Source organism: Aplidium turbinatum, chromosome 11 (assembly GCF_918807975.1).
Source record: "Aplidium turbinatum chromosome 11, kaAplTurb1.1, whole genome shotgun sequence".
Lineage (NCBI taxonomy): Eukaryota > Metazoa > Chordata > Ascidiacea > Aplousobranchia > Polyclinidae > Aplidium > Aplidium turbinatum.
This window is the reverse complement of record NC_137482.1, coordinates 9,291,212-9,435,390: the sequence shown is the minus strand read 5'-3', so window position 1 is coordinate 9,435,390 and position 144,179 is coordinate 9,291,212. Positions and strand designations below refer to the sequence as shown.

Sequence of the window (144,179 nt, the reverse complement as noted above, 5' to 3'; positions counted from 1 at the left end):
GCCACCCGCACTTGCTGTTGTTTCTCTGGGCAAGAAACTTTACGATAATTGCCTCTACCCAGTGATCGATTTCGAGTAATGGGTAGTACCAAATTTAAGTCATAAGGAGAGTAGACAACCGGAAACAGACATTACCGTTGGCTGCAGCGTGGGTCAGGTGTACGTCGGAAGGCGCACACCGATGCATAGCGCTCAAGTCCGCTTTCCCGCAATGCAGGATAAAGATATGAAAAACAAACAAACAAACAAGTTTGGTTTTATTTCTGACCATCACAAGAGAGAGAGAGAGACCTTTTCTTGCTTCTGTTGCGAGAATAGCATACGGTACGAATCTTAACAATGTGAATAACATAGCACCATAACAATCTCCATTCCACAACCGACAGGAAGCAGCGAAAGACTATATTAGTCATCGAGTCAGCTGCTTTCAATGTTTTTAATGTGACAAACATCAAGCATCGGCACGGTTCGTTGAAACAAGATAAGCTTAAGTTCTGTAAAAATGAAAACAAAATGTTGTTTACTGCCGCGACAGTCAAGTGACTTCATCGTGCGTAAGGCACATATGACACAACCGCACGACATAACAACAACGATCATTGAAAAAGGTTTAAAAAATCTCTACCGGTACTGTAAATTTCCTGTGTGATTCGCTTTTTAACTTTTTTTTTTGCGTTTTTCCACTTGACCGCAAGGTGGTGCAAGAACAACGTTGCCAACTAGCTAACGCTTGATTACACTACAATGTTTGCTGAAAATTGAAGCGCTCATTTCAAAACAGCTGCAGGCAAAAAGTGCAACAAGTTTTACGGTGCTCAGGTTTCATGGAATGTTGCAAGTTAAGGATGAATTTCATCTTGCAGTTTGAATAACATAAGACAGCAATACTAACTTTACTGCAAATGTTTTTTTTTCAAGCTCCAACTGATAGGTAGGTACTTGTCAAAAAATGATGGATAGGCCTACATGAGGCTGTTTAAAGGCAGCAAATAGCAATTGATCAAGCTCTATGCTAGGAGCAAGGTAATCCAGATACTCTACTGCTCTTAAAATTGTGTTTGGTTTTACTGTATCAACTTGTGTGAGTATTCTAAAAAGAGATGAAATTATCTTTCAGCATTAATTGCTTAGGCCTACGGTATCGGGTAGATTGAAAAATTGATTCTGACTTTTTTCCGATGCATTTCCTTCAGTCTACAGCATCAGCTCTGCATTCATTAGTGAAAATATGCAGAATTAAGTTCTATAGCTCTCATCCACAAAATTTTGTTAGTTTCAGTTTATAAATTGATGTTACTTGTTTGCCAGTCAGTGAATTTACCAACTAATGCAAACAAAATCTTACTATTAATCTTTATACATCCTACAATATGGGTTTGTAGAGTTTTGACTAGCAACACGCAGTAACCTATATAGCCTGAATCATACCTATAGAGCCATTTATCTTGTATAGACTCATTCAGTATCAGATAATTGGTAAACTTAATTGTCCTAACCATTTCTGCTCAAAAGTGCTTTATGAGTCATATACCTCCACAACCTATGCCTGTGGCAGTGTGGCAAGCCTTAAAACATCACAACACATCCATCATAGCACTGCAGCATGCACAGTCCTTGGACTTTCTGGAAACTATCCACTTCGTTAGCTCAATGGTTACATGCCCAACTCAAGATCAAGCGATGCTGGTTCGTCTCTCAGCGTGTGTGCTTGAGCAATACATTTCAAGGACTGCTCTCCATTCAGCGGCACCTACTGGATGGTATTATTCCCCAACAACAATCGGAAAACTTCACTCTGCCAATAGCGGTAACCGGCTTTGCGTCAAAAGCCTCCACAAGTATGTGAAACTACCAGGAGTAACTTATCAAAGGCTTTGTCAGTCCGAGGATAGAGATTCAAAACCAAACTAAATTCTTACATCAGAAATCCTAATCCACATGCGATTTTTAAAAACGTATGGAGGGCATTTCTAAAACAGTTTTAAAGATATGATACTTTTATTTATTGAATTGCAGCCTAGAAAGCGGTACTGATAAGAGTAGGCCACTAATCTAGAAGTAGTTTTTCTTTCACAACATGCAACAGACAGACCGTAATACAGTTGAAGCTTTGTGCTCTTAAGACATCAATAAAACACATATATTTAAGTTATTTAACTTGTAAAATATTGTAGAATTTTTTAAAAGTTGCACTTGTTCAAATACAATTGCAGACAAATAGACAGAAATCAGCCTATCTTTGTGTTTTTTACCTGTTGTAACTTATGGCATTAATTTTTTTTTGAAATAATTTGCCCTAATTTGGGAAAACTTTAAAGCTGTTGAAAACAAAAACTAGGATTTTTGGAAATTTTTTTAGTCCTGGGCAAACATCAAAACCCTAACCTTTATTGCAAACTCTAACCCTTACCTTAACCCTTCCTAATTTTGATCCTAACTCTGGCAACACCTGATTGCAGCCATGACAACAAGTGTGTAGAAATAGCCACTTCATATTTATAGTGATAAAAAGTTTTTTAATTATCTGTTGTATGAACTGACAACATATTATACTCATTCAGTATCAGATCTAGAAAAAAAGTTGGAAAAGAAAACACCGAAGTTCTAAAAAAACAACAGTTTTAAAAGAATCTACAATGCAAAAGCTGATGTCTGAAAAAGCAGTTACTTCAGTTGGTGGTCTGGAGGATGCCTAAATTTTACCTTGCTGTAGTTGCTTTTTATATGTTTAAGTAGTTTGTGACCCAATAATGATTTGGAATTTATAAGGCACATTTTGTATAATCATAATATAATTGCATGATCAATGATCATTAAAGCTGAATTTCTGTAGAAGTAAGAATTAAAAGTTATGATTCAACTTGGTATTAAATTAAAAGTACTTTTTTGTAACAGCAGAATGATTTTAATAATTTGTTTTATTAAATAGTTTTGAATAGCTATACGGTAATTAGAGGAAGGTTCAAATGGTGAGGAACTTTGGATGCATGACATATCTATTTTTGCTTGTAAAAACTAAATAAGTTGCAAGTATTCTGCTTGCTATTTTTCACAATGAGCACAAACTTTTAGGTATGCTTTTTATGATTTTTTAAATAGCAGGAAGACTTTCGATATCTGTCCGACTTGTCCCCTCACTTTCTCCTATAACAATATTATTTAAATCCTTTTTATTTATTTATTTATTTATTCAGAAATAACTTTTGTCATTCAATGTATTCAACATTCAGTCAGTCCTATTGGGTTCATGATTGCAAAGTATTTGCTAGCCTATAAATTTGAGGTTTCAAAATTATATCTATTATGAGCATATATTGTGCACTCTCAAGCTTCTGCTGTTTATGTATAAATTGTATATCTATGCTCCAATTGCTAAAGTTATTTAAATTTTGTTTCTTGCACGCATCAACTCTAAAAATAAATTAAAAACATTAGTACAGTATTATAAGTATTTTCAAAATATTTAATATATAATATCTAAGTTGTTGCTGTGTAGTGTGTATGGAAGAGCATTGAAGTTGTCTTGTTGGTTTACAACTTTTATGCAATGTTGGCTGGATCTTAAACATTAAATGTTTAATGTTGCAAAACGAGCTAAGTGTAATCGATAGTTAACGTGTTTGGCTAAAAGTTATTTGTTTCTGTAGGTTACTATGTGTTTTTGTGAAAGTATGATTATTTTCAAGTGTTTCTGCAGTGATGATTAATCAGTACAATTTTTAAGTTTTTTATATATGTACCAACTGGACTTGCTGACTGTGACGGAAGCAAGGCTGCATAATCAAAGGTGATTATGCATATTATATAATCATAATTAATGTGAATTATGAAATTTGTCTGTTTTATATCAGTAGCTCCACAACAGTCTAGGGCAGGGGTCTTTTGCTTGCAATTGCTCACTTTTTCATGGGCTATTTAAGTTGGACATATGCATCTCTTCGAAACGAATTTGGTATTAGCTGTTCCCCAATTACATTAACTTTCAAAGTAATATTGATGGATTATTCTTTAGTTGGTTTTGCTACACCTTGGTGCAATATTTTCAACATATCTGCTTGTTTGTTTTTTTAAAGGTGATAGTTTCCGGCCAGGTGCAGCATAATCTAATGTATGAGTGTGTGTACTGTATACACGTTTACAGTTTGGGGTTACCATTTTGTATATAAATTTACATTTAAAAGGATCACTCCAATGCACAGATTGATCCTTGCCACAAAGATTGGTGGAGTGGAATGTAGTGCCTGCAAATCTGAACATTTTAATGTATTAGTGAAACAGGCCTCACATTCTCCAGCTCATCCTGACGTTTGTCATCCTATTTTCATTGTTGTTTCAGACCAATCATGGATTTGAATGGGAAAACAGACGAACAAAAACGGCCAGTTAAAACACTGCCCAGCGGGTGGGAAGCACGGCTGGGACTCAATGGAAGGGTGTATTATTACAGGTTGGTTGTTCATATTCTTAATACTTCTTGACTTGACCGATATTTTTTTTAATTGCTCGTTGAGTGCACTTAAAATCATTGAAAGTTTGTCGATAATTTTGACCACGCGCTGAAGCTACATATTTTCTCTATTGTTTGCTGTCTACCCGTGCCAGAGATGATTATTTCCAATCCAATTCCAGCTGTGATAAAAGGTGAGATTTTTTTTCACACAAAACACTTTCACATACCTTTGGCACTTACTATTGTTCCATTCATTGCCGCGTGCGAATGTTTTCGCTGTGCATTTGTGTTCATTTTAAAAAGCTATAAAATGACCAGAGAAATATTAAAATTCAAGACTTTTAAACAAGACGAATCAATGCGCAAACTATTGTCGTACGCACGATGCTCATATAATATTTGATAATATCATTACGATAAAAAATGATCGATTTATATCTTTCTTTTTATGGTAAAGACCTTGGCAAGGTGCAGTATAAAGGAAATGTCACAGGTTTACTGATTTCCCGCTTGTTTCATACACAACCTTAATTGATCACTTTTCAAAAAGAATGTTGGATGTAGGCTACTGTACTAAGTTGTTTTTCAAAATAGAAAACATACTTTCTGAAAAGAATTATTTGCATGCGAAGAAGGCTCGCTTGGCAATGAAGTTTTAAAGACGCGTAGAGCTTACGTCATAAAAGTACGAGGTCTGACGTCATAAATAAGCTGTGGTAAAATCTTTTAGCTGCGTTGATTGTTGATAGGATACCAGAAAAAGCAAAGGAAACATAACCCAGCTTCCCTGACAAGTCTGGCTAACTCTACTCGATATAGCTTACCCCGTGCCACGCATTTTTCGTCACGGCACAAAGGCTTACTACACGAGATGCTGCTGTACGGTGCCATCAAATATTAATGCACAAGTTGAAATGCAATTGTGCACTAACTTTTCAAGTGCGTGGGTTATTTTCAATACTCTTCGGTCTTTAGTTGTTACGTAATGCATCGAATGTATAGAAATTATTTCATGGTCAATGAAATCTTGTTCTTGAGTTTTGAACAACTGCTATTGTGGGTCCACTCCTTTTATTGTGATACAACATTTTAATACTTTGTGGCATGTTCTTGTTATTATTGAAACTAATTTGTTAGCTGCGAAGTATTTTGCTCATACCATTTTGACGAAGTGAGCTGCTGTATCTTCAATTCGGTAGCAATGACGTTTGTGGCTGACCATTGCATTTTATCTCTAAAATGTTTTGTGACATTTCTGTATGTTACCTGCAACGGTCGCTGTGATTCACATTGAAACAGTTGCGTAATATCGAGACTCAACTAGATTTCTCTAAATTTGTCTTGCTATGACTATGAGTTATCACAGATTTGCCTTATATATACAGTACATGCCATTTCAAACTTATTTGTAGACTAAGTAGTTGAAGTAATATAAAATCACAAGTTAAATTGTGGTAAATGAATACCAAATGAATTTTGATGATAAGTTGAAATGTAGCCTACTACCCAAAGAAAAAAGCTGACGCTGAAACCAAAAGCGCTGAAACCAAATAAATTCCTCTGACTTAGAATCTTCACAACACACATAAGGAAACGACTGACATAAAGATTATTTTTGCGTTTGAGTCTTTTATTGTGCAAGCAAATCATTAATTTTCCATAAATCATCTTAAAAAGTTTGTTTATTAGTTATTTGGATATCATCATCATCATTGTCAGCCATTGTTGTTCCACTGCAGGATGAAGCCCTTCCCCATATCTTTATAATTTTGTCTGTCTTTGCACGTTTGTGTCCAGTGTTTGTCGAATTGGTAGAGTTCGTCTGGCCATCTTGTTTTCTGTTTCCCTCTTTTGCGTTTATTGTCAAGCGGTATCCAGTCAGTCAGTTTTTTGGATATAAGTCTACTTTTTATTTGGAAAACTTTTCTTTCCAATCAATTAAACGTTTTGTGAATCCACTGAATAACCGCTTCTTTTTTGTCGAAACATCGACGCGTTTTCTTGTTGGCAGATCTACGGAGTCAGAAAAACGTAAATGATTTGTATTGGTTCCGACAAAGCGCTAGACAGTAATTTCCAAACATGACAATGTCTCTTTTGAAAATTTGACAATAAGGCTAAGCGGAAACGTAGTGGACAGCTTTGATTATGAGCCCTCAAAGTTTTGACATATTTATTATTCTCCTCACGTTGTCGAAGTGCATTCTTTTGTCCAGCCTTTGTCCAACTATTTGAGATTTTTGTAACATAGATTACAAACAATTTCAATATTGACCTTGCTGATGTGCTAACAGTGCTTCGTCTGTTGCTGGTGTCCAGAAAAATTGAAACTTCCTCAGTTTTCAGTTGTTTGGTATTTCTTGATTGAAAATTCAAGTCATCTTTCATAATGTTCTCAGTAAATAAACTTTTACTTTTACCATCATTTAAACGTCTCCAGGTGTTGAAACGATGTAAAAAGGGTGTCTTTTTATTACACAGTTGCTATGCCAGTTGTTTAGCAGCGATGAAAATGTTGAGGAAGCTGCAAGGGGCAAGTTCGGTTCCTAGCAGCAAGGTGTTCAAATTGTGTTGCTTCAAGGAATTTGGTAGCCAGCATAGTAGCCAGGCCCATAGGCCACTTGAATTTTGTACTCATGGCCAGAAATCTAGTCCCATGTGATGGCTAAAGAGAAAAAAATTAAAACGTGTCTGCTGGCTTCTTTCAGACGTCATTGTTCTCTCGAGTTTGACGTTGCCGCCAAGTACAAGTAATTTTTTTACCCACACTAAATGTGTTGTTATTTTTAGATTTGGCGTTTCTTGCGTATTTGCAATTATTGATTATTTCGATGGCATGAAGCGGTTGATCTAATCGAGAAAGTATTAATTCAAACGGGATCAATGCGATCACTTCACGGCAGTTTTGTTGGTTTGTTCCCATTGTTAAGTTAATTGATTTCTGCTGTTAAACAACGTCTATGGCTATCTAAATTGTTTTAGAATCCAGAACGTAGGATAATAAACGCATGTTTATGTAGTTCCTGAAAAAAAGCAGTCTTCAAAGTGTTTTCTATATATAGCAATGCTTGATGTAAAATTAGATATATAAATTATGCATGTAAACGTCAGAAGTCTAAGTTAACTTCTTCATAACTGTAAAATGTCATACTGCAACAAGCAATAATTTCTTGACAGATGAAATTGCAATCTAATAAAATTGCATAGTCGCAGCTCAATCTTTTTCATAACTTGGCTGATTCAATAGCTGACTATCGATTTTTGCTCGGTCAGTTCGACTTGTTCAAATGCTTGTCTTCCAATGAGGCCATTGTTTCACTTGTGAAACAAGGTCGTCTTTTGGTTATGCGATTACCAGCAAAGTGAAATCGATTTTGTGAAACGGCCAGGTGTTGAATCGATGCGGCACTGGTCACCATTCTTGCTCTTTCCGCTTGAAGCACCATGGCAGTGGCGCGTAAAGTAAACCCTGCGTCTCTAGGCTGAAGCCACGCCTGACAATTTTGCTTTTAACCTTATCATTCCACTTGATCGATCTTATGGTTTTTGAACTGAGAACTGAGATTTGAAGCTTCTGCGTAGGCCCACTGGTCTAAATTGGATGAGACAAACTTCCTGCTTTGACATCACTTTGAGTTGTCGGCCTTGGTGCACATTTGTCGCTGGTTTAATTTTGGGTGAAAATCGACGCATTGATTACAAATAGTATTTCACTTAATGAACCGCAATGCTGTTTGCATATTTCATTGGTTTACCCAAAACTATCGAAACAACTCCGTTTTACATTGACGCAACGTCGGTTACTTTGTTCTGCAGTTGCCAGCCGCGGCTTATAGATAAATATTTCAAGCGTAACTGCCTAAAATGATAAAAAATTTATGAAAGAAATAACAGATAGGGTATTGATAATTTTGCCTTGAATTATGAGTCCAGTTTGTTTCGCACCACATGACACTGAACTGAAACTGAACTCGCACACTGCAAGTAGATTTGACGTTACATTGAAAAAAATCTAACGTGTTTGTTGAGCTATTGAAATATAAGCAAGGTAAAATGTGTCGCATTATGGGAAACATAATTTATTCATCGTCTTTCCCCAGAGAGCAAAATCCGTCATTTTTACATTGATTCAACGTCTGCAGTTGTTGAAATGACGGATTTTGTTGTCTGGATCAATCTTCAACCTAATCATCTTTGTATTTTTGTTTATCAGTCTTACTGATGAGAGTTATGCATGTCAATTTCACGCAATCTGCTCAATGCAATATGCTCACAGCCTTACACCTTTTTTGCAGTCAAAATAATTTTACTTGGACTTTTTGTAGAATTATACATATATAATCAAAATGTAAACACGGTAAACTCAACAACAGCACGCCATTTAACATCGTGCCGGGATCACGTTTGGGATCATTGTCATCCATCTTGATACGTAATCTGCTCAGTGCTTCTTTGAGCAAAACAAATCTAGTTTTTCTTCTTTCCAATAGTTGGCCGGTTGTGCTGCGTAGTCTTTCGGTTTATCATTTCGTCTGTGAGCAATGCTTAGGCCATTATCTTGCGAAAAACTGTAGACATGTTCTCCAGCATTTCGTTATTTAATGTAAAATTAGTTTCTTTTAAAGGCTTGACAAGAGCTAGATGCATAACCGAAAATGTTTGCTATCTTGTTTTGTGAAATGCCGTGTTGCTGAATTGTGTCTGTTTATGGTTGAAAAAAGTAACCTCGGTGCCCAAGTTGTATTGTAAAATTAAAATAGTCTATAATCATTCTATATTAATGATCCTTTTCTGCTTTAAAGAAATGAATGCATCTGAAATTGATAACAAAATTGATATAATTTCAATTGATTGTTTTCACATGCTTTTTGGCTCAGGTTGATGCGTTGCAATGTTGATACACAATCATGCAGTTTATGAGGTAGCTTTTGTCGCCTACTGTCGGTTGCCTGGAACAGACATGTTTGGTTAACCACCAAACTGCATTATTCATTTTAGATGTCAGCTTACTTTCAAGCTTTAAACTGCAGGAAACAAAAGTTTTTTTGGTTCAATCTTTACCTGTATTTTACGAAATGCAGGTTATATTTTAGAAATATACTTATAATGAAATTTTATGACCCGTTGGCTTAAGGTCTTGTAGTTCGTTACTTATGAGGTTTTGACAATCTTCAATCAACCGAATAGCTTGGTTTTATTTATGGCGGCATCCACCTTATAGCATTGTTTTACTAACTGTTAAGTTGTTGAATATTACATTATCTTTTGGATTTAACGACTAGTTTTTTTCATGCTGTATAATATAGTGCGACTGAAGATGGCGTAGTTTGAAGTATTCCTGTCAGCAAAACAGTTTTTATTTACAATGATTCGACGTCTGTGGACTACCCCACATTGTCTGACAATGTCTGCAGACATTTTTAACACACATTTTCTATTTCTCAAGTAAAAAATTAGTATTTCTAAGGTTAAATTTTAACAACAGGTTACCTTTAGGGAGGTTCTCCCCGTTTTTCCTGTCAGTAACACACTGGGTGTTACCTTTGCTACAATTGTTCATGACGGAGTTTTAACCATCGCTGTGGAGGCGGAGAGATTTTAGCGTGTCTGAAGTCTGAGTCGTTAAAAGAAGGCCGGCTTGATACAAAACAATTAACGATTAAAAACAATTTCCTTTACAATATTCTGTCAAAATATTGTTTCTTGAAAAAATGTGGCAACACTGAAGGCGGAGTCGACCAGTTATAAATCGAAGAGTCGGAGCCGTACGTTTTTCGTCCGACTCCACTGCCCTGGTTTTAATTAATTAAGCTCATAATCGATTGAGTTTCACTGCAATCAAGATCGCTTTCAAATTTCCAAACCGCGGAATCGATGATAATAATTAATCTTGGTTTGTTGGAATATTTCTGTCTGAATCGCATTTCCCACGAGGCGCGCATGTTCGACAACAAATTTGCTTACAACTGATATGAATTTGCTTTTGGTGCCGATTTGAAAAGCTCAATTAATCTTGTTAGTTTTATGTCGATTGACGTGGAATCAACACAAAAATATCACATTTTGCAACAGTTTTTTGTCTTGTTGCACGCAGCTTTCACACACTGGTGACTTGTTATCTACTGTACATTTTAGCTGCAAACACAAGGGCCAGATTAAAATTGCTTTTAATCCACAATCACTCCGTTCTTGCATTAATTTACGACATGTTGCCAAAAAAGCAGAAGTTCCATCTTCGATATTGTTTGGCGTCGATTCTACAATCCTCTTGACTACGTGGTTGTGTCACAACAAGGCATTTAATTACATTACATGCTTGAAAGTGTACACGAAGATGAACTTCTTTTCCCTTTCGCCCCCTTTTAAATGTGTAATAACCAGGAATAACATCTATTGTAATTATAAACATGACAAAATTTACAGAATCGTCTTCAGAGTGACGATGCATTGTGTCCGTAACAGTGATTTGGGAAAGTTTACTGAAAAAAAAGTGCATGTATTTTACACTACCTGTCTGTTTTTTTGCTTGTTTTTGAATTTGCTTTATAAACATTGTGTCTTCTACTAACTGTAATTGATGGAAATATTGTGAAAGTTTTTTTTCTGCTCGAAGTTTTGCTTGGAATGAAACAGTGCTTCAAATTGATCATCGATCGCTTTTGCTTTGAGACAAGTAAATTCTTGACAAGAGGTCGATAGCGTTCACGTATGAAGTTCCTGCTGTTCTGGCTGTTTGCAATGGAAAAAGTCCATTCATTGCAGCAGTATAACTTACGCAATGATTAAATTTGTTGACTGTTGAATACGTACGTGCATTCACACGACTTGGCAAGCATAACAATTTTGGGACCACTGTGCATTGTGTTGCGCTCAAATAGCACGGCACATGAATAACAGACAAGCAGTTTTCCCATTGTGTTGTACAACCTTGTGGCACCGTACTTTGTATTTCTTATTTAAACTCGGGCACTATGGGGAGTTCTAATAGACGGCGTGCAAATAATAATGTGACGGTTAATCTAGAAAGCTGTTTGTGAACTACTTCACTTAAATTAAAAAAGCTGTGACAGAGCTCCAAGAAAATATTGGAGCAGTTTCAAGCTATTTCATGGAAGCCTGTAGAAGAAATAAGTTTGGTTTTATAGATTTGTCAGATTGGTTCGTCGTTTTTCTAGAAGGAACAAGTTTGTGCTTACAGAATTGAAATATAGCCTGAAAACTTAGAAATGACTAATTTCTTAGAAGATTCAAGTATTGAAATTCGTAACTTCCCCACATTGCTATTTATTCTTATGAAATCGTGATGTTATTAATAAACTGAATGTTGTTGCGGCAGAAAGTACTGTCAACGTCACGTCACCCTGTCGCCTTTCAGCTTCAATCGATGCCTATCAACGATAGCTTGCCAAACATTTGCATGGTTAATTGTTGTTGCAAGATGTCGAATTAATTCTCGGACTGTATATTCTTGTTCAGCGCTATTCTTAAAATGGTTTTTAAATTTATGTTTTCGTGTTGTGATGAAGCTTCGCAGTGAGTGCCTTGACGGTGTTTTGGACAAAGCTCCGTTTTATGACGTAGTAAATGGCGTTTTAGTGTCACCTGACTCAATGAATGTTTGACTTCACCTACTGACATAAATCGGCTTTCTATGATAACATCATGTGAGAATGGAAGCCCTGTCTTTCCCAAGACTGGTTTAGTTTGCTTAGCCGTCTTCACTTTAGTTGTGGGAACCATGACTACGTTGTGTTCGTTCAATCGGTTGCAATGTTAGAATTGTTTCCAGACACAACTAAAAAATATTTTTGGGGAGCATTTATTCACATAAAAAGACTTATGTATACTTGACTTCAGGACATTAAATTGTTGTACTGAAGTGGTTTTGTTAATTGAAACATCATTTTTCAAATTCAAAAGATTGGTCTGCGTACGTTTCACGTAATGTTTTCGAGCCTTAAACATTTTCAATATTCCCATCGGACATCGGTTTTAATCAAATGATGCAAGATAATGAAATGCAGGGCAATTGACCTGCTTCACAAGTATGGACAGCGTAAGTGCTGAAGTGTCAAAAAATTATGATTATGGATTTGTCCACAAACAGCAAGCAGAATGTTCGGCATACAATTTTTTTTGTGGTCCATCCATTGCTTTCACTCTTGAATGAGAAGAGTTTGTCAAGTTTTGAAGAGCCGATCGCGTTATATATACCTGTGATTGCGTTTAATTGTCTTCTGGCTGCTTTTGCGCCGCTGCTGTTTGTGTACTAAGCAGTATGTTTTTATTTTTGTATACTTTTTTATTCTAATATGGACAATCCTATCTGATGTAAATAAATAATAATAATGTCTTTAAGATGGTCCTTGCTTCATATGCAGGAGCTGCACCTTCCCTATTACATAATGGGTTGTGTAGAGTTACCACTTACTAGCACAATCCAAGTGTTTTTCATCTTTGTTTCACACAATCGTGCTTATTGTTTTTCAGCCGACATAGTCACACAGTCCAGGTCCTTCCCCCGCCTGAAAGCTGGTCGTGCATTTACGGGGTTTCTTACGGATGGGAGGTAGCACTCGATTATGAAGATAAACCGTATTATATCAAGTAAGTGGACCTCTACTGTATTTTTGTGTAATAATAAATATAATATAGCTGGGGTGTTCGCTTCTTCTCATCTACCTAGCAAAATCATTCCCCTTTCATCACATGTAAAAAGGGCTGCTTTGTTAGGAATAAGGTACAGTCCGCATTGTTTGTGAGTGTAAAAATGTGAAAACTTTTTTTTCAACTGCTGAAAAGCTGTGCTGCCTAATGCCTATTCATCCGTAGCATTGAGAGTTACTTGTTTTCTGCAATGGCCTAATTGTGATCGTGACTCACAGCGTCGAAAGTCGTAGTTAAACGTATCTCAGATGCAAGTTTTGTCGGGAGCCTCTCTTTGTGCCGTCATGGCACCGTATACAAATTTGTGCTGTCATGGCACCGTATACAAACATCACCTAGTGCAGTGATACGGTGGTAGGTGTTTTGAGCAATTGACTTCACTGGTGTATTTATTACGTCTTACGAAATGAATACAATGAGCACAAAGTAAAATGTAACACTAGACCTCGCATTCACTTTTAATTATTTCGATTCTTTTTCCTATTTTTTTTTTTTAATGTATTTTGCATTTATGACTAAAAGTCTGTTACCATTTTACTCTACATTTCCAGTGGTGAAGAAAGCACTTAACTATAAACGGCGATTTACATGAAGGCATGAGACATTTGAAAGGATGGGAAGATGATATCAGTTTGAAACTGATATGCTATTTGTAATCGTGTTGGTAACTGTAAAACAATACAACAAACTATTATTCTGTATTGAGCATGCAGACATGAAACATATTTGCTTTCAGTTGCGCTTTTACCCAATATTAACCGTTGCCGATGATTAAAGCCGGTTTACCGCAAGTTTTTAACTCTTTTTTGGTGCCGACAATGTTGCTAAAGTTTTATGCCAAAATTCTGATCCTTATTGACATGCTTAATACATAAAACGCCACTGAAGGAAGTGCAACGATTGACTCGCGTCTAAATCTCAAGAAAGTAGTTAATTCTGATGGTGTTTCAATCTGCAGTTGTACTTTATTTATTTTTATAATCGTGTCGACTGTAGTGTAGAGTGTAGAGATACCATCAAGTTGACATTGAAAAAAACACATTTGATAGAGCGAACATTTATCGCAGGACAGAGAAAGCTTCTTCTGTAGCTTAATCTTGGCAGTTTTGTGGAGTTACGTTGTAGAATTTTTAGACTGTTGCGACTTTAAACAGCCGAAGTTGAGAATGCGGCTTTTTTTCTTTTAACTGAAGTGTTGTTCCCAGTAATCTGCTCCACTCACTGGGTGCATTTGAAACGAAGAGCTATCGTGGAAGCGTGATCCGTGATGCTCAACTACAATTGCCAGAAATTGTCAGTTGATCACGCCATTTCATTATTTGCAGAGCCAGGTGTTTATGCACTGAGCTATGAGATCCGAAGTACTGATTAACTCCATTTATTCCACTGTACTTCTTTTATAAAATGCCGTGCCCTGTTTGAACAATCTTTACTCATGCAGCAAATCAACCGTTTTTTACATTGATTCAACGTCTGCAGACGTATTGTAAATCTGACGTTTTTTCATGTTCATATTATTCATTTTTCGTTTCAGCCACATCCAGCAGCAAGTGTCGTATGACGATCCTCGGGTGGTGGAACAAATGACCAATGGTGACACTGATACCGGATCATCTGGTGTTCACGAGCCCCCCGTGCCTCGAGAGTACGTCATCCCACGTCAAGGCAAGATCGGTTTCGGCTTTGTTGCTGGAAGCGAAAAACCAGTTGTGATCAGGACAGTTACTCCAGGTTTGTGGCTTTCTTTTGTCTTTTGAAATTCTTGAAGTTGTCTTTTTTTCATCAATTTTAAATGATTTGATTTAATTCATTGGGAACAAACACAAACTTAAAAAGAAAGTTACCGTATTCACCGTTTACGAATTTTATCATGACACAGCGCACGGTACCAAAATATTTGTGAACCCTGCGTGAGTGTGTTTAGTATTGTTTTCAAAGAATAGTGTGTTGTCACTCTGTTCTTTGGACTTTGGAGTACTATTGCCGCAACAATACAAAATGGTTTCATCAACGCCAACATTTGACCGAAGGTAATACAATCAAGAAATCAGACCCGGTATAGTAAATTGACCAGTAGGCTCTTTTAGCCAATGTAGAGATGTGATTAACTTACCGTGTTTTATTGACATGGCTCCTTCAGTGTAACTTGATCTTGTTCGACTGAATTCGTTCTTTTGTAAATTGCTGATTGCTATTTGGAATATTTTACAATGTGAAGACAATGTTCGATATATCGTTCTTGTCAAACATTTTCAAATGTCTGTGCCTGAGTTATTGATGTGTGATTGCATTGCACTGACAAGATTTGCTCATTCCCAGACAGCAAATCAGTCGTTTTTTACATTGATTCAACGTCTGCAGACGTCTGAATCAATGTAAAAAAACGATTGATTTGCTGCCTGGGTTGGTTCACTTATCGCGTTTTGGAATATTCTCAAACTTCGACATTCATAGCTCATGAATCATCTTAACAACGATACTCTTTTTTTGAAACCAGTTTTTTTATCATTTATGCGTTAAGGGGGAAGCTGCGCGAAGGGTTCCTTCAATTTGCATAAACGTGCAGCATGTGAATTTTTAGTGCACTACAGAAAGATCTTGATGGTGAAATTCTTGTAAAATAGCGAAGAATCTAAATTGTTACATCATGGATATAGAATTTCTTGATTTTCGCTGGTCTGTTCCCTCTTTTTTTTTAAATGTTTGAAAAACTACATTTGTAATGAGAATTCTGAGTTTTTCATGCTCAGTCGACCAACAAATACCTGAATTACGTGCTGTGTTTTTGTGCTTTGTAGTCAGGAATGAGTTTTGGGTTGTAAACTTGAATGAATGAAATCATCTTCCGAATGAATGAGCATGAACGGATTTGGTTTTTGCTGTCAATCGTTAAATCAACGTAAATTTACCAAATTTGGTTGTTTTTTGCTAAATTGCTTTAAGTTTCTTGAGTTTTCTGCTTTTATTCCGGTGTTCGCTTCTGTGTCTTCGCGACCTAGCTGCGTTTTGGCAGAATAAACTTGGAATTGAGGATTTGTGGTTGCTTTTGGTCTCACAGCACTGGTATCTTTTTTGTGTCGCAGGAGGCCCATCCGACAACATTCTGCAACCCGAAGACCAAATTATCAAAATTGGTGACGAGAATGTGAGGAACATGCCTAGAGAAAGAGTTATCAAGCTTATCAGGTGAGCAAAGACTATCACAGTAATTTTTTACGGTAAAACTTAACAGCCGTGTTTCCACGGTGTATGATTTTAATTTAACTTCAACGCCATTGCTATTTTCTTCAAACAAACCTTCAACAAAAACTATAAACTGTGTATTGTGCAAGGGGATTTACAATGCATAGCGTCGGACTATATGAAGATTGTAATTGTAAATAAATTGATCAGATTTCTACTTAATTCTTTAGAATTTCTTTGAAGCTGGTTTCATTTTAAAAAGTTACGACATGATCTTTTACATTGTTGACACAACCTGCCTTATTGAGCCCGACTTTTACATAGTATCCTTTTGTGTTAATAAACATTCAATGCAAGTCAACGTGTTCTCAATGAAAACCCTCTTAAAACGTTTATTTCATAGACACTCCAGTAGTCAAGCAATTCGAGCAGCGTTGCTCGATGGAGAACACTAGTGTGGCTTCACAAAAATTTGTGTATCATGCGTGCAACCCAGTCAGAAAACCCATCATTTTCAACATCTGCCAACATTGAATCAACGTAAAAAGTCTTGATTTCATGACATAACTCATGGTATTTTTGCACATCCCTCCTGTCGCTCAAGATTTAGTTGCTACACTATGTTCATCGCCCACCTGCTTCAATTGATGGGTGATAACTTACCAGAGGATAAAACATTCTTTTGTTGCAGAGAAAGCACTGATACAATTTCTATGACTGTTCTTCAACCTGAAAGAGTAAGTTTTTTTTAGATTGATTTTAATTTTCTGAAGTTGCAGATAGTTTATCATTTGTTAATACAGAATAAGATTCTTTCAGCTTGTAAAATTAAAATTGTATTGTTTCTGCTCTGCGCTTTAGATGCAAGCTTAAAAACTTCAAAATGTGACGATCTCGTCTATAGGAAGTGGATGGGGTTATGTTTACCATTTTTTTCAAAAGTTCTTTCTAATGCTGCTTGGTGTTGTTTTTTGGCGATTATATTATTTTGCTCCTGTGGTGCGAAGCTTGTTTTAATGTATAAAATAGACATTGGAATCTTTAGCATTTAATAAGGCTCAGCGAGTTTTCGGTTCATCTTTGTGTGAGCACAATGCAAAGTTTGCTATATGTAGCAAAGCTTTCGTACAATGACCATTTACTCTTTACTGGCTGATAATATTTCCTGTTTGAGAAGTGTAAATATTGCTTCAACTTCAAACAATGTAAAATAGATTCAACGATGCTGTGCAGTATCAACTTTTTTTTGTAATTAAACTCATCAAGAATTCCGTTCGTTCATCAACTTATCGAAGCTAACAATTTCCCCTTTGTTTCATTTTGTGGTCGTTTGGTTAATCAGATTTTTCTTTGCCGTTTCACTGTTTAAATATTAACTCAGTGATAAGATGGACTCTTGTCTGAAACTACGGAGAGTTAGAACAAGTTATCGCAGGTTATTCATGACTTAAACTTTTGATACCTCAATCACTGTGCGTGTAAACTTTTTATGATATTTTAATTCAGTCTTGAACAATGCGAAAGTAAAAAATTGTTTGCTCAACTGTAAACACGCATTTGAGAATAATTTTGCAGAAACAAAGCATTCATTAATAGTGTTACTGTTCTTTAATTGGTAAGGCATTTTCAAGATTATAACAAAAACCGATCTTTTAATACATGGTCCCGATTAGAAAATTTCAGCTTGAAAGAAGTTAGTCTTTTGGCTTTGAACAGCTCAAGAATCATGGTGATTGGTGACCGAATACCCCGATTACAGAACGTTCCAATTTTACATCATTTCAACGTCACTGCGACTTTCCCTCTGTTCAAAGTGTAACCCAGACAGTAATTCAGTCATCTTTTACATTGATTACACGTATGCAGACGTTGAATCAATGTAAAAAATGGCTGATTTGTTGTCCAGGAAGTCTTTACTACCAGGCAAAACCTTGAATTTTGTTTCCAAGAATATGCGAACTGCTTTCTAGGTTGCCAACTCTTCTTTCTTGAAACCGGGAAAGAAATTGATGAAGGGATCGAACAGACCTCGGGTCAGATTCGCGGAAGACAACTTTGTAAACGGAGAAGAAAGGGTATTTTATCTGATCTAGTTTTTTGATCATGTTTTTTATGGAATTTATTATCGTAAATCGGCGATTTTTAGTTTAATACAAACAGCACTTCTGCTCATCTATTGTGCGATAAAGATTGGTAGGTCCGAATGTTTGATTTAGAAATCACAAGTAAAGCATTGTGAAACTTCTTAACCTGCTGTAGATGCAGCCCTGTTTAAAAACCTTCATTACTTATTGATTGATTGAATCTTTATCCTCGGACTGGGAAAGCTCCTTTGAGAGCTTAATCCTGGCAGTTTCGCATACTTGTCGAGTCTTTGAACCACTGTCGCAGCCCCGGTCACCGACATTGACAGAGTCAAGTTTCTAATTGTTAAAGTGTTGTAGCCGGGGAATTATTCTATCCATAAGATGCTGCTGAATGGAGAGCAGTCATCAACGTGCGTTGCTCAAGCGCACGCCCCCGAGAGTCCAACTAGCGCCGCTTGATTTTGAAGCATGAAGTTACGCGCTAACCAACTGAGCTATCGGAGCGAACTATTACTGCTAAGTAATAGGTTTGAATGCTTTTGCTTTTAATCCTTATAGGTTACACAACACTACTGATTTTCACGATAATTTCACCGTTCACTGCCATTTTGGCTTTATCACACTGCAGTCATTGCGAAACTTACTCGCTCCCAACTAATAAAACGATACTTTAATGAATCTAGTCACTGTGATTGAAATACGTGATTTGTTTCATCAACTAGCACGGAAATGTCGCTCATAGAATGCGTTTCTAAAAAAATGTTATAATCGTTTATTATGGGATCAAAGCGATAAGGTAGCCCTGCCAATCAGTATGTAAAAAAATCACAAAATTTTGTTTCTAAAGTAGACAATTGAAGTATGTTTGCTGAAACGCCAGTGACAAAAAATCTGGTTTTATGCAGGCGATCAGTGGGAGTGAGCTGCTTGTCGTTCCTGGTGTTTTGAAGGTTTATCTTGAAGAAAGCCAATCTCGTTCGTTCCAGTTTAATCCGGATACAACAGCTGGTGACATTGTGTCAGCTTTGTGCGAGAAACTAGACATAAAAGATTCGAAATTGTATTCTTTGGTATTGACACCTTCTAAACCAAAAAGTAAGCAAATATAAGAATGAGTACTTGAGTAGCCTACTTCAATGGCGGCAAATTTAGTTTGAAATGTGGTAAATCCATGGAATGTCCTTGTTTCCTGTTATTACAGACGCGTTTCCACTTCTAAATGGTGTGGAATATAAATCCCTTCAAGCTATTGCTGAAAGTTTTTTTTTCATCAAATTCATCTCTGTTAAATCAAAATCCCACGATTTGTAGCATAGTTGTCCGCCAACTATGCTTTGAGGCTTTTTCCATTTAAAGTAAAAATAAATTTGCTTCCAGTGCCATCTATTCTTCAGCATACTATCTTATTTTTATTTATTTATTTACATCAGACTCATGATGGTCCATGTAATTATGCATGTGCGTTTTTAAGAAACAGCAAGAAAAGGATTTGTGCTATATTTCAGATCCGTTTTCACAGGAACGGACGAAATTCAGTTGTTCTGACGAGATACTGATACCTCCTTGGGATCATGTGGCCAAGGTAAATCACATACTAACAAAGATCAGTTCAGTTCTCGTCATTTCCACGTGACTAGGGAACTGTGTTCCGAAAGCTAATGACTAACCGCTACTTGCGGCTACTACTACTGCGTTCAATCCGCAGCACACTTGATAGTATTAGACTTTTAAATAAATAAAATAAATAAAGGCATTTACTATGTATTGAAGTTACACAGTGGCACTAATACTAAATGCTTTTGTACATTGGAGTGTATCGTTCGAATTGCTGTAAACACAACCATTTCTTTCAGATTTTAAGCAACTCATCGGTGAAGCATCACGAGTGCCGTTTCCGGCTAACTTTTGTAGCAAAAGATATCCACAAGATGTCACGAGAGGACCCTCGCTCGTTCAGATATCACTACCAGCAGTGCGTGAACGACGTAGTGTCGGGTATGTGTCTACACTGGCTAGTATGGGTGGCGTCTGATGCGGGCAATGTCAGCCCGTTTCTACTTCGCGCTTTAAGCTGTAACTTGATACTGTGGACAAATAAAGGTATTGAGATTTTGTGTTGCTATTTTAATCAGGACATTTTTGAAATTGGCAAAATTTTGATTTTGTTTGAGTTTTGTTTTGGTTTGCTTATGCAAAGCCATCTTGTGATGGTTTTAGTGACATTGAAGTTATGTGATTTTTGTACGTTTTTTAAGAATAATAAATGTAAAATCTTGATTTCAATAGCACTCCACATCTGCCCAACTAACAAAGTTATTTGTTTATCATTGTTTTAACGTTCCGAGAAATTGAAACGATTTAAAAAGAAATTCTTAATGCTTTAATGCAAAACCGAAACCATTTGTGGTGACAGGCCTTGTGTACGCTGATGACCTCAGCACTGACGACATCCTTCGACTCGCCTCCTTGCAAATGCTTGAGTTGTCGCTTGTGCATTTGGATGGAAGTGCTGGATCAATACAAAGCGAAACCTTGAGCCGTCGAGTGAGCAAGAAAAAAGCTTTTCTAGTTCCAAGCAAAATTTCGTTGAAGCAAATTGAGTAAGTTAATCATTGTTTTGCAAATACACTACTGTATGAATCAGTACATACTTGTTACAGCATTCTTAGTTTTTTTTATGTTAAGTTGTGATGGATATTTCACGTTTGCAATGTTTCACTTTGCATACCAATCAAACCAAGCATTATTTTCTTCCAATCCAGTTTAGTTAATTTTATCTTTCTTACTTCTGACGTTTGTCACAGGAAAGATTTTGGCCTCGAAAGGTTCCTGCCTCCGCCCATGGTCCACCTCGCCTCGTCCAGTCATTCCAAGGAACATAGAAAGACGCTGCAACAATATTTAAAGGTATGATCCTGGTATAAAGTTAACCAAATAATTGACCAGGTTAAATACATTGATCATGTAATACAGAATGAGTAAAAGTGCCAGGAACAGTCAGTTTTGTCAGCCCTATCATAATGTTGTCACATCACCGTTATGAACAATAACGAAAAGCTGAAATTTTGTATGAAATAATCTAACGCCGAATTTTAAGAAGTATATTTGATGACCTGGCCAAGTTAAGTCTATTTAGGTATCTAATATCAGCAAAATTTTAGTGCTAGTGCTTGTGACTATTTAACTCTGAAGTTGGAATTTTTCTGTAAGTACTGAGCCCTATTAAAAAGTTAAGAATTCCATACCGTACAATGCTGTTGTTGCCTGTAACAGGGAGGGGAGCATGTTTTCTTCTCTTAAAAGAGAGATTGCATGTGTAACCCCATAAACCCAAGGATTGACTACTGTATGACATGTTTACAACAAGCGCACAAGTTTACAAGTGGAGATGCCACAAGGCCAATCACAACGTTTTATTGCTCAGGCCTCGAAATTCACGACGGACACCGCGGACATGTCCGCCGTCACAGCATGTGATGTCCGCGGGAAGTACCATCTAGATCGGTGATATTTGTCCGCCGAAAAATAACACAGGAACTAGCGATACAAAACGTCATTGCATAGCACGAACAATTGTTGCGAGAATATAATTTCTCGCGCATCTAGAAAATGTGAATACTGTATCCCTTAGCTTCCATTCAAGCAGGAAAACTTGCGATTTTTATGTTGCTTCAACTATTGATGACATTTTTCTTGCTGACATTGAATCAGCGTAACAAAGGTGAGTTCTTCGCTAAGAATCGATAGGAGTACCGGTACTTTTACACTAATCACGCGCAACTTAGTTCAAGTATTACGTCACAATGTCTGGCTTTGATCTCCGAGTAACGTTGATAAAGCAAGGTTGGTTACAAAATTTGATTATACGAGTAGGCTATTACAGCAAGATGCAGCAAAATTTGTTAAGTTTTGGTATTACAGTAAGAAAGAAAAGACCCAAGGAAAATTCACTTTCGCTCACATGACACGCAAAAATAAACATAAAGAAAAAAGCCTAGTGAAATTTTACTCAGCAGAAAATAGTAGCGTTAGTGTAGAAGTTTTTCGACTCGTGCCCAGAGCATTGTGACGCAAGAAGCCACACGACCTCGTTCGGTGTAAGTTAATCAGTTGTGTGCGTATTAAGCAGCTACATGGCGCTTTGACTCTTCAAGCGCACGTCGTTGTGCTGATGATAGCCTTTCAGAGTGACTTCGTTAAAATTTAAAAAGCCTTCTAAACCGTAGCTATAGTTCTCAAATGACAAAGAATTATCAAGATAAAGTGATTAAGTATGACGATCGACGCTATAACTGGTGTGTCCGCCGTGAGACTTAATTTGTCCGCGAGATAGCTGCTCAGACCGGACACGTTTGTCCGCCGTCAACGAAAACGAATTTCGAGGCCTGTAATGCTTCATTTTTTTCTACAGTTTACCACCGATTTGCATTGTTACAGTAGTGACATGTAACTCAGCAATTCCTTTTTGCTTCCAGGCTAACTTCGCGACCTACGTTAGTTCTTTGAATGGCAATTCAAAGTCTTCATCCTCTCCTCCTGTTTCGCCTACACATCCTCCTTCTTCAGCATTGGAAGGGATGGTGCTCCAGTTACGGATGCAATACATTAAAGTTCTCTCTCCGCTGCACTTGTACGGTGGCCGATACTTTGAAGCGACCATACTGGTAAGATCATGGCTGGAGTAACATGATTTGCAATCCACTTTAAATAGTTAACTGTGTAATATTATGTCGGTTTTACGTATGATTTGCCTTAAGTATTGCCGTACTTGATATTCTAGCCTAGCGTATTTGCAGATAGTATTAACCATATGTGGAGAGAACTCAGACTTCAGTTTAATGTTTTAATGCCGCTACGCTTGCACGCTGGCGTGACAAGCTATGAATGAATGTTAAGCTTTATAATTTTGAATAATTTTAATTGTATTGAAAGCTGTATTTGTTATGTTGCAGCGAGTAATTGCAATTCTTCCCATTGCCGCATCTTCTTCCGGTTTAACTGAGTCAATGATTTGCTTGTATTCAGTACAACATACTACATCGAGACGTTATATTGCTGACTAAACTCTTTAGTGGCCTAGCACTAACATGTTAAACGATAATTCCAATTTTTGACTAAAAGTGTGTACAGTTGCTACGAAATGTATGTTTTTACCAATTTGTTGATGCTTGCTTTTTGACACAGGCGGTTGTAGAATCTGATGTCACACTGATCGTTGGCCATCACTATGGAATAAGTCAGTTGATCAACAGCAAAACCAAAATGGCGTCTGTCATAGCTGATTTTTCACTCGTTGAGTCGGTAGAAGTTGCATCGTACTCACAGGAAGCTAGCAAGACAAAAGTGCGGGTGGATTTCAAAGATAAACCGGTAACTATGAACGACAAGCAGCGAACAAACGAACACGGTTCGGGTCTCTGTAAAAGTTGTTGACTTAAAGCAGTTTTGTTCGGAGGAATATGATTGACAGAGTTGATAAGAAAGTAGTTACTCTAAGGAAGCTTTTACTCTAAATCAGGGGTTTTCAACCTTTTTGGTTGGGTCAGTTGAGTCTAGCAAGAGTCTACCCATTGCAGAAGATTTAAAGATAAGTTCAACTTCATTCGTCACCTTTTTTTGAATCAAAATTTTGTTATTTTTCATCATACTACCTTATCTCTTCTAAGAAATTTACTCTTTAATGGAGTAAGTGTAACCATGTTTAAAAATCTTGAGCGAAACTTCCAAACTAAAGTTTCAAATGCCCATAGGATCCCGTGCATGGACTGCAATAGTTGTATGACAGAGTTTCCAGCATCACAATTTAGAAAATTTAATCTCAGAACTAATTTAAAAAAGTTACACCTCTAACAAACAAATGCAATTCAAATCACTCTTGTGTTTTACTTTAGCTTAATAGTCGTTTAAATGTTTGGCGGTTGATTGAATATTTACGTTGTTCAGCCTTTGGTGGTCGCAATGCAGCCGCAGCTTGCTCTCAACTTCGCTTACATGATTTCTGGATACTGTCAAGTTCACAATAATGAAGACATAATGCTTACAATGCCGGTAACTGAAACCAACTCTGGTAAGTTTTCAACAGCACAGCTTTTTAATTCACTCTAACTTGTCAGATTTGTCGTCTTTGCTCGTAGGTTAAGAACAATAATATGCTATGGCTCTGATAAAAAATGACCATCCGACAGCTCATGCAGCTATCTTGTGACATGTTCTGTTTAAGAATACTACGTTATATGTTATGGTAAAAGATCGAGTATGCTTCCGTTTTTTCCATTCAGTTTTTTTTTTTATAAATTATTATTTTGTTTAGCTCCTGAATACTTTGGATCACACAAGGTGAAAGTATCTCATTGGAATTATCCTCCTGATGCTGATCCATCTTCCTCATTTTACTGCGATTTTTCCGAGCCGATTAGCTTCAGTTTACTTTCCGATCACATTCCCGACTCCGTCCGTTTCATGTATGAGCATAGCAAGATCTTGGATGAGGATCAGGATAAAGCAGAGAAGTCTTCCGCAGAAAATAGCGACGAGTTGGATGGAGAACTGGCATCTCCCATCAAGACTAACACTCCCATTGATGATGAAGGAGTCGCGTTGACGGGAGAAGTGTCTCCTAATTCTTCAGTATCTTCCATGGCGTCTGCCTCTCCATCGTCTGGCATCGGATCTGTGACATCACGCTCTGAAAGTCATCCGACCGGACGACAGTTAATCGTCAGTGAAGGTTCACTTCCTCCCGAAAAACCAGATGATGAAAGTGAATGGAACGAACTCATAGTTGCTCTTAATAGCGATGATGATCTTGGTTTTCATTCTTCCAAAAGTCTTAATGCAAAGAAGCGCGTAGACAACGACACAGACAACAAGAAAGCAGCTTCCGTCAGCCAAGCCCCTTTTAATGGCCTCGATTTAAATGACGAGAAGGTTCTCATCGAACCTGTTGTTGCAGTTATTTCCAATAAAGAAATTGAGTTAAAAAGTGAAGAATTGAAAGAAGTAAAAACTTCGTCAAATACAGAAGCTGTTTTTGTGTCTTCTAAAGATGGAGCTGTAACGAAAACTGAAACAAAGAAAGAAGAAAAAGAGCAGCTGCCCTCACAAGTCAAAGTAGATACAAAATCACCTCCGGTTGTGTTTTTACCCGCTGAGATGTCCAATCGAAGGTTTTCATCTTTCAAGCCTAAACTTGCAGCTGAAAGTACAGCTGATCAATACGAGCCAAGTGCAAGTACTCCCATAGGAACCATACTGGAAGAAGAAAGCACTATATCCACCAATCAATTAAAACTTCAACTTGAAACGAACACTACTTCGAATGACGTGCCGATTTCGGACGAACATGATTATCCTGAAGAATTGTTAACAAGTCCACTTCCTGTTGACGACCTTGCTCGGGGTCACAAAAGTCTTAAAAGTAATTCTAGCAAAAAAAGACATCGGATATCTTGGTTTAAAGGAGGCAGTCACAGTATGTCCAGAAGTTTCAGCTTGGATAAAGAATTGAATCAGTCGAACGACAAAGCTAAAAGTAAATCTTTGCTGAGAAACTTTTTTTCACCGAAACGTTCTTATTCCACTGGGAAAGAGCCTGGGCTGTTCAAGTTGCGTAGCTCTGATGCAATGTTCGGTCCTGAACCTGGTTTTAATGGAAAACAGAAGTTCACCAGCTCTGTCAGTTTTTCACCGCAGTCTCGCAAAAGGTCAAAGTTTTCTTTTTTGAAATCTTTCGGTCGAAAGAAACGCAGTCACACACTCCATAGTCCTGACCAAATTGGCTCACCCGTTCTTATACAACCAATTTCAGGCGTCTACTCCGTTTTCGAACCGAACGAAATAGATAAAAACGACGCAGATAAAAAGAAAACCTCGATTCCTCTTGCTACGTCAATGGAGGATGTCAGATTGAGATTTCATGACAAAATCTCTCCCAAACCTCGCCCTGTTAGTTTCATGACTTTTCAACAACTTCCTGGCGACTTTACCGTTCACCAGTCACCAAAAGAAAATGATCGTTCTCCCAGGTGGATCCGTTCTCCTCAGTTGCCACTAAGCCGCTTGGTACGATCCGTTGTGGAGGATTCGACAGATAGCGAGAGTGTATTGTCATCTCAATCATCAGTTGAAGAAGAAATCAAACAAAAGAAACGGACTCCGTCAGTGGAAGTTCCGTTCGCGTCGTTTTTGAAAGCGGATTTAGAAGAGCACTTCGCCAAACAAAAAGCCCTCGAAGAAGCGAAAGTCACAGCACCCTCAACGACGGCTCCGGTTAAACCTGCTAGAAATATCGGGTCAATTAAGAAGGCGAATAAAACCAATACAGGAAAATCGCCGACAAACAACATGAATATCAGCCATCGGCCGCGTAACTCGACTAAGATTCCTGGCAAGGTTAAACGACATGCTCCCCCACCACCAGTTGTGTCCCCCAAACCCACGGGTAGAAACAGAATTGACGCAACCACAGACGGCAATGAAGATGTAAAGAAAATGAAAAATGTTTGTAAAGACCACGACAAAACTGGAACCATTTCCCAAGAAACTGAAAATAATCGGGTCAGTAAAACTGAAAAGGCTGGTGTGGTTGGAGCGGCTACCACAGTTGTTAATAGTATTGATAATCCAAGCTACGAAATGCACATCATTAAAGACGTAGAAGCACGTCTTCCTACTAAAACTAGCAATTCAATAGAGGCACCTGGTCCAAACAATTCTGTGAACTTGTCAACGGACAACCGTCAACCTCACAAAGACGTTGCTCTTCAAAATAAAACTTCTACAATCGAAGTTTCAGAAACAGTCGTTCGGAAGAGTAAGTCTGATGTGGAATCGAGGAACATCGCTAATCTGATTGCATCTCTCCAGGATCCGGAACCTGCAACGAACGAGGATGACACTGCTCTCCATGAATCCTCGCCTCATTTTAATCCCAGGAGCTACGATGACAGCATCTCATCCAGTGAAGAGCCATCAGATTTTGATGATATTTCACTTGTCGGTGAAGTGTTGGCTGCATTAGACAAAAGCCACGAAGAACAAAAAGTAGATTCTCGAAGTTTCGAGTCCGAGATTAACAAGGCCGAAGTTTCGCGTCTTCCCGCTGCTGAATTGAAAGTGGATGACGTAGTTCATGAAGTTTCTCACCAATCGCCGACGTCATACAAAAATTCCCCTACCAATTCCTATGGATCTTTTGCGACCAACGAGGATGAAATAAAACACGTTGAAAGTGAAAGAACTGAAGTTCCTGTTTCTGCACAAGGTGAACCGTCATTGGTTGCTCACGCCTTAAACAACTTGCTATTGAACGGTTTTGATTCCAACAGCAAATTGGTTGATGCAGCCAAGAAAAGTTCTCCACTGAAAGAGCGGACTACCGGATTTGTGAAGGTTGGAGATCCACTTCCGTCTGCTATCGCAGAAGAAGTCGATGACGTTGACAAGACGGTGATAGCTATTGAAAACAATAACGAAAGCATTGAACGTCAAAATAACATTAAAAATATGAATGAAAACAACGAGAAACTAACCATTCCTTTCTTAAATGGACATGAAGATATTTCATCAAACGCAAATAAACAAGTTTTTGAAAATCATTCCGCACTTTCTTTCCCTGCGGAGGAATACAGTGATGAACAAACCGTCACCATCGACACTTCACCAATTGAATCACGCTCTCCTTCACGAGAAGTTCCTGGGGAGCTTCCTCTATTTCTTCCACCACCGGAAGAGTTTAATGTGCCTTTGTCTCCTCCACAGACAACCCCAACACAAACTATTGATTTAAAAAGAATAGATTTAAGTTCTGGCAACGAAGTATCACCAGCGCTGCCATCTCAAAACAGTTCCGAAGCTGAAGTTGTGATTCGAAAACACGAACCTCCGTTCAGTTTTGACCGAACGGAGCCGGTTATAGGCAAGTCAGCTGACACTGGCGATTATTCAGAAGCGACACCACGAGAAACGTCTGATCAACTGAACTTGTCTCTTCCCAGCAACTCGAAACCGGATAAACCCAGTTTGACAAGCCCGACGAGTCACCTCTACCATGCCCTTATAGCACCGCGCGTTTTTGGGCAAAAAAGTGACACCAAGAAATTCACAAGGTTCAGTGCACCAACTGATAAAGCGAAAGCGATGAACAACAGCTCAGTTACAGACAATAGCGCTCATTTTCTAAATGGGAATGCTTTAGAGTCAGAACAATCCTCAAGATGGTCCCCTCCGCGTAAGCATACGGTTTTAAACCACGTACCCTTCTCCGTGTCTTCCCCACGATCGGCCCAATCAATTGCGGCTCCGAAGTCATTTTGTTGACATTTGTATTGCCGTAATATGTACTTGGTACCTATCTCTGAAATGGCCACACACCAAGAACGCGGAGTGATCATTTCTGTACAATCCATGATGAAAGTTTATTTAAGAACGTGTCCCACCAGAATTATTTTTGTTACTTTGTATATTATTTTGTTATATTCGTGAAAAAATTTTTTTCCTTAATAACGTTTTTACTTGCATTCATATTGCTTTCGCATTCTTTTCGTTTACTAATCTTCTTTTTTGTTAACTTTCTGACGCATCCGGCAAATCAGTCTTTTTTTTGCCTGCACACGTTAAATCAATGTAAAAACGACTGATTTTCCGGCCCGGTGAGTTGTGTGACGACACCATTTGCACGTTTCTTTATGTGGCGTAAAGACTACCGCTTTTTCAATCACGTTTACTCCGAAAAGTAAACTGCTTGGACGATTTGTGAAACTGTTTTGGTGCAAAAAAGAAGTTGGAAAGTTTTGAAATTTGTTTGTATAGATTGTCTGGTACGTTTTGGTTGGTTTTCAATTCTTCGAACTGACAACAGTCGCAAGAGCAGTCAGCTTTGTGCTGACGCCAGGAACATCGCTTCTTGTGAACATCAAATTTTCAGTTATTTATACGTTGTCAATAAGGAGACTACTACTTTTTGATGGCATCTTTATTCGATGTTGCTTCATCTGAGCGCTTGACCGGACAACTTGTGCAGAAGAACATAATGGACAAACTGCAAGACTTTGTACAGCATTGTTGCATTTGAAAAAACATGAAAATATTGCGACCAAACCATCATTGGTTGTGACATTGTGAGCTTAGGCTTGCTGGGCGATATTTGCGCTGCATTTTTGTTGCTTGTTGCAACCCAGCTAATAAATGTCACTGTTTTTTTACAACCCTTCAAGGGAGCACAACATTTCTTCAACAACACAATAGATTGAAATTCGACAGTTTACAAATTCTGTGTTTCCATAGAAAATTAGAGTAAAGATTCTTCAAAGTATTGTTTAACAAGCCAGCTAGAAAATCAGTCTTTTTTGCATCGGTTTGTCGTCAGCAGACACTGAAATCAATGCAAATGAGTGATGATTTTCCGGCAGGCAATGTAGATTGGTGTTAGTATTTTCGAGCCATTGTTACTATAGACCTATTTTTCAAAGTGTTATTGTTCATATTACAGTAAACAGAATGGAACTGTAGCAGTTTAGCTTTTTTATTCTATGAAAAAACTTACCTTTCCTTCAATTTATTGGAACTTGTTTGTACAATATCTGGTTTTCTTGCCGTTTTTTTGTGTATTATAAAAATGTATTTAAAAAACCGTTGCCTGACTTTTTGAAGCTAAGGTTTTTTTCCCACTTTCTATTGGTTGAAGTATTCCTAAAAGCGACTGCAACGCAGAACGAGCAAACAGTTGACGACTTTTAGTTCGAATGCAATTTATTGGACTTGCGCGAGTGATAGTTTTAATCGAGATAAAAAAAAGAAAACAAATCAATAGCTTTTTTTCCCTAAAAGTCTGAACCTTAAAACATTTGACCAGGCTAACACTCACAATGGTATTTCAATAAATATAATTTAATTTATGTTGTGGAACTTTTAATCGAGATTCATTAAAACACAACACCCCAAACAACAAATCGGTCGTTTTTTGCATTGATTCAACGTCTGACGACGTTGTAACAAACGACTTTGTTGTTTGGGACACTCCCAACTTGCATGACCTCGTATAGTTGGTTCGTGCATTTTGTAGTTGCCCTAGCAAGCAAATCATTTATTTATTGACAACATCTGAAGATGTTAAATCAATGCGAAAAAAGAACTGGTTTGATGACTGCGGGTACAATATATGAACAAAATACCTTGGCGAACTAATTTATTAATTTTTCTGTGTATTTTACTGCCCAAATTTTTTCGAAATATTGAATTCAAAACACCGGTATTACAACCAACTATCATTATTGCAAAGCAGTTTCATCTTGCAAATAGTAATTACAGTAATTGGAACGTCTTGCCACTTGTACACCTGTGAAGTTTCGAAATTCGAATAGATATTTTGTTGCATAGATTTTCTTTAAGCAAATTTCTTCACTATCGATCAGCTTTCGTACTGATAGTCTCGAAACAACTCGTTTCAATAGATGAAAGCAAATTTTTTTTACTGTTCATGATTAACATGGCGTTACTGGGAAGGAAAAATTTGATTTCATAATGTATTTTCCAAACGCATCTAATGATTCTTCATTGTTTGGTGTTTCTCAAGGTGCTTCGGTAGCGTGTAAAGCTTAAATTATGCTTACAATGCATTTATTTTGTAAAGAAAATAATTTTGTGCTGTTCTGTTCTCGTTTTTAATCAACTTTCTTTCGTTTGGTTTATTTATAACGCCCATTTTTCTTTTGCGAAATTGAAGCGAATGATGTGTACCTAGTAGGTATGCAGTTAATTTGTAAGCCTAAGTTTGTTTCCAATCTCAGTATTTGTACAACTGCAGTTTTCGATCAGATGAAAATGTTGATAACCTATAGTCTACGTTTTGGTAGAATGTTTGTCTTCTGACGGTCATTTTGTGGAAGGTTGTAATCACTGATCATTCCATTTGTTTTTGTTTTGATGCGCATTAATGACTTCAATGTGAACAACGTATCGACATTTTAAAATCTTGTGTTTGTGAAATAGCTTTTTGAAGTGACCTTGAGCAGCCGATATCAGCTTGGTATAGCTTCATAAGTTAAAAATTAAGATTTTTGACTTTGTCTCAATTTAAAAAGTCTTTGTGTGGATAGCGAAAAAAGGTTATAGGGTGCGTTACAGTAGACTATGATGAGGGAGAGAGTTAACAACACCCGCTATTGTTACAATGTTACATTGGGAAGAGGGATAATAAAGCACAAGAAATGTCCTGATGTTTTGAGAGTTGCACCGCAACATTGAGTGGCCTTCAATTCCATTTATGGTTTGTAGGTGGACTGTAGATATTATCCTATCTTTTTTCAATTCTATTTTTCTTTGTTGGAACCAAAAAAACGGTCTGTGGACATAAAATAAACTAACAAAATGAAAAGATGGCAAAACCGTAATGATTTAAGACATGCAAGTACAGCTACAAAATCTAATTTTATGATACGTGTAGCCTATCCATGAGTATAATTAGGCACGGCAACCAAACCTGATAATTGAAACAAGTAGCCTGGATGGATTAATTGAAAGAATCAGTCATCTCCTCGTTCCTAAAACAACCGGAGTGCCAATTGTTGAAGCAATGCGTGGGCGACTGAATCTCACGATCATCACAAAAACAAACTGCAGCATACACTTATTGAAGTTAAGAAACGGACTTACAGTATTATGATACAATACAGGTCAAGGATTATTTACAGACTTCATACAAAACTAAAGTGTTTGCACCGACGACAATGAGTAACCCACAGATTGCAGAGGATAAATACAAAACATAACAGCTCGTTACCAAGATTAAATAGCAAATAAATCATTAAAAAAAATTTTGTCTGTAGAAATCAACTTAGTTTTTGCCAAGAACTGGACTACAATATCTCGGGCTTCAACGAAGTCGTCACATATAATTGTTGCAAGTCTATCATACACTCCGATCACAAACCAATTTTAACCAACACCTGCTAAATTGAGTTATATAAAACATCTCCTGTTCTAATTAGGCTACGTCAATTATTCCAGCAAACTATAAAAAGAGGACAGCTAAAAAATGTTTAAGTTATCTAAAATTTTGGTATGTCACGTCTCTTAAGGGAATCAAATGTTTCAAAGTGACAGGCCTACTGAGAAGAACTTGCGGAACTCGCGACGCACTTATGACGATTGATGACATTGACGAAGTTATGCTATGAGCTAGCCTAGTGGCACACAGGATCAAAAATCAGTAATCTACTGTCTACAGTAAAGTAGGCTATATAACTATATAAGGCTATTGTTCCAGACAATGGTTCACCTAATCAAACGTCATATAAAAAACCGTTCAAGTCTACTGAATATTACGTCATGGAAGTTGCTAGAAAATGTGCCAAAATTGCACCATCGTTCATAAGACTTGTGTCAAACCTGTTTGGACCTGTTTCAGTTTGAAACCTGTTTAAACAGGAAATATTACATCAGCTTTAAACACCTGTTTGAATGACTTCATAATTGTCTTTCATTATTGCGTCACAGTACTGCATATGTGAGTTTGAGATATTGCTATCTATTCTGGTCACTCGTAAAATGATTGTTTGAAAGTTGGCCGCACATTTAACTGTTTGCTTAGTGCTTGCTAACTGGACAAAAGTTCCGTCTTTTATCCAAGTAATCTGTATCGTAGTGACAGTTTTTAGTGGTGTATCGCGTTGCACCCCATTTCGATAGCCGCGGGCTAATTTTACAGGAATACACTTATTGAATAGACGTTTCAAGGAGTGTTTCTTTTTCGGTCGATACATACAGACGAACGGATTCGGGAATCTTATGTTACAATTTTCCAACGAAGAGATTATGGCTTACCGCTGTGACCATAAAAAATAAAAGACGAGTTCTTGTTAGCTGGTAGGTCAAGAAGCACTAGAAGCACAGAAAAAATAAAAGACGAGTTGTTGTCAGTTGGAAATTAGAAGCACAAAGAAAATAAAAGACGTGTTTGTTGTCAGCTAGTGCAGAAGAACTACTTAGAAGTACAAGAAATAATAAAAGAAGATTTGTTGGTTGGTAGTCTACACTCTTACAGAAGCAAGGAAAAGTAAAGACATTTCTTCTCAGTTTGGTACTGAAGAAAAGTAACTTTGACATTCATTGGCAAGAAAGAAGATTAAAGACAATCCATCTGTGCTTGTAGATTCAAGTGGAAGAATCCAAGCAAGTTTTGTGGACTTTAGGACTTCATATACTCGTACAGCTACGGTATCGTGCATTTAAATTCTTTTTTGTATTTTTTACGGTCTTTACAGTTAAGTTTTTTATAACTTAAATTTGTGTGTTTGTGTAATTTAACTTTTTAATTGTTAAATTTAGCCCCAACATTTAATATGTCTACACTCGGTGGCGACAGGGACTCGACCGCCGTCGACTCGACTGAGTTTAAGCCTGATGATGTTCTTTGCGGTCGGGCAGGCCATTCTGGGGAAGGACCCAGTAACGATGAGGCTAAATCAGTTCGAGAGGCCCGGCATCTTAGACGGGATATTTTGACTCAAATTGGGAAACTTTCTGTAGCCCTAGGTTCTTTGAGTGATAAGCAGGAACTGTTAATTTTTCGATCTAAGTTCTCTACTTTAGAAGAGGAATTAAGGCATTTCCATGCTCTTTTGAGTAAAATTGTTAACTCTGCAATCTTGGCAGAACTTCGTGATAGGGTAGATCCCGAATTTAACTCGTTAAAAAATAACTTCGAACGAAAAGAAAGTGAGTTCTCAGATAGGTTGGATGCTGACATACATCCTGAGGATAGCGCCTCAAATGTAAGCACTAGGATGTCTGAGAGCTCGTCACGGATAGTTACACAAATTAACCTACAGTTAAAACGAGAGGAGCTCCAGATACAAGCTGAGGCCGAAGCAAGAGCTGCTGAGGCCATCGCGAGAGCTGAGGCCATACGAGCTGAGGCCATACGAGCTGAGGCTGCCGCGAGAGCTGAGGCTGTACGAGCTGAGGCCATCGCGAGAGCTGAGGCCGAAGCGAGAGCTGCTGAGGCCGCCGCGAAAGCTGAAGCTAGAGCTGCTGAGTTCGCACTCAAAGACGCTCAGTTGAGGGCCGAACAACGTAAAGAGGTAGTTTTAGCTGAATATCGTTTTGAGTTGGGCTCCCGGCGTAGCTCTAGGAAGGGCTCTTCTAGGCATTCCAGAAGTGAACATCAATCGCAGTTTAATTTACCTAACCTTTTCCAGACGCCTGTTGAATCCGTAAGTAGACCTGTACAATCCACATGTTTTCCAGCTGTTTCAGGAGGTCTCGGGGCCGCGGCTAAGGGTCTTCCGAAGGCTGTAGAGCCAAGGCATGCAAATTACAACCGAACTCCTCCCCCAGAGCGTACAGGTCACGGGGCCGCCATTAGCAGTAATGCTTTGCCCCCTTCAAAGTTTTCTGCGCCGCTAGTTGTTGATCGCCCAGCTACACGTAATTTTGGTGGTTGTGAGAGGCGTATCGTGTCTCCTGATTTTAACGTGTGTGAGGATCGTGATCGGGCTGTGCATGTGACTGAGCCCCCTCAGCCCCTTAAGGGATATAGCTTGTCTTCTCCCGCTAAATCGAGTTCTCAACAGCAGGATTGCTTTTTTGAATACCAAAATAGTAGGACGTTTTTCGATAAGGCGGCCTTGATTGGTTACGATGGTAATAACATGCCATTTATCTTCTTTAAAAATCGTGTTACGGCCTTAATGGCAGCTTCGCCCTTTAAACGAACACGTTTGACTTTGTTACAAGCAGCTTGTGTTAGAACAGCTGCGCAAACGATTGCTAATTTGGTTTCCGACACTCCTGGCTTGTCAGAGGAAGACAGGATAGAAATGTCATTAGCTCGCTTGTCCCAACGTTTTGGAGTTCGTGGAGGTCTTTTCGCCGAACCGGAAATTAGAAAGTATCGTTATGGTAGCAAATTGAATTCAATCTCTTCCAGTGATTGGAAAGAGTTTAAAGATGAATTGTCGCAGTGTCTGCTTTACGCGCAAGCTTATGGTCAGCGTGATAAATTAGAAGGACGTTTTGTTTTGGATTTGGCTAAGCGACTCCCGTTTGACGCTAAGCAGCGTTATCTTGACTTTTTAGGTGATCAGTATGGTAGCACTGAGGAACCTACTTTTCAGAGTTTGTTTGAATTTGTAGTTCGAGAAGAAACGCGTAAGTCGACTGATTTTAGCATTATGCTAATGGGCGATTCTGGTGAGTCGCAGCATTTTAAAAAGTTTGGCAAAGGAAAATTGCCTTCATGTCCGGTTAGGCAGACGTCCGTAAAACCCCATGATGATGTGATGTCAGGGAGTTCGCAGTACTCGACTGTTGTTGGCGCACCGCGCGGTGGTGAGGCTAGACGTAAAGACCTGCCGGCATGTATTTGTTGTTCGTCACGTGGTCAAGTTGAATATCATTTTTGTCTAATTGTAAAGAATTTTTGCGCTTGACACCTAAAGATCGGAGAGATGTCATTGTGAAAGCTGGCAAATGCTTGAATTGTTTGCGCCAGCATATGGTTAGGGATTGCGTTCATGCAAACAACTGTCGTAAGTGTGTCCCTAACAACGATAGGAAACACTATTTTCTTCTGCATGATTTTTATGTGACGTCACGTGATTCTCTGGATTCGATTGGCAAAGATGATGCTGGTGCCAGAGTTCCTGTGCGTAATGTTAAGATTGGAAATGTTAAAGCAGCCTTTAACCGCGTTACTGCTGCTCGTGTTTTGAATTCAATGACTGGCAAATCGAAGTTGGTGTATTGTCAGCATGATCCTGGTTCGCAGTTGACGTTTGTTTCGAGTGATTTGGTGTGCGAACTTGGTCTTAAACCGTACGATAAAGCGTCGTTTAAAATGGATACCCTGGCTGGTCAGAAACCTACTTGTGCTAACCTTGTTAAACTCAACATCCAGTCGTTAGAGACAGATGAACTGTTTTGTGATATAACTTCGGTGGTTAACCCAGCTTGGGCTGACGATGTTAAAACTTTACCGCATAAACAAGATTTAAATGGTTTCCGTCATTTTCATGACGTGAATATGTTTCATTTGAATGATTGTAGTACTGTAGATGTACTGATTGGCAACGACAACGCTTATTTGATGTGGGCCAAAGAGGAGCGTGTTGGTGAAAATCGTAGTGAACCGCATGCTTTACTCACTCCTCTCGGCTGGTTGGCTTGTGGTGGTAAGTCACCCTTAGATGAAAGCGTTGCTAACGTGTGCAGAGTGCAGACGTCTTCAGAGTCGGATGTCATCTCTGGCTTTCAGCGTAAAATTGAGTCTCGTGATATGGAAATAGCAGACCTGAATAAAGTCATTCAGGATTTGACCTTGCAAAATGAAACCTGTGAATTGTCTCGCAATGACATTTTGGCTAGAGAACTTGTTGAACCGAATATTGAGTTGAAAGATGGTCGATTTGAGATACCTGTTCCGTTGAAGGAAGATATTGATCTACCTAACAATTTTGTGTTGGCGTCAGATAGAGCTGCTGCTTTAAGGAAGAAGGCTTTAAAACAACCTGAACTTCGTGATTTCCTTACTGACACCATGAAAGATCTTAAATCTAATGGCTATATTGAGCGTGCTGGTGAAGCAGGAAATGTCAAGGGATTTGAATGGTATTTACCATACTTTGTGACGTCACAATTAAAAAGGCGTATTGTTTACGATGGCAAGTCTGAATTTCGAGGAACTTGTGTTAATGATGTAATGTTTTCGGGTCCTGACTTGTTAAACCCTCTGGTAGATGTCTTGGCTAGATTTCGGCTTGGTAGATTTGGTCTCATGGCTGATGTGACGAAATGCTTCTTTCAAATAAAGTTACCTGAGTCGCAAAGGGATTTGTTTCGTATATTGTGGTTTGAAGATGATGACCTTGAGAGTGGTAGGATGGTACCCTTTCGTTTTTGTGTACACCCTTGGGGAATAAAGAGTAGCCCATATATCGCTTGCTTGGCTATAAAGAAAATGATCGAGCAAAATCCCAGCAGCGCTGGTGAATTGACTCTCTGCAATATTGCAAATAATATGTACATGGATGATTTTATATTTTCGGCTGATAGCTTAGAGGAAGCTCAGCAAATCACTCATGAATCAATTGCTTTGTTTGATAGCCGTGGGTTTAAACTTGTTAAGTGGAGTGCTAACAAGGAGGCTATGATTGTCTTGTCAAATTTGGATAATGAGATGCTTTCACCTTTGATTCGTGACATTGACTTTCAGACTGAAAATATGACTTTGCCATCAGCGAAGACATTGGGTTGTGTGTGGCAAACCGAGTCTGACGAGATGCGTATCGCATGTTCCTTAAAGCCCTTAGCTAAACACACGCGCCGAAGTATGCTCAGTCAGCTTGGACAAAATTTTGATCCGCTAGGCTTTGGAGCGCCATTTTTTCTAAAAGCACGCCTTATACTTCAGCAATTGGCGATAGACAAGTTTGATTGGGACACCGAGGTCCCTGATAGCTTTGTTAAAGAGTGGGAGTCGTGGCTTCGCTCTTTGGACCTGCTTAAGGATTTTTCGTTACCAAGATGGTATTTTGCAAACTCTGGTGTGTGCAGTCCGGATGATATTGTTTCATATCAATTGCATGGGTTTAGTGATGCTTCGAATCAAGCTTTCTCTTCTGTTGTTTACTTACGTAGACTGGTTAACGGAGTTTCGAGTGTGTCTTTCGTTCTGGGTAAATCTACCATTGTTGTAAAAAATCAGTTTTCTTGGCCGATAGCCAGGAAAGAGCTTGTTGCCGCTTTAAATACAGCAAGACTCGTGAAGCAGGCCTACGAGGCATTGAAGATGCCCGACTGCCTTAAGTATTTTTGGTGTGATTCTTGTACTGTGTTGCAGTGGGTTAAAAACCCTGATTTACGTTTGAATAAGTTTATTACGCGTCGAGTTGAGCATATTTTATTGTTGTCTGGAGCCCAGGATTGGCGTTTTTGCCCTACCGATATGAACCCAGCTGATGTTGGCACAAGGCCAAATCTTATTACAAAGAAAGAATTTCGAGAGTTGTGGTTAAATGGTTCTAGTCTTCTCTACCAGTGTGAGGAAATTCCATCTGTAAAAAATGCCACTCCAGTACCTGTCCATAGCCTATATCTTCGTGACGAAGAGCAGTCGCTTGACGTTGGACAGGGTGGTCTTCACAGATTGATCGAGGCCGCACCTTCTTTGTATGTTATGAAAAAGAGAATCGCTTATTTGGTTGCTTTTGTTGAATTTTTGTGCTGTAAAACGAGAAAGCGTAGCTTTGTGAAGCCAAAACTGGATGCATCTTATCTTAACAGTGCTTCAGAGTTGGCTGTGAAGTTTGTTCAGAAGAGCGTGTATGGCGATGTGGTACATTTAACGACCAAACGATCGCCGGATGTCCTTGAGGAAGTGATAAAGCGAGGTAGTGTTGGCGCTTCGCAACGTGAGAAGGAACGCTTGAAAGAATTACGTTCACTTAAAAAGTACAGACCTTGTGTAGATGACGCTGGTGTAATCCGCATTGAAGGGCGCTTAAGTAATTCTCCCGAGATCTCTCTTGAAGCAAAGCATCCGATTGTTTTGCCTTCGAAGCACCCCTTCACTAGGCTTGTTGTACTGTCGCATCATAATGGAAATGCGCACTGTGGAGTACAGCACACTTTGTTGTCTACGCGACAGAAGTTTTGGATCGCTAATGGTAATGCCTCCGTGAAGAGGTATCTTAATGATTGTGGTGTATGTGCGATTGAGAAAGCACGGCCTATAAGGCAGCTCATGTCTGATTTACCTTTGTCTCGCACAACTGCGCATAGGAAACCCTTTTTTGATTGCGGCTTAGACTATCTTGGACCTTTAACCTTTGTTGAAGGTAGAAGTCACAAAAAAGCTTGGGGACTCTTGTTCACATGTATGGCATCTCGCGCTATTCATGTTGAGCTGGTTACGTCATTGTCGCTGAGTGATTTTTTACTTGCCTTTACAAGGTTTACAGATTTACGTGGGCAGGTTAATGCTATCTATTCCGATAATGGAAGTACCTTTCAGGCAGCATCTAAGAAGTTACCCGAGTTGATAGAATCAGCTGAATTTCACAACGCCCTGAGACAGAGAGAGATAAACTGGGAATTTATACCTCCGTATGCTCCGGCGCAAGGTGGCGCCTGGGAGGCAATGGTTAAACAATTTAAAATTGCATTTTTTCACATTTTGGACTCTTCAATTCGTAAGCCCAATTTTATTGAACTGCTTACGTACACAGGCAGTGCCGTTCGGATCGTGAACGAACGCCCTTTGGTACCTTTGAGTGACGACTCTAGGGATTTTACTGTCATCGCCCCTGCCTCACTTTTGACCCCATACTTAGACCCATACTGTGCTGTTGGGCAACCACATGATCGTGACCAATTAAGAAGGGATTATCGGTTCAATTTGTCACTTTCTCAGCAGTTTTGGAGTAAATGGATCGATTTTTACTTGCCAGGTCTTCAGGGCCGGAAAAAATGGCCAAAAATGGCCGAGAATTTGGAGCCTGGTCAACTTGTAGTGGTAGGTTCTCTCCAGGACATTGGTAAACGTGGGAAGTATCAACTTGGGAGGGTGCATGAGGTAGTTCCACAAATTAGGAAAGGGAAGCCAGTGGTTCGTAGAGCTAAAGTTGCCGTCTGCAACTATGATGAGAGTACGGGGAAAGTGAAAGTAGACTATGTGTTGAGGGATATTTCGTGCCTCGCCCCCGTAAAGAACACCTAAGTGTTAGGGTTTGAGCCTGGTTTTGTCTGCGGTGGCCGACCCTTGTCTGAGCCCGGAACAGTCGGTTATTATCGCAACCATTGTATATAGCGTCATTTTAGTGTGTACCTATGGTACCAATTTCATGTATCGTCGTGTTTATTCTTATTGCTGTTCATTCTTTGCATGCCCTTTGTATTTGCGTATTAACTTAAACGTGAGTGATTCAAACAATTTGTGTATCATGTGTTTTTATTCATTGGCTCACAATTGTCGTCAATTCTTTTTTAGTTATGCCATGTCAGACTGTCATAACTAGGGGTCGCTATGTTCCAGACAATGGTTCACCTAATCAAACGTCATATAAAAAACCGTTCAAGTCTACTGAATATTACGTCATGGAAGTTGCTAGAAAATGTGCCAAAATTGCACCATCGTTCATAAGACTTGTGTCAAACCTGTTTGGACCTGTTTCAGTTTGAAACCTGTTTAAACAGGAAATATTACATCAGCTTTAAACACCTGTTTGAATGACTTCATAATTGTTTTTCATTATTGCGTCACAGTACTGCATATGTGAGTTTGAGATATTGCTATCTATTCTGGTCATTCGTAAAATGATTGTTTGAAAGTTGGCCGCACATTTAACTGTTTGCTTAGTGCTTGCTAACTGGACAAAAGTTCCGTCTTTTATCCAAGTAATCTGTATCGTAGTGACAGTTTTTAGTGGTGTATCGCGTTGCACCCCATTTCGATAGCCGCGGGCTAATTTTACAGGAATACACTTATTGAATAGACGTTTCAAGGAGTGTTTCTTTTTCGGTCGATACATACAGACGAACGGATTCGGGAATCTTATGTTACAATTTTCCCACGAAGAGATTATGGTTTACCGCTGTGACCAGCTATGCTGATTTAATGTTTTTCTATAAGTTTTATAAAAAATTAATTGAATTTTCCGACCGTTACAAAGAATTTCTCAATTTTTTTTATTTTTTTATTTGTAGGCCTCATCAATAGGCTACTTCGTTGTAATCACAGTCATGGCAAAACTGTGAGTGCTGATAGACTGCTGACTAATGTTTGCATTATTAAATCAAGCATTGATCAACAATCCCTTGTCTCAAAAGAATTAAGGTGAACATAGCCTAAGCTTAGTCTTAATAAAAGATTTAACTCATTTATATTATATTTTTTTAGTTAAGAAACCAAATCTTTGTGGGATGTCCTTTCAAATTTTAAACGACGCACCAGTGCGTCGCGACGTAGCCTACAGTTTGAGGATCACTGTCGGCTCATACACAAATAAAGAACAGCCAATTTTTAAATTTTAGAAATCATGCTGCAAACTCGGAAACTTTCACAGATCCCTTGGAATCCCTTCGCGGACACCTCGGCTCGCGGACTCCCGATTGAAAACCACTGGTCTAGTAGTAGGCTAGTGGTAGTAGCCTAACCTACACTAGTTCACAGACAACAACAATCGAAAACTTGACTTGGCGATCAGGCTTGCGTCAGTAGCCTAGTTCAAAGCCAGGATTAAAACTTCAATAAAGCTTTCTAAGCAGTGGCGTAGCCAGAAAAAAAATGGGGGGGGGGGCAAATATTTGATGAATTGAAGACTGAAGAGAATGACAAAGTGTTTGATTTAAGACATCGCCATGTGCAGTGCAGTGGAGTGCACGCCAGTGCAGTGCATCGCCATGTGCAGTGGCGTATCTTGGTGGGTTAAGCACGGGAAGCAATAAAAGTTTGTTTTTTTTGGAAAATTACTCTCAAATAATGGATTAAATTACAAAATGTAAAATTACACTCAAATAATGGATTATAGCGCTTTCTGGAAACACTTTTAGGGTAATATTTGTATGAATTTATTAGCAGATAAACAGCTATTAACTTATTAAAGGAAGCTCTTACAAACAAACGGGCAAAAACTGCGGCTAAAATTAGAAAACACCAACAACTCAGCTACACAAAAACTCAATAATATTCTTAAATTTAATATTTTTAAATTGCTTTCACAGATTAGTTAAAAGAAGCGTAAATCGCGTAAAATTTGCGACTTACGATTTGCAAAATTTATTGGTGTCTTTCTGTGTGTCTAAAACAAGTCCTGGGGGGTGTTAATGGCCAGATGTCTTGGAAAACAATATAGCCTAAATTTCTACAAATTTTATTATATTTTCAACAAAGGGCTTAACTTCGGAATCCAAACTTTGAAAAATTTGGGGGACCATGGCCCCTTTCGCCCCCCCCCCCCCTGGCTACGCCTATGTTTCTCAGTCAGAGGATAAAGATTCTCATAATTAATTAACATTCGGTGTCTATATGTCCATGGTCATCTATGACCTACACCCTTAGGAATGTAAAGGTAGGCTATGAATGTTCCAGACAATTGTTCACCAAATCAAACGTCATATAAAGCCGTTCAGGTCTACTGAATCTTAGCGTATTACGTAATAGCATATTTCTAAAAAATGAGCAGATTGCACCATCGTTTGCAAGACCTGTAAAACATTGCAGCTGCAGCATAACATTACATCATCGTTAAATCTTGAATTACGAAATATGGTGTAAGCCAAAGCCAACAGGTGCTGGAATTGCTTCACAATGCATATGGATTATTACGTCACAGTAGCTGCTTACGTGGGTTTGGAAGATTGCAATCTATTATCGTCATTCTTAAAATTGTTGCTTGAAAGTTGGTCGCATATTTAACTGTTTTGCTTAGTGCTTGCCAGCTGGACGAAATTTCCGTCTTTTATCACAGTAATTTGTATTGTAATTGTAGTGACAAGTTTTTAGTGGCTTACGGTGTTGCGTCGCAATTTCGACAGCCTTGGGGCTATTTTTACAGAAATACAGTTCTTGAATAAACGTTTCAGAAGAGTGTTTCTTTTCGGTCATTGCATACAGACGAACGGATCCGGAAATCTTATGTTACAATTTTCCAACGAAGAGATTATGGTTTACCGCTGTGACCAGAGCCGGATTAAGGGTACTGTAGGCCTAAGGCTGTTTACTAGAGAAGGGCTTAATTTTGCAAACCAAGCTACAAAAAGTAATAAAAATACATACATGAAAAATTGAAATTATATACTGCAAAATAACATAAACATAAGAGAAAAATGGTTAATGACGGCGCATAATTGGTTTTGGAAACAAACACAGTTTTTATTGTCAAATTTGAAGCAGATGGAAAAGATTTTGGAAAGAAACCGCGACCCCCTCAGAGCAATCAATGTAGAATCGCGCCTCCCCCCCCCCCCCCCCATAAAATTATTCAACAAAAGCATATTTAATGCAAAAGTTAACCAAATTTGATTCATGCCGACATCCAGTTATGTGTAGTTTTGCTGTTCCAACGTAAACTTCCGAAACGAAAAACGTGTTTTTGCGATGTTATCACGGCTTTTATTGCATTTCCTCCGATTGTTATTTCCAGTTTCTATCAAGCTTAGCTAGATAATAGGAGAAAAGATAATGAGAATAGTCTACGTTTTCGCACTTTCACCGGTTGAATTTATTGCAATCTTTTATGGATTTATTTAAATCAATTTCAATGAGACGGTTGGTGCTGCATATTTTTAAGTATTAAGTTTGTCAATGCGTGCACCTGAATTCAGTGATGGGCATTATCGGCGATAATTTACCGGCAATAACTATCGGCGATAAATTTTTATCGCCTCTCGTTATCGCTCAATTATTTTTTCAGCTATCGTTTATCGTTATCGCCAAAGGCAATATTTCATTATCGCCGATAAATTTTATTTTGGATCAACACACAAGTGGAAAGAACATGAAAAGTAATATTTTTACTAGCCACTAGTCAATGAAACTAAAATTGAAACCAGTTCTTCTACAGTGCCTGAAGTGTGTGTGCACAGGTCGTTGTCAAGAGAGGGGGCACGCCCCTCCCTGCAGCGACGCCCTGACAACACAATAATTTTTAGAGCTGCAAATTGCAATGCAATGAAATGCATGCAACAATTCTCTTGTTGTTTTGCTGCAATCGGCAATCGCGAGTGAATTTTACAATTAAAATGTAAGCGCACAGGCGACTTTGCTGTAAACAGCCCTTTAAGCAGAAAGCAAAATACAAAGTTTGGAATTTTTATGGTATTTTCATTTGATTTAATTATTTTGCCTACCGCACGTATACAAAAAGTTTTGTCCCTTTACAGTATATTATGTTTGATTTTTCGTCATGAAAACAGTTCGTGCTGCATGGGATGGGGCAGCGCTAATCAAGAAAAAAAAATTATCGTTATTGGACATTATCGGCGATAATTTTATCGTTTTTCGTTATTGCTTAACTTTTTTTTGATTTATTATTTATCGTTATCGCTTTAGGCATTTTCGTTTATCGATTATATCGTTAGGCTATCGCTTAACTGAAAAATGAGTTATCGCGCCCAACACTGCACCTGATGCTGAAAGAACTTTCAAACAAAATAGCCGACACTAAGTTAATTTTTTTCAATGTCATTGAAAACGATAGTGAGAAATCTATATTTTGCATAGCATTCTACATAATTTTGCTTTTTTACCATAACCTTGTTACAGGTTAACTTTAGTCTGTACAAAACAACGTACAACGTCTGAAAGCTTAAACGATATAACCAGAGCCACTATAACAACCTCAAGTAGAGGAATGGGCGATTGCGAAAAAAACAACGTTTTTAACCTTTTCTGGCAACAAAGAATTGAAAACAATACGATGGAATTTCAAGCGCCTCGCGAACCTCCAAAAAACGGCTCGCGACCCCCAGGTTGAAAAGCCCTGCTCTAAACTCAATTTCGGTAAAAGTAGCGCCTACGTGGTTTTGGAAATTGGCTCTTCATATGTATTGACTCAACTCAGTCATTCGTTTTTAAGCAAAAACTGTACTGTACTAGTATTAGATTTGTATCACTATCAGCCTTACAAAAATTGAGGGCCGAATTTTTCCAGGGCCTAAGGCTATAGCCTTATTAGCCTAATGGTTAATCCGGCCCTGGCTGTGACCAATGAACTTAAACATAAAAAAAACTTTTGTAAGACAAATAAATCATTAGACCAATCAGAAATTTTTCAGAATCAGCGTTTCAACCAACCAGAAGTTGCAAAGAAAACAGAGAAAACATTTCTAATAAACTAAAGTAAGTAGCTTACCTGCAAGCGTTTTGTCGTCCAAAGCTTGGCGTAGAGGGTTATGGCAGTGGTAGTAATTTCGATGACGTGTGTTCGATTCCTACCCAGACCATGATTCTTTTTTCTTCTGTTGTTACCAAACAAAATGCAAAGTAGGATCAAATCTCTCATCTCTGGCTGAATGCTGGAAGGGTCACAATTGGTCGGTAGTCATTTAAACACGTTCAGATTAGTTGGTGGTGTCATCGTTAGCCGCCCCGTTAGTTCAGTGCAGGGGCGCCGGAAACGGGGGGGGGGGGCAGGGGGGCGGATGCTCTGCCCTCTATTTTCCTGCAGATGGAGGGGCAGGGGGGAAATGGTGCCCTTTTAAAGTCATGTAAGCTACTGCACATTTTGCAATATAACAATTTCTGCTATTCGCCTTAAAACTCGTTGTTTTTTCGGCAGCCATCGTGGCCTACCAGAAGGTCCTTCTCGGCGGCCAAATCTGCGTGCTTGGAGGCCAAAATACAAAATAAAAATAACGATAGCACAAGTAAATAGAAGTAAACTAGCAACAATGCTAAAATGATCACTTAGCGTTGTTGAAGTCTGGGCCTGGGCGACGTCCTACAATAGAATCGTTGCACCACGCAATAGCTGCTTTATCGGGATTGTAATCCAGTACTGCGGGACCATCTAACGACACTTCGCACGAGTGTCTCCAATATGGCTGATTTTAAAGAAGTTCGCCACTCCTCTAGAATTCTTTTTAGCAACGAACAACAACGTTCGACATGTGTTGACGATGACGGCAAGGTAATAAAATAAGTATTGCAATGATGTGAAGGACATTACTAAAAGAAGCATAATTTTTGCAAAATATGATAAAAAACGTTTTCCCCTCGGATGTCAACTAACCTAGTTCTCCTTTTTAACAACGATTCAATGTCCGACAACACCGAATCGACATAAAAACGACAATATTGCCAGCCGATGTAAATTAGCTCTTTGGATTAAGACTTTGTTAAAATAAACGTCGGGAATTACAAACAAGACTTACAGCGCTGGTGATCGCAGATGGATATATTCCAACAATAACAAATATTCCCGCACATTGCAACAGTGGCGAATACGACGCGAATACTACAGTGTTAGATTTTGCGTCACTCTTTGATGCTACATATTTTCGACAGTTAATCCACGATCATTCTATTGCGAAATTAAATAATTGGCTAGAAGAGACCGGCGGCCAAACTTGGCCGATTGAGGAGGTAGCATCCATAGGCGTAGCCAGGGGGGGGGGGGCGAAAGGGGCCATGGCCCCCCCCAAACTTTTAAAGTTTGAATTCCGAAGTTGAGCCCTTTGTTGAAAATATAATAAAATTTGTAGAAATTTATAACGTTTTCCAAGACATCTGGCTATTAACACCCCAAGGACTTGTTTTAGACACACAGAAAGACATCAATAAATTTTGTAAATCGTAAATCGCGCAAAATTTACTCGATTTACGTTTCTTTTAAGTAATTTGTGGAAGCAATTTCAGAATGGCTTACTCTGTTGGGTTTTTGTGTAGCTGAGTTTTTGGTGTTCTCTAATTTTAGCCGCAGATTTTGCCCGTTTGTTTGTAAGAGATACCTTTAATAAGTTAATAGCTGTTTATCTGCTAATAAATTTCATACAAATATTACCCTAAAAGTGTTTCCAGAAAGCGCTATAATCCATTATTTAAGTGTAATTTTGCAAAAATTTTCCGGGGGAGCATGCCCCCGGACCCCCCTACAATACGCGTGCCTTCGGCACGCTCTAGACCCCACCACTTTTATTGCTTCCCTTTGCTCAAGCCACCAGGATACGCCACTGCACATCAGGTGGCGATGTCTTAAATCAAACACTTTGTCGTTCTCTTCAATTCATCAAATATTTGGCCCCCAAAATTGTTTTCCTGGCTACGCCACTGGGAGCACCGGCGGTCATTCAAGCACTACTTAGCGGCCATTTACCATTTTTTAGCAATGCAAATCGGGACGCATATTGAAAACTGCAAATAATCTTAATGTAGGCCTAATACAAAATAATTTAATGCAACTAATTATTTAATATGGGAAAATTACCAATATATTTAGGCCTATTTATCCAACGAAAACAAGGGAACTTAATAATATTTATGAGCACAAGAATCAGGCCTAATAATATTTTTCTGTGCTAAGTACCTTTTTCGAAAGTAGGCTACAGTGTTAGATTTTATCTTTTCATAAAATTCACTACATGTCAAATCAACATTAATTTTGCAAGTGAGGAGAGCTTTGACATTCTGTTCTAGCATTTGGCCTCTGTCATCAGACCACACATTGTTCTTAGCCTAATTGAAAAAAATCGTTCAACTGGTGCTGATGTCCCAGGCAAACAAATCACAAACTCGACAAGGTTTTGAAAGTTTGGTATGGTTATGTTTTTGTTAAAAGTTTGCGGTACTTTTGTTCAAGAGATGTCGTTGCAGTTTGCCATGATTCTTTCCTCTCACTCTTAGACATGTATTTCTTTACTAAAACGTGCTCATCGAAAGGGAAGTCGATATTGATCATTTGCTTATGAAACATTTTGTTGATATTTTCCGCAGACCCACTTGAGAAAGAATTGTTAAAATGACTAGCTCATAAATTTTTTTTTGCAAATCTCAAACTGAAAATTCCCGGACAAACTGGTTAACCGGGCGAGACAACGGGACAAGGTCTTAAAATCGTAGGGCTACCATATTTCCTCTTTTTAGAGGATTTGTCCTCTTTTTTCAAGAAAAATGAATAGTCCTCCGAGGACACTCAGAAATGCTCAAATGTCCTCTTTATTTGGTATTTTGAGTTTTCTTACTTAAATTTTCAACAGGATTTTATTACTGTGCGAATTTTCGGCAATGGCTTGTATGAGCTTTCCAAAACAATTTTCTGCACCACTGTAATATTCAAAGATAATTCAAAAAATTGGCGTAGCCTATCTTGATGATCCGCTGTTGTAAACAATCAAACGTCTACAGCCTACTATGTATTGTAACATATCAAACACCATTGTTTCGCATATATCGGAAATTTGTGACGAAATAAGAAATTTGAGAAATCAAAAAAATGAGTGGACTATATAGGCTAAATCACGAGGAAACACATTAAAAAATGTGGCCTAAAAACAGAAAAATGCAAAATAGTTTATCGTATTTATAATTTACGGCCCTCTGCATACTTTTACAAACAAATAATCTTTTTACTCAGATTTTATTTATTTATTATTATTTATTATTTATTTGCGTCAAACAAAGTTGTCCATATCCAAAACAAAAACAACGAAATAATACACAAACTGAAAATGCACAAAGATCACAGAGAGCCACCTTGGATGCCGTCGGTTTAAAAGCTCACTAAATGGGCTATCTACTGTTACAAATTTATATACAATGAGCGTTGGAAGAATTGAAAGTATTCAGAGCGATAAAAACAATCAGATGACATCAGGTCTGATATAAAGCGATTGGAGGAGTGAATGCAACGGTTGATAAACGAAAACATGTTTTTTCTCAATAAAGCATCAAACGTTGTTATGTTTCTCGGCAGCCGATTTGTAGCAAGAATTGACAGCGATAGACACGTGTTTCGCCCATGAGGCTGGGCTCATCAGTATCGCACCGTATTCTGCCACAAATTTATTCGACCACCGCTTTACCAGTCAGTTTAACTCTTATCTTTGTGGAAACAAAGAAAGAGCCAACAAAACCAGCAGGCGCCAGGGCAGAGGACATGTGAAGAGAGGGGCGTTCTTTCCGGCTATCAGCACAAGGCTGAGCACTCGCTAGTACAGCGAGCAGCTGCGATTCGCTAACCATAACGGTGTAGCTTCCACGCAAGCCATTCAGACTTTCCAATCAACGATATGTTTCTCGGCAGCCGATTTGTAGCAAGAATTGACAGCGATAGACACGTGTTTCGCCCATGAGGCTGGGCTCATCAGTATCGCACCGTATTCTGCCACAAATTTATTCGATCACCGCTTTACCAGTCAGTTTAACTCTTATCTTTGTGGAAACAAAGAAAGAGCCAACAAAACCAGCAGGCGCCAGGGCAGAGGACATGTGAAGAGAGGGGCGTTCTTCCCGGCTATCAGCACAAGGCTGAGCACTCGCTAGTACAGCGAGCAGCTGCGATTCGCTAACCATAACGGTGTAGCTTCCACGCAAGCCATTCAGACTTTCCAATCAACGATATGTTTCTCGGCAGCCGATTTGTAGCAAGAATTGACAGCGATAGACACGTGTTTCGCCCATGAGGCTGGGCTCATCAGTATCGCACCGTATTCTGCCACAAATTTATTCGACCACCGCTTTACCAGTCAGTTTAACTCTTATCTTTGTGGAAACAAAGAAAGAGCCAACAAAACCAGCAGGCGCCAGGGCAGAGGACATGTGAAGAGAGGGGCGTTCTTCCCGGCTATCAGCACAAGGCTGAGCACTCGCTAGTACAGCGAGCAGCTGCGATTCGCTCTTGCGTGGAAGCTACACCGTTATGGTTAGCGAATCGCAGCTGCTCGCTGTACTAGCGAGTGCTCAGCCTTGTGCTGATAGCCGGGAAGAACGCCCCTCTCTTCACATGTCCTCTGCCCTGGCGCCTGCTGGTTTTGTTGGCTCTTTCTTTGTTTCCACAAAGATAAGAGTTAAACTGACTGGTAAAGCGGTGGTCGAATAAATTTGTGGCAGAATACGGTGCGATACTGATGAGCCCAGCCTCATGGGCGAAACACGTGTCTATCGCTGTCAATTCTTGCTACAAATCGGCTGCCGAGAAACATATCGTTGATTGGAAAGTCTGAATGGCTTGCGTGGAAGCTACACCGTTATGGTTAGCGAATCGCAGCTGCTCGCTGTACTAGCGAGTGCTCAGCCTTGTGCTGATAGCCGGGAAGAACGCCCCTCTCTTCACAAACGTTGTTATATTATACATTACTTGATATTCACGGGCACTGACATAACGAGGCAAGTTGTGCAATATTCTAAAAGAATCATTGTAAGCAACACGTAATCGTTTTATACTAGAAGATCTAAACTTGTTCCACAACTGGGATGCGTAAAAGGACATACAATAAGAGCGAAATACAATGTTTTTTACAGAGGGTGAGCATTTAGCGAAATGAGATTTTGCATTGTTTGCAGCACAGTACTGAGACCGTACCTGCCTTGAAATATCATTTTCATCTGAGAGAGAACTCTCAATAAATACACCCAGGTATTTTACAGAGTCTGTGAACACAATTTCAGATTTACCTAGATGTAGCAGAGGAGCACGTGAAAGATTAAATTGATTCAACGCTTGTAGACGTTATGATTACCAACTTAAGAATTTGGTTCGTTGGTCAAGTGTAGCAAGTAGGAACGAATTTACAAAAGTGCACTATGAATAACATAGCTTACGGTACGCTACTGCAAAAAGAAATCGTGGCATAGGCTAGATACTTTCAGTTTAGCCTATGCAGATGCAAATAGAACGCATTTTATGTAGGCCTACGATTCTCGTTTTAGCCTTAATGGTGCATGGAAATAAACAGCCTTTTAGTTATCTCAGTCCGTTTTCAGAATCTTATCTATTGAGTAGCATACAATTTCAATCATATTTCATGCCAACAATTTTGTAATTTCAGAGCTGATCCTTTCTCATTGAAAAAGTTAAGGCATGGCTACCTTGAGGTGGTGCCTGATTTGTCATATTTTGTACATTTTTGCGATCGTTGCTGTCTGACTTAAATTTTCTAAAAATCATCTGACTCGAAATAATATGAAAGCTTTTTGTTGCCTTGAGAAAGCAGTCAAACATGAGAAAAACTATATTAAAAAGCGTTCAAGCAGACTGTTAAAAAGTCTTTGTAAGCAAGTCTTGTTACCAGTCTGAATGAAATCTTATAGGTTCAATTGTCTTCGTTTTTCCACCCTTGTGATGTTGAAACTCATTGTGTCACTTGGGAAAGAGAGCAAAAGATGTTAAAATATGATTTTTAAAAACTTCACTCAGACAGTAACCAAAAGTTGGAAAAATCTGTAAACGTGTTGCAGAATGTAGGCTAACAAATCAGGCCGTATAAGGGGGCTGCAAAATATTCATAGGCCAAATCTGGCATACAATTTTATCTTGTTTTTTTGCTGTAACTTTTGCTGCATAAGTTTAAAATTATCCAAAAGATGTAAAAGATTGTCCAAACGCAAAATTTTACTTGCTGGCGAAACGTGTCCTCTTTTTGGGCTACGAAAATATGGTAGGCCTATAAAATCGGGACTGTCCGGCTAAACCGGGACGTATGGCAAGCCTGTTATAACATAGCATGATGCCCTTCTTTGCATACCGGACACTTGTAGGCTATCATTACTCAATACATAGTGAGCTGATAGATTAGCATTATCACTATCTTCTTCTTTTATTGTCGCACTTGATTCCAAGCACTGACTGCCTCGTGTATGAAAAGTTTCCAGGATTCTCTGTTGTTTGCTTTGTGTATTAGGTGTATGTTGGTGTTGGTTTTGTCGGTTTGTTGGTTTAAGTATGTTAATCTTTGTCTGCCTTGGGCACGCTTCCCTTCAATTTTGCCTGTGAGAGAGAGATGTTCTAACTTTCCTTTTCGCAGCACGTGTCCTAAAAATTGAAGTTGTTTTTCTTTGATATTTTTTAGAAGATTGTTTGTTTGTTTGACTTGATTTAAAACAGTTTGGTTGCTTTTTCTGTCAGTCCAGGAAATCCTCTGCATTTTTCGGAATGCCCACATTTCAAACCCATTTATTCTTTTATTAATTGATTTGGTAATTGTCCAGGTTTCAGAATTATATTTAAAAATTGGATAAATGTAACACTTCAAAACTCTGAATCTGGTTGCGAAAGATATGTTCTTGTTGCATAATATTGTTTTCATTTGCTGGAAAGAGGCTTTTGCTTGAGCAATACGTATATTGAACTCTTTATCATCTTTGGCGTCCCAGTTTATTGTTGTTCCAAGATATCGAAAGCTTTTTACTTGTTTTATAGTTGTTCCGTTCATTTTAATTTGACAAATTGGAATTTCATTTTCTTTTTTCTTTGTGATTACCATCGTTTCCGTTTTCTTTTCATTCATTTCCATTCCAAATTCTTTACTTCTTTCATTTACTTTGTTCAACAAATTTTGTAGTTTTGCTTCTGAATCAGCCACCAAAACAGTGTCATCAGCATACCTCAGGTTATTAAAGTTACTTCCCCCAACATTTACGCCAGCTTCATCATCAAGACATCGGAGGATGATCTCACTGTATAATGAAAAAAGGCTTGGAGAGAGCACGCATCCCTGTCTAACTCCTCTCTTGATGGATATCCAATCGCTGATGTTGTGATTTATCTTTATTGCTGCAATTTGATCAAAGTAAAGGTTTTGAATAATACGTAGATCCTTGTCATCAATTCCAATGTTATTTAGCATCTCCAGTAATTTGGTATGTTTTACTCGGTCGAAAGCTTTCTTATAATCAATGAATGCGATGTACAGATCTTTCTTCATTTCAATTGATCTTTGAGCGATATTTTTTAATACAAATACAGCATTTCTTGTGCCGCGGTCTGGCATGAATCCGTACTGTTCTTCTGCAATTTCATCGTTGATTTTGTTCTTGATTCGGTTCATGACAATGCGTAGTAAAATTTTTGTAATATGTGATGTCAAGCTGATTGTGCGGTGATTTTCACATTCCTTTGCTCCCGGTTTTTTAGGTAATGCGATAAAAATTGATTTGTTCATGTCGGTAGGCATCTCTCCTGAATCATATATGTTATTGAAGAGTTCATGCAATGCATCCACACCTACATGTTCCAGTGTTTTTAGCATCTCAGTACTGATCTCATCTGGTCCCACTGCCTTATTCAATTTAGTTTGTTTTATGGCATGTTCAATTTCACTTTTTAGAATATTTGGTCCTGACATTGGTTCACTGAATTTGAAAGGTTTTACAGTTCGATCTGGATCGTCATATAAATCAGATAAATACTCTTGCCACCTTTTCTGTATTTCATTTTCTTCCATTAGTATTTCACCTGTTTTACTCTTCAAAAATCCTGACTTTGACGTAGAATTGTGCTTTGCAGTTAACGTTTTGATTCGTTGATGTGTTTCTCTTGGGCTGAGATTATACAATTTTTCGATTGATGTGCACTCGTCATTCAAGTATTTTTCACAGGCTTTGTTACATGCTTTCTTTATTTGTTTGTTCAACTTTTGGTATTATCACTATATCTTATCTTAAAACTTGAAAAAAAAAATTGGCCTTTTAGTAAACAAAAGTGCCCTTTTTTCGTAATCTTGCCCCCCCCCCCTAGTCAAAAATCGTTCCGGCGTCCCTGGTTCAGTGGTTACGCGCCCGGCTCAAGGTAACGCGGCGCTGGTTCGACTCTCGGGGTGTGCGCTTGGGCAACGCATTTCAGGACTGCTCTCCATTCAGCGGCACCTAATGAATGGAATAATTCCCCAGCAACAACACTTCAACAATCGGAAAACTTCACTCTGCGAATCTCGATAACCGGCCCTGCGTCAAGAGCCTCTACAAGTATGCGAAACTTCCAAGAATAACCTATCAAGGTTTTGTCAGTCCGAGGATAAGATTCAAAACCAACCAACCATCGGGTCTTACAGGCAATTGTCATGTTTGAGTGGCTACAAATATGTAGATGATAGTTTTGAAGTCTAAAACGTTTTCAATCCAAAACATCAATTATATCATTTTGCTCGGTGAAGCAACACTTCAAATATCTTTTTGAGGGTCGTAATTTTTTGAGAAATATATCAGGCAGGTTCGATTTGTTTAGGCAGAGCCATTGTTTAGCAGAGCCATTGGCTCTGATGTAAGCATAACAAAATAACAGCATCTTGCTGAAAAACCATCTGGCAACGCTTTTGTTGATCGAGAATGAGAGACAAGTATTTCAGTTTACAGTGGTGAGCGGTTTTGCATAGATTGAGACTTAATGGTTTAAGTCAGTGGTTCTCAAACTTTTTTTTGTTGCAACGCCTCTGGAAAAGTTTTCTGGACTTGCGACGCACCAGCAAATAAATGTTAATGAGGAAACTTATTATTAAATTTTTGTTTGTTGATACAACAACAAAAAGCAATGCATATTATTTAATGTGACGTGTGGGCTTGTTTGTTTTTACAAAGTTCATTAAATCTTGGGAGAATTTTTGAAATTGCCACCCGCATTTTTCTTTCTGTGTTTATTGGTGATCGAAATTTGCTTTTTATTACCGCCAAGGCAGAAAATCCTGCTTCACATGAATATGACGTGACATATGGGATAATAATTCGTAGTGCTTTCTTCACCAAAGCTGGATAATAATCGCCATTCATTGAAATCCAGAAATTTGCCGGATTTCCTGAATTAAACATCCTTTTCAGGGAATTGTCACAAGAAAGGTCAATGTAGGCTTCTTTTTCTTGTGCAGTAAAAGACAGTGGAGTAGGTTGGACGAAAGGATCACGAATCCATTCGTAGTTTGATAAATTTTTTGGGAAGTATTTTGCAAATTTCGACTCGAGCTTGGACAAATGTTGCCCAAATATACTTCACAAATTTGAAGGCAGCGTCATACTTTTCTTTTCAAGCAAATTGGACAAGAAAGTGAAGTATCGAGAGCTTCCAGACAGGTTTGCTATATCTTCCTTCCACAATAGCAGCTTTGTAACAAATGCTGCAATTTTATCTGAAATGTCATTTTTATTCGGCCCTTGCATAGAAATGTTCAGTTTGGCGAAGATATCACACAAGTAAAGTAAGCCAATTTCAATCAGAAATTGTTCTGAGCTAAACAATCTGCAAGCGGATTATTTTCTTGCTGCAAAAAAGCCTGAAGTTCATCACCAATTCGTAGAAGCGTTCAAAGAATTTTCTAAGCGAAAGCCCCTTGGATGAAAATTAAAAGAGCAAACTCCGATGCTCTGCATTCATTTCTCCACAAAGTTTTTTGAAAACTCTTGACTTCAGTGGGCGTGTTTTAATGAAGTTAACAACTTTTAAGACAACTGAAACTGCTAATCAAAGGATTAACCTCATCTTTATAAGATAAACTGAATTCAGCTACGAAACGAAACTCTTCTGCGACGCCCTTGGAAAATTGAAACGACGCACTAGGGCGTCGCGACGCACAGTTTGAGAACTACTGGTTTAAGTGCTCAAGGTTTAGGTTGCTATGTTGGTTGGTTGGTATACCAGCTCCTAAGTCTAAAAGAATTATTTTCAGGGTTTGTTCATTTCATACAGTTTAATTGTATTCATGCGTTCGCATATTATTTTGATTCAGTGGGTCTAGGACTAGGGTTATATGCTTAGTTTGTATATATGTCAGTGTCAAAATTATTGTGTAGGCCTAATTGTGGCACGATGCAGCTAAATCCGTTTTCGGGATTTGGTTTATTTTGATACCGCAAACCTAACTTTTTTTCTGACGAAACACAAGGGTTGACCTGTCTTCACTGAGTTATCAAACGTCGGAAGTTCCCACTCTCACATTTAGTCAACGTTGACCAACGGGTGTGAGGACTAGTCACCCTCCACCGCATAATTATATTTTGTTTTGGTTATCTGTTATAAAACTATTCTAATGTGTATCATAGATGCATACTGCCACTTTCTCCTTCTTCGTGTGAACCTTTTTCTTCTTTACCACTCTAAGAGTCGAAGGGCTCTGCCTTCTACCACCTTTGGGCAGTAACGGCGACTCAAGTTAGAAGTTTAGGCAGGTGTCGAGCAGCAACTAAATTAATTCATCATCTACTTCTAACAGACCATGCACACCATGATATCCATAAACCTAGGAGTAATGCATGGAGAATGGTTTGATTAATCTAAAGCAGTGGTTCCCAACCTGGGGGTCGCGACCCCCAAGGGGGTCGCAGAGCATTTTATAGGGGATTGCGAAGCTGTTGCTCATGCAACAACAAAAGTGAATGTAACTGTAAGTAGGACGAGGTACCGGTCTGCTAGCCATTTCATTTGGATTGTTTGTAGCACAACATTATTGCATCAGTATGCGTCAACTGTGATGTACCGGTAATAAGCGTGATTGTAGGTCCTACAGTCACATTTATTACATCACAGTGGACACATACTGTGTAGGACTATTCGCTGTAAAAGTGTAAATTGAAACTTTATTAACGAAGTAGCCTTGTATAATATATTAGACAACAGAGATCAGTCAATACTCGAGATTGCTAAAAAATAGTTGAAGGGAGCATCGTTCCATGGAGAAAAAACGAAAATACGTTGAAGAGTACATTAACCTTGGCTTTACTTCTTTATTGACTAATGATGTTGAGAAGCCGCAGTGTGTTCTCTGCAACGTTGTTCTTAGCGCAGAATCATTGAAACCATCAAAGTTGAAACGCTATTCAGAAACCAAACACCCTCAACATGCTAAAAAGGATATAACATTCTTTAAACGTCATGAAGCTGGTCTCAAGAGACAACGGCTTGACGCTACTGGAAACTTTCATCAGGAAAATGTGGCTGTAATTCAGGCGTCCTATGAAGTCGCACTGGAAATTGCCAAAGGAAAGAAACCTCACACTATTGGGGAAACACTGTAAAGCCATGCTTGTTAAAAACGGTAAAGCTGGTTCTCGGGAATGCAGGTGCGGCGAAAGTTAAACATTTTTAGTGCTGCCTTTTGTTGTATTATTTGTTAATAGCATATATTTGTATTTAGGAAAAAATATAAGTGGGGGTCGGCGGTCGCGTTATCTACGAAATTTTTTAAAGGGAGTCACCAAGACAAAAAGGTTGAGAACCACTGATCTAAAGTCTATACAAAGGTGTTATAGGCCTAGCCTATACTTTTAGTGTGTTTTTATTCCCTTTGATAATCCTGAATTTGTTCACTTGGTTTCTAATAAGAGCACTAATCTTAGCTGGGCATAATAAACAGACAAGTGAGTGTAATTATATTTTTTTATAGTATGTAGGTGTAAGCCTAACAATCTCATTTTATTTTAAGTTTTAAAAACTTAAAATGTAATTTCAATGCAACTTTATGTTGTCTTTTCAACACAAGCTAAAGGTTTTAAGCTATGGAAATGGATTCTCAAAGAATAAAAACTGAAATAGTAATATATGGAGGTCGACCTTGGGGATTTTCTATTAAAGGAGGGAAAGAAAATAATAAGCCTCTTGTAATTTCAAAGGTAATTTTAATGGAAATGTTCACTTTTTGATTGTAGGGTATGTTGTTGCAAAATACTATATATATATATAAGTTTGCAGTTAGAATTTTCATCTGCACTATCTGTCTACAAACATTTTGCCATTAGCTTTTTTTTACCACCAAAACAGTTTGATATCAATGATTTTCACGGTTGTTTATGCTTTTTAGTTGTGTTAAAAGTGTACATATCACTAAACTTTAACTATGGTACCATGATCACAACTGTAACACTGCAATTAACGCAATAATTATGCAACATTAGTGACTAAGAAAACAGTAGCAAACTTAATTCTTCTTTTTGTTGGTTTTATTATAACTTATATATGTAAATCACAGAGGTCACCAACTGGCGGGCCACATGCGGCCCGCAAAAGGCATCAAATTGCATTTGGAGGTCCTTACATATTTTCTATGGTGGATAGGTGAAATCTTGTATAAATTAGAAATATGCTTTTGGACCAGTGTTGCTAGACGCCACTGTACTATTTCCACAAAAGCAAGTTCTTGTCACCAACCCTTTTTCGCTTCTCAGACTGAAAGTAATCTCTGAAAAATCGTCTTTGTTTGATCTTGAAGCTTGTGCTAGTAAATGGACTAAAGCTCCTCATTGTAGCATAACCATTTCAATTTTATTTTGAAAATCTCTGGCACAGGGTTGGGAAGGTGTTGAGTTCTATAATTACTGTTGCCATAGGCCAGCAATGGAATGTCGTTTTGAAAATCTAACAGTGATTACCGGTACTAGATATCATTTTTAAAGCAAAAAGACAAGTAATCACACTTGCTTGGCAATGAATATTCTGATAAAATCACCTGCATTGCTATAGTCTTTGAGCAAAGCAAGTAGTCTTGTTGATTACTGTAGGTATTGTTAAGAACATCAAAAGTGTTGTTAAAAAGGCTTGCCTTGGCTGTTAGCATTGTTCAATTATTTTGTCGCTGTGGTATTTTGAGTCTCTGAGATCAATATTAATATCATTCAACTTGGATTCTGTGTACAAAATATGTTTTTTAGGATAAGAACCGACTTTTCTAAAATTTTATTAGTGCAGCCTGCCACAACTTTTCTTACTAGTACTACAGTGGCCCTACGAAGTCTTCAGCTGGCGGATTGTGTAGGATTATTTCAATTGGTTGTTGAATGCTTATCTGATTTAAGCTAATGAGATGTAAATATGGCTTTTGCAGCTGGAAAAAGGAGGTAAAGCGGAGGCTGGTGGTTTATTTGTTGGCGATGTGGTTCATACCATCAACAACACTCTCCTAAGTGGAATGCGTGATGAAGCAATTCGACTTGTCAGAAGTTCTGGACTTACATTAACATTAGCAATTGAAAGGTAAGTCAATAAAGGGGTCGAGCTTTTTGTCTAATAGGACATTATAGCATAGCATTTGTTTATTTTTCATACGTTTGAATTACAAAACTCGTTGCATAGCCTAACTCAGTGGTTCCCAACCTTTTATGGTGTCGGGGCCGAATTTCAAACTTCAGAGTACGTATGGAGCCGCATGAAAACACTCAAGTAATTATAACGAAGATTTTAAAGCATGAAAGCATGTACCAACGAATAGCAACACTAACAAGAAAAATAACACTAATCAATTTAATGTCCAACTTGGCATTGGCTTTGAGCTTTAACAAGTTTGTCAAAGCGAAGCGCAAAGCGAGGCGCAATTGCAGAGGATGCAGTATGCAGTAGCTGCTTGAGGTGGTCATCGGTCAACCGATTGCGATATTTATTTTTGATTCTGATCATTTTGCTAAAAAGTGCTTCACATACGTAAGTTGATCCAAATACAGAGGCGTTTTTCTGGGCATTGGTTTTCAAGTTGGGATACTTTTCCTCTGGAACTCGACTCCAAAATTCAAGTAGGTCTTCACTTTGAAATTATTGTTTGAGCTCGATATCTGACTGCGTGTCTAGCAACTCCAATTGAAAATTATCAGAAGCAGTGGCCACATTAACTGCAATAAGATTTGCAAACATGTTCATCATTGGCAAAAATAAATTCCTTCCGTTAATGCGGCGGTTGAACTCATCAATCAAGTAACTGATAACTCTGCTGTATGCTTCAAATGATCCATTGGTTTGATGGTCAGACAGCGTTGGGAAATGTGTTGTAACACCACCTGCAAGCTGCGTTTTTCAAAGACAAAGCTTGTTAACAAAAGCAATTGCTGTGCTGTCCAAATTGTGCCTTGTAGAGTTCGATTTAGCGTAGAAAGGTGTGTAATGATATCAACAAAACAAATCAGCAATCCAAACTTCATCGCCAAGCTGAAAGTTTTGCACTGCTAAACCGCGTGCTTTATGCTAATTGGTAGCCTATTGGTTGCAAATTATTTGGCTTGTTTTTGTGTTGATCTGCCTGTTTTGGGCTTATTTTTAGATTCACTTGCTTGTTTTCAAAAAACAACCTGGCATCACTGTGTAGCCTAAGATGTAAAATGAAAAGTTTACTGGCAGTGCAACCTCTACGACACAACGACAATGCAGTTTGTAAATAATTTTGACAATACAAAAAATAATCGCCCTAATTATTATAAATACATTTTTTTGTGGGATTTTCAGGGGTCAATGAGAGCCGCAAGAAGGCTAGCTTGGAGCCGCATGCGGCTCTAAGAGCCGCGGTTGGGAATCACTGGCCTAACTGGTGTCAAACAAATATTTTGGGAGTTATGAATGCCAGCAGTGTATCAGTGGGTTTCATTGTCCAGTCATTGTTGACGTATTTGATAAAGTTGCTTGCTTTGTTTAATGCAGAGTTGCAATAGTAGAACATTTCATATACTGGGCTAAGTTTTTTATTGAAGAATTAGTTTCTACTGAAGTGAGTCTCACAATTGGCACATGCAGTAGGCCTAGTTCAAATATATATAACAGTATCTCTAATGTGGTGTCTAGGCTACTCTAGTTTTGTATGCTTGTATACATATACAAGATAACCTGTGTAGTGTGTACTCTATTGAAAATATCAACTTTGGATGCATGCTATATATATAATGTTTTTTAATATCTTGCATTTGTCTCAAATATATATCAAGCCACCTTTCATAACAAAACAAACAGGAGGATTGTTTTTTCTCAGTTTCAATTTTGTTGGAAGAAAATCTTTTCAGTTTTTTTTCAGTGCCGGTATTGTAGTTTTTTTCTTCATAAAAGTTTATTTGACACAATGATTGATGACCATTAACTAACCTAGGTGTCATCCATTTTATTGGACCTACTGCTTCTAAATTATGTTGAACTGTCAGTGGTCTGGGCATAGTACTGCTGTCAGTGTTTACAAGTAAATTCTTATGAGGTGCAGTGATGGTGGTGATGCACGTGGCCAATGACCTTCAGGAGTAAACAACATGATAGTGTGCAATCTAATCAGAGACTTGCATCTCGTTTGACTTGCTGCTCTGGCTGGGCTCATTACCAATTAAAGCTGATGATAGATATATGCAAACATAACATACAAACTTATTTTCAAATTTTAACACGGTGCTAAAAAGCCCTATTTGGATTATATCGGTTATTTTGCATATGGTAGAAGATATCAATTTGTTGATGCTTTATTTGAATACTGATATCTTCACCTGTTATAACAATATTTTACATTCGATATTTTATGCTTTTTGCCATAAAGTTTTGGAGTAGGGGAGTGTATCTACGCTGTTAGAAGCAACATCTGCTATGAGTAGAAAAATAGGTGAAGTGAAACACTACTTTCTATTTTAACATACCTTACAGATTATAAGGTACACTACACAGTTATTAAAACATTAAGTACCAAGTAAGGTAGTCTCAAGTAAAGTAACAACATCCATAGCCTTCGGCCTTGTTTCTGTGCTGTTATGTGTTTCAACATATCTATACAATTTGTTTTCAAACACGACAATGTTGTTTCATTGACAAATAGCATTTAATTGGTGGTTAACACTCACACTGTAACTTTTAAAGAGTCCCGTTGTATGACATAGCATTCATAACCGTATTCGTCATTCGTATCAAAAAGTTCAGTTAGAGGTTTGTTAGTGATTAACACACGATCTTGCGAAAAGGTTTGGTTCATCATATGTGCTGTTTGCAGTGTAGATAACTTCTGAGGTACTTTTGTTCTGCCTCTGTTAATGGTTTGTTGAATTGTTGCGTCAGAAAATTAGATTGTTGTATCTTTTACGTTGTACGGTTTAGCAATGTTTTATGCCCCGCAGCCATGCACTTTCATTGACTCGAGACCACAAGCTATTTATCTTTGATTTCAAGTGTCACTCTTACATGCCATTTTGCTTATTTTTTTACATTGTTTCCGTACAACTTTGCTCACAACTGATATTAGTTCGTTACCGATAATTATGTCTGCATTTGTGTCTACACGAAAAGAGGCCCAGTTTGTCATTCACACACTATGTAAGTGACTGATAGTTGTAACACTGAACGAGGCTCGCTGAGCATCAAGGTTACGCCATGTGTAATAAACAAGCTTTTGGGCAAACAAAAATTTTACACGAATGTTCATTGGATTACACGCAGTAGCTACATTCTACGACACAGGCAGCTTTTCTAATGAAAGGTAAATGTTTTATGATTTCCTATCTGCAATATGGGAAATGCAAATAGGAAATATTAAGTACCGTATTTCGTAAGTCTTGAAAATCAAAGTAAATCAGCCATTCAATCTTCAATATCGTTTTCATGACTTAGTCTACAACCAAAAGTTAGTTTATCTTGAGTTAGAGCTGAAGCATGATCTATAGACCTTGTTCTTCACGCTGACCTTATTTGCTGGTCAACGGTATTTTTTTAAGCGCAAATTGAACAATTTTTTTGTAAAGTTATCAAATTTCCTATGATTTTTAATTGTTTGCTGTAGTTAAACCTTGCCAATCAAACCGTCAATAAATAATCTTGATTTCTTCTACTCGACAAAAGCATGACAAAACCGATTTTTCCGATGCAATGCATTCTTCCTTTTTTCAATTCCAATAATTAATTTAGACAGACAAGAGACAAAACAAAGTAACTTACTACGGGTTTAATATATTAATACACAAGTAAATATAACATAATGAAAATAAACTCAAACGTTTTTGACACGTATATACTTGTGTCCTCAACGTGTCGAAAACGTTTGAGTTTATTTTAATTATGTTACGTTTCTTTGTGTAATAAATATGTTAAACCCGTTGAAGTTACTTTGTTTCGTCTGGCTATGGTTCAACAAAGCGCACTCTCTACCAAAGCTTTGTCAATAATCATTAATTTGTATCATCCGATTGTTGTCCATTTTGTCGTATCCAGTCTTTGTGCCCGGTAGTTGAAGATGTAGATGAAGTAGACGGAAAGACAAGGGAGCCAATCTTTGTGTCCACCTTCGCTTATGCCATTAACTATCCTGCCGTAGACACAGCCGCATGTTCTTGAGCGGTGTCGAACCGGTCCCTTTTGATCGTCGTACCAAGGCTCTCACCACTCAGCTATGCAACCGACACAATAAGTGTTGTCTATTATGACAATTGAGCAAGTTCACTGAACCAACGTTGCTTGACAAGATAAATTTGGGCAGATTCCGTACAGATCGCTGTCCGATTAAACATCGATTAGTCTCATACTTCCGACGAAAAATAGATTGATCTGGTTTATTTGCTGCTTTAGTTACAAGGGAAAATGTATTAATACATTAGACAGCTTACTTTATAATCTTGTTCAGCCTGAAAATGATTAAAATTTTGCTTCGAGATATCGGAACCTTACGTATGCTTTCACATTTTGTTTATTTATTTCTCAGTTTTAATGTTTTTCTCACTAATTACAAGGTTACAATTGATACAGCGTTCCTCCATTGTCTTTAGTGCTCAGATTACAGTTTTCATGTTTCAACGCGGTCACCACTTTGTGGTTTATCACGAACGTGTTTCCCAGTGGCGAAGATTAAACTAGTTGCTTGGTTGCGTTCCCACACGCCACAGTGCGATTGTGAAGTGGTGTTGCACACGTACGCGAGTTTTTTTGTTTGTGTTGCTTTCACTCTTATCAACTGGTGCTCATTGGTCCTTGTGAGGTCAAAGTTTTCGCTTAATTTAGCGTAAAATCTCTGCAAGAAATACATTCTGCTTCACCGTTGACTGGTTGCTTTTGACAAAGCTGTAATTTGTTTCGTAACTTGAAATCGCATTGTTAAATATCTAACAGCCGCATCATTTTCATTTTCTACATTGTTTTTAATATCTTTGTTAAACCTTAATTGTAAGCCAGAAAAGATTGTTTTCATGATGTTTCTTCCAGTTCTGTCATGTGACGCCGCAGAAAGCTGTTTTTAAAATAATGCATGTTTGTGCTTGATGAATTTCATGCGCTCTCATGTGCTATCGCATGTTAATCTTTCAACTTTGACTATCTATTGTTGCAAAACAGTTGTAAAATCCATCGTATCACGCATGCATCATTAGGCTAGCAAGCGTCCTATAAAATAAAGTGAAAGGTGGGCTTTAGTTTGATACACAATGTGGGTGCTTGAAGCGATGTGAGGTTTGTTGTTGGACTCACACGCGAGAAAGTTTTCACTTGAAACCTGAAACGTATTTTTTAGTTGTGTCAACACACGCTCACAGTTTTCCTTCCTGATCGTTGAGAATGAATCGAATGAGGGCAGTAGAGAATTTTCAAAACTTGAGGGAAAGCAAGTTAAAGATTTGTGATACCATAACCTTGTGAACAAGTAAGCTTTTTTGGGAAGGAATGTTTTGAATTGATTTCTACCATATGTTCTAAAGTTGTAAATAAAAACGGAAAACTTCTTTTGTATGGATGGAAGCTTTTATCATTTTGAATACAGCTTCTGTTGTATGTTAAAAGCATAAACCCGTAAAATTGTTGACAATTGAAAATCGTTTTCCAATGAAATTCTTGCAACATACACAGTTACACACTACACAGCAACCGGTCAGAGTGGTATGCTTAGTTATCTGTTGATGGCAAAGCCAGTTATCTCAGCCTTGTCGTGTGACATATAGCGAGAATCTTAGATCTAGGATTATATGCTATATCAGTATTAATTGTTTCTGTCTGCATTCAGCTATTGATGGTCGACCTTTGATTGAAATGTCGCAAGGTACTCTACAGGCAGTGGTTGCAGATTTTATTGAAATTGTTTGCTCTCGTCACGTCATTGTTTGCTTGTCCAATGTAAAGCCTAATTGATATTCTATGCAATGTTGAGGTCAGAACTCTGGAAATGTTACGTTTTCGTCTTGTATTCAATTTGGTGATGGTGGAGTTATTTTGCAGAATCGACTTACTGGCATTGTTTTATTGTGATATTGGTGCGACATATCAATTTATCGTAGATTCGTAATAGAAAAACATTGTGGTATGTTTTAAAATGGCAACACTCAGTGTTAGACTGCCACTGCGGAGTTTCGTTTCAGAAGACCAAAGTGTTTGTGTTTGGAAACCCAGTGTTTTTGTTCATACAACAGAAACGAAGTTGGTAATGGATGGATCACTGTTTTGTATTGCAAGTTGGTTAAGTTCGTTCTTGTTCAGTAAAGTTGCCATTTGTTTTCAATTCAATGTTCAGCACCCCAGAAATCGGAATGGCCCGTTTCGGTGAGTCCGATTCGGTGAGTCCGATCCCTTAACGGGGATTTTTTCAATTTTTTTTTTAATTATCGGGTACCGTAGCCTAATTATCATTGCCGTTTTAGGGTTAGGGGTTTGGGTTAGGGGTTAGAGGTTAGGAACTCACCGAATCAGACTCACCGAATCGGACTCACCGAATAGTAGCAGATCCCCAGAAATAGGCCTTGCATCGCATCGTAGCGATATCTTTTCAGTGGAGTTTTATTGGTTCGTGTTTAGCGAATCACCACTGTATGTTTTTGTCCATTAAAAAATGGCGAAGTCCATTGCGATACGATCCAGCTGTATGATTACGATACGGGTCTGCTACTATTCGGTGAGTCCGATTCGGTGAGTTCCTAACCTCTAACCCTTAACCCCAAACCCCTAACCCTAAAACGGCAATGATAATTAGGCTACGGTACCCGATAATTAAAAAAAAAATTGAAAAAATCCCCCGTTAAGGGATCGGACTCACCGAATCGGACTCACCGAAACGGGCCATTCCGTTACGATACAGTATGAGTATGCTATCGTTGCGTGTCTCAAACAATTAGCCACTTAAGCTCCTTGGTTTAAAGGGAGGGGAAACCCAAATTCACTTTTTGCGAGTTTTTTGTTTCAGCGTGATGTCATTGTGTACAACATGCGTTTTAGCAAAAAAAAAAATCCAAATTTTGTTTCCCTCGTCTCGCTAAGGCCGCTTTTGTTTGATACCCGTTTGCAAGGTCTCGCGCGCATCAAGCTGTGATTCTGTTCGCTGTGACGTCACAAGGTACATATAGTTGTGGCCAAAACTTTAAGACCAGACTTGATTTATGACGATTTTTGCATTACTTCAAAATACTGCATCATATATTGGTTCAGTTGCATCATCTTTATGCATCATCTTATATCTGATGCAGTATTTTGAAGTAATGCAAAAATCGTCATAAATCAAGTCTGGTCTTAAACTTTTGGCCACAACTATATGTACCTTGTGACGTCACAGCGAACAGAATCACAGCTTGATGCGCAACGAGACCTCGCAAACGGGTATCAAACAAAAGCGGCCCTAGCGAGACGAGGGCAACAAAATTTGGATTTTTTTTATTGCTAAAACGCATGTTGTACACAATGACATCACGCTGAAACAAAAAACTCGCAAAGTTAATTTGGGTTTCCCCGCCCTTTAACCACGAACGTTGTTCATTGCGAATTTTCTTGCATTGATTGATGGTCGAAGTCTATTTTGAAGCAGTTGTGGTGTGAAGGCGCTAAATATACTTTTATTACATCCTACAACAAACAAGTGATTACGTTTATTAATTCGAGAGTTTTCCTTGTGCTTGGGAACAGATCTGAACGTGATGTATCGTCATCCCACCCCAGTGTCCTACCAGACTTTGCAAGTTTGTCATTTATGTTTTGCTTGTTCATGGTTGAAAGTTTTACAGCCAAGTCATTGAACTGTTCAAATACCCATCCTGTTCAAATATTTGCCTGCCTTCCCTCGCCATCGCCTAGCGCGCAATAGCAAAATGTCATTAACGATGTACCTAGAAGTTCAATCCACTTATTGTTGTGTTCGAAAGATCAAGTATATAAATTTTATTTTGATTCTGTGGCTGGTTAGCACTCAGCAGTAGAATTGTCTTAGCAGTTCAGAGTTAGATATTGCTGAAATATTTTCGTAATTATCCCTATGGACTGGTGCAGTTAAGTTTCTTATGCTGCAAGCGAATAGGATGAATCATTGGGACAAGATCTCCGACGCTCAGGCTCTTCGACGGTCGAGTGAAGTTATTTTTACTCATTATACGCGGTAGGTGTTCTTATATTCGGTTACTTTCATTGCTAAAGTGCGTTTGTTGCAAATAAACGGCACATAAGGAACAGCTTGCTGTAATTTGAAACATGGATTGGTTGCCAAGGTATTCCATGTCATAATCACTATTATTACACAAGTGATTACTGATTAGTCTTGTCACTGCCTACTAGAACAGTAGTAGGTCATGGTCTAGTAGGTCATGGTCTTGTTATAGTCGTTTGTCTACCTTGTAAGCATTAATTTATTGGAATGGTTTTCTGAATACAAAGTTGTTGAAATCGATCAACTCGTTTACATGTGTTCAATTTAATGTAATTATATGGCTGAAACCGGACTCTTCACACTAAGAATTTTTTAAATGCTAAAATTTATGTGATTTTAAAGCTCTTATTAACGTACCGGTATGTAAATTGTTGAAAGTAAAATTTTGTAGTATAGACCCCTATTGTGGAGCTGTATGTGGTTTCTAGGTGAGGTTTAAATGAATTTTGTTGTTGTGTGACGTCGGGCTTTTCTGCTTAGCGATGCACCAATGGAAATGACCTCTTCATGTGAATGTGGTGCTGAAGAACAGACCGCACACCACAACCACATCAGTATCATCTTTAAGCCTCCTGATGGAGTGAAAGGTCCGGGTATCTTGGATAATGAAACCAAAGCCTGGCTGCTCTCTAGTAGCCTTCCAGCATAGTCAGGAAACATCTTGAATCTGGGATGGTAAAAGGATAGACCCTTGGCCCCAGAGGCTCACAAGACGACGACGATCCTGTGGTGTAACTGTGATAGTGTGATATGTATACACTGACTTACACTGTGTATATCTAACGGCAGTGGCGTAGCCAAGGGGGGGGGGGGTTGGGGGTTACAACCCTCCCCCTTTGGCACGCGTGTGACGTCACGATATTGAGAATGATGCTTTCAGTCTAAAAAAATTGCCTAATTTTAAACAAAATTGCATTAAAAGAGCAAGTTTTGCCAATACCAAACATCTCGCCAGGAATTAGCAACAAGAAAACATAGAAACTTAGCTTTATTTCCGAAAAATGCCGAAGAAAACACGATCTTATCCTTTTGCTATGCCACCAGACACCACCATTTTACAGGAATATTCGTAACCACATTTTTGTTGAAAATGCTCTCAGAATGCACCAAATTCAAAGTAATTTTTCAAAATTTTCTGGGGGAGGCCCCCCAGACCCCCCGCCGTCAAAACTCCCCCTTTCAAAATTCCTGGCTGCGCTACTGTCTAACGGTGTAAATCCGTTGGCTGTTGCATAAGCTTATGGAGTCACACTGCGACTGGGATTTAACAACTCAGCAAAAAAAAAATTGCTTTATAAATCCAAACATAATGGGTTGGTAAATTTGCCGCTTATTAAATCCAGTTACTCTTCAGCTTGGAAAAACTTGGAAAAGAAATACTTGGAAAAACGGATCGATGCCTTCAAGCTCTGGTCATACAGGCAAATGTTAAAAATTTTATGGAAACAAAAGATCACTAACGATGAAGTATTATATATCCAAATTTAATTCAAGCAAAATTCTCTCACAAATAGTCAAAAGAAGAAAATTGAAGTATTTCGGACACACAATAAGGCAAAAGTTACAAAGATCATTAATAGAAGTGAAGATAAACGGTAAAAGAAACAAAGGCAGACCAAGAATGATTTGGACATCAAACATCACTAATAGACAAAATTAAGTTATGAAACTGCAGTACGAACAGCTCATGGTCGAGAACAATGGCGCATTGTATCCAACTCTCAATACGAGGAAGGAACATAATGATGATGACTCTTCAGCGAAAATTGTATTTTACGTTCGCCTCTCCAATTCGCCAGTAAATGAGTTGCATCACATAGATTAATGTAAGTTTGAATTCACCTAATTTATAAAAATCGTTGTTGCTTGAAATGTGTAAAAAACGATTCTAAATTGTTTAAAAACAAAAAAAAACTAGAAAATACGTTTTTTTAATTTTTTTCGGAATATCTAAGTCGCATTGTTTTAGGTTGCGGTCTCTGTTTATTCGGGCTCGAAACCGTTTCTGTTTATGGTGAAACAACTATAGGAAAGATGATTCGAAACAAAATTCTTCACTCAGAAACTTAATTTAAAACACAATCGAAATTAAAACCAATGGGATTTTGCCTGGAAGTGACGCAAATTCGAAACAATGTTGAAATGATTTTGCTTTCAGTATAATTTTCATTGTTAACTTTTTTTGTAAAATACTGACGGGGTGGAAGCTGACTTGGTGACCTCGTAAGGTCTTTCGCTTCTTTCCTCTCTCATTTCACTGCGTAATGTACCAATGTATTGTCATGATATCTTGAGAAAAAAATAAACCAGTCATTGAATGGTTGATTATTATTTACACATGAGCTACCAGCTTATAACGCAATTACTAAATCGTCGAAGGGCATAGTTCTAGGTCGCACACGTAGCATTTGACCGTGGTTTCAATGTTTACATTTTTAATTCCAACTTACAGCAAACGAAATACTTTTATTTCGACACCTATTCAAATAAAATTCTCCTGTTTAGATCACTTTATTATTGGCAGCGAAACTAAGGCAAGAGACGTTTCCTAATCCGAAACAAATAGTTTCGGATTTCTTTATTTCCAACAATCTTATTGTTTGTTGGATGTGGTTTATCGTAAACGTCCCAGAAAGAAAATCAACCGTTTTTTACATTGAAGTTTTGCAGACGTTGATTCAATAAAAAAAAAAACTTTTATTTGCTGTCGCGTTAGCACTTGTACATAAAGTGGGTTGGAGGTTTATAGGAAAGGTTGCCACAATGTCATACATTGTGATTATGTAATGGCAGTTTGAGGGCCGTGCGCAAACGTCCAATTCCATACTTTGGACTTTGGCGTTGACTGTGTGTGGAAACAAGTTCAACATTTTCTTTTCATTACCGTACATACGTGGTTTTGTCGTCTTTTTTTTAGATTGCTATAAAGTCGTCTGTTTAAACCAGGGATGTCCAACCTGCGGCCCGCTAGTCATTTTTCCTCCGAGTAGTATTTTTTAGCAAAAGTGCTATTAATTGAAAAATACTAACATTTAGAAATATTTTACTTCATCTCACAAATTTTCTGAGATTTATGCCACATCTCAGTATGCTTCCTACACAATACACCACCAGTACAACTTGCAAGTACGGCACGGTTGCGCCATAATAAGTGAGAGTCCCTAATGAGAGGGTGTGTGCAGATCCGTGGCTTCTATTTGTGTGTTATTTACATGGTTATTTATTCCTATTTTCAAAGATGAAATTAATGATGTTTATTTGTTTTTTTACCCCTTTTTCTTGAAATGTACTAGGTTCTGCGGCCCATTGAATATTTCAAGTGATAATGCTGCCCACTATAATAAAAGGTTAGACATCCCTGGTTTAGACTTATGATGAAGGACAATTTTTACCTTTTTAGTTTTGTTAAATTCTTAATTTATTTGACCATATCAATTTTCCTACCTGATTTGAAACTTTTAATGCTCAGATTTTGGTTAAAATATTGCAGAAGTGACAATTAATAGGAATTTCGAGAAGTTATTATTTGTATTTTCTTGTCAATAGGTTCCCAGAAATCTAAATTTAGTTGAAGTGTAACATGACGCAATGGAATGTGACGTCATTTTTATAACTAACAGCAGACAACTATAATAATGTGATATATTTTTAGTTCAATCGTACACTTGTGATAATAATGCATGATAATGCATTTACATTAGGCCTACTCGCAAAATATTTGAATTGGAAAGCTTTCCTAAAAACCTCATTATCAGAATATTTGCTCTACTAATATTTGGATATCTGCTGAAAATTTACACAAATAGAAAAGCAACTAGCTTTTTTACAGTAAAACTTGATCAGATTCAATTTTGACAAACTGTGATCTTATTCAAAATCTTATCAAATCTTAAGTCTACTCAGAACATACTTTCATACACGTTTGATGGCACCAAAGCTCTGAACAGGTTTTAACTTGATTGACTTCAGTCACAGCGGGTTTTAACAACAAAAAGTAAAAACTTCATTTTGAATTGTAGCCTACTTGCCGTGCCATCAGATGAGCATTGGCTAGAGAAATAAGTTATTTATGATTAAGTTTTCAGAATCCTTTAAAGGTTGCTTTCAGTTTTTGATGTCACTGACAATACTGATTTGATAGTGCGCGTGGTGTAAATAACAATTGGTCTTTAGAGAGAGCAATGTGCAAAATTTTGTTTAAAATATTTTCGGTGAAAATATATCAAATAAAAAAGAAACAATCTAAGACAATATAGGACGCTGAGCAAAATCTAAGATTGTAGCTCTAAAAAAAGTATTACTTTCAAGGTATCGATATTCAGAAAACGTAATTTGTTTGGGTGAACGCATTTCTGTTTAATTGATCCGTGTATTTTTGCTTGGTCATTTCAACTTGACCTTAAAGCTCATGCAGCATTAATCGCTTTGTTTCATTTAAATCTTGTGACTATCGCCTTGGCTTGGATGATTAAACTAACTTGGATGACTCTTGAATTTAATTACCATTTATTTTGAAATATTAGACCACCAGCCAAGCAACAGCTGATATACAGTGTATTCATACAGTACATTAGATCGAATGCTAATTTTTATTGTTAAATTTTCTTCGGTGATTGAGAATTGTTTGTGTTAAACGAACCTTTTGTTTTGAATCGCAAATTCTTCCACCATGTTCTAAATAAACGGTATCATCGTCAAATAATTAATTCAATATACTTTTCTCTTTAGCAAACGAGTGTCAATGTAATGTTTGTTCATGCGACGTCGTCTGACGTTGTTTTAACCAAAAAATCACCACTTTTCTCACTGTGTCACCACAATCGATGGATAAGCGTAAAACCAGCGTGGGAAAGTGTCAAGTTATCCGTCTGGCTTTGTGTACTTGCGTCGTTGTATAAGGAAATACAATGGCAATTGTAGCTTTCTAACCGAGCACAAATGATAACTGCTCGCCATCCCCGAATAAACTGCTTGAACAAACGTAAACCATTCGTAATCTTGCAGTTCCAGTTTTATATCCGGGTTTGCTTCATTTCGGTGCAAAAGACGAGACAGCTTTCTTCTTCAATAAGATAAAAATAATGAGGTGAACAAGATTCCAGTAAGAATCCGCTGAATAAAAGGAAAATGTATTTGCAGATAAACAGTTGTTTTGGTTTTTGTGGCATTTACTTTCTACAGTTGTCATTTTTGGCTAAGGACCTTTGACCGAATTTTATAGTTATGCAATTTTGTTGCGCTAGCTATACGTTTCTTTCGAATAACAAAATTCTTTGTAGTGTTTGCAAAAGTTTTCAACAAAACCAGAGCACTTTAATTATTATCAGTTTTCAGTGTGAAGAGGGCTTCGCTTTTTTAGAGCCAATGCAGCACTGGCAATACAAATACAATCTTTTTTGAAATGTGTGTAAATTAATTGAGTATATACTAAAACTTTAGAATGCCCATCGATTACGTTATTTTTTCATGGAGGTTAGTGAAATGCTGCCTTGTGGTAGTCGTGCAAGTCTTTATCACACATGGTTCAGTTGTGTGGTTACTACTCAGACTCATTATCTCATAAATCATTTTATATGTGCATTAAAACAGAGATGGGAGCCAAGATATTGTTGGCGCCCTCTTTGTAAACTCGTTTGTGATGTATGTGAAGGTGAAGTTTTTTATTTAACTTTTATGGAAAATCAGAGTTCACTTTAATTTCACTTGCCTTTGTAATTGACCTTAAAATCGTGCGACTTTTTCTGATGACTTCTAGTTGGCGTTTCTACAAATGTACTAATTTCACATCGTCACTGGACGTCAAAAAAGTTCCCCTGTGCCAGTAATAAGCGGATTAATATTTGGTATTGTGTATGTCAGCAATCGTTTCAGTGTACGTAGGTTGAAACAAACAAAACGTATGCATGAAAAAATGCTGAGATGTTTTTGGCCGAGTACGTGAACTGGTTTTCTCGGAATGGCCCGTTTCGGTGAGTCCGATCCCTTAATGGTGGATTTTTTCAATTTTTATTTTAAATTATCGGGTACCGTAGCCTAATTATCATTGCCGTGTTAGGGTTAGAAGTTAGGAACTCACCGAATCGGACTCACCGAATAGTAGCAGACCCGGTTTTCCAGCTTTTTTTGTTGAAATTTGCATTTTGTGCGGTATTTTCTCCACGTGTTTCAAGAAACGCGGATATGCACGGCGCGCAGTGTCAACACTGCGTGGATCAGTAAGTCAACATTCCAACATTGAGTTCAGTTTATTTGATAACGATGCTCCGCGATGGAGGCATTCTGGGAAAAGTGCTTGAAGCGAACTGTGCTAACCTAACGTACAAGTAGTGCAACAGAGGTGTCACTGCATAGGTTGTTATGTCGAATAGTAACTCCAAAGAAGGTCACGTGGCCATGCTTTACATTATAAGCTCAGTTGTTTGTCACATTGGAGTGTTGCTGCATTTTGCAGGACTCCTACTTACTGTATAGGCTATCCTTTTATTTCAGAAGATAAAAAGATATTGTGTACAAAGTTTAGCATGGCTTGTTGAGACAGAGCAGGCAGTATGTTTGAGATACGTTATCGTGGAGAAATATTTGCATTCTTGAAAGCTTTTCCTTTGCAAATCTTCCGAAAGCCAAATTTGACAGTCACATATCTAGTCTTTGTAAGAATTCATGGAACGCTTGCAGAGGGGAAGGCATTGCACTCACTGCCTGAGATTCTTCGCTCACATTTCATTGAACTATGTTTGTCGAGTTAAGGAAAGCTGTCGTGACAAAAATAAGTTGCTACAAAGTACCACTTGTTTTTTTTCTTTGTTGTTTTGCCTTAGATTAATATGATTGTCATTTTACAGACAGATGGTGTTGGTTTTTTTTCAATCACTGAGTTTCAGCTGCTAAATCAATAATTTGAAAATGCAGATTTCAACTTTCATGTGATAATCGTATTTCCTTTGAAAACAACTAATCTGGAAAATAGAAAAGTAATTTATTGTTCAGAATAAACCAGCTTCTCTATGTTCGAAACAATTTCTCACAGTTTTTAATTAAACTTAATTGCTTAGAAGAACTTTGCCTTGGATATATCGTTTTAAGATCGCAGGAAATGAGAAATAAGTTAATAAGAAATAAGACCGCAAAGGATATTGATTTTTGAATAAGTTTGAAAGGTTCGCAGAGCTTGAAAATAAATAGGGAATCCTCAAGATGAGACGTGAAAGACTTTTCTAAAAATACTTTTCAGAATACAACTAAGCAACAACTTAAAGCAAACGTAAATCTATGCAAAACGTTTCATAACCCGCCTTTGCAGAAATAACCAGTTATATCTATATTTCGAAAAATAATTAAGCATCATAAGCCATGCTTGTCAGCATGAAGGCAGACGGAACGTTGGACTGGTGAGTATGTTGTCTCACAGATGACGTGTTGGATCGTTGTATTTGTCTCGTGCTTACGTTCTGTTCAGGTGTCGTAAATCATCAACAATTTTTGAGACCTAGTTTGTTCAAAAGCTTTGAGATAGGTTGGATTGCCCAATAGGTTTTGAGATTATAGCAAAATTATTTATAGTGATTAATGAGACCGGGTTTAGGTTTCAAGTTTAAATGTTTCTCCATTATCATCGATTTTATACCGTGTTTGTCCAACTTGCTTATCTTTGCTACACTGTCAAGTATGACACGGTGACGTCAATCTGTTTTCGACCACTTACCCGAGACGTCATAAATACCTAATGTCGTTTTAACATATGCTGTGTATCAACAATGTCAGTTCAAATTTATGGAATGAGCTCTCACGTGGAGCAAAGTGACCGCATTCCTGTTGACACTGGTTCTGTGGTTAAATGCAGCCTGCTGCGTAGAATTGGTTTCTGCGTTGTTGCATTCTTTTTCTCGTGATTGTTAAATTACACTGAACCATGTTTTTGTCGGAAGTTCAAGTGAATTTAAAAAAAAAATCAATTGTTTATTCCCAACTTTTTTACTGCTTGGCAATGCAGCAATTCCGATATCTCTTGTGTCAGTTATTTAAACATTTTTGTCTGAAATCTTTTATTTCAAAGGGGCATGTCATCTAAAGGAAAGAGATCTGGAGGTGTGATTGATCCTTCATTCTTACAAAGCATCCCTTATCAAAGCAGAGACTGTTGCAACGCTTCCCCGGCTTCGGACCAGGATCCTTTATATTTTGATGAGTACACACAAACCACACCACAAGCTTATAGCAATGAAAATCTAGATGTGAAAAATGACACGCTTCCTTCCGGTTATACCAGGAACAGCTTTAACGATCGCCACACATCAACGTCGTCGTTGAATGCGGATTTTCTTGCGCCGTCAGATGTCGCTACGTGTAGAGGTGAGATATTAAATGATTGTTGTATTACTGTTTAATTATTGTTTGAGATTTTTTTAAATGTTTTCAGACCCTACTTCGTTTTTAGTAAGGATAAGACGATCAGATTATTACCGAAGCGTAAACAAAAAATCCTTTAGACAGCAAGCTCTAATGTGTTTTTTATCGTGAATGTCCACAAAATCTCTCGTCATTTCAATTGCTGCAAGGCAGACTTGTGCATGTAATTGATTTCGCGTGTCTCTTGCTCACAGATGTTCGAAATGCTTGTCAGATGTTTCAATCTGCTTATGTCGATCGTTTACTTCTTCAGGTGACGTTTCATCGCTGATCTCCAAATCTAATCCTGACGGCCAGGCCACGAAGGCCACCAGCACCAGCCTTGTGGGAGACACCGTTCCTCATCCAGTCGTCAAATTAAGGACGAGAAAGTAAATTGCTTGTCTAAGCGACCACGATCATTTTGATATAGTTTTAACGCTATTATGACCGAAAAGAGAATGATGATTATCTCTGAGTGCGTCATTCACTGTCTCACGGTCTGGTAGCTTTGTGTACGGTAATGAACTGTCGTCCGGGTGGTCTTGCCACTTATTCTTCTTCAACGAAGTTGCGGTTTTCCACAGGATGTCCGAATCTTACGCACATTTGCCTGTATTGTCAACTGGGCGAAGGGTTTGAAAAGAATTTCTAAATGTCTGCTGTCTATTCATGTTCCAATACGTTACATTCATGTAGAAAAGAATGAGGCCATAAAAAACGAGCAACATGTTTAGATTCGTTTATTCGGTATAATATAGTGTGGAAAATGGAAATTGTTGAAAATTGACCAAGCTGACATATCAAAACAAGCTGTGACGAGTCGCTGTTTTCTAATGTGAATGACCGATTTCAAGTTGCATGCGCGGTTTAACCCACCGTTTCTAAATTTTCGTATAATAAGGGAAGATCAGGGATTTCGTTGATGCAAGTTATGGAAAATTATTATTTACGATAGTGAAATATTGCTAGGTTAGGAGTGGCGAACTGTTCTGAACACATATATATACATCATAGAAGAAATGTTGTCATGTAATGGGTGGGATAACACCTTGTATTGCGGAATATAGAGTTTCTTAAGTTTACAAGTGATGTGTATGTGTTGATATTGAGGCGTTGGCCTGGTGTGTCTTGAATGCCATTCGAAAAGAAAAAGCGTTATCAACTGTGTGATGGATTAAAATAGAGCTGCATCCTGTAGTGTTGTAACTTGGTTTTGTATGTGAGCGGTTTGATGAAGCGTATTCTCTGCCAATGCTTTAGAAACAAGAAAAACAAAATCAAAGATTTACTAACCCTTAAATTTAGTATGAATGGTGTTTACAACAACTGAAACGTAACTATCAAGTTGAATTAGGTGGTATTGCAGCAGATAGATAAGAATGATGAAACAATGTCGCTAACAAAATCTAACAACCCTTGCGAACGTTGAATCAGTGTTTGTTATCCCGATGCATTGCTTCCTTCAAGTTGAAGAGAAAATATTCACACAGAACAGGTATTGAGCCAAAAGTACTCGCTTTGAAAAGTTAGTTTGCAGTCAGCGACACTAGATGGTAGTCGAGAAGTGTAACACGCGAGGAAGGAAACTGTCTACAACTTTGAAGCATTACGTCAAGATGGGGCTTTGGGGAAATAATGTAAAGTTTGAGTGAGATGATAAAATAAGATTGTAAAAGTTTGGAAAAATAAGCAGATGCCGTGCGAAATCCAGAAAAAATGGCGTAAACATAATAATTTATTTGTTATCAAGAGCAGGAGTAACTTTGGCGATATTGGAAGCCTGATTTCTGAGATCCGGTTCAAGTTTGGACCCAGATCATACTTGACAAATACAAACAACGTATTTTTATAGATCTATTTTTTCAACGTCTTAATTACCAGCTAGTGTATACCATAGTAACGTTGCCACCGGTATTTGTATTGGTGTCCGACAAATTGTTCGTAAGGAATTGTTTGTAAAGCAATTGTTCGTAAAATTAATTCTTCGTAAAACTATTCCTCCTAGAGCATTTTTTCGTGCATGCAGTTAAAATTTGATGCATACGAAGAAATGCTTGACGAAGAATTGTTTTACAGATTTCATTTTACGAAAAACAGTTTACGAACAATTGTTTTACGAACAATTGCTTACGAACAATTGCTTTACGAACAATTGCTTACGAACAATTTGCCTATAACCATTTGCATTTCTCAATCTTCAATTTTCAACATCACAAGAGTTCATCTCATCAGGTCACAAGTTTTCACGTCTATAAGAAGAGACAATTTTTTAAGTTTCAGATATAGGATTCAAAAACATTTGCTTAATGTCAAAATGTTTTTAACAGCATCCCTGGCGAAAATGTAGCCTATCTGTTTTCACGAAAAGGTGCAATATGTCAGCATTTGTCGTTGCCAAACACTAAACTGGCACAAAAACAACCGGGTTCTTGATGGGAAGTTTGTTCGGTTGAATGCAATTTTTAGGAATTTCTTCTTGCTTCATAAAAAGGACTTGATGTGCCAAAGTCTTTTCTTGTCCTTGTCGCTATTCTGTGAATACGTTGCTATTTGTTTAGCGGAGTTCTTCTGGGGGTAGCCTACTAGTAATCAAGGTTTTTTACTTATTTTATCGTTTGTACTTTGGCCATGGACTCTATAGACTGGGACAATTTCAGAACCAATGATTTGATCGTGATAAACATTTCCCAAATTTTGAAAATTGCTCTAATTTATTGAAATGTTTTTTTCTTTTCGGCGCATCTATTTGTCTTTGTATTAGTCAACCCAATGGGCGGAAAAACACGATTCTTCGTATAGATTTTACATCACTAAATCTTTAATAAATGTAATTGAACGTTGATATTTTGTGACAAGTTAGACATAATTCAAATATCAAAGACTTCTTCCTGCTCGTGGTGTTGATATAATTACAGATTATTTGCTTTTCATCGTTGCTAAGAAAAGATTAAGTCAATTGCCATCTCAAATATCTTGTTACTTGTACAAGTTGAAGCATTTTTTTTACTTGAAGTGGCCACCAAACACTGGCATACATTTTCATTGTATTCCTTACAAGCCTTTTTCATTAAGTGGCAATTTATTGGTTAACCGGCCAAGAGTCCTGCTCACATTACTCCATGCGTTGATGGCTTTAGTCTCAGCGAGAGCGCATGGACTTCAGTGAGGTTAAGCGCAGCAACTCTCGGCAAATCTTGTTATTCATTGCGTGGTTTTGAACGTTGAAAAGTAACAGGGTAAAGTTGTTCGCATATTATCTTCCACTTAACCACTTGGCGATCCGTTGTTTCGTTAAACAATGTCGTGTCTTCACTTCAAACTGTTGTCCATAGAGGCTACCCAACGTTAGTTTAAAAGTTTCAGTCTAATGTGGAGGAACGCTTAATTGTACCTACACTTGAGAAAGTTTAAGAGCAAAAGTGTACGTTAGAAAATGGGATTAGTTAGTGTTCCTTCATTAACCAATACAGAAAAAAAGATTTCAAAGACACAGTTGGGCATCTTCTAACAGCAACATGTCATTTTAATGAATTAGTCTAAAAAGCGGAGGTAGAATTAGACGACAATCTTGCCACGTGCAAGTATTTTCACTTGGCCATTGCAGATGTTTTAGCTTTCGTTTTTCGAAGGATAGAAACTATGTTATTGAGTTCCATTAGGGATAGGGGATCTCCTGACTACGAAGAAATTATGTTATTAAAGTAGTGAAATTTTGGAAGCCGAATCAAACTTTAACCGTATCCTGTCTGCCTTACCAAGAATTAGGTTCTTTTGTTGTCTTGAATTTTCCGATTATAATAACAATTTATTACAGCATATGTTGGCTTGTGTTTAAAAGCGGTCATGGTCCTGTAGTTAATGTAGATCATTGTGCAAACAAGTTTATTCAAGAAAACTTGAAAAATTTGATTTCTCAACGTCCAAGATCAGCCACTGGGCATGAAGCAAAGACGTAGCTCGTGCAGCGCGGCACAGATCACAAGAGCCCGATCAACTTTATGTCGTCATTTATCCATCGCCAGGTTTGCTTTGCAAGATTTAATCATTAGCAATACATTTAGTAGTTTTGTGTTGGTAGAAGGTCTGTGTTGAGGTGGTGCAAAGTTGTTTGTTCTTGTCTCAGTTATTGCGTGGGTAGCAAATTATATTTATCTCAAGTAATACAAGGTCATACCGTTTCAAGAGTTGTTTATATTTCAACAACTTCATTACCGTTGAGAGAAATATCAGTAGAGTTGTGTAAATCTGCCTGCTTATTTAAACGCAGACTGACTACTGTAGTAAGTCGACTTTATAACGAAAATTAACATTCTGTGCAAAGTCTGCTATCACTTTTAATGTAGGATAGGGTTGGCCCTTAAAAGAATTACTCATTAGTCATTGTTTTAAATAAAGGCCTAGTTATTGTATTAGTTTATGCACTGGTACATTGTTTTGTATGAGCATGTAATATTAAAAATAGCAGTAGAATAACTAACATCTTAATGATAAAGTAACATTGCATGAGGGAAAGCTATCATCAGTTGGCGAAAGTTTTTTGCCTGAGAACCTGATGCGATGATTGTCTTGACTGGTGCCTCAGCTGCGCGTAAAAATCTTCTTGCTGCGAGCAGTTCATTCAAGAAAGATTTATTCAGCATTATCTTCTGTTGTTTGGAATCGCCTTTGAGAAACCCGCAACTCATGCCCAATTGAAAAAGGAAACAAATAAGTTTTTGCGTTCAGTTTTGTCGTTTGAGTATCCGATGGTGCAAAAGAGATTTCACAATTTTTGTGCTGCGTAGGTTTCTAGATATGCTGAATAGACAGGAAATTAATGTGTCCAGCTAGAAATGTAAAAATAGCCACTTTCACTAATCTGTTACCTGAGGAAGAATTGATTTGAGCTGTATCTCACCTGTTGCCGTATTTGCATATGGTTTTGTAACTAAATCGTGATTGACTGGCAGCTGTAGCACTGTGGCAGACATTGGTACTTGGCAAGTACAAAATCATTTTCCAAAATAAGGTTTAATCGTTTGGAACCAAAATAGTTTTTGCTGAGAGGGTTGTGTGCAGTTTAGTCGCTTTTAATTGTTTTTTTAACCTTATTTCGTCTGAATAGATTGCACCAAAGCCGACATCAACGATACTCAACTTGTCTTCTAATGAAATGAGCTGTGTATTGTTTAGCTTTCATAGGAATTATTTAACTTCATGGTTAGAAACGGGTCAACTTTAAATCGTGCATAACATTTGTTTTGCACTTTTCCTGTAGCCGTTGTGCCATTCCGGAAACGAATGTAATGGTTGTTGTGCCGCATTAGAGTTCTTGGCTGTTTAATTAGATACGTTTCCAGGTCATAAAAGTTTTTTGTTTTTTTATGATTCAGAGTTTGCTCGCGTCAAATCCGATTTTATTTTTTAGGCCGCAGCCCTGTCAAAACATCTTAATTTCGGTGAGCTTTGTTATTGGGCGGTTCTTGTGTGTGCGTAGCCTGCTCTCTCGCTGTCCAGTCAGACAGATGACGTGCTTGCGTTTTTATTAATTCAATGTTTGCTTTGTGAATAGTCGCAATCTCATTGGGTTCAACCAAGTCAAGTTAACAAGCAGGATAATTTGCGAAATGGTTCAATTTTACGTCTGATAAACGTCGGTAGGATGCAATAAATGACTTGGTTTTGTTCGCGGACAACGTTAAGCAAAACATTTTCCTGTTGCAACAACCTTACCACTCATGAAAAATATTTGCAATCGTGTTTGTCAGCACCTATATAAATCTAAGTGGCCCATAAATTTTGTTGAGCACATGGAGGATTAAGTACTAGTCGCAGTTTAACAAGGTGCAAGTTCTCCTGGTTTTCAAATGCTAATTGATTGTGTTAAACGCTAATAAGATTGTGTTGTTAAAATAGTAGATCAGGTTTTTAGTATATAATTCTCTTAAATTCAAATTGACGATATGATGAGCAATTGAGCATGGTTTGTGTATAGGCCGCCACGTTTTATTCTTAGTTATTTTTTTCAAAGAGTTTTTTCAGATTTGAGTGGCAATGTATCAAACTAAAAGAATAAAAACCGTTTTTGTGCACCTTGCTCTTCGCACGTATGGTCTTGATTACCTCTTTGGTTTTGTTGCCCAGACAAACTAAACGCAAGAATATAATTAAATTTAAGACTGCATTTACGGATGAGGTTATTATAGGGAAATTTGACCACTTCGATTTACAGAAAACGATTTTCTATGACGTTGTTGTATAATGCACCCATTTGTGTGCATATATGCTATACACAATACAGTAATTATGCAATACATATACACTTAGACTCTTACAGGTTTCAAGTTTAATCGCCATCAAAACAATAAGTTTTACCAGGCAAGTAGACTCAGTTCAGTTTTTAACGCCACTGTGTGCTTTGCATGAAAGTGCAAGTTTTTAGACATACCGGTAATCTAAAATCTACGTGTTGCAGTAGCAAAAAATCTTAAGAAAATGTTTATCTTCTAATGAGTTTGTTTCTAATATTGCAGTGTAAAGCCTAATCTAAGGTCAAAGAATATGAGCACAAAGAACCTAAGGTTTACTCGAAAGAAAATTTTTTTTGGATTGAAATCTATATTTGCGCTAATTTCTAGTGCTGTGTTAAGTGATGAAAGAAAACCGATCTCAATTTTCGTTTATTTACCGAAATCGATTTCAATCAAGCAAAGAATAGGCCAAGAATTTTTGTGCGTCTATCAGTTTACCGATATGTGTGTTTACTGTTTATGCCTTTTTTTTCTTGAAATGTTCCATAAAATTTTACATTGCGTTAATTCAATGTTTACATACGTTAATTGGTCAGCCAGAAACGCCATTGCATTCTGCCAGGCCAGACAGACAAGTAAAAATTTGTGGCTTTACCTTCGGTTAATCAGGATTGGAATGCTGTATTGTGTAATGACTGCGGCGGCTACCATATGCTACAGACTGAGAGCTTGTTTTTATAGGAACTATGGTTAACAACCTCTTCACGATATCCCTGGAATGTTGTGTAAGATCAATAACCAGTGTTGTGAAGCACACTTACTTTTCAAGGTTTGAATTCCACTCGTTGCTTTTTGAAACAAGATGTTTTTTTCTACTTTGGAGAATTTCCACAGTGTCGCTTGAAATATACAGAAACGTATTGACCTGTTCACTGATGTGTGCCAATTCATGTGTACTCAGATGGTCTTGCTTGCTTTACGCACTTCGCAACGTAGCACAACGTGCACTTGGCTAGGTTTTGGATAGGTTACATTTGATCAGCCACAGCGTGGGCTTTTATTCCTATGTAAAAACTGTGTTCTCTGCTCATATTGGGCTTATTTTTTTTCATAGCTTATTTTTTTTTTTTTCGAAAAATAAAGTACTGTTTGCCTATTGTACGCAGCTGTTTTAGCATTTCCTAGATGAGCATATTTGTGATAAAATCTACATTGAAGTTTTACCAGATCGCCCACGGAAGAAATAACCAGTGTGACCAGCTATTTAATTTAGTGGACTGGCAAGTTTCTGTAAGTATTTATCTGTCTTATTACACTTATATCAAGCATATGGTGAAGCATGTGATAGACATAAGGCTGAAAATTAGTCTGGTGCTTTTAGCATTCTACAGAAATCTGTCGCTCTATTTTTAGCCAAAAATATATCATCTTAAACTTGCATCGCATTTGTTTCGAATCAAACCATTTTTCTGGATAAGCTAAGTGCTGTGAGTTGGCAGTTTCTGGCATTCGATCTACTAGCACCTTTGGATGTAATTATGTAACTGTATCTTATCTATAAATACGTAGACAAGTGAAGTTTATTGTTTCTCTACTTAAATATAGTGAATATTTTAGTTCAGCAGCAGACGGTGTTCATTCGCACAGAAAATATTGGCTTGCTAAGACAGAAGTAAAGGTTTTCGATGAGGCTTTCATAGGCTAATAAGCTGTCTTATAGCAGATATTTTTGGCGCATGCGTGCGTTTCACTGTATCTTTAGTTTGGTATACTTTTTATTCATCAGACAAGTTTAGCATACTGTCAGTCTTATCAGGCTCGTTTAGAACCATCACAATGTTCTTTAAGCGGAAATAATCCAGAAGAAAGTTTTGTCAGAAAACCGGAAATCATTGAGGTTATTACAAGTCTGTGTGATTGTGGACCTGATTTGCACCGAAGTTCGGCAACACTGTCCGTATTGGGTTGTATAGCAAATTCACAATGGCTGGGGTGAATATGAATGTCTTGAATGAGGTAGAAATGTTCCGGCTTTCAGATGTAAAGAGGGTGTTGGGCTGTTGGCTAGATTTTATTTCGTAAGTTTATCAAAACCTGCTCTTATGCGGTTTTGTGTTATCTTTCGAGGACGTCCTGAAACTTCGCAAATAATTTCAGTGAAATTGTTGAATTTCAAGTATATCTTTTCGCTGTGCTTTTCTGCTATTGTGACGTTCTGTGATGTTGCATTTTGAAGAAAATAGAACATTGTTGATTCAGAACTCAGGATCTGAGGTTCTCTTCATTCGAGTACGTGTCTTACGTGACCACTTCACCTCAAATTTTTAAAGCAACTTTTAAGAACTACGCCGGCATTATGTAAAAGAGTTGCGCTTTGATGATTAGGAGATCACTGCTTTGCTGGGGTGTGTTGCTCATGGATGAAGTGTACTTTATATTGTAGTTAACATCAAAAATATTATCATTCCAGTCCAAACACACCAATCAAACGGTCTCAAGTACACAACGTTCTTCATCACTCAATTTCCGCTTCAGTTTGATCTTCTGAAGCGAGTTTCCAACAAAATATCGTGTTTATTTTGGAAATAATCGGCCGTGGTGACAGATTGCCTATATTTCACAACATTTCAACAAATCTGTTGTGTGATGTAACCGCAGTGGTTAAATAGAGTTTATGTTGTTTAGTCTTGCCGTTGAGATTTCAATTTAACTTCTTCGCGTTGGCCTGTGCTGGTAATTTGATATTCAAGCTTTGGCTTGAGTTACCAAACAGTGTCGTCCAATGCATACACGATTTCATTATACGTGATACAGCACCTGTAGTCTGTAATTACCTACCATCACACTATTTTTCGTTTGTGACTGGTAACTACAGACTATGTTTGAGTACTAAAAGTTTTGTGTGTGTTGCATTACATCAACACTTAATTTATAGGTTATTGTTTCTGCAACAGTCACTGTCATTTCCATGCAACTTTCACGCTTCCTGGTTTGTTTCAGCCGAACTTAAGTTTTCAAGCCAGACCTGTTCAATGCCACAACATACATCACATATTCTTGGAAGAGAAAGCTAAATCATCGTTTTAGCCACTAATCCTAGTCACTATACTTAGTGATTGAAATAACTTGTTTAAACGTCGTTTCAACATTTAACCACTTGAAACTTGAAAAGGCGATTGTGCTCAGTATGACCCTTGTCGACGTCAGCCATAGCGTCAGCCCATTGGTGCAACTTCGTCAGTTTCAATCTTTCAATCCGCTAGCCAGGTGTGAGTACCAGCACGTCAGGTTATGGAGTTTCGGTTTTCAGATTTTCTTCTCATGTGCAATACAGTTTTGGAGTATTTGGTTGTAAATGTTATGGACAGTCAAGTACTAGCATACATGACGATTGGAATTTACGTTCAATAAAATAAGGGGTAGCAAGTTGCAACAGCTTTTAGTGTAATGTCTATAAATGTTAATAGAAAGGTCGTAAAGACGCAATATTTAAAAGTTTATGAGGTAACTTTTTTTGCTTTTCAACTTTTTTCGGCTTCTGGCCTACTTCTGCTGTTAATTTTTATGGCCACGCACAATGGTTTAAGGAGAAATTGCAAGAAATTCAACACGTCAATGGAAAACTTCATTTTGTTTAGGCTATTGTCCACTCGATATGATATCATGTCGAAGCTTGTTGCGAGCGAACAAGCTCACAGTCACACGCAACAATTTAGATTCTGAGGATTAGTTGTAAAATTGTTCAGGGCCTTTCCATTTGCTTATAGTTGCAATTGAGAAACTGGACCAGTGCATGACAGAGCAGCTTCACAGCACATGGCAGAGTAAATAAGACCTGGTTTGACAGTTGAGCGGTAGTTAAAAATAAAAAAGATCGAATCCTCCTAAGATGGCTCAGTTGGTAAAGCTTTTGACCTCGTGAACGAAGGGCGCTGGTTTGACTCTCGGGATATGCGCTTGATCAACACATTTCAATGACAGCTCTCCAGTCTCCATTCCGCGGCAGTTAATGGTTGGAATAATTCACAGACAACAATACTTCAACAACCAGCGAAAAGTTTACTCTGTTAACCTCGGTAAATGGGCCTGCGTTAGCTGTTCAAAGCCTCAGTCCGAGAATAAAGGTTCTCACAATCAGTCAAAATTAAACGTCTTGTGGTACACTGTTTGGGCAACGTTGTATAGATTCATGGCTTATAGATTCCATTTCTGCTGGTAAAGTAATTTACATTCATAATGTTTCTCAGATGTGGTATACTTGCTTGTTTAAACATCAACTTCACCTTCTATTTATCCGTTATCAATTTGATTTGTGAAGAAACGACGTCGGCAGTAACAGTTACCGCTTTTGAAATTTGTTTTATGGCTGTGGTTTTGGTAATGAATGAAGTTATTTTGAGGAATTGCCAACGCAAGGCTTTTCATGACAAAACGAAGACGGCTTTGTTGCTTCAAGTTTTCACGTTGTTTTAAAGTAATTTGATGGCAATGAGTTGATCTCACCGAAGGATACCATTTTACAATATAGAAAAATCTCTAGCTTAGCATATATGAATAACAATAGACCCTGCTTATGAAAGTAAAAAATGGTTTTCTTTTTTTGGTGATTTATTAATGCGAAGTTCTTCTTTATCACTCTTGGTTAAGCATATTCTGTTAGTTTTAAACGCCATCATGTTCATGCTCACCACAATATTGTCTTGCGCCACGCGGAAAATATGACCTAAGTTGCTTTATATTATATTAGCCCCGGGACTTAGACCGTTTAATTTTTCCGAAATTTTTGTGTTTATTTGTGCACACCCCTTTCATCTTTGCATTTACCTGAAAAAACCTTCCTGGCAAAATTTTGGGTGAATCCACCAACATTTAGTGACCTCTCACAGTGTTTTTATGTTCTCATAATTGGGTCATTCCATATCAAAACAGCCAATATGAAGATATTTTGTATATGGTACCCCTCAGATTTTGCTGAAAAGTTGTCATAGTATACCTTAGGCTACCAAACGAAAGAATCCTAAGTTTTAGATCAATATCTCAAACGGTTTTCCCATGGCGGCCATTTGAATTTCGGGTGCTACCTTTATTTTTGACTTGGAAGGGGGGGGGGGGGGGGGGGGTAGCGAATAGCAATTTCAGCCATTTTCAGAGCCCCATAACTTTTATTGTAATTGTGGTAGAAGACTAAAAATTGTTGTGCTAGTTCATTATAAACTATACTACACAATTCAATAGTAAAAAACAACATCTCTTGATGCATAAGTGTTAGGACAAAGGTGGGTCATCAAAATCCTGTTTTTTTGCCCCGTGTAAGTGTTTTTTTCAATTTTTAAATGCTTCTACCACCCAAACCAATCAAAATATTTCTGTAAAACTTAATTATTTGTAATGTTTGGAAACTTTTCTTCTGCCAACTTGAATTTGGGAGTTGTGGTGCCATTAACAGAGATCTTATGGGGGTCTGAAAATCCTATCAGGCAGAAATGGCCCTTTTTTATCCCTATGTTTAGAGCCCCAAATGACCGCGTGGGCATTTTATGGTCATGCTGAAATTTATACCAGATGAACACATACATTTATTCTTTCATTTCATGAAATAAAATCTCTGATTATCAAACTCCCTCACTATAAATTTTATGTCTTTAAAATGTAACATTTTGGTCATTTTTGGCAAATAATCTTAAGTCCGTAATGTAGGTCAGAGAAAATTCAACAATAATTTGTCATAAAAACAGTGAAAATAAGTAGATTCAAAAACACAGGATTTTGATGACCCACCTAACACTTATGCATCAAGAGATGGTGTTTTTTACTATTGAATTGTGTAGTATAGTTTATAATGAACTAGCACAACAATTTTTAGTCTTCTACCACAATTACAATACAAGTTATAGGGCTCTGAAAATGACTGAAATTGCTATTCGCTACCCCCCCCCCCCCCCCCCAAGTCAAAAATAAAGGTAGCACCCGAAATTCAAATGGCCGCCATGGGAAAACCGTTTGAGATATTGATCTAAAACTTAGGATTCTTTCGTTTGGTAGCCTAAGGTATACTATGACAACTTTTCAGCAAAATCTGAGAGGTACCATATACAAGATATCTTCATATTGGCTGTTTTGATATGGAATGACCCAATTATGAGAACATAAAAACACTGTGAGAGGTCACTAAATGTTGGTGGATTCACCCAAAATTTTGCCAGGAAGGTTTTTTCAGGTAAATGCAAAGATGAAAGGGGTGTGCACAAATAAACACAAAAATTTCAGAAAAATTAAACGGTCTACCCCGGTGTGTCATTAAAAGTGTCCTTAACTAACAATATCGCTATAGGCCTTCGATGCAAATCAGTTTTTTTCTGGATGTGCTTTTTTGTTAGTCGTAAAGAATTGTTTGCATATAAACTGTTCACTTTAGTGTTTGTTTGATCATGTCGGTTTTTGCTATGTAAACAAAAGTGAGACATTTCTTTTCCAGACAGCAAAATCCGCCATTTTTACATTGATTCAGCAGACGTCTGCAGACGTTGAATCAATGTAAAAATGATAGATTTTGCTGTCAGAAATTACTGTGCAATAATGGACTACTGAGCAATCCTCAGGTCTTGTACTGACAATTGTTCCGTCCTTGTTTGATACCATTGGTTTCAAGTTACCTAATAGGCGTCGTTGATATTACAATTCTTGCTGCAATTTTGTGTGACGCTGTGTCGATTGTAACAATTTTTGCTTTTAACAAAAAATCTTTTGCAGAAAATCTTGTCACAAACATGTGCTACACCTGGAACTTGCGAGGAAATATGGTTGATGGTTGCTATTGTGTGTAAATGCCTTGAATTTGTTGAAAACTCTAATTATATCATCCATATTGACCAACTCATATCCTTTGCATCAATTTTCAAGATATTTTTATAATTACTTTTGTTTAGTCTTTTTTTACTTGATTTCTTGCTTTTTCTGTTGTGTTTCTATTGCGAAGGTAACATGGTGTTCTCACAGCTAAGCAATCGACGCAAAATTGAGTTTAGGGTCTCTAGTTGTTGTTTGTACGAGAATATTTTGCTTTGGTGGGTTTGTCAAAAACTGTTTGTTTCCTGTTAGGAAATTCACTTAATTTCTGCCGTTGATCCATTTTCAAGCTTATTAAAAGACTTTTCTTCCATTTTTTCAACCAGACAGTAGCTTTGGATCAGCTTTTTGTTTCAAAAATGAACATTTCAAAAATATGTTTCCAAAGTTTTAACTTAACCCTTTTTTGAAAAGCTTTAATCTTTTCGACATCTTCGATTGGAGACTAAATTTTACGAAAATATGTAAATTGCGTTAATTTTCTTCCAGAAAATCGTATAGTCATTGGACTTATTGCCATAGTAACTTCCAAAGATCGTTGTTATTGGTCAAATTTTATGATGCGTCATTCATCTGACCCGACGCTTGGCGACACAACTATGACGTCACTGCTGCCTTGGCTATGTGGCAACGTTACTCAGTGATCTAACCTGGCACTTGTTTTCCTTATTATGTGTTATTACAACATTGAGATATGTTGAGCAAGTTCTGAAGTTAATTGCTTGAAATTAGATTCTAGACTCGTCACCCGATTAAATCGCCACTCTATTGGAGAACGCGGGGTGACTAACGGTTAATATTGTGTTTTTATTGTAATATGAAGTTTTATTTTTCGTGACTCCTGCTGTTGTTTTTGACCCTTTTCGGTGTTTAACTTCCAGTTTTTTAGTGAGGCTTCAGACATCCTGTCAATTGAGGGTAGTAAAAATTTGATCACTTACAAAACATCCAACATGTCAATCCAACCAACTCATGGATGCCTTGCACGGCAATGTACCAGAATCGTGATTGCTTTTCAGAAAATAAGAAATCATGTTGAAGCAATGGTCATATGATAGATTCTTCTCTTCAGAGTTGTTTTTTTTTTCATTTTATATCAGCTGGTGCTCAGCTTGCCCTTTGTGTGTCAGCTATACAAGATTTTGTTTCTCCTCTTGAGTTTAATTGTTGTCATTGCACCAATAAAGCAATTATGCCTCTTGTTTGTTGCTTACAGTAGCCTAAAGGTACTTGAGTTGCTTGAATTCAGAGTTTAGTGTAAACTGTCTAATGTGTGCAAGTATTGTTTTTCTTTTATTTGATTAAAAAACTATCGCTAAATTCATCTACAGTAGATTCTAGACAATGCAGATTTAGAGGCATAAATAAAATTTTGACGATGCATCTGTAGCATTATAAACTTAGTTGTTGGTAGGAAGACTCTGCTGCGTAAGTTTCGTGTTTTTTGAAAATTGAAGAAGCTGGATTTAAATACATGTATGGCAAGTTTTTTTTTTGTGAAACTGCACTCTCAGCCAGCAAAAGTTGTTGTTTTTACGTCTGGCGACGTTGAAACAATGTGAAAAATGCAACTTTTACTTCGTTAGTGTTCCGGTACTTTCTCAAGGTGGTCATAAAATCTATTGGACATATATATAACATTATTTGTTATTGGAAATGCCCCACCGTGATAAACGAATGAACGAAAGAGGGTCAGGCTCACCTTGATGATCAGGAAAATTTCAGTTATATGCACGCACTCTAGTCCTAGGTATTTGTATGACATTGGTCTAGGTCGTTACGACTTCCAGATCAGAAACTCAATTGGTTAAGGAACAAAGGTTTACGTTTGCATGATGCTCAAAGTTTAATTGAAACCAAGTCAAAGGCGTGAAGCTTCATACAACGCAGCCCTCGACTGGCGTAGCCTAATTTGTCACAATGCTGTACTTGTGTGAGTGATACCTGACAAAATGACTTTTAGGTTCAGCTAAAACCAGCTTGCAAAATAATTTTAAACACATTAAATCTGCAGAATGCGCATGTCGGATTGTTGGTGCTATTATTAACTTTCAATATCAATGAAAACACGTAAACTTTTTTATTGAAATGTCACAAATTTTGTCATAGATTGGATTTTTTTTGGTGTTTAAGCGTACCACTATGCACAAGTACAGAACTCAATTACTTTTCTAGCTGTACAGAATTTTAGACAATCTTTGTTACATGATTTTATTTTTTAGTTTAAAGTACTTCTGTTTAATCCCGAGTATCGTTCATTAAGCTCATGTGTGCTCTGGGGTGACCCGACTTAATTACAGGATAATGGTTAGCCATTAGCCAAATGCAAATGTGAAGCCTAAGTTGAAATTATACATTTCGTTCCATGATAGCTTTTTGAAGTCGGTGGAGTCAAAAAGTAGCCTCCATGCCCAGCTGACAAATCAGTTCTATTTCACGATGTTTCAACGTCTGCAGACGTTGAATCATTGCAAAACAATTCACTGATTTGTTAGCTGGACAAAGGCGAACTAACGTCTTGAAATAGGCGCCAGTCGGGCCCCAGAATTGCTTATAAATCATCAGTTTTCGTTGTTTTGCTAACGTTTAAATAGGTTGCACTCCTCGCATGCTTTTGAGATTTCTATTTCATGTTCAAAGCAGTGTAAACTACATCGAAATTTTGTACTAAAACCACTAAACTTTAGTTACAGTTTTGTATATTTTCCATGCGGAACTAGTCTATACTAGGAGTAACGCTAATTTTCAGCAGTTTGTCATCAGTTTGTTTTTAGTCATAAATTAGGGTTCGTGCTTATATTGCAGTGTTGTCAAAGCCACAAGATTTACAGCGGCTTAGCTTTAGGTACATGGCAGTACGTTGTTTAGCCTTATTCATACTGTAATTGACAAGCTTGACGTAATTTCATTTTGGGTGAATAGGGTTAAGAGAGTTCTTCTGGATTTTTTCTAATCCACGCCAAAAATTTATTTTTTCGGTGACTTGGTTTTCACAAAGTCTTTTGTGTTTTTGTGATGCTATTTTAATTCAGTCATAAATATTTGAAATACAAGTCTTGTTTCATCGAAGCTACAAAGCTTCGAAATTTCATTCCAGCCTACTTCTCGTTTTCACTTGGTAGACCTAACCATGTATAGCAAGTGTAAAAATTCATTTGCGCTTAGTCGACAATGCTACCCCGTTTCAGGTGACAGTTAGGATTGTTCTTAAATTACCGCAGCATTGTCAAATAGTTTTTAGTTGACTTGTTCCGATTACTAAATGTCGGCACTTATCTATTTACAGAGCTCGCGATAAAAGCATTCCTGCAGAACGACCACGTTCGTGGCACGCTTCCAAACACCCGGACTTAGATTCTGGATTTTCAGCAGCAGAAAGAAACATGAGATCACCAGGCAGTGGCTACCTTGGAAACGCAACTTCTCAGTCAAAGCCTTATTATCAGCAACAGCCGCTTTCACAACAACGACGGCGTTCCAAGGGCTGGTATGAGTCTGGTGATTTGAAATCTGTGTACAAAGGCGACATGGAGGGCTCCAAAGACTCGTTGATATCTGGAAGCTCTCAGCGATCTTATAGAAGCAGTGGAAGGCTGAGTGTTTCAAGTTCCAAGAGCTCTGGAACCATGTCTAGTTCGCGAGGGAGTTTAGAAAATCTGATCGAAAACAATTATAATTCACGTTCGGAAAATTACCCGCAATTCATTTGTGAGAACGGAAGATATAAACAAAAATCTCCTTCAAAGCCTCAATCTGGTATTGTAAATCACCAGAGGAATATTTTTGAACGTCTTTCTTACGGGCCCTCTGGCACCGCTGACAATCAGCACCAAACCAGAGGTTTCAGGGATGAACTGGACAGGCCAAGGCATGTCCGTCGGTATCCTTCAGTCGATACAGAAGAGAAAAATTCAATCCATCAGCGAGAAGCTAGCAAAAGCCCATTGCAACACAGCGGTTCGAACAGCCGACGAGATTCTTTTTCTCCTCCACGAACGAATGCATCGGTGGAAAAAGAAAGTGGTTATTTGCGAAAACGCTCTTATGATGCAGACTGCTGGCAATCTGACCAATCTTCCACAAATCTACCGGAAACCCAGCACACTGTTGAACCACGCAGAAGCAAAGCGGACACATCTTATCACACTTCGTCATCCAACATTCGATATTCAAGCGCAAAAATTGTGAAAACTAACTTTGATACACGTCGAAACACTCACAACGTGCCGGAACCACCCCAAAGGAACAATTCGAGCATCCAAGCAGTGAAGAATTACCATTCTCGCCCGTACAGCGCCGGACACTCTCAGGTGACGCAATTATATTATTATTGTCAGTGTTTAGTTTGCAGAAATAATTTTTTTTGCAAATTATAAAAAACAGTGTGTTACTACTTCAGTGTGGCCGACTGGCTTGGTCGCTTGGCTTCCAAACATGTGATTGTACTTAAGTGCAGTAACAACAAAATAAGTGAATGAAACTGACCACCCTACTCTTATTGGTGCTGTATTACAGTGAGAATCTTATCTCCATGTCCGAGATGCTACTGTAGATAACATAAACTTGACCCTTGTATGTTTATTGCAGGATGACTATCCATCTCGTCACTCTTCTCCATCCGATTGTACATCTTATCCAGAAAGATCGTCTCCTCCAAAACATTCTCCACCTTCCACAACGCATCCTGCTGCTCCTGCTTCTTTTTACGATGAAGCTGAAACGTCGGTGGTCGCTCAGCCTGTAGAGGGAAGCACGAGTGCTTCGAAATCTACCCGCCAAGAACGCATGTTCGGTGTGATGTCAGCTGGAACGGGTCAACCCGTTGTGGCAACTAACATCGCTATTTCCCCTAAGAGGGAAGACGGTTCCGAAACTCCTAGTCAAAATTTCGAAACCAAAAGTTCTATTCCTGCAAAGTACGAGCACTTGAAAGATGCGTACACAGGCGTGCAATCTCCTATTCAAAGTTCAGATTACGTTTCTCGTAGAGCAAACAAAGCCGACAACCGATCATCCACGCAAAGTTCAGATTCGCAATCCTCTTCCGATCACCGCAAAAGCGGATCTGGGGAAAGCAATGAATCGTCAAGCTCAAAAGGCAAGGGAAAGTATGGGTCTGTTTGGAAAACACTACAAAACCCACCCCAAAAAACAACCAGCGTCGCTACAAACCTCATAACAGATAGTTCCAACTCTCCATCGTTCAACGAAAGCGTCAGCATTGGCAACACCCAGGGAAAAGAAGACTTGCCAGACAACAAGCGCACAAATGTTCAGGTCGACAACCTGCCTTCAGTATTGCGTTCTTTGCAAAACACACAGCACGGTGACCGAAGGTATAAGAACTTGGAGCCTAAGTCTGCCTCTGATAATTACGAAAAAATTTGGTACTCTGAGTCTAGCCCCAGACTTGAGGCGACGAAAACAACCTCGTCTTCTGATAAAGTTTCAACTACATCCACATCACCGAAGCACAGTAACTCTACTCATTACAAGTAAGAATTTGACGAATATTTTATAGCTCTGTTTAAGCATTGAGAAACGACATGGTCCTTACATTCAATGAAAATTTATGTAAGATTGGATGAGCTTAAAATTGCTTTTACGTGTTTTGTCAATATTTGTTGTTTTCTTGATAAATGAAATTTTTTTCAAAGAAACTGGAAATCGGAGTTTAAAGAAGTTAACTTAGACGAGCCGATGGACGACGACGCTTTCAGCCCACAAGACCGCTACTTCAACGACATAAAGGACATGTCGCGAAAGGTACGGCCTTGCCTGGACTGATTTTTGTCAATTCTACTTAGGGCAATATTAGATTATTGGTGACCTTACATAGAACTAATACCCAGACAACAAATTCATCATTTTTACATTGATTCAACGTCTGCATATGTTTAATTAATGTAAAAATGACGGATTTTGCTGTCTGGGTAGTTTTTACTCTATCAACTACGCAGTATACACAAACACATCATACAGCATCTGAGCGTTGGCTTTACTGCTTTCAAAAGAGCACGAATACATTCTAAGTAGGATTCAAAGAATCTTTCAGCAACTTTCACTTCCAGTACAAGACAATGCTATTTGAAACCGTGTTTTATTCACGATTGGTAGGCTTGCGATTAGTTTCTTTCAACTCCTAGGTCCTGCGAGCGACTTCTTTCACGAGGAGAGACTTGGAGGTCTCACCATTGTTACAGAGTTTTGATCAAAAACCAAACCGTTTCAACTTTCCTTCTCCGCTCGCCCAAACCCCGAAACAGCAAACTGTAATCCACAGCAGGTAACGTCAAAGATTCGTAATTTGTGATGGTTTGCATTTGTCAGCTGGCATAACACTTCCTTGATGGTGTCGATATAAAGAAAATATAAATTGACTTGTTTGGGTTTATCATTAAACGAATGAACTTCTTTTTGTTTGGTCTTTGCTGGCAACGAGATGTTTTTTTGTGTATGAAAAATTACTGTCAGGCAGTTACGGTAAGTTTTCTGATTACCGTACCCCATTGGACCGCCTGTTTGTTTCATGCCACATCTCCCCATTTTTGACCCCGATTATTTTCTTAAGTTAGAGTTCAATGGAGAATGTCGTCTTCAGTAACTTCCTTGCTTCCAGGTCTCGTTCTCAAGACAATGAAGCTGACAATGACGAAAACGAAGTTCTCACTTCGAGGTCCAACTCATACGACAGCCTGTTGTCTGAATCATCATTGTCTCAACCCCCGGTGCCCCGACCCAAATCCGCTGGTGTCGTGCGTTCCGATTCCAACAGGTGCGCAGTGTGAAGAGTTGTGATCGGTTCTTCTCAATTCGTCATGTTTTTTGCTTGATACTTTAAATGTCTATTGTGAACGAATCAGTGCCTGTATTGTCTAATGACAGTGCTCTTGAAGTCTTAGCTGCAATTTCTTGTTTTTCCTAATGATATTGCAATTCGCTTTATTGTATTTCGAGTAAAAAAATGTTTGTATATTCTTAATTCTGAGAGTAGGTTCAGGTTTGTCAATGATTGACTGACGGCTGTGAAGTTTTAATACATAAGTCATGAAGCCACAATATAAATCAAATATAGTTATTACTATCTGAATTCTTAACAGCCTGTTTCACCTCAAACGGATCATCAGAAGGGTCTTATTCAAATAGAATCCTATATATATTCAAATAGAAGTCATGAAGCCACAATAGTAATAACTATATTTGATTTATTCCCTCTGCTTTGCCTTTTTGTTTGGCATTGAGCACTTTTTGTAGTATTAATAGTTTTCATTGTTTTAAGCCACAATATATGTATATTTTTTTTTCAAAAATTTTACTCTCACAATAATATGGTTATCTGAAGACGGGCTGGGTTGCAAGAGCAGTGTAAATCTTCACAATTATGGTGAAAATGACGGTGGTTTCTCCTTGTGCTAATTGAGTGACAACAAATCAATTGTTTGCATTTACCACTTTTACTGTATAAAGTTTTCTATTTCTACTTGAAGTGATGCACGTGTCAAGTCATTATCACCATCACATTGACAGTGTGGATTTTTTCAATTTTTTACATTAAAAACACATAAACGTAATGATTTTGTTTGTCTCTGCATGGTTATTGGTGTGTTTCACCAGGCATGCACCTGCTCTTCGTGCTACTGTTGCTCCCCCACGCCGGCCAACCTCGTACTATGCGAGGAATTGCGAATCATTACCACGAAATATTCTTCCAAGGTATGCATGATCAATTATCATACGTTATTCCATGTTGAAACGCGTCGTAGTTTACTGGTTTCTTTTTACATCGCCGACTTTGATTGTTGGGGCGAGTCTTTTGAAAACGCCTTCTGCTATGAGTGTTATTTTTCATTTTGTAAAGTCAGAATGCCTCACTAATTCATCAGCTAATATTTTCGATGTCACTGAAATCTTTATCGATTCGATTATTTTAATTTTTACTCGTTGTGTTGCGTTTGTTGATTGCGTGTTACACAATGTTGAATTGCTTTCCTACCGCACCACCTAGCAGCAAGCGAAAGTAAGCCAGCTTCTTGATGCAGATCCATGCAATTGAACTGTATAAAACTTTCCTTTGTCGGTAGGTTTGGCATGTCTTTGGGTTGTACATTGTACAATGTAGGCCACAGATTTTGTCATTAAGTAATATTCACAACTTCTTGTGATTTGATATGAAGCGATGTTTACAGCTACGGGTCGGATGAATCCGCCTCACCGGTGTCTCCCACGAAACAAACAACTCATCCTAACCAAAGATCACTGATTGAAGTGAAGCTGGATGCTAACATTCCCCGAGCTGGCCAGCAGGAGCCAACGAAGGTGGATACCAGGGCTGCCGTTTTGAATTATCTCTCCAGAAAAACGGGAAAGAGTTTTGAAGGGTAAATACCATGTCAACACCATTTGTAGCATCTCGCCTTTGTGTCTCTACGTGTGTGATGGAAGATAGTGCAACGGAAGTAATGTGCCACCGGTTTCTATCTTCAGCATTTTTTTTAAAAACGACTTGTCTGTATTAGTGGATTGACTGACTGAATGTCATGGTCTTCTAGTACTGCTCTTTTCCTTGTTTTTAGTGGTCGTCTTTCATCTCTTATCCTTTTCGATAGTAAAACATAGTACAGTTTGCGTATTTCTTTTTCTAACATTCCTTAAGATTTTCCTGCCAGGTGTGTTTTTTTTCTGAGAAAACATTTTTTAGACACTTTAATTTGACATTATTACTATCCAAGCTGAAAGCTTAAAATACGCTCAACACTTCATTTGTGATGTAGTGCGGTTGTTACAACACAGTTTTTGCAACATGAAATTAACAAAACAAACATACTTTTTCCACAGCGGCGATTTGGGTCGATACACTTCTTCGACAAGCTTGCAGACGACTCACAGTGATGAGACGGACAAGAGAAGATCGAAAGAGAACAGCGCGTCACCAGATGAAAGTCGATTGTCTTTACACGGGTGAGCCTTCTTACCCCGAAGCCTACTTTCAACCTTATACAATTTCTATAACGGGATTAGCATGGTCCTGGAAGTATATTGCATGTGGTTAAAATGAAGTACGGCTCTGAGAGTTGACCCAAGGGGCAAGGAGTATTATAGTCTACATCTTAAAAAAAGTTCAATTTCATGAAACGTAACAGTTAGTTACAGCACAGCACGTTTTTTTTTTCTGCAACAACATAATGTTGCCGGAACTAATGTAATTAGAGACATTTTTGTGCTAGACCTGGAACTGTCTTGGCGTAGTGTCGCGCCACTTGAAATACAAAATCTCTTGTGCAACAGATCTTCTGGAAATATTCCTGCTGCCGTACAAGAAAGTGAATTTTCATCAAAGGTTATCAAATCTACGTCAGTGACGCACAAACCAGAGCAAGGGAGGAGCGTGCGAAAGCTGAAGAGCATCAAAGAAACAAAGGATAAACTCATACATGGCTTTCAGTGAGTACACGCTTTCTCGTTCCGAAGTTTGACATTCAATCCAAAGTTAACTTTTAAAATGAATACGGTTGTTCGGTGTCCACCTGGTATCCCAGCTAGCAAATTGATACTTTTCACATTGATGTAAAAATTACCAATTTTGCTAGCTGGGGTCTTATTCAAACTTGGCTCTTTCTGCTGATGTAAATAAACTGAACCGTTGCCGAACTTACAGTTGCAACATCTTAGGATAGTTTAGTTTATTTACGCTGAAAAGCGTACCTTGCTTCAATATCTTTTGTTGATATTAACTGATGGCGTTTTTTACATTATTCATGACTGCTCTGAACAAAAAATTGTATCCTATATATTCGAAACAACTTTGAGGAAAAAGGTTATTGGAAGCGAAGTTTTCTGATTGTTGCTTGTCTTGTATCGGATACTCTTGCTGTATTGAAACTGTGCTTTATGGATGTAGATGACTTAAATTTTCAAAGTGTTTTTTCTGCTTTGTATTTCTATTTTCTCGGATTGTTATCCAACAACTTGTTACATTCACAGTCGACTGCGATCCCGCACGAAGTCCGCCTCTTCCTTGCTAGTTGGTGAAAATGCAGTTGAAAAACGAGCAAGCACTGGATCCTCTCTCGCTTCCATGGACGTATCCGCATCACTGGACAATTTCACCGATTCCGGATTAGGTAAATCGTCAACTTCCACAAGAAGGAATCATGTTTTGCCACATTTAACTTGGATGATATAGAAATCATTTCTTAAGCTAGTGCCAACTCTCAACAAGTCCGGATTGTATTAAGCAGACGGCTGCATAGCTGAGTGGTGAGAGCTCTTGTACGACACTCGAAAGGGCGTTGGTTCGGCACCGCTCAAGAGCGTGCTGCTGTGTCTTTGGCAGGACACTTAAAAGCGTGCCTGAAGGTAGACACGAAAATTGGCTTTCTTTTCTTTCCGTCCACTAAATTCAAATCTTAACTATCAAGCGTAAGCCTGGGCACGACTAAAAACACAGATCTCAGACCTTTCTGTTGCAATAGCTTCTTACATTCACTAGCTCTCTTTCACTTTCATACAGATTTATCACAAGCGTCACCCGTTGACAACATTGACACTGCATTGCTAGTTGGAAAACGTCGCTCTAAGTCAACGCAAAGTATTGTGCCGTCGTCTGGCAGCCTTGACGTAAGTTTGTCGTTTGTTACCCAAGCCAATTAATTTTTCCACTACAGTGTTTTTAACTTGTTTTAATTTGTCATGAAGCATAACGCATCTTCTATCCCGCAGCGTGTTATTAATTTTCTTTCGTACAAGTTCATAAATTGTACATACGCTTCTATCTTTAAATTTTCTATAAAATAGGTTTTGTTTTCATCAACTATTTATCCCATCTTCCGTAGGTGAAACTTGACGTTTGTTCTCGCTAGCGTAGGTCTGCCAGTATTTGTTCGTTGTTTGCTATGTTTCCATTTTGTTATTTGTCCGTAAAACTTTCAGCACCCCTCGGCCGAATCCCTGGTCGAAACTCCATCTCGGAAGTATGTGAGACATCACAGGCAGAGACATTCAAACAGGTATATCCTGGCTGGTTGTTAGTATTTTCGAATTTATTAAGACTTTTGTATAATTGGCTATTCTGGCATGAAGAATGTTGAACTTGTCGATACTACTTAATATAACAATTGTTACGTTACTGTATCGTTGCTAAACGTTGATTTTTTTGCAAAGCTACTGTATGTTTTTTTTTTAACAAAACCTACTAGCCTTCCCACGGCTTTTTATAAACAAGATCTTTTAGTATCAATGAGTTTAAAGTGGGTATTAACGTATAGTTCTCATAACTGTTCATTGAGTTCTCTTTATGTGAAGCATAGGCTTAACTTGAAAAAGAGGTTTGGTTTTATCAAGTGCATGCTTGAAAGTTTTGAAACCGTTTTCCTCTCGTCGAACCTCAATTGGTTTAGATTGCAAAATGAAATTCCAAATATTTTTTTTTAGTTATTTACTGATTGGAACTGACGTAAGATGACGTTTTCTTAAATCGTAAGATGACGTAAGATGACGTTTTCAGCGACGTTTGAGGTTTTCTTTCAGTAGGTAGAATATCCGCATGATTCGTGTTTAGGTCGATTTTCGTTTTTGTATTTTTGTGTATGACTAGATTATAAGAAATGATCGAATTGATGCTGAAGATTTATTTCCAGCAGCAGCATGTCTTCTGCCACCACTGTGAGCACTCTTTCATCTTTCTCCTCATCATCGTCAACCTCTGTGGGGAGGTTTCCTGCTTTGGGAGAAGAGTCTGAAAAACTCTTAATCTCTTCGGAGTTACCAGGGTGAGCTTTTCAGTCACAAATTAATTGTTTCGTTTTCACTCGTAACACCAACTTGGAGTGTCTTTTTTTAGGAAAAACAACTCGGTTTTGCTTCATTGAAATGGCGGTCTAGTAGAAAAGCTTTGTTCCATCATAAAGGTCTGAACTACAAAAGGAAAACTTTGCGACCATACAAAATATTTATAAAACTTCCGGGACGAGTTTTTTCATGATCATTGCAATGGTGACTGTCTTTGTGTCTCAGGCAACGACTACCGTCAGCTCAACAATCAACATCACCTTCCTCGACTGAAGCAGAGGCAAAAAGCAATGTTGAAAACACTGCTGTTGCGGCAAGGGTTCCAATCGATACTGGAACCTACAGAGTGCCTAAACGTAAGGGTGCCCGGGACTCCACGAACGCTAAGCCGGTTGTCAGTCATGCCCACGAGACCTCGTACAAATCCACAAAGGAAATCATCGTTAATGCCCATAAGCGTGATACAGACCAGCCAGCCGTTTCTCCGAGTCCTCATCAAAACATTCCGCCTCCTCTGCCTAAACCCATTCCCGTTCCTACTGCTATCTTGCCTGAAGAAAACGAAAAAGTTCAAAAAATCATTGAAAAAGTTAAGCGATCTTCCTCGTTTCGTGACGTCAAACGGAAAGATCTGCCTTCGCTGCCTTCTCCACCGCCACTTGATGACGCATCGGAGCAGGCTTTGAACGAAATGGTTCAACAGCATCTGGTTCAAGACTTGCCACCGCCACCAAGCGCATTGCTGGAAGGATCTTTATCAACCAGCAGGTAATGATCATGAGTTATGCAAATAATTAGTTATTGGCAAGGCGTAGTGACGTCAACATTCGTCAACACACCATAAACTCGTCAGCATTACGACCTGATGTATCTCGAATTCAAAGCACCACTCTGTGTTGTCGCAACGTTACGGTATTTTAGTGGCAATTACGTACGGTGTTAAGTATGCTGTGAGGTCGTATGTTCGATCCCCGGCAAGGTTATATTGCTGCGAGATACTTGGTATCGAGTATGGAATCTATGCTTGACTTCTTGCAAGTCATTGCTTGTTAAAATTATTTTTTTCAAGCGAGTATGTTGGTTTTGCGCAGCTTGGTTGCTTGGATCACAAATAAATCCTTCATTCTTTTATTCGGTGGTACTGCTATTTTGCATTTATCAAATGCTGGCATTTGCACAACAATGTAGTAACCTCTTAGTGGATTTATTCAGAATCGATTTCGCTATAATAATTACCCAGACGGCAAACCAACCGATTTTTACATTGATTCAACGTCGGCACTTTGTCAGCAGCGTCCTCTTTATAATGGAAGTCTTTCATTGCGATAACGAAATCTGCTTGCTGTGCGTTTAATGTATAGTTTGTATTATTTTATATACTTTTTGTATTCTGGGGCTTTTTTATGACTTATTTTTTTATTACATGAAAAAAGAGAAATGCTTTGAAAACGTTGATTTAATAACATCACTTTATCCCAAACCATACGCTCTGTGTTGTGATGTCTTTGGTAATTTTTGTCGTAAATGCAAGACATACTAAACTTGTTTTTGCAAACCAACACAAGCAAGCTATTCTAGTAAAATTTGTCGTTTCTACATCAATAACAACTTGGAGTAACGAAGGCTTCAAGTCGTGTTTGACGTTTATTATGCGTGTTTTTGGTTTTTCAAGCTGCCGAACGCTCAGCGAAGTAATAAACATGCATCTTGAAAACAAAATCAGGTTCTTTTACAGTTCAACTCAGCTAGCCAATACATCGTGTTTCGCAAACGTATGTTTACGTTAAAATTTTGTAAGAAAAAAAAACTACTTTCGTAAGCTGGAAAATAACAATACTTATAAGACTACGTCACTGGCCATAAGTGCTGTCTCTGAAGTATCGAGATTTACTCGAAATCTGTGACAGATTTAAGTGTTCGGAGCAGCACACAAAGTTACTCGAAAGTGAAAACGACGTGTTTAGCAATTGCCAGCACAAATCACAGGCCTTTTTCATTTCCTATCTTGGGTGTTCTTTTTTGTATTCATTTAACATCAGGTAACGTTTAATCAACTATTGTATATGTTTTCAATTTTTCGTTAGACAGTCTTTAACTTTTAATGTATTCTTTCCATTTCCTGTGCTCTCTTACAGTTGTAGCTTTAGTAGTTTTAAAAATATCAGGTTTGTAGTTGTTTCTCATGATGATAATCAGCAAGCATTCTCTGTTTTGCTTTCCGGTATCATTTGCTGCCTTGTTTAAACAGGAAATAACTGGATGTAACCGGCTTGTCGGTGTGGGAGTCCGGAGATTGCTGATACGATCAGCGTTTGAATAATTCTATTAAGCAAAGAGGGCAGTGCTCTGTAAAACGAGCCATGGATATGCTCATCTAATACCTATTCCGGATGCGTAACTGTTGCTGCTAATGAATGTATTTAACGTCGTTTTTATGTTAAGTTTCTGCAATAAAATCTAAAAATCTTTGAACCAACAATGTCACCCACGAAGGCGCAAAACGTCGCGTTTACTTTTACAAATATTTCTGTGTAGAAAGATATAAAAAGGAGCTGATTACCTGAAGTTGTAAAAGATAACAGCCTATTTATTATTTGCTAGTTTAGTGACATGCAGTTGCGTCGGAGTTTAAAATCGATTCAGCAGCTTGCGTAGTTTCCAGCGAGATCATGATGTTGTACACAAGTTGTGGCGATTTTCAGATGAATTGCTCATATTTGAAACCGTTTTACCCTAAAATAAACACCATGTCAGCCAGTTTAGTGTATATTTTGTGACAGAACTGTTTTTCACTTGTAACAACGCCATTTGTTCAAGACATGATTTCATCTTTTTCAGCTCTTCAATGCCCCTTGATATAAATGAAAGTGCACTAGACAAATCCGCAGCGTCAGTGCCTTCAGCCATCCAGCATCGGGACGGAATTGTTCTCGAGAAGGGCCAAGCGGGCGAAGGTATGTTTGATAACGCGTTCAAGTGGTGCTTCAGATAATGAAAAAAAATTAACTTTTTGTTGATAAAACATTGCTAAGTCATGAGAAAAACTCCAAAGCCCCTTTTCAAGCAAATGATATCACCGATCATAAGTCACAATTCCTTTCCAATTTCTAGGTGATCTCAAGCCGACGCAAAAGATGAATAACGTTACTTCAACTGGCTTTTCATCAAATGAAAACATCCATGAGAACGGCGTTAGTCATTCCGGTGAGAACGTGTTTAAACCAGTTGAACAACCCTCGAGTGCCCCCCACCGACCCACTCTTGCGGAATCACCTACACATCTTGGAAATCCAAAGCAGAACACAGAAAAATCCGAATGTAGTCACGCAAACCTCAAGGAGACAGTGAGTTTTATTAATAGCCTACGATTCCTTTGAAATATCTTACAACAAAGGCTGCCGAGCCACTTAAGGGTGTAGAACTGTAGATAAGACTCAAAAATCTATAAAAAGTTGTTTGACTAAAACACACCTTTTGTCTGTTGCTTTAGTTTTATTTCATTGACGGTGATTCGGGATTATTTATAGATCTCTTTTTATAGTTAGTTAATGATAGCTCGAAAGTCAATGGCTCAACGTAATATTTTCGTCACTAATTTCTGATAATTTCACGTGTACCTGCATCCCATGACGTCTTCATCTGAGCAACTTGAGCTAACCAAAGCATGTAGCCAACTTGATACTTGACGGAAAACTGTTTTCTTGTGTTAAATTTTTATTACTTTCAAAGTAGTTTCAATTGTTGACTTTGTACAATTGCATTTTACCAGTCACAGTTATCTGTAGGTGCTGTATCGCGAAGCGCTCGACTATCACATATCTTATCTCAATGAACAGATCTCAATGATTGCATGCAACAATCAGCTTTAATCAAGCTGCATGATTATTTTACAGCCTGTAGTTGTTGTGATGGTTGTCACGTGTACATTGCAAGTTGACATGGTGCCTTAAAAAGAAACGTGGAGTGGTTGTGTCCTTTTATCAAATTCACTATTTGCTCTTGGATTCGACATCTAAAAGCCTAAACTATCTTAGCTGGAAGTTTCTTTGTATGAACTTGCCCGTATCTCCATGAGGTTAAAGTAAAAGACAATTATCACATTGTCTTTACAGTGCACACGGAGCTCCACTATTGTTCTCCCTCCTGAAATCTCTCCCGAACCTCTTCTTCCTGATGTCCCTCTGTTGACAGAGCCATCATCTCTACAAGAAGAGCACCCCGACTTAACCAGGGACATTATCAAAGGAGACAAGACACTCGCTCAGGTATTGTGCTAGAACAAATCGTTTCCAGTCACTTTCATGATGGGCGGATCCAGACAACAAAATCCGTCACTTTTAAATTGATTCAGTGTCTGCAGACGTTGAATCAATGTAATAATGACGGATTTTGCTGTCTGAGTTGGATACTCGGTGATGTCAAATCGGTTTTGTCAACCTTTTCTCACCAGCGGCTACTTGTTTACATGATTACGTCTTTCTTGAGAATCCAAGAAAGTGCTGAGTTTGAAATGCAGTGTTTTCTTCTACGATTGTGTCAATTAATTACTGATTCGTTGTTGGCAGCTATTGTTAACTTGTCAAGCGTTTGAAACATTTCGCGTTGCGTGGATAGAAACGAGCGATGTTTGCTCTTTATCGACGAAGTATTAACTATCAACAATTTATTTACACACCTGTGAAAAGCAACGATTAAAGCTTTAGCTGACGAAGAATTTTTTACATAATGTGACGTCAGTTTTACGAACATCACATTGGTTAGAATCTAGTTGTTGCGTGTACGACGTCCTGTCTTCAAAACTCGGTTCAAAAATAAAACATTTTGTATTCAACAAATATCTTATTTTGAATCAATGTTTCCTTTAACTGTAAAGTTCTACGAATTTTGGGGTCCTCACCAGCACAAATTTTCCACATTTGGAAACGAAAAATATGTACTTTTATGACGAGGGATCGCGTATATTGCATCTGAATGGGGTGTTTTCATTCTGAAAAGATATCACTGAGGAGATGATTCACAACTAAACTCAGTGCATCGACTGTTTGGTCAAAAAAGTGCAACAGAAGAGATTACTGGCAATCTACAGTTCAATGCAATTTTTCAACAGGTTCTCACAACAAGCAACAAGAAAGCTTTGGACTACATGGCTGGTGTGTTGGCTCAACCATCCCATCATATCGTGGAAGCAGGCATGCGATACCGCAGGAGAAAACCAACTAATCCTTCCATCACAACCGCCACGCCTGGCCATGAGCAACCGAACAGCAATCCCTTGGCACAGTGAGTACCCAGTCAGAAAATCAGTCCCTTTCTACATAGATTCACGTCTGCAGACGTTAGAAAAACGTCAAAAGGGACTGATTCTATTTCTAGGCGAGCTATTGCAACGCTGACGCATCTCTCTGATGCCAGTGATGTGTTCTGAAGGAACGTAGTCCGCGCTTCTAATTGGAACAAAAACATCTGAAACAATGCTTTTACCACTTTCAAGTTAATTTGTTGCTTTTGTAGTTGACCCCAGTGGACAAGTGTGATTTGTCATTGGTATGTTAGTCATAGATACGTACAATGAGTGTTGGAAAGTTCTTCATTAACTTTCATGGAGGTTTTTAGTTCGTGCTGTGAACCAAACTAGGAAAATAAAATTGTGGCAATGTTAATTCTACGTTTTGTAACGTTCAAATCACGTAATGCAGATCAACCATGCACTCTGATTGCTGTTGACACAACAATTGCCGACAAAAGTTTTGGATTTTTTTTTACCTTTGGATGAGTTTCTGTACACTTTCTATCATTATGGTATCGGGTTGCTGGCTATTGCGTCAAGAATTAGTGTATGAGCTATTTTTTTTATCAACAATCGGACAATGAGCTGGTTCGAAAAACACACAAAGTATTGCCATGGGATCTCATAATCACTCAATTCAACTTTTTAAAGGCTGGAAAATGCCTAATTAACGAACGCTTTTGACAGTTTGAGTCTTTAAACGTGTTTGCCTCATGGTAATGACGTTGCTTTGTTGAGGATCATGACTTGAAATTATCCAAACAAGCAAAAACAACATTTTGACGCCTTTCGTTGTTCAGCGTTGCTGCATTGGTAAATGAAGTGCCCAGCAAATGCATTTTGCATTACCAATCGTAGTCACGTGATCTGGTGTTTATCAAAGTTTCGACACGCAAGGCATTGCCTCCCGTCATTTCTGTACAAGGAGTTTGTTTTCTTTGTGGCTTATGTTATCTGCTTGTGGGCGCCCGATTAATTTTCGGTTTCACTTTTTATCGAAGCGACAAGTCTACTCCTGCCGCCTGAGCTTCTGCCCCCTTAAATTTGTTGCCCTTCGAGACTGTAATCCTTCATTGACATGGCGTGCTGGCGTTCTCATGATTATGTGGTAGACTGCATTGGCGGTGATGTGCAAGTTTGCTCTCTTTAGTCTGTTTTGCGTCACTTGACATTGTATACACAATTAGTTGTTTTGCTTTATCTTCTTAACTTGCAAGTCATTCATGTTTAACCATAGTGGCTCAAACACTGTTTGCATGCCTTCCTTATCATTAGCATTGCTTAGGATAGCTTTTGGCGCCTTGGCTTTTTCGATATGGGGACTGAAATAACAAGGAGATTTTGCCACCGCAGGTTAATTGACATCGGCGCCACACAACTTCGAAGAATACCGTTCAATGCAAATGTAACTTCTAAAAATACTGGTTCTAATTTCGTGACGTTTACTTTGTAATGGTTAGGCCGTAAAAACATGTTTTCCTTCGCTTTTTACGTTCTTGTGTAGTGACTGGGTTGTGAGGCTACGCTTACTATCAGCACTGACTTTGGAAAAGAACCACATTGAGCTACCAACTATCAACACTTGTCCTTTTTACGTCGCGCCAACATTGTCAAACCTTAAATTGACATAAAAAGAACAACGAGCTATAGATAGTCAAGATGTTGCTTCAGTTGGGTCAAATGAAAACGCCTTGGGTCTGTAAAACTTGTTTTCAACTCGGGCGGCTTGTAAATATTGATCGAGACTGCTGGTCAGGGTCAATTCCAGTCTGAGATGATTTACTGCAAAAACTTTCGCATTCCTCCGCCTTCACATCACATGCGCGTGAAGTCGCCAATGTTATGAAAACAAAACACAACAAAACAAAACAAGCTGAAATAGAGGAAATAGACGCATCTCAAGGCTTTATTTTCATTTATTGACTATCTGGTAGTATTTAATCTTATTGAGAAAAGTCGCTAATTGTTTTTCTCGATTCTTTTCTCATCAGGATTTCATCCTGTTTTGTGAGATGCGCTGTGTTACATCGATGTTTCTGACGTCCGATTTAATCTTAGCGTCTCGTAGTGCACAAGTATTTAACCTTATTCGTAAGTATTTTTGCTTCAGATGAAATGAATTCCAGTAAATGTTTTGATATCATTTTTTTTCATAAACAAGTCGGTTTCCAAACTTCCTAGACAGCAAAACCTGTCATTTTTACATTGATTCAACGTTGAATCAATGTGAAAATGACAGGTTTTGCTGTCTGGGTAGGTCTTTTGACTTTCATGGCATGTTATGAAAAGCAAAGATTATTTTCTGACAACTCAAACCTTTCATTCCATTTCTTTATTGGTGAACTTTGACGAAGAATTAATTTCGTGCAAAGAACAAAGTTGCCTTTCGATAAACGAGTTTGTTGCTTGCAACAGTTTCTTGTGTTACTTTAACAAGTCAAATTTGATCTTTTTACACCCCTTTAACGTCTAGCGTTGTCGATGTCAAAGTCAAGCGTTGAAGCATCATCAACATTGCGAGCTTGGTAAACTCTTTTTGCCGTTACTTAGCCAGCAAATCAGTTCTTTTTCACATTGATTCAACGTCTTGTGACGTTGAATCAATGTGAAAAGGACTGATTTGCTGGCTGGCTGGCTGGCTGGCTAGTCTTGTTTTGTGTGTCATCACCCTCGCTTGAAGATACCAAGCTTATCAGGCTGTAGTATTTGAACTGGTTTAACTTGAAAAAAACTATATGAGGAACTGCACCTTTGTTTTTAAAACCATCATAACCGTTAAGGTTAAAGTAGTTAAGACAGTTTATTTGCCAAATGCCACCTTTTACGCACGATAACGCATTGCGGTATGTTTAATGAGTAATTCGTTACACAGAGTTGGCATTGTATTTGTGAGACATACCAGAAATTTTTCACTGGCACAATTTGTGCATACTCATGGCATATTGTCATGCAGTATTTTTGTAAGTTAACCCACATGATACAAGTAAAAAGTTTGATCTTAAAAAAATACAAGTCCAGTTTCAGAGCGAATTGATTTCTTGTCGCATCTTGCAAAATATCATGGCAGTGTGTTTCACCCCTAGCCAGAGGGATCACCCCTAGCCAGAGGTATCACCACTAGCCAGAGGTATCACCCCTAATAGGAAAAATTGTATGTTTATCGGGGGATGGAAGTTAAGCATCGCTCTGTCAATTCTGGAATGAAGTTTACCTTGTGTTCCACTCCTCTTGTTTTTAACATACATGATCAATTGATCAAACGCTTCACTTGATCTTGGTTTCTTTTGTGCCTTTCGATACAAAAAACCACCACGTTTTCAATGTTCCTACTAATTAAGCCGCTCTTCGAACAGCCAACGACGATTATTCCGTTTATTTTCAAATGTCAAACGCAACCTCAATCTGGTTCAACTCAATCGATGACGCAGCAGCTGGAAATTATGCTGTGATCTTGACATATAATTCGGTTAAACCTCTCTAGCTTTATAATGTGGTTGACATAACTCGTTCTCTATTAATCGGCTTTCAATATTGCACCAGCTAACAAGTTCTCATTGAAAGTCTTAATCTTTTGTGGTGTTAATATAAAAAAAATGAAGTTATGTAATACAACCCATAGGCTACAATATCACAAATTATGTTTATTTTCTGTTTGGCATTGTTTAAACTCTTAATTTTGTCAACCCGTTTTGGTTTTTCACTTTTAACGTATCATGCCACAATGGCTTGTGCCATTCACAATTCCAAGCGAAAACAACTGTGCTAAAATTCGCAAACATATGTTAAATGTAGCCACTCCATATACAGTTTTGCCATCACGCAGAAAACTGGTTTAATCAATCGTGTGTTAATGTCAACCTGGTTGAATGATCCATTCACTTTCATCTTCACAGATTGTGTTGTTATCTGCATGCGTTGATGTGATAGCTTTTGAAGGCGACCTGTTGATAATAGGTACCAGTGTAAAATTTCAACGTGTGAAGTTTTTACAGGACATTAAACCTAAATCCTTCCTGCTTACGCCAGAAACAAAAGATCATCAAGTCTTTTGGTTTGCAAAACAGTTACAAGTGCTAGGTTGCATTTTATCGACGATGGTTAACCTTTTGCATCGAACAAAGGATTTCCCAGGGTTCTTCTTGATATGGATTTAGATGTCAAGTGTCCATTCAGTGTTTTTGTCAAACATAGTTCCGTTTCATCTTTTTTTTTATCACAGTCGTCCTCACCACTGTGAAAACCAAATCAACCGCATTACTCGTCCCAAGAACAAAAGTCGTAGGCGTGTTGTTGACACTGCCTATTGTATATTTTCTTTTTCGTCTCGTAGATAGTTTCCTTTGCACACCAAACACCATTAATTGAAATCACATTTCTTTGTTCTTACTTGACGTCATATCGCATTTAAATATCCCGGCCATTTTCTCCCCCTGGAACTTATGTTGTTGGAATATTAAGCTCACCCCCTGGGGTCCTCTCAAGCAACTGCATGAGCGCGTTGTTGCATAACCAAACTTTTTAGCATTCTATTACAAACACCCCTATTTTGAGTTCACTAGCTGGTTGACCTTGACAGTGCATTAGGATGCTGATTCACCTACCGAAGGGATAAGTTACCTTTCTCCCATTGTTGGAGCTGTTGATGTTGGGTCCTCTTACGTTATTTTTAGAGCTCTTCTGCATTTATTAGTTTACGACTCGTCGAAGCAAGTCCATTAGGCTACTCCATTCATCTCAAGGTCACGGTCGATGCTTCAACTTCCAGTTCCGACTCTAAGCCGAGATTTGTGAGAAAACTTTTACTCAACTTAAGTGGAACAAGTGTAATGGCTAGTTTTGGTGGATTTGTTTATCTTGAGTTTAATTTTTGAAAATTCTCTTTACTTTTGGAGTGATGGGTTGGTACAGCGAGTGTTGGCGTTCAGAGAGAGTTATTTATTGTGTTTTAACTGCGTTAACTTACGTCCCAAAATGCATAGTGAAAAGACAAGAAATATTCTTTCAATTTTTGTTTTATGATGACGAATTGCGCATCAAGTGTGGTGTATTGATTCTTTGTAGCTTCTACACACGCAGCTTAACCAGATCGAACTTGCTTGAACTGGTTTCACCGTGCTGACAACCGACAAACTTCTCGCAATTCAATCATATTCTTTTCACATGAAGTCGATTTTAATTGTCTACTTTTCATCTTTTATTACTTTAATCATTTTGGGATTTGCCTTATTAAGATTTTTTCTACTTTTCCACCCAACAGATCAACCGCTTTTAAAGAACAATTCTCATCATACTTCAGAGTTTTTAGTTCGAATTTAAATTATATGCATTATGAATCTGTGATCAGATCGTCTCATTCTTTTCTGATAAATTGTTGCTGCAATTAGGGATGTTGGTTTTCCTTGATTTGTGAAACGGTTTGATCAACGTAAAAATCATTGATGTCTTGCTTGACATTAATCAGTGCATATTTGTTTGAATGACACGAAGATTATCTTATCTGAGATTAGGTGTGACACTTTACATGAATTAAAATGCGACAAAATACAGGGAAAAGAACATCATCTTCTGCCGCCGTATCTTTGCAAATGTCTCGCATTTTCTCTGATTTCCATCAATGCATTTGATGCTTTACCTAACACTGTGATCAAGTTCTATCGCGGAACAAGATCTCACACGGCATGCGATTGCGAGATGCCATCATTCATCATTTTCAAGCTGATGGGCTTGTCAGATCGTCTCGCGGCTTCTTGTAACTCTGATCAAAGCTTCCATAAGAATTCATAATGGATTGTTCATTTTTTTTATCGACCAAGCCTATCAATGACAAGTCCATGGGTGCAGGTACTTCATGTCGTCCGTGCTACAATTTACATCGGCGTCTTTTCAAGCCATCTGTTGTCTGGTACCAACCTATTTGCGTCATCAACAGCAACCGTTTGACCGATGAAATACATTGAATGGAATTTCATACTTATCAATATAGCTTTAAAATCACTTGAGGTGGTATAGGTTTATGTGGCTTAACGTTTTCGCAACCTTTCGATAGAAATTACCCGTCAGATGCAACCCTATCGCTTTCAAGCGTGTTGACGAAGTACCCGTTTTTTGTACCGAAGTTTGTAAACAAAACCTTTAAACTTATTATAATGACCATATCAAACGCAAATCCGCTCAATTTTTTAGATCAATTGGCTATCGAATTGACTGCTGACGTGCAACGTGGCCTGTTGTCGTCAGATTAGATTTGATTGCTATAACTCATTCAAGTCAGAAGGCCGTTATAGAATTGAAAAAAACTAGAGCGCTTGATAAAATGATATTGCAAAAGTCAGCGTCGCATCGGGCATGGCACTCAGCACTACTCCTTGCGTCAATTGATGTTCAATTTATAATGCTCAGCAGCTATACAATTTCCTGTTTAAATAGAAACTTATTCTATAGACTCTGTGTCGGTCGTGTAGCAAAAGGGGATATTACTTTTAAAGTGGTATTTTTCTTTCTTGTTTTTTTTTTTTTATGGTCAGAGAAAGTTTCAAAAGCCATGGTTATTCTGCTTGTTCATGTTATTCAGTCCACTGTAATTAATTGCTGATTGATGCCACATATCAGAGAAAAGATGTGCCGTGTGTCGTCTCGTTGACAGTTTCAAATGTATGATGTGCAAATGTCGAACTATTTTGTGTGTAAAATAACCGAATCGGTGTGATACGAACTGTCGCACAGTTCCCTGACATTGAGTATTAATTTAATAAGTCTTGTGTCTAGACGTGACTCTATTTGCTAACATTGACATCATTTTCTCACAGTCAGAATGGCCGAAGTAGCCGTCCTGTCCCGACAGAAGGGCTTTTGAACCAGGCTATCCACTCCCGCATTTATTTGCAGCGATTCAGGTACAGGGTGATCACTCCAAGTCTAACCTCTACTTGCCTGCAATGGCATGAGACTACCCTTCAACTAATCAAACTAACAGTTTTTGCTCGTCTTCTATTTTACTTTTTGTCATCTCGCATGTAAAGTGGCATATTTGCTGTTAAAAAAGTGTGCCTCTGCTTTCGGTAATAGCCTACTTTTCCTGTGAAATTAAATTAAAGGCATGGTGCATTTCTGAGATAGTTAGTGTCAAAGCAGTTTGAATCTATTTTGTACCTTTTCAAGGATTTCTTGATCGATGTTTTTGTGACTCATTGTATGAACTTGTTCAATTTCATTGCTTTGTTTATTTTCAACTAATCTTCTCACTAAACTGATGTTTCTACTCACCTTATATCTATCAAATACTACTCAGCAAAAAATCTTTGACTTGTGAACGCAAACGTTATTGAACATCGATGCAAACCACACTCCTGACACAAAAATAAAACCGTGAAACAATGTTCTTAGGCTGTAACTTTTTCATACATGAATATGCGATGCTTGTTCGTTGGAATATGATGAAGTGTATGCAATGTTGGGGAACTGCACCGTTTCATTGGCGCCCAGTCCTCCACCGTTTGATGAATCATCCATCGGAAGAAGGAGGGAAAAACCAATTCATTTTCATTTCATTGCTGCTATCACAACAAAGGCTGGATTTAAATACCCCCACATCGCGTTCGGCATTGATTAGGTTGATGACCGGGTAGTTGAAACTACGGAGAACGCTCAATCAAAACTTGTCAAAATATACACGCCGTTTAGACTGGTTTCAATTAATTTTTATTGTCATATCACGGCCAAATGAACATGTCAGTATTTGTCATGTGAGCTTGCGGTCAGCAAAGTAAACTAGCTAACGCCGATCTGACCACCCCGTTTGCCATGTTGTTATTTTGTGTTTGTCTCGTGTCTCCAGTCGATTGAGCGCCATGATTGCTTTTGAGAATTAATCTGAAGGGCTTTGGCGCATAACCTCTGCTGGTTCTGCAGAATTTTTTTAACGCCACGTAAAGCATCAGGCAGTGAGTTCGACGCCCTCTGTGCCGCAACTTTAAGTTTTTGCTACAAAATAATTGGCAGCCGCACTTGGCTTAAAGGTAGCCTAGAGCTAACAAAAGAACGTAAACATTTCTATGGCAAGGGATTATGATGAGACAATTAACTTCATCAGAAATGAGCTGCTATCAACTCACGTTCTGATCCAATCGTGATCTTATTGCCACTATGTGGTTTAATTTGTCGCTAAATAAGTGTGCCACAAGCTTCTTTTCTCAGTTAAGCTGCAAATAACAAAGCAAGAAGATTTTTATCGCCTTCTATATTCATCTAAGTGTGTTGTGACCATCTTGTACTTTTCCAACTAATCAAAATTGTCGTGAGCTTTCTATAGCTTCCTTCATGTTTTTGTTTTTCGGCATTCCATTTATTTTAGTACAAGCTTGACTTTTCTTCATACCTCTTTTCCTTGGCCGGTTTTTTTTTCCGCTCAAAAGCATGACCCATGGTTTCGCGTTGCTTGCATGCCATCTTCCACAGCGCGTAAGATGGAATCTGTGTTTCTACCCAATAGATTAGATACCGCTTTTAACACGAAGTTAGTTGTAAACAACAAACACTTTCTACCATCGTCCACCAACTCATGAGAAAATTTCTTTGTCGTTGACCCAAAGAATGTTGTGTTTGTTAGTTCGGCCTTTTTCCACTGGTTCATGATATGAAGATGTAGTGTAACCACAAAGTGCGTTTAATTGCTCATTTTCAAGTGTTTTTAACTTCACAGTCAGAGTTAGAAGTCGCCTTTTGTTTCCAAAATATCTTATTACAGTTGCATGTGCATTTTGCTGCTATCATATGCAAAGCGAGAACCATTTCTTAGTTTGGCATCTATCTGACGCAATTTAGTGCTGAGTAGACCAACTGCTTCGACAGAGCCAATTAGTAAGAATGATACGCACCTTCGCTATTTCTTAAACTGCATTAGCGAAAGTAATTTGCTGTTGAAAAAGCATTTTCGAATCTGTATCAATAACAACCAAATGTTAGATTGCCAATAAATATCACACCCTCTAGATTAGAACATCACGTTTCTGCTGTTTCAATGAAGAAGATAGATCTAATCTCACGGCTTATCTACATTTGTCGCATTAGACATCGTAGAAGCGTAAATTCCACTGTAAAAATGGCCCGACGTGTGAAAACTGGCTGGGAATCCTTGCAAATCTAAAGTTTTGCAAAGGAAACAGCTGGTTCTTCATGGCAACCTTCTCTTTATTCTTTATGATAATTACCCGAAAGGATTTATGAAATTTATGTCGTGCTGTGGAAAAGCTATCAACAGATTATAGGATTTGATGTTCACGTTCAATTAAATCTGAAAGTCTTTTCTCAAATCGTGATAACACAAAAGCTCCAGTGAACGTTAATTCACCGCGCAACCCACTGTGTTATATTGCTTAATTAATTATTTGACGTCTTCGAAAATTACAAACGCGGCTCGCAAAGCTCTGATAAAGAAAATACGTTTTTTATTTTTCATGGTGCTTGCTTTTGCGGTGTTGATATCACGGAGAGAAAACAATTTCAAGTCTCTCTTGTTTCGTGAGACACTTCCCAGGCAGCAAAATCCGTCATTTTTACATTGATTTTGATCGCAATCGTCAGCAGAGGTTAAATCAATGTAAAAATGACGGATTCTGCTGTCTGGGTTGTGATCAGTTGTTGTGAAAATGTTCGTGTGCTTGCGAATGGCTCCATTGCCATGGGCGTCTCCCTGAAACAATGCACGAGTTTGTTGCGCAACATTGAACATCAGTGCTGCAAGGTGACTGCATGCAACTTTGTTCAGTTGCATTACCGCATTACCTTGTAACCGAACCATGCATTATCTCGATTAGCTCGCCAAATCCCACGGTTTTAAGTTTCGATCCACTCGCCTGCAGACGATGCTCTTAAAACTGCTTGTCAATCTTAAGTTTTCTGAGTAGAATTCGAGTATGGCTGAAAGAGTTTGTAATTTTTAGTTTATTTGTCTGGTTGTTAGGTTTTATTTGTCTATGGTTAAAAAATCACCTTTCTACCAAAATTGAATTCGCTACTTCACTTTGATTGGCAAACCTTAACTCTAATCTGCCAAAGAAGGAATTTAATCCCATTTGTGGTGTATCGATCAGTTAAAGGTAGTTCATGATCGTTGGTGACAGGTGGACGTTTGTTTAGAAGGTTTATGTCGCAACAGTCTCACTTCTAATCAGATTTTTAAAAGAGGCTACAGCTTTATCGAAGAATTGTGTTAGAAGACTTCGATTTTGGCACCACTTTTGTGAAAACAAGAATGACATAATATTTTCAGGCAAGCATCTCATCATGTTGTACTTGTTGTTTGTTGTGTATTGTTGTATGTGTGTATGGTGTATGTTGTAGTCCCACGCATAACTCCTGGCAAACTTATGAGCTCTTCTTATATTGATTCAACGTCTGCAGAGGAACGGACTGATTTGTTACCTATCCTAGACTATTCCCGATCTTTCGTGGAATACCCAGATCGAAAACATTTGCTCATTTTTGTTTTTCGCTTAATGGCTTGCTTGAGAGTCATACCAGGAACATGATTTGAATGTTTTTTTGTTTTTTATTAACTTATTAAGAACTGAGATTTATATTCTTGGGTATTTTATTTTCGATATGTCAATTTATAAAAAGCCAAGGCGTCTCTACGCAGTTCTATTTTAAGCTATTTTACGACAAGCGCTGTACAGGTTTAGCAATTTTCTACAGTCACATTACTAAAATAAACCGGTTTGCGTGGTTTGTGGTTAGGTTTGCGTAGCATTGGTAAGGGGCAAGCCTCCAACATTATATCTCATATCTGCGTATCAAGTTATTTCAGTCATTGAAATTGTTTCTACGTTTGTGACACGGCGTTTGTGATTACCAAAATTTACTTTTACTTTCTCAAAGACAAGATCATTGAAATTTGAAAGGTTTTCTATTGCGTGGGATGGTAGATTTTTTCGGTCCAACTCACTATCGGATGACTAACAGCGCATGCATTTGGTTTTAATGAAACCTCAGATATCTGTTCACTAAATGTGTTTTTAGCAGCAACGTTTCGGTAAATGTTCATCGTTTTTATAGTGTCTCATTCTAAAAAGAGTAATGTTTAGTTCGTCATTTTCTCGCATGATTTAGGATTTGAAGAATTGATTGCACAGACTTCTCGACCGTGGCGGTCATTGCTGAATGGTTTTGATTCTAAAATTAAGTTTTAATTGTTCTCGTCCCCATGAATAAATCTCGAACCAACATTTTAATTGGCGTCGTTTCGCACGTTTAACTGTAGCTCGTCGCCCGCATTGTTTGATTTGCCTCTTCTTCCTACACGTTTTGTTTTCATTGTATTGCTATCTCAGTCAGCCTATGTAGCGCCACACTTCGAAAACATTGCAGTTTCGCTTACTGCGCATGAGCGAATAACCTCAGCAATGATGTGGTTTCTTCTTGTGTACCTCAGTCCACTTCTCCGCCAAACTATTCATCTGTGCGTTTTCACGCCCACGCATCAGCTAATATGTTGATTTTCAACGCAATGATAGTTGACCATCGATGCATACTGTTTGTTGATAAAAAAATGGGTAATCTTGAGAAACTTGAAGTTTTCCACTTTGAGCTGAAATACTCCTCGAAGTTCCGATCCTAGTCTCTCACGAACCTCATACCAAGTCAACTGGGTTATTTCCACGAAACGCCAAGAATTGCTTGTTTTTGTATTTTTAAAATTTTTATGCATCGAGGACAAATAGCAGCATACGTTCCTAGAAACGTTGAAACATAAACTACGACTGGTAACTGAAGATTGTTAGCTGGTAACTGAAGATGCTTTATTTGTGCTGGGATAATCAAATTTAGATTCTTCGACGAGTTAGAATGTTTACACCAAGCACGAAGGAAAGTATTTTGTTGTGTTTGTTTCCACTTTCGCTCTTTGTGAAAGGAAAGCAACACAAGTAACGTTACAAATATTGTCTATAATTTTTGCAAAATATAAGAGAATGATGTTTTTTTCTTTGCGGCCTTGACGTGGTTCTAGATCCAAGTGACGTCCGCTTTATGAAATCATAACAATAAAATTGAGTTCGTCTTTTCTTTGCTTAAAAACCTGATTTTATTGTCATAAGTTTGGCTTGTGTGTGATGACAACAGCCTGTTTTGTCGCTTGCAGTCATTGCCGTCACGTGTCAATGCATTTGCGTACCGCACAAAATGCCCACAGCACATTGTATTTCTGCGCAGAGCTGCAAACGCATGGTCACCGTGTAACTGTAACAGCTACTTAATCGTCAATTTCAAATTGAGAAAGGCCTACTGAGGTTCGGTATAATTTTGATTGAAATCTGTCATCATGTCGATGCTTGAAAGCTTGATAGTAAACGAGTTGTAAAATGAGTTTAAAAACAAACAAAAATTAGTAAACTTTTCAAGATTTCAATAAAATCTATGCTTCGTCACTGAAAAATATAAAAATCGTTTGGTTTCTTGTTGAGAGTTTATTAAAATAAATGTTGTTGTTGATACGCTGGAGTCTGAAATGCAGGAAGTAGTCAAGGTTTGTTCAGTCGCATTTCATTGTCAACAAGTTTTATTCCGTTGACCTGAGCCAGCCAAACCCGCCAATGTGTACTCTTTGGCGCAGCAAGCAGTCACATAAAGGCCTCATGTCTTCACTTTTATTCCACTGACACGCAATGACATATTAAACATACAAATCTGCAGGTGTTTTCGATCCATCAATTCAGTTGGAAATATGATTTCTTTCTTGTCATGATCGGAGCAGTAAATCAGTTGGACTGCCACCGATTTTCGAAGCGTATTGCCGTACTCTTGTCTTGAGTGTTCACTGTTCATGTTTGCATAACCTCTAAGTTCGTCGTTGCCTCGTGTTCTGGAATACAGTTTTCTTCCAAACCGATTGCGGTTTTTGTACTTTCGTAGCATTGATGGGCTTGGCTTGTACGTGTCATCACGTTTGTCAACAGAGCAGCGAAACTCAATGTGAAAATATAAAGTTGCTTTCGGGTAATTTTGGTTTAGATTTGAAATTTTTTTCTTCAAAAGTCACAAAATATGTTGTTTGTGGCGCACGATTTTAAATACCGAAAATTTATAATTTCACAACTTTTTTCCATGTGACGTAATTTTTTCACAACGTCGGCACTTTTCATCGATCAACTTTTTACCAATTCAACTTTAACAATATTGGTTTGGTTTCCACCAAGGCTGTTTACTTTCTTGACAATGCTTGAATTATTGTAAAAGTCTAATCAAGTCATGCTAAAACCTTTGCACTGTTGAGGTGCCTGGGCATGACACTCCGGGCAACATAGCTTTTCTGTGACGATGAAAAATATACATTTTTCAACGTTGATTACATGTCGTTGGTCCTGAAAAACATTACATAACTTAATTTGTGGGTTTTGTGTAATTGTGATCGATGGGTTATGAATGTTGTCGAGTAAAGCTGCCCCGTGCTTGTTTTGGCAAAGACCTTAATGCTTCTAAATGGACCGGTTGCCGAGAATATGCACTTACTTCGCTAATGCAAAGAATAGGTGAACGTTTTCCCTCAAACAATCTGTCAACCCATGTTTCCGTCCACTAGTCCAGTATACACAAAAGGAAATTACTTCATTATCTCAGCTGTGTCAATTACTTTTTATGGTAGTTTTGCGAGTTGTCGGGGTCATGGAGTCGCCAAACAGTTCGCTTGTTGAATGTTAACTTGTCCTACTGAGTGCCTATGAAGATATATGGACCATGTCCCAGTTAATTTTGTATGCTAAACTTTCTTATCATCAAGCAGACAGAACAATTGGGAAGTTGACCTACTTCAGCAAAGCCGAAAATTTACTTCACGTGTCATCTAGTACGCACATCTAAAATTTTAAACCTTCTCAATCATATCGCTTTTCTAGCTTCCAAACTTGCAGTGGCAACATAAGTAATAGAAACACGCAAAATCAAGCAACAACACGACATTTAACATGGTAAAAAATGAAAATAAAATGTTATTGCTTTGATACGAGAAATGCCGTATTCTTGTTTGGTTTTGGGTGTTCGTGGTTCAACAAGATGACTTTTCTACCAAAGTTGCCTCATTGATACAAGTCGAAGATGGAAGCTGGACACTGCTTCCATACGAAAGAAGTGAATGACATGTCGATTTGACCTTTAGTGGTTACGCATACGAGTTAACCAGGTTGTTCTAACATGGCAGCGGAAATTGCCGTTCTTATGTCAACTGCTTTTGCAAAGTGGAAGTACATTTACTGTTGTTATACGCTGATTTGAGATAAACCAACATTGTATAAACGTAACGTTCGGTTCTCGAAATGTCTCGTAAACTGTGACCCTTGCGAGAAACTTCTGTCATAAAAGGTGACCCTTGAAAAATAAATTGCAACCCCCCGACTCACACAAGCTTTTTCATCCAATTCTGAAAAATCATTGAACGACTAAAGTTAAATTGTTGCATTTTAAACTCTTTAAAGTTATCATTCCTGACGTTTAACCGACGTGAAATCCAAGTGGAAGTAGTGCTGTGATTGCAACTCTGTCTTTAAAAATAAATTTTCCACATCAGTGATGTTATTGTTAAGTCACCTTTCCTGCGTGCGAGCCTGCGGCAAATACAAGTAAACATTCTTTGCAGCCAACTGACATCGCGTGCAGCTACAGTTTGTTAATCGCAGGGAACTTTAGCTCGCCTTGGTATAATGAGATAGGATTAAGATTGCAAGAAAGTGAGTCAGCTTATCACCTGGTTTCAGTGCGGGTTTACGTTGCTGGTGTTATACCTGACTGCATGATCTTCCTACGATTTTTCATCTGCTTGTTATATTTTCCGATGTTTCTGTCTCTTTAATTCAAAAACGGTTGCTTTGTGTTTCATTACCAATGCGATGCTTTGAAATGACTGATGGGTTAACTACATAATAAGTATTTGTAAAAAGTCATTATTAAACATAATATGGTTAATTGGATTCTGAAAATCTTTGCTTGCAAAATCGATTGTGTTTTGATTAGTCTCAGACACCTTTGTATAACGTTTGGTAGATGACAAAATTTTAATGTATAAATAGGTTACGAGTTGTCTTGTACTAAAAACTGCGCACTCTTATCACCGTAGCCATGACATTCTATTCAATGGAATATTCTGTTTATAACAACTTGGTTCGGAGTGAGATTCGACAACCATTATCGCCTCAACCCGTTGTTGATGAATGATTCTCTCGTTCGCCTTTTTCTTTTCGCAGCGATTGTCATTGTCGTTCAGTTGCTTGCCACTTCCAAGAGCTCGCAAACAACTTTTCTGAATTTGAGAGTATTTTTTCTCTCGTGTCTATAAATTCTGTACATCGCTGTCATTTGGGTCAGATATTTTCACGCAGTTGTGCGAAGAGGTTTGAAGAAGTAACATAGATTGGTTGTTTGTTGGATTGCTGGAGCATTTGAGAAAGTGTAAATCGATGGGAGTATTGCAGCAAAATTTTCGCAGTAAACAAAACACTGAAGTGTGTAAATATTACGAGATTGAAGTGTATGAGATGAGTAGCAGCATTGTGTTGTAACATTGAGGATTTTTGAATTCAGATTTTAATCTCTTCTCTCTTTGTCTTTTTAGCAATAAAACGTGATTTTTGTACTTTTATACTTGGTTGAAAGTCTGACTTTATTTATTACGACAATGGCTCCAAGAACAGCTCGAGTGGTTTACATTTGCTGTCCAGCTTTTCCGGCTTCTGTATCCCCGCCAGCCTCTCCTCTCCCACACAAAGGGAATAATAATAGCACCGACAGCAATAATAATAATTATTATTGTAAAACAATCACAAGGCGATTTCCGAGAAAAAGGTAATTTTTTACATAAGTTATCAGGTTTTAGGAAAACTTTGCAATACTTTTTGTTTTATTGCAATTTTTAAACTTAGGTTTTGCTGACGCGTTGCGATAGAAGTACAGTATCCACATATGAAGTCATTTGTATGTGATTATGGGTCGAGTTTTGCCGCTGTAAATCTTTGTTGGTTTTTAAAAGTCAATTTATTGCTTTACGACATCGATTTCGCTGCTTCTCTGTCCCAACACATTCTCACTACCACTAATACCTTACCATTCCATTATCTTTATAGCTGTTTCAATGACTAAATGCTTGTGATTTTCTTTTAGAAATGGTCATTCATGCCACGACAATTTGCCGGCATCGTCTACCTATTACAAGACATCAGCATCAAAAGGAAAGATCTTGAACTTGGTGAAAGAAAAAATTGCTGAAGGCGAAATTCCACTTGAAAACCAAGAAACCTTTGAAGATATCAACAGAAAAAAGGTGATTATTTTGATGTGATAAAATTTATTATTGCAAGAAAGGAAAAATAAGTTTTGTCACAAAAAGTTTAAAATCATTTAAATTAAAAAGTATTTCTTGAAACTTAACGATCGTTTCTTTTACAGATTGAACTCGTCTTGAGCATCAAAGAAAAACTTAATGATCTCCAGAGCATGAAAGGTCTTCTGGATGTTGAGATGCGGGAAAACGAAGGCTTGGGAAAGCATGTCCACGATCTGGCCAAGAAGGTCTGCACGCAGAGAGAGCAGGAAAAATACAACATCTTCGTTCAAGATGTCGACAAGATCATCAATCTCCTTCTCTCCCTCTCCGGAAGATTGGCAAGAGTTGAAAACGCGATCCAGATGCTTCCAGCTGATGCCGCAAAACAAGAAATGGTAAGGATCATTCTTGTGATCTTCTTTCCTGCCACTATTAAACGTTAACGCAATTGTAATGTTTGTTTTGTTTTTTTGGAGCAAACAAGTTATTCATGGTTTTACTTATTTTTACAGGAACTTCTTTGTGACAAGCGAAAGAAACTGACCGAACAGCACAACGAGGCTAAACAGTTGAAGGAAAACATCGACAGACGACAGAAAGCTGTGTCAGAGATCCTTGCCGGTTACTTCGACCAAGAGCAGTTTGCCGATTACGAGCATTACATCAAGATGAAGTCCGCGCTTATCATGGAGCAGCGAGAACTTGACGACAAGACGAAGCTGGGCCATGAACAGATGCAATGTCTCCGCGACAGCCTTCCCGAGGACTGGCAGCGAAATCTCGACAACATGGTCGAAGAGTAGATTGCTGTCCACGATGACGCGGCTGCTTGCGCCGTGATTTTCCACTCAGAATCTCTCGTCAATGAAGAGTGACGGTGCGTTGTACGAAAAACGTCAAAGGGGACGTAACAGAGACAACAGAGGGCGAGGCTCGGCCAGCCAGCCCGAAGAACGTATGAACGACAACCACTGTGCCGAATAACAGACTTGCTGCGGTCAAGTGAATGACAATGTTGCTGGAAGGCGAAATGCGCTCCACCCTGTGCGATAGTCAGCTAACCACGCATTGCACTTGTACTGCGAACGCCGCTCACGAAGTTGCATGTCTGATAGTGATCACTGATGATGTTTTTGCACACGTTGTGCCTACAATACCTTCGACCGAATCTAATGGTGCCTTGGTTTGCAAAGCCATACTTTCTGCTTTTTTCGATCATTTAAAAAATTAAGAAAAATTATTGCCCACGATTTCGATTGAAGGTAGCTAACACAATGTTATCTCTCCTACTGTGACAACATTATTTATCGTTTTTTTTATGTTAGTGCTTATCGTTTAGTTGCTAGCTCACATGACCAGCAAAAGGAAAAAAAAATCTTTTGTTTTTAATCTTTGTAGTTGATAACTTTTCGGCAAAAGCCCATGTTTCCAGTGCTTCCCAAGACATTTTTACAATGTGCTTGTTTTAGTAAACGATTGACGACTTTTGTTTTACTCACATGACTCGCCGTTACTGGCATGTACGTATCAAAGCCTGCATTGTGTTACGTTTGTATGGCGATGTTTTTTTACATTTTTTTCAAAATTAATTGTGAAATGAAATCCTTTTCTTACCATTATAACTGCCAGTCTCACCAATTGATTTGTTGTTCCAGTGAAATTTTTAAAATTTCAGTGAGAAGAAATTTTTTAGCCTAACTAATTACAGCTATCTTTTTGATGGTATTGGTATTTCAACGTCAGTTTTTGTTTATTGGCCTGGGCAAGTTTCTTTTTCTTGAAGGATTTGTTTCTTTATTTTTGAATTTTATTCTATTTGTCCGATGCCAAAACAATAAAAACGCACAAATTGAACCAAGACGAGTCAAATTGTTCGTCAGCCGCTAGAAAGTGTCAGCACAAATGCCACAATGAAGCAGTCTTGATCAAATGAGAGGAGTTTAGGAATCGCTTCTGTCAAAATTGACTTGGATTATTATTGACCTGGTACCCTAGCAGTGCTGTCAGTCGCAAAGTGGTATTGAAAATGCCAAGGCAATGACTTGAAAAGTGTTCATGTTCGAAGACGATCTGTTACTAATATTACCACTTGTGCAATAAACCATAAGCCTCTTAGCCTTAATTTAAAACTTGGTTCTGTTTCCCCAACACACCAATTACCTGCGAAATCATGAGACAAAGTTGCTGTAGCTGAAACAATAGGCTGTGCGTTTTCTTCGACACTTCCCCTACAACAAACACATTGGCAAAAAACTACTGTCATTTCTGGTGACGTAATTGCGATTTTCTGATGGGATTTCCCAAAAGTACAACATTCGATTGGGTGCAAACCCATTATTGCTGTACCTCGCGCCACTTTTGACGACATCGTAAAATTGCCAAATTGTGTCATAAAAATCAGTTGACTTCAAGTCATCATATGACGATTAAAGCACACATGAAAGAGAATTAGAATGCCAACGCAAGTTCACGATCTGAATCAATATTCGCTTGAAATGGTTATTAATGAAAGGTGTCCAAACTAAGTCGTGCTTTAAACCGTTTTTTAAGTGATAATCTCGGTAATTAGCTGTTTTGAGCTATAGACATTTGTCACGAAAGGTAATGTTTAATTACACGCTTAAAAGTAAAATTTCAACGTGCTTGTTTAAAGTGTTATTTAGAAATCTCTTTTACGCAAAACCGTTTTTCAATCTCAACTAACGAATCAGTTTATTTTTACAATGATTCGACGTCTGCAGATGTTGAATCGTTACAAAACTGAATTGATTTGTTAACTGAGATGGGTCATGTAAAGACGCTTGATATCAGCTGCATAATCTTACAAATCAATGTTTCTGCTTCTAAACAAGTTTTTAGCGTTCGTGAGTGGTATGTGGTCGGAAAGCATATGTTTACTCAACACCAATAACACTGGTCTATAAAAAAGTTTTTTTTTCTGCGGTTTGGACTTTGACAACTGATTTCAGATAATTTTGGGGTGCTGAATCCGAATCTGAAATCAGATTTTTTCTATCACATCAAATTTTTAAGATATGATAACAAAAATGCTTTATTTTTGCCAAAAGTGAAAGATTATGCAGTGCTATAGCGAAAGGTTAGTGTTAGACAGGCCAAAACAGCTTAAATAAGGTTACGGAACAAGCATTGCCATGGGCCTGCTTAAATCTTTGAATATTCATGCAAAACATTGATGGGGGAGGCAGGGAGTCAGTTATACTTTTAGCCTTCCTTTTAGCTTGTTATTCTGCATGGTTAATAATGTTGCTTAGAAAACAAATTGGTATCAAAATTGTAATTTGTGGGTGTATTTCAGCATTCAGTTACTTATGCACCACTTGGCCTGGATTTCTGGATATAGCACAATGTGTATGTGTGATAAACGCAACGTCAAATTTTCCACTTTTGACAAAAGTAACAATTTGTTGTTATTATATCTCACAAGCCTGACGTGATAGGATAAATCTGAGGTCAGGTTCGGATTCAGCACTCAAAATTACTCTAAATCAGTTTTCAAAGATCATGCCGCAAAAATCGTGTAGACCAGTCTAATGAAATGTGTGTGATCGAATGCGGTTAGTACAAGGGACTTCTTGGATGGTCATCGGCGACAGATTATAAGCCTACCTTTTTGTTTTCGTACAATAACTGTGACGTCAGCGAAAGTGACTTGACACTTTTTTTTGGGATTTTTTAAAAACTTTTCAAAACAACATTGCAGAACTTTTTTTACATAATTCACACCAATAACGTAATCTTAGAATTTAGAATGTGTAAAAACTTTTGAAAATTGTAGGCTAATTCTTTTTACTTGATAACCGCACGATAATTTTGGCACCTGTAGGCTGCCTCTGCGGTGTAGCTTCATCGATCAATTTTTTTTCAATTTATTTAGACTCGTTTTCTTACTTGCAATGTGTGTAGAAATTATCGAGAAAATAAAATTGATTGATGGATTGCTAAATATAATTGCTTATGTAAACCACGCGTGAGTTGAAATTTCAAATCAGCATTATACTGTTCTTGGAAAAAGACTAATGTTTGACTTTTTGGTGTATGTGCTAAAAGACCACAATTCTTAGCCAATCCTATAATGTACATTTTCTTGTCATATGAGCATTCTTCACATTCTAGCTAAACTGGTAAGCAGTCTAATATAGAAAGTATCTAAGCTGTTTTTCTAGAACCGAAAAGTAAATCAAAGTGATGTCATGCTCGTTGAAAAATGAGGCAGGCCCATTTTAAGCCATGGTTTGACTAGCGCAGGTCTTTGGTAGTGCTAGAGCTTGGTTAACCTACTATAACTTTTCCCATACTTTCCCGTTTCTTACACAAGGAAGTGGAGCTGGTCTTCAAGAGAGAAACAATTGTTTGTCCATAAATCATATGAAAGAATACTCATCTCTGACCGTAGATGCTTGATTCAGCAAGGTGATTGAAGAATTAAAAGTCGAAAAATGTTATGACAATTTTTCGTTTTGACTTGCTTCTTCTTGAAATACATTTTACACAAACTTTATTTGTAATGATATCACTCGGACTGCATTTTTAGAGCTATGTGAACGCAAACTGCGTAATGGGCAAATGGCTCCTGGGCCCATTGGAAAGATTATGGGTCACTAAAAAACGGTCCCGGGTCAAAACGTACACTCTGGACTCCATCTATAGATGCTATTGGTCACAGCAATTGAGGTGAAATTAGACTGAAGTAGTTACATTTACTTTCTGGTTTATGCACTACTTCTATCATTCAATCTTTCTGGTTAACGTAACAACAGCAACTAGGTCCTTGATAGAAAGTTGAAAAAAACAATGGAATGGAATACGGTATTCAAGATTGAGATTGATGTTCAGGTTCACTACGATAACATGTCCTCTCAAGAGACCACAAAGACATGGTTGAAGCTACAATTTTGACATCCTCCTCATCTTGAAAATGAATCGTTCTACGTTTCATTGTCAATCTTGTCGCTAAATTCGGTTGAAAGACCTGCATTTTGGACAGCGAAATTTAGCGTAGGCTATTTAAATTATGCTGCTGATAATGGACAGAGCTTGACGCCAGTGGCATTCAAGAAACTTTTTTAACCAAGCAATGGTGATTGAAAACTTTATTCAATTTATCTATCACCTGAACATTGCAACTCGTGCCAATGCAATCAATTCTAGAACTTTCAGAAATGTAAGAGTGATATCGAATGTTAATTATTTCATCAAGCATGAGATACAATCTGTGCCTAGCCGCAACGTAGATTTTTCAACAGTGACGCTGATCACTAGCGAGAATTGTAACAAGGGACGAGTTTGTTTGAGCACGGATGGGTGTTTCTTCTCATCACCTCCATGCCACGTATGATATCTACTTTTATGAATGCTATGTATAGTTAACTTCCTGCAAAGGAAGGAATTCACTTGCGTTGTACCAAATAAGGAGTCTATTCAAAACATTCAGGAAATGTGATTTCTTGTTGACAAGTGGAAACAGAGGCCTTGTGAATACATCATCCACAAACAATTGGAAATGAAATCTCCTTATTCGGTTGTCATGGTCCACGAGCCGCCTGCCAGAGTTACAACCTGCTATTGTTCACGTTCATTCACCATTACGAGATTTTTTCTCGTTTAAGTGGTCTCAGGCTGCATGTTCAATTACTCAGGCCACAAGTTTTCTGTTTATTTTAAATCCGCATGAGCTTTTCAAGGATTATTGAACATTTTTCCCAAAGCAGCCGATTTTATGACATCACAGGATTAAATCCAAGCAACGCTGCGGCTCATCTTGTAATATCTGTTTCATAGAAATCTCTTTTGATCAGAAATCAAATACTTGTAGTGTCATAGCACATTAAGTTTAAAACTTATTAAAACCAACAAATGAGCTTTAAGTCTGCAGATTAACACGAGAGTTTTAGCATATTGGCATTATCGTAGGGATTAATCTCCACAATGAAGATCAATCTGAGATGATGATGACAGAGCTTTGGAAGTTCTGCAGCACTGCACGCAATCTGAGCTTGTTGTGGCATTCCATTTCTTGCGTTGGTTTTGTTTACGTATTTGTAATGCTTACTAACGTTTGATGTATAGGCGAAAGGGATTTTGAGCTCAACAGACAATGCTTTATGGTGGAGCAGATTTCTATCTATTTTAGTGGGTGCGTGACAAAAAAGCGAAAGTTAATGAGGGGTTGATTTGTTCAGGCTGTGTTGTTGGAAAGGTATCTTGCTCTCTCTCTTGTAGTAGCTTGTTACTTCAACCTTTCCTGTAATCTGATTATGTCAGCCGCCTGACTTGGCTATACTTTTACTTAACTGCACCTAATTACCTGCTGCTCTTTAAGCACAGATTGGGCAGGAATTAGGTTTTACAAAATTCTTTAAATTACTACGCGAAGAGCAGAATCCTAACGCTTAGCAAAAGATAAACAAATTTGTTTCACACGCAACACAGACATTTTTGAAACATGAGCACTCCAATGTCGAAAGTGCCACGTGCCTTGAATAGTAAAGTTATTGGAACTGAAAAGTTTTGACAAACGTAAAAGCTTTTCATGAACGTTGTGAAAACTAGAAGTTTAAATATTAGGCCTGTATTGGTTTCAACTTTAAGTCTATTTTAACAACACTAGAAAAAGAACTCCTTTGGTGCATGTCCAGTGGAATGCGAAGATGTTTGTGCTTAAGATGCCAAACGAAGCTAAAATGAATCTGTTGATCACATTTTTAATGCAAATGCTGTTTACAGTACATATGTCTACGCAGGATCAAAATGATATGGTCAAGTTGAAAGTAATACACAGTGCCAGCTATTGGAAAACTATACTCATGATTCAGAAAAGGTTTTGACTTCTGAACTGTTTTCATCTTTGGTGTTAGAATTTAATGATTAGAACTTGTTACATGTAATTAATTTCTTTTTAGTACTGAAGATGAAAACCATCTAGTTTTTTGAAACTGTTGCTTAATTGTGAATGCAGCTTACAAAATTTCGACTATGCATTTTTTATGCCATATCCACATTGTCAAACAGTTTGTTATACAAGTGATACAACAGTATTAAAAAGACGTGATAATAAGTAAATGTCGTAAGATTTGCTGCCATCAACTAACCTTTGAGTTGCAACCTATTGTATGTTGTGTGTGATAGTTTGCTATTTAGGACGAAGTAGTTTATTTTATTGTTCATTTTATTGTATTATTTGTTACTACGTCTGAAAACTGCATCAAGTACAAGTCCTTTGAAACTTATTCTGTCAGTTTGTCATTCTGCTTTCAACACTAACTAAATGATACGATAAGCTGTTTAACATTATCCACAATATGAACGTCTTAAAATGGGGATTTTTTATTAGTATTTTCTAGGAGAATTTTACCGATTACCATTCAGCTACACTTGAACATTTATACAATCGCTATCACAAGACATCACAAGCTATGACATGGTAGGTCTCATGTAGTGCACACATGTTGAATTACAACATTTGGGAACTTCGTGGTACAGCAAACGATTGCTTTGAGATTTTCTTTTTAGATTGCTTATCAGAATGAACAAACTCGTGAGTGTTTTAAATTCTTTTATCCCAGTTAGTGATTAACACACAAAGGCTGTTTTTGAAATTAATAAATTACAACAAGCGTTCTGCAAATTCAATTGTTTTTTTCTCAAAGTGTGTTCTCTTTTAATGGTCCAATTAAACGTTTCTGCTGTGCTGAAGCGGGATATTGAAATAAATGATGGTTTACCTAAAAAGCTGTGTTCCTTAATGATCTAATATTTGATCAAAGCATAATTGCTAAGAGTTAAAATTAACAACTTTATGTTTTACAAAAAATAGCTTATTTCAGCCAGTTGTCTTCAATTTTTGAAATATTTGTGTAGCCTATACACACTATACAGTGCAGCGCTGCAAAATAGTGACGGTGTTTAAATGTGGAATAAACCATTATTATAAAGTAAATTGATGTATCTTTACGTAAATGTAGCGTGGAGAATTATTGTTCAAAAAATTAAACAGCCTGATTTGTGATTCTTGTTATCTTCATTAAATCCTTTGTTGCTTGAACAATCTTTGGTATGCGCTGCGCCTTTGGTAGCCATGGGCTCATTCATAACACAAAGCACAGGTTTTCTATTCTCCCGAATAAATTACTACAAAACAAGACCGTAGATCGTAATTTCATATAACCCCAAAATAACTTCGACAAAAAAGGACTCCATCATTCCCTGCGCTGCATCTGACGTCAATGCGTATCTTAGGCAAACAACATTTCATTTGTTTCGCATCGTGCGCGAAAGTCGTTGAAAGTTAAAAAGTTAAATCTGTTTGACGTTTGAAGCCGTCAAAGTTACGATGAAGGAATTTCAACATAATTTTTGCCTTCCGAGGTTTTGTATACCACCAAAGGTGACATTATGTTGTAGCAGGGATTGTATTGTCAGGTTTTGTCACGGACATTTAACTTACAAGAATTACCAAAATCGAGTATGATTCATGGCTTTTCTTTTTTTGTGGAGTTGTTTGCACAATGCAATAGGACATAGCAACTTAAGTACCATGTTTATTCCTGTTTTTGAAACTTGTGACACGCCTGGGCTGCATTATGTGTTACGATTATTGCTTTTACATTTCATGATGTTTATTTTAGAATTGTTTTACGGTCAGAAAGAGCCACACTTTCTGGTTCACATGTTCAGAGTCAAGATTTAAATTATCTTGCTTTTTTAGTTTTTTTTTATGTTTTTTCCAACACCCATAGGCATAGACTTGTTTTTTTTTTTTATCAGTAAGCTATTCTCGTGTTTTAGGATGTTTTTTTCTTAATTAAGATCACCTCTCTGATTGACAATTTATGGTTCTGTATCAATACAATGTGAAATTTTGTACCACGTTTGTGAGTAATCCGCTGCATTCTTTCGTGGTCTCAATAAAAACTACATTGCCCGTGGCCGTGTAAGGTTTCCACCTTTAGAGCGAAATTCACTTTTCGTCGCATTTTTGCAACGTCGGGGAAGATTAGCTTCATCGGGCTGGTTTAATTTATTTTACTTCCAAGAAAAAGGACATGACTTTTGTCCATATAAATTGTGCATTTAACAGGGAGATACGACCTTACGTGTAAACTCACAGTGATCCTGACACAGAGTTCTAATAATCCCCCAAAACAATCTTGTGCTTCGCTGATGAGCTCAAATCCATTAGTTTGGCATTAGATCCACTGGTGCCACCTTGGTTTCGAGGAATGACCTGTGATAATCACTTCTACAACCAAGGCGAGTACAAAGGAATTGCTTGCACCACATTACATTGACGTCACAAGCCATGCGGGAGTTCTCCACTTGTGCAATGCTTGGCGAGATCTTATTTATTTACGTTTAAAAAAGATTTAAAGGTTTGTTTTCATTGTGCTAAATAATAGTGTGAAATTGATAGATTAATAAAAACTCTTCTCGCTGCTTGGCATCAAGCAATTTGTCACGTCATGTAAACAAAGTTATTACGTACAGTCAAGCCTAGTTTTCTGTACAGTGTTACTGAATATATAGCCTACCGACGACGAAGTTATGAATCATGCCCAGACAGCAAAAGCCGTTATTTTTACATTGATTCAACGACTGCAGATTTAAATCAATGTCAATGACAGATTTTGTTGTCTGGGATGGCACTTTGGTTGATTGATTTCTGATTATTTTTGACAAAGTTATGGACAAATCACTTCTAACCGTTATGTTTGTTTCAGCAGAAAGGCATCAAATATCAAAAAATGCTTTGTATGCCAACTTATTGTTTCCGGGTTTGAAGTGGGCCCGCAGTCACGCAGGTACAAGTTCTCTTGTGTGCTGATCGTAGGGGAAACATATTTGACTCATTCTGTTTTGTTTGAATGATTTTTAATCTTGAACTTCCTATTTATTTTTACTACTCGTAGTTAGTCATTTCCTGGCAGCAAAATCATTGTGCACCCATGGTGAAACTACTGTGCTTAACTACTTGTGAAGCTTACTGTAGTTGTTACAAATTCAATCATATATTCATTTACAATACTGTCATTCTACTGCTTTCCATAAACAAAACGACAAAGCTGCTCGTCTTTTTATGGTCAATAGAACTCCATCGCGCCACAATTTCCCTGGATTAAAACACAAACAGTGATCAAATTAGACAAATTAAATTTACAAATGTTTTTCTTAACTTCTTGTAGTTGATCTGCTACGTAATTCTTGATCTACGTTGTGACAAAAACAGCTTCTGGCAGGTCAAGGAACAACCTTTGTGATAATGCGAGTTCTCTATTGAAACCACGTGATGGCGCTGCTTCAAGCGCTGGATTCAAGCACAGAACATTGAGCAAACTTCGCTGATGAGCTCGCAAATGCATATCAAGCATGATTCAATGCGTTATTGTGAGTAAATGTGGATCATGTGAGCTGACTGCTGAGGAAGGGAATTTTAAACTTTCAACAAAATAAAAAAGCGCTTTTCCGTTGACTGAAATGGTTGCATTAGGACGTCGTGTCGTCATCTTTGCATGAACATATCGATAATAATAATAGTAATGTGTTTTTCTATTATCGCAGGTATGCTTTGCTCATAGCGTTGGCCATTGTACACAATTTCAGCGCAGCTGAGTGCAATACCAGCATTTCAAATAGGCCCACAATTAAAAACACGTAATTCACTGTGGTTGGTAGTCAAGTGTATCTTGTTTATAGAACTGTATCAATGTGAGAGTAACTGCACTATTCGTCATAATCTTTTCATAGACAATGCAAAAAAGGGTATTGTTTTGGTAACTTTTAAAAAGCTTTGACATGTATGTAACTTTTCGCCAGCTCTTCCCTGAAAGACGCTTCACGTATCGAATATTGTCAAATAGACAATGAAAGTCTTTTTAAGAAAACATATTCAGCAAAATAACAAGATGTGCTTAACTTGTCATGTAGACAAAACGAAGCTAAGAAAAAACAAATTGATCAGCTCACACTCTAACTACCACATCATATCAACGTCGGGTTTCGTTTCACATTCGCTAATTTTTAACACTTTTCTCTCATCTACTGAGAAAATTTAATTAGCCATTTGGTTTTACACAAGTACAAGAAATGTTCAACTCATGGTCTTCGCGATGGCGTAGCATCACGTGTTGTTGTTTTCAAAGATCTTAACCAAGCGAAATATTTTGCTCCCAGACATTTTCGTGTTATTAATTAGTGAATTTTATTTCAAGGATTTTATCGATCGTTCATTGCATGACAGATTTGTTTACTAAATTTTAAAAGATTGATAAATGTGATAATGTTAATTAATTCTGTAGAAATATTTCGGTTTTTTAGTTAAAGCAATATTTATATACGTACATTTAATAATTTGTAAATTAACGCTTGTGGTAAATGAGCAACCGATACAAAATATTTGGTTGTAAAATTACTATATAAAGACAGAATGTTTAAAAAAAGCTTAAAAAATTAAACTTGGAATTTTGTTAAAGCTACAGTAAAGTCACGTTGCACCAAATGTAAAATCAACTTCTATTAAAAGATTAGTAACTGATAGAATCAGCTCTGTTTTTGGATAGAAGTTTTTAGATTCAGGTTATGTTTAGATTCAGGCTAATAAAGACTAATAATTATAAAATATCTGCAAGTCGATTAATTTGCGTTTAACTATTTTAGTAGTTTTCTAATGTACAGTATATGGCAATAAACTGTTCAGCTTGAAAACACTTTATGGGTTGATCCTTTGTCACTTTTCTGCATTCAATTCATTAACCACTCGATGAAAATTATTTTTCTGGTTAGAAAACTTAAATTTAAAAGCTTGTTAACCACGTTGTCTGACTTCCAAGAAAAGAGAACTATGCATACCAGGCGTTTTTAAGCCAGCTCATAAAAAAATTATTGAATGAGGCATTAATTAGGCTTTAAATAACTCCTCAGCTGCGCTTACGCAGGGAAATCCATACATTGCACTTTTTTTGCAGGGCTGTCGAGTCAGTCCGGTGTTGCCAAATTTTTATGGGTTGCCAGATTTTTTTTTGAATTTTTTGTCCTTTTTCACTGTTTTAAAATTTAACTTCAGTTAAGTTGTATGATCATAACTGAAACGGCGACTTTCACACAAAATGACAAGAACAAACATTTCCAATTTCTGGTAAACTTTTACAGCGCAATACAGAAAACAAGAAACGATATTTTTAAAAAAGATTTCAAACAAATATTTAATTGTTTATTATTTTGTATCTAGCCGGAGTCGGCCTTTTTTAACGACTCCGACTCCAGACACGTCAAAATCTTTTTGACTCCAATTCCGACTTCACAGCCTTGCTATTTGTTGAAATCCGTACACTGCACATCACCAAACGACGGAACAAAACACGAAAGATACATGCAAGTTTTGAATTCGATTAACTTGACCAACTGAGAACACCGCACAACACTGTATGTTTCCCTACCGACTTTGCATCTCCTGCGGCTGGTGGGTAGCCTACATTGTGTTGAATTTTATTTTGTATAAATGCTTTGGATTCACCATTGAAAGGAGTGACGCGATGAAAATCGACAATTTCGACTCGTGTCAACATGATGCGGAAGCTGTGAAAAAGAGTTTCCAGAACAGAACTAAGAAGCGTTTCCAGAAGTAAAGACACAAAACTGTATTGCGACCGTCCGCTGGCGCCACCATGCAGTTGTTACACGTTTGATTTGATTCTTAGTTCGTTCAATGGAGGATGAAACTTAATTACAGTAGAGTAATTACCATGAAAAATTGCGAACAACTAGCTGTGAGCTACCGGTGTTAAAAGTAATAATTTGTTGGATACTTTTATGGAAGTCCGAAGCCAAGGCTTCCATCATCGCAGAACATTACCATAATGAAGGTTGTGTCATAACAAACACATACGATGATAGCAAAGAAATTAAAGGACATGTTGCTATGGCTATAACAGCTGTAGCATAACTTGTAATGATGTAAGGACAGAGGTTAATGGACAAATCACAAAATTAAGAATACTACGAACTTTAATATTTCCAGTCGTCACTCATGAATCGGAAATGTTTGAAATGCCAAAAAATCTAGCCTTAAAAAGTTTAAAAGTTTCGAAATCTGTTGTCACAGAAGACTAGTATGCATGAGCTGGAGAAACAAAGTAAATGAATTTGTTAACCGACAAATACATGATAACGGAAGTCTAATTAACATCAATTTCGGAACATTACAAGAAGCTACTCATACCAATTGTACAGAAATGGGATGGTGGAAGGAAAAAGAACAAAAGGATGACAAAAATGAAATATTTTGACAATATCAAGCAAATTACAAGAGTGAAAGGTATTCCGGAATTATTAACAAAAACGAAAGACGAAACAAAATAGATGGACTCCATGAGAGAGGTCACAGCTCAAGCATGATCGATCTTTTGCAGAAAAAAAAGAAGTAGGAAGTTGTGGCTGAATAAGACACAAATTAGTTTTTACTTTGAATTGGACGTGCAGTTTTTATAACTTTGGTAGTGTTTCATTATAATCCATATTCTTGCCTACAATAAGTCAGTTTTACGTGTAGGCTACTGTACATCTTTGTTAATTTGAGCTGACACAACTTTGTGGAATTTCCTTACGGAGATTAAAGCACCATTGCGATCATCACAGCGCAAATCATGATGATCCAATGGCAATCAGCTCTTCTAGAAACTGCTGCACCAGTTGTGGTATCCGTCTGCAAAGCATGGGTGTTAAAATGAACAAACATAACACTTGCATTATTTACTTTTGCTTTCATTCACACCGTATGGTTGTACGCAGTGCCGGTCTTAGGGTATTTCGGGCCCTGTGCAGAATATGCTTGCGGGCCCCAATGACAATGATCCAATTCAATAGCATAGCTAGATATTTTGAAATGGGAGGGGGTGGTTTGACCGTCGGCAGACGAAACCTGACGGCGTGATCGCCGAAGGTGACACCCAGCGGCAGGGGGTCTGGGAGACCTCTTCCAGAACATTTTGAAAAATTACTTTGAATTTGGGGCATTCTGAGAGCATGTTCAAAATTTGGGTATAAATAATACTGTCAAATGGTGCTGTCCGGTGGCATAGCAAAAGGATAAGATCATGCATTCTTTGGCATTTTTCGGAAATAAAGCTATGTTGAGTCTGGATGCAACCTATTTCGTCCACTGAAAAATTCGTACCCCGATTTCGTACCCTGAAATCGGAGTAACAAAATCAAATTTCGACCTATTTCGTCCTCTGAAAAGATCGAGAGAAATTTGAAATGTTTGCGGCAACTCCGATCAGCAACTTCGGCTATGTTGTTTTTTTTCTCGATCTTTTCAGGGGACGAAATAAGTTGCACCCGTTGAGTCTATGTTTTCTTGTTGCTAATTCCTTTGTTGAATTCACGTGTTGAATTTTTCCATTGGAAATGACAAAATTACTGAATTTTCTGAGTAAATTGCGGGCCCCCTAATTTGCGGGCCCTGTGCGATCGCACGATTTGCACACCCCAAAGACCGGCACTGTTTGTACGCATCGTGTTTGTTGATGTCACAGCAATGGTTACAGTTCGTTTTTGTAGCCATGGACCCCTTTCAATAAAATTATCAAACTTGCAAGCGCAGTAGCGTAGCCAGGAATTTTGAAAGGGGGGGGGGTTTGACCACCCAGCGGCGGGGGGTCTGGGGGGCCTCCCCCAGAAAATTTTGAAAAATTACTTTGAATTTGGTGCATTCTGAGAGCATTTTCAACAAAAATGTGGGTACGAATATTCCTGTAAAATGGTGCTGTCTGGTAGCATAGCAAAAGGATAAGATCATGTTTTCTTCGGCATTTTTCGGAAATAAAGCTAAGTCTCTGTGTTTTCTTGTTGCTAATTCCTGGCTGAGATGTTTGAATGTTTGGTATTGGCAAAACTCGCTCTTTTAATGCAATTTTGTTTAAAATTAGGCAATTTTTTTTTAGACTGAAAGCATCATTCTCAATATCGTGACGTCACACGTGTGCCAAAGAGGGGGGGTTGTAACCCCCCCCCTTGGCTACGCCACTGTGCAAGCGCATAGCTTTAAATTTAAAAAGCAACCTTAAATGAAAATTTTGTAAAATTTCTTCAATACCGTACACAACGTTTTGTAAAAATCGACGCATTTACGGACTTCCTTAAAACTCTCTGTCGTACACCTTTGGCATTTGTGGACCTCAGGTTGAAGCACACCTTGTAAACGAATGACTGTTTTGAAGACTGATAAGTAGGGCCATTTTTATATGACCTTAAAAAATCAATAATATGACTTTATTTTTTGGAAAATATGACCTTATATGACATTATGTGAAAATCGTTTATTTTTACATGCGAACAACGTCACTCACGGAACTAAAGAGTAAAACATACGCAACATAACAGTAATACACATCCATTTTTATTTTAAACCACTGTTGTAGTACAGTTTCATGTAGTGTGGAATGTTAGAGTCTTTGAAGTTACGATTTGGACGTAAAAATGACTTTAGTAAGGAAAATGAGCGCTCCACAGACGCTGATGTGGGTTGACACTTCTGCAGTTTTACATAAAGCGCTGGTGAAATGTCTTGTCTTTGTAGCTCCATAATTTGTTTCACATCGTTTTTGTCCAATTGCTTCTTAATGTAATTTTTGAGCTCAAGCGGATCTTTTCCGAAATCAAGGGCATTTAGATCAGCATGGGCCTCTTTGATGGTGTACGTACAACTTTTCATTTTGAGTATTAAGTTTGAAATATTGTTGTAGTGGAGGCATATTTCTGCTAACTGACTAGTCAACTTTGGATCGTTGACTGAATTTTTGACGCTCTTTACAGTAACTTTACAACACAATGCAATGTGTGACCTCATAATGCAATGTGTGACCTCATAAAATATAGGTCTGTGACTGTAAGTGTTATGTAGGCTCATCCTACAGTTTGGTTTCGTTCAATCAGAAATTGCCTTACTTTCTTAGTGCTTAATTGCTTCACCGCTTAAATTGGTACTTTTTATTTAAAGTATATAACGGTATGAATTTATAACTCAAAAATATGACTATATAACTTAAAAAGCTGATTTATGACCTAACCAGGAAAATATGACTTTATATGACTTCATAACTTTCTTAATATACCTCATAGAGATGCGGTTTTTGCGTTAAAATTGATTTCACGACTTACTGATGCATAGAAAAAAATATGACTTTAATGACTTTAAATGGCCCTACTGATAAGTGTTTGGTACATTTTTTGGTACATTTGGTACATTAAAAAGTTATTACGTTCAAAGCGGTTTACCTCCAAATTGGCTGTCGTTGTCATCTGTTTTGTGTCACAAGAAGAAATCCAGTTCGGTTCTTCCCACACACCATTTGCTCCACATTTTCTGCTCGCATAAGCTGTTCCAGCTAAAAAGCCGAAACAATGTTCTGTCAGTTGCTGATGTAGGCATAATATCAATGCAAACAAATAAACACTTCTTGTGTTACCAAGTACCGTACAAAAATGGAAAATTTTTATCTATATTTACAACTCACCGTATGAGGTTCCAGCCTCACACATTTCGTTGCTATCTGTGGTTGTGCCCGCGTCTGTCCTTGGAAACGTCACCATGATGTCATTGTTGTAGGGATATGGCAAGGTTTCTTCATTGCATAACGTGACTAACACAAAGAGATAACCAGATTACTGTTTCATAACAAGACGCATAAATAAATAAGCTCGTCAAGAAAGAACAAATTGATGCATTGGTTGATACAGTTAGTATGATTTTAATGAGACAACTCAGATAAAGTGTGTGTGCGGTGCCGCAGTGTGGGTTTTGTTGGGGACAGAGTCAAGGTAGGCTGTTTTCGATTGGCGAGTATGTTTGTTTAATTTTACAGGTTGCCTGTTTCTGAAGCTTTCAAAAACCTTCTCAAAATTCCACTAAGGATGAATCAAGTGGTGAAAGTTACTTTGTAATTTACTTTCTAAAAACTGTATTTTAAATCACCATAACAAAACAAACTATACAACAGGTGTGTTTTGTTTACAAATACTTTAAAATAATAATTATAAACGTCTCTTACTGGTGGTGATAGATTCTGCAACTAAAAAAAGAGAATTTCTGATTTCATCTTCGCTGATGCTCTCGTTTCCTGGGTACCTACAATTTGCATTACATGTAGGGTTGTAGGCCATGATCAAGACAACCACTTTATGTGATCCAGATTTTTACCAAATCGGTAACTGATCTAATCTGATCTTAACCAGTTCTGATTCAGAGAAAGTGGCTGTCTGGAGGCTTATCTATATCAATAAACGACCTCACTAAACAATTTGGTTTTGCTATTTCCTGTTTTCATTGCAATTTACAAGCCCTAGCATAATTGTTGCTTCAAGAAGTTTGCAAGATAATATATCCCACCAACTTAAATTGTGCACTCGCTTGGTAATGAGCACACCATGAAGCTATGTTCGTTTTAAAAAAAAGTTTATTTTGCACAGAGCCGTACTCTAAATGGTCTTCAATCGTCAATCGATATAATATCAATCAATCGATATGAGTAGCTTACATATTTCGTTTTTTTTTTTACTTGAAAACGATAACAAAGACTTGTAGAATGTTCAATTGTTTATGGTTCAGAGATCTCTTTTCAGTTTACCTAAATTAAAAGATCTGCATTTTCCAGACAACATTCAGGTAGTGATACAAAATGCAAGGGAAATAATGCATCAAAAGAGTGGCTGACAGCTAAACTTTCAAAACTGTGATGAAAAAGCTCAAAAACGAGCAAAACATTTGAGATGAAAAAAGTTGCAGCAGTAAACTAATCTAAACTAGCATTTTTAAAACTCGTCTTCTTGATATAGAAAGTTGAAATTAACAGTCAAAGCAGAGAGTCTCATCGAGGAAAAAGCGTAATGAAAAGTCTGACAAACCCAGAGCTTGGGTGAGGGGATATAAAAGGATCTGTATTAAAAAACACAAAGAACTAATATTGTCATTTCCATTGCAGAACGATATCTCAGCATGTCTTCTACAGTACATTATAATCTGGAAAGAAATATTTTTTTAAATCGACTTTATCAGCTTCGAACGTTGAAATCTGTGGATTGACGAAGCCGATATGTGGTTTAGTTTTGCCCAACTGTTTTTGGTGCGACTAGAAACTAACTAGTAACTATCCTCTCATTAATAAATTATTTAAAATCAGTTAACAACTATTTTAAACAGATGCTATACCCCTACTTTTATGTCCTCATTAAACTTTCTATGATCAACTGTTTTTAGCTCATACCTTGAAAGGAGCATGTATCCCATAAAAATCTTCCTGATATTTCCGACAATGTAGATATAATTGTCTTGAATGTTACTTCGTTCAAAATGACTTCCCAGATGCGACTCGATTACCTCTGACGACCATTTCTATTCCAGACATGGTTTGACATTATGAATGAACTAATTGCAATTTTGTATGGCATGTAATACTAGCTTTAATAAATACAAAAAATAGAAAATGCATTTAAGATTACATGTGTTTGCGTGAAATTTAACGCTTGCTTAGGCTATGTCACGGGGTAGATTTTTTAGCATATTGCATTAGGGTACTGCTGTTACAAAATTTACCTTTCATGGATACCATAAAAAAATATGAAATAATGTAGCCTACAATAAGCTATACAGTAAATACATGACCAATGTGTAGAATAGTGCAATATGTTTGATAAACTTACAGCTGTGTTACTCAGTGTAAAGTAAACTTCGCATAGACTTGGATTTGGTCTTCCAAACAACTGAAATACATAATATTGCACTGTGGTTTCCATCACTTTGAACGATCCACTATAGTCCACGTATTTTTCACTTCCGGGTAAGTCTACGTGGCTGTGCACCTGCAAATCAAAAAATTATAAGACAGACAGCAAAGCAACTGTTTTTTTACATTGATTCAACGTCTGCAGACGTTAAATCGATGTAAAAAACGATTGATTTGCTGTCTGGGAAAGAGTTCTATTGGGCGTATGTGATATTGTGTTGTAAGTCCCGCCGGAAATTTTGCGTCCATCATTAGGAGATAGATGTTAAAGGAATTTGAGCCAAATTAGGATTAAATATAGTTAATTGCTTATTCCTTGGCGTGGGAAAACTTGTTTTTTACCAAGTTGACTTCGAAAAGTTGAACTTTGGGCATATTTTGGGCTTTAAATAAACATTTTAAACGGTATCAAATAAACATTTAATTCTGACTTACTTTTAACGAGTACGAACTAAACTCTTCACTGTCGATCCAAAACAGTGAAATAAAAGGATGACCCACTTTGCATTTGACAGCACCAGCGTCATAGCTGAGTAAAATCAATTATTTTAGTTGGAAGAAACTTAGCAAACCAAAATAAATTTTTAACATGTTCATGTTGCTACAGTAGTTTTTTAGACACACAAAAAATACAAAATGTTACATGTAGCCTATATTTTCATTAGTTTGGAGCCTAACATTAACTAGCCTTCGCATGCAGTAAGAAGCTGATGTGAGTGGCATTATTGCTCAATAATAATTATTGGCTAATTTTCACTAAGTTAAAGGTTATGTTTATTATTTATTTCCGAAGTCACATCCCATGTAAAATAAAAAAAGGAAGATGCCGACAAAAAGGTCTGTTAAGTGAGTTGCGATATGATCAGACATTATGTAATAACAAACCAATATAAAATTGAATCGAAAAAGCATAATAGTAAACAATCAGCTATGTGTTTGACTGCTTAAAGTGTAAGCTTACAATGAAACGAGAGTAAAAGCGCACATTGCAAGCCTCCCTTCTAGTGTTTTGACCCGTCAGTAGCTTATGAGCATTGCACTGATTCTTCCTCTGTTGCCTACCAATGAGTACGATAGTGACTAGTGACTCTAGTGAGTGCTCAGTCTAGTGATGGCAGCCGGGTAAAACTTTCTCTCTCTACTAATCAAGAGTATGACAGTTGTTTAGCAATCACTTTAGAAAAAATGCAATTTATATCTTTCAAGTAACGCCTAACCCACCTGTAAAAAAGATCGTATGAAGTTCTGTTGTAAGAGGCGTGGTCAAGATCTTCTTCAAATATAATCTAATCACAAAAAGAAAAATATTATGGATTGTGGAACACCCGAGCAGCAAACAAAATGCATATCTTGTTATGAATCTCAAGTCTATGTTTTCCAAAATCCCCGTTTTGTTGCTGAAATAAAATCCAATAAGTTTTCATATGTATAAAACGATTTAGAATTTATTTAAAAGAATGCTTTTGTATTGCAAATTTTACTTTTAATTTTGAGTAAATATATTATCACGACAAACAATATTAAGTCAAGTTGGTCTGTGGCAAGCAGTGGACTATCTTGTTTCAGCCTCAACTATGTCATTACGTTTGCTTTGTGTCGCTTCTATCTTATAGCCTACTAGGCCTTTGCCATGTTTGAAATATATATTGTTTTTCGTTGTGATGGCCAGAAATAAAAGCGAACTGAGCAGAGTCTATGTAAGATTAGACATGCAGTCAGGGCCGGATTAACCATTAGGCTAATAAGGCTATAGCCTTAGACCCTGGAAAAATTCGGCCCTCAATTTTTTTTTAAGGTTAAATTTTTGTAAAGTTGATAGTGATACAGATCTAGTACAGTAAAGTTTTTGCTTAAAAACAAATCACCGAGTTGAGTCAATCTACATATGAAGAGCCCATTTCCAAAACCACGTAGGCGCCACTTTTACCGAAATTGAGTTTAGAGCAGGTCTTTTCAACCTGGGGGTTGCGAGCCGTTTTTCGGAGAGTTGCGGAGATTTTCGGAGATTCCTCTACTCGAGGTTATTATATCGTTTAAGCTTTCAGACGTTGCAAAACGCTTTAATTATAGGAAAGCATTTGATTTTTTTCACCAAGTTCTTGTACGTTGCTTTGTGCAGACTAAAGTTAACCAGTAACCACGCTATGGTAAAAAAGCAAAATTCTGTAGAATCCTATGCAAAATATAGGTTTCTCAGTATTGTTTTCAATGGCATGGAAAAAAAATTAGTGTCGGCTATTTTGTTTTGTTTGTTTGTTTTTCATATATTTATCCTGCATTGCGGGAAAGCGGACTTGAGCGCTATGCATCGGTGTACGCCTTCCGACGTACACCTGACCCACGCTGCAGCCGACGGCAATGTCTGTTTCCGGTTGTCTACTCTACTCATTACTCGAAATCGATCACTGGGTAGAGGCAATTATCGTAAAGTTTCTTGCCCAGAGAAACAACAGCAAGTGCGGGTGGCTGGAGTCGAACATGCAGGCTCTCGACTGCGAGCCCAACGCGCTAACCACTAGGCCACTATTTTGTTTGAAAGTTCTTTCAGCAACAGGTACACGCATCGACAAACTTAATAGTTAAAAATATGCGGCACCAACCATCTCACTGAAATTAATTTAAATAAATCCATAAAAGATTGTAATAGATTCAACGGGTGAAAATACGAAAATGTAGATTATTCTCATTATTTTTTCTCCTATTATCTAGCTAAGATTGATAGAAAAAGGAAATAACAATCGGAGGAAATGTAACAAAAGCCTTAATAACATCGCAAAAATCGTTTTTTTTTTCGTTTCGGAAATTTACGTTGGAACAGCAAAACAAAACATAACTGGATGTCAGCATGAATCAAATTTGGTTAAATTTTTCATTAAATATGCTTTTGTTGAATACTTTTATGGAGGGTCGCGAGATTATTGATTGCTCTGAGGAGGTCGCGGTGGGAAAAAGGTTGAAAACCCCTGGTTTAGAGTGTCATTAGGTTGAGTATTACCAGAGGTACCTACTATCCATTTCTTTTTTTCCAAAATCTTTTCCATCTGCTTCAAATTTGACACAAAAAATTGCGTTTGTTTCCAAAACCAATTACGCGCCATCATGAGCCATTTTTCTGTTGTGTTTATGTTATTTTGCAGTAAATAATTTAAATTTTTTTGTGTATGTAATCTTATTACTTTTTTTAACTTGGTTTTCAAAATTAGGCTCTTCTCTAGTAAACAGCCTTAGGCCTACAATACCCTTAATCCGCCCTGCATGCAGTCATTATTGTATGCACGCCATGTTGTGTGAACGTAAGTGGGTAAATCTAAACTTCATTTTTTTATTACAAAGCACAATTATCATGGCTTAACCGCAACCTTTTTCTAACAGTTAGCCAAAGCTATACTTCACATGTCTTGTCAGGCCATAGCCTACTAATACTAATTTTGATAGATTCAGACTCATGACTTCAAGGCGTTGACGTAATGTCTTCAAAATATCGGCTTCTATAGTAATACCCTTGACAGGAATGAGCTGAACAAATCCTTCAACATTAAAATCTTTGTTTACTTCACGCACAAATACTGCCAGCTCAGCTGTAAGCCTATCTGTCGTGTCTGTGCTCTGATCGTTCTCCATTGAGAAAAACTATGGATCTATAATAAATTTTTGCT

The 144,179-nt window shown here is 37.8% G+C and overlaps 4 protein-coding genes across 6 annotated transcripts; 3 read left to right on the top strand and 1 right to left on the bottom strand.

Annotated features, from left to right (window-relative positions):
• The first annotated feature begins 3,734 nt into the window (after positions 1-3,734).
• On the top strand, positions 3,735-31,396 carry LOC145780173 (uncharacterized). Its single transcript, XM_082591881.1, has 16 exons — positions 3,735-3,787; positions 4,337-4,447; positions 12,941-13,057; positions 14,652-14,848; positions 16,201-16,303; positions 16,992-17,037; positions 18,271-18,375; positions 19,293-19,482; positions 19,893-19,969; positions 20,241-20,382; positions 20,801-20,987; positions 21,192-21,294; positions 22,863-23,051; positions 23,572-23,757; positions 24,331-24,454; positions 24,698-31,396. The coding sequence occupies exons 1-16, from the start codon at positions 3,735-3,737 to the stop codon at positions 28,702-28,704; spliced, it is 5,937 nt and encodes a 1,978-aa protein (XP_082448007.1). The 3' UTR covers positions 28,705-31,396.
• A 25,074-nt stretch (positions 31,397-56,470) lies between these two features.
• Positions 56,471-56,815, top strand: LOC145780172 (zinc finger BED domain-containing protein 5-like). Its single transcript, XM_082591880.1, has one exon. The coding sequence runs from the start codon at positions 56,471-56,473 to the stop codon at positions 56,813-56,815; it is 345 nt and encodes a 114-aa protein (XP_082448006.1).
• Positions 56,816-57,259: 444 nt separating this feature from the next.
• On the top strand, positions 57,260-123,586 carry LOC145779385 (uncharacterized). 3 transcript variants are annotated; one of them, XM_082590962.1, is made up of 26 exons: positions 57,260-57,409; positions 58,618-58,766; positions 74,945-75,240; positions 75,551-75,668; positions 91,642-92,665; positions 92,943-93,850; positions 94,013-94,121; positions 94,502-94,641; positions 94,975-95,130; positions 95,970-96,068; positions 96,542-96,733; positions 97,191-97,313; positions 97,641-97,796; positions 98,337-98,476; positions 98,866-98,972; positions 99,285-99,361; positions 99,995-100,123; positions 100,368-100,910; positions 102,981-103,096; positions 103,254-103,486; positions 104,255-104,407; positions 105,250-105,422; positions 112,236-112,322; positions 121,570-121,729; positions 121,855-122,127; positions 122,245-123,586. In XM_082590962.1, the coding sequence occupies exons 1-26, from the start codon at positions 57,296-57,298 to the stop codon at positions 122,533-122,535; spliced, it is 6,066 nt and encodes a 2,021-aa protein (XP_082447088.1). In that variant the 5' UTR covers positions 57,260-57,295; the 3' UTR covers positions 122,536-123,586. The 3 variants fall into 3 exon arrangements, with proteins under 3 accessions (XP_082447088.1, XP_082447087.1, XP_082447089.1); XM_082590961.1 differs by having other exon boundaries at positions 57,261-57,409; positions 99,992-100,123; XM_082590963.1 differs by lacking the exon at positions 112,236-112,322 and having other exon boundaries at positions 57,281-57,409; positions 99,992-100,123.
• Positions 123,587-134,458: 10,872 nt separating this feature from the next.
• Positions 134,459-141,056, bottom strand: LOC145780114 (uncharacterized). The gene is made up of 7 exons (XM_082591826.1): positions 140,959-141,056; positions 140,441-140,599; positions 140,005-140,132; positions 138,793-138,869; positions 138,259-138,384; positions 138,020-138,129; positions 134,459-135,446 (listed from the first exon to the last, which is right to left on the bottom strand). Exons 2-7 carry the CDS (start codon positions 140,531-140,533, stop codon positions 135,354-135,356), a joined length of 627 nt encoding a protein of 208 aa, XP_082447952.1. The 5' UTR covers positions 140,534-140,599; positions 140,959-141,056; the 3' UTR covers positions 134,459-135,353.
• Positions 141,057-144,179: the final 3,123 nt, after the last annotated feature.

Bases quoted from the DNA above. Each gene is read 5' to 3' on its own strand.
- LOC145780173 (XM_082591881.1), top strand. From the start codon at position 3,735: ATGTACCAACTGGACTTGCTGACTGTGACGGAAGCAAGGCTGCATAAT. The intron at 4,448-12,940 runs GTTGGTTGTTCA...ATTGTTTTTCAG, and splicing joins GGAAGGGTGTATTATTACAG to CCGACATAGTCACACAGTCC. The intron at 24,455-24,697 runs GTAAGTTTTCAA...TATTTTGTTTAG, and splicing joins GGTAACTGAAACCAACTCTG to CTCCTGAATACTTTGGATCA.
- LOC145780172 (XM_082591880.1), top strand. From the start codon at position 56,471: ATGGAGAAAAAACGAAAATACGTTGAAGAGTACATTAACCTTGGCTTT.
- LOC145779385 (XM_082590961.1), top strand. From the start codon at position 57,296: ATGGAAATGGATTCTCAAAGAATAAAAACTGAAATAGTAATATATGGA. The intron at 94,642-94,974 runs GTAACGTCAAAG...CCTTGCTTCCAG, and splicing joins CAAACTGTAATCCACAGCAG to GTCTCGTTCTCAAGACAATG. The intron at 122,128-122,244 runs GTAAGGATCATT...TTATTTTTACAG, and splicing joins ATGCCGCAAAACAAGAAATG to GAACTTCTTTGTGACAAGCG.
- LOC145780114 (XM_082591826.1), bottom strand. From the start codon at position 140,533: ATGGAAACCACAGTGCAATATTATGTATTTCAGTTGTTTGGAAGACCA. The intron at 138,385-138,792 runs GTAAGAGACGTT...TCTTTGTGTTAG, and splicing joins TGCAGAATCTATCACCACCA to TCACGTTATGCAATGAAGAA. The intron at 138,130-138,258 runs GTGAGTTGTAAA...TCGGCTTTTTAG, and splicing joins TGAGGCTGGAACCTCATACG to CTGGAACAGCTTATGCGAGC.